The sequence below is a fragment of the Micrasema longulum genome, unplaced genomic scaffold (assembly GCF_059751315.1).
Source record: "Micrasema longulum isolate JH-2025_06_02 unplaced genomic scaffold, ASM5975131v1 h1tg000376l, whole genome shotgun sequence".
Taxonomy (NCBI): Eukaryota; Metazoa; Arthropoda; class Insecta; order Trichoptera; family Brachycentridae; genus Micrasema; species Micrasema longulum.
The window spans coordinates 67,416-172,726 of NW_028277577.1; the positions used below are offsets into that span (position 1 = coordinate 67,416).

Consider the following 105,311-nt stretch of genomic DNA (forward strand, 5'->3'; position numbering starts at 1 on the left):
CCTCAGATACGAAATTTAACAAACTTTTATGGTGGTTAAAAGTTCCCCGCTTGTTTTAGCTCGACTTTGTCTTTCTGAGTTCGTTATCAGGTTTGTCCAAGACAAAGCATTTAAGCATTCTGAGACGCAACTACCTCTCAAAAGCCTCCAGCCTGTTCATAGTGTTCACCTTCAGAGTCCAAGTTTCACAGTCAAACAACAAAACAGGCCATACATAACACTTTATCAATGTTGGCCTTATTTTTAAGTTTAGATTATCACTGCAGAAGAGGGATTTCAGGTCTTGCTGCCTCAATTATGCATTTAATTTCTACATATGGATCAAGGGTCTTTATTAGAATGCTGCTGAGGTGCTTAAACTTGTCCACCTTTTCAATGTTACTACCCTTTAATTTAAGAAATAACGCGGAGTTATTAAGTCGGTCCATTTTATTTTACCAACATTAATTGTTAAACCCTAGCTGGATTGGATTGCATTATATGAGCAATTAGTGGAAAACTTATTTTGTAATTTAGTATGTTAAATATCAACTAATTCAACTAAAAAAGAGTCATTCCAGCCTCGATACAGAATTTAAAGAAAAAAATAAGTGTAAATTTTTTAAATAAAAGCATGCTCTATACATTATTTTGGAGGGTTTTGGTTATCATTGGTTTATAATTCATGTGATTTACATTTTTGATTTTTCGTCGATAGATCAAGCGCTGCGCTAGTTTGTTCAGTCAAACACCGAATCAACAAGGTGGGATTGCTGATAACACTGCACTGAGCATAGACAATTCATTAATATTCGACTCGGTCATTATCTATGATCTGAGCTGTCAGTCAATTTATCAATGCGATAGTGTGTACTAACACCACATTGAGCACTACACGGATTGCATTAATACATATACATGTACATAGTGATAATCTTTGTCTGTGGCTGTGAAATTCTGTCGCTGATATACTAGTATATGTAATCTTCAGTCGTCTGTCATTTTGGTTTTGCGCTTGTGTTCGTGAGTGAAGTGGATAGCAGTGAAAACTTTTTATTTTTCACTTTTTTAATACTCAATCATGTCTCGTGTTTTGGTTGGAGTGAAAAGAGTAATCGATTATGCCGTAAAGGTACATAATTTTACATTCATACTTTTTCAGAATGCACGATTTAATGATAATATGTTATATCAGTTCCTCGAGATCAAAGGTTGTTTTTATAGTATTATGAAGATGCTTTTAACTTTAGTGATAATAAAAAAATTGAAATAAATTGTATTCATTTTAATTTTCCTCATATCCGTTCATCGATTCCTCTAAACTTAATTTTATTATAGAATCTCACTGTCAGTGGTGGTTTAGATAAAATTCAATTTTAAATAAACATTTATTTTATTTCTCTGTTTTCTGCAGGTTCGCGTTAAGCCTGACAAGACCGGTGTGGTGACGGAAGGCGTGAAGCATTCTATGAATCCTTTTGATGAAATAGCTGTGGAAGAAGCTGTTAAAATGAAAGAAAAGAAATTGGCTACAGAAATTATCGCTGTCTCCTGCGGTCCAGCCCAGGCGCAGGTAATATATTGTTATTAGATATGTAGATAATAAACCAACTATCCGCTGCCTATAGTCGCCGGGAGACGTCTGCTGGGTTCTCCGACAAAAAAATATCAGTATTCTGCCAGTGTACACTTCTTACAGCTAGAGCTTAAAGGCGGTTGGGATTCTAATTCCTCACTACAATTGTTTAAGTAACAGATAAGAACCAGAATACAACACACACAATGAGTTTTTCTGGGTTATTATGCCATGTGTCGTTCGCACTCTTAGGACATTTCTGATCGCATTACAGCGTCCATCATCATGGTTGAAGTAATTTGTGTAAATATAAGATTTGTACCATGTCGCTGTCGTTGCTATATGCATCTTGTCAATCTGAAATCTGCGTTGTTTCACAGTCTACACAAAATTCTTAATAAACACGGCATCAAAACTGTTTTCAGCACATCTACCAAAGACAAAAGACCGGGATCCTTTCAAAACCAACGGTATTTACAAGCAAATTGCAAAAACTACCTTAAAGTATACATTGGGTGGACTGCTGGAAAAATTACACTGAGAGTAAAGGAGCACACGGGTGCTTCCACACTCGGCTACCTCGGAAAGTCGGCTTTGGCTGAACATCACATAGAAACAGGGCATTATTTGGAGTTCTGGCTCCTGCTTACATTTGAAATATTGATAGTGATTAAATTTAGAAACTAATTTACTGATAAGGTCTGAATACTACGCCGTCCACAGCTGCAGAGCGCATGAGCGGTGAAAACCGTTTCGTTAAAATCTGTCGAATCTGGTTGTGGTCCCGCGGCTAATGTTGCGGACTCAGGAATCAGGGTCGGAGGTTCCAACCCCACTCAACCCCAACATGATTTTCGTTTTTTAACAGTGAAATATTTACAACTCGTTGAAAATGGTCATCAAAATTGAAATATTTGGGTAAATTATAAAAATAAAAATTTAATTATTTACAGTTAAAATAGTTATTGGCGGCGATTAATTGACAGATAAAAGCTATATGAACAGTTGGTATTGTGGATAGACAGCGGCGAGACTTTTATTTCTCAATTTTACATACTCTTTTTATTGGTCTTTATCTCTGTTGACGTATCTATAAAAATAAAATGGTTAGTTGCTAAACATATTAAGGTACTTTTTTTAGAAATGCACTATTTTCTGAATAAATACAATACCTACATAATATATCCTCTATTTACATTCAGGAAACTCTGAGGACAGCATTGGCCATGGGAGTGGATAAGGGTATACACGTGGAAATATCGGGAGCCGAGTATGAAACTCTCCAGCCTATTCATGTTGCTAAGATCTTAGCTAAACTTGCCAAGGATGAGAAGGTTGACCTGGTCATACTCGGGAAACAGGTATTGCATTATTTAATAAGTCTTTCATATATCATTATTCCCTTTCCGAACCTAATGGTGCATAGGGCACTGCATTGATACATCAATCGAAGCGTATCTTGATCATTTTTGTTACATGAAGGTAAGATGATCAGTCCTATACTTCAGGTACCAGTCCCTGGACTATGAAATATTCATCATCATATATTAATATTCTTTTTCTTAAGAGGTAATGCCGCTTAAAAGTCACAAAAATTTTTTTTGGGGCAATGAGGAAGTTCAGTGAAGAAGAAGTGAAAAGTTCAGACCACCAATGGACGCAAGCGGAGAAAAATAGATCCTTAGGGATGGTAATTAAAAAAATAAACTCCCTTTTAATTATAAAAGGGAGTTTATTTATTTGTTCACTAAATTTAATCATTCTTCGATTTCATGTACATTTGAATGAACACCCGAGATGAACGGTTAATTTGATTATTTCAAAGAATAAACACTGATAAGAGCAGATACAAAACTTATCTTTGAACATGATTTACATATACGCACATATAAATAGTATAGCGAGAGAATTTTTTGAAAAATATATGTAGATTAATAAACGTATTACTTTATATAATTGGTACACATATAATCTATATTATTTATGTTTAAGTAACATGTATTCTTAGAACATAATATATATACTTTATATTGATATAATAATGATAATCAAATTCTTAAATTTGATTGCAATGCAGTTTATTTTGTGTTGTTGATTTAAATTATAAAATTTATTTTTACTATCGTATGCGTCTATACGAAGGTAATTATGGCAGCGAAACTGGCTGTTACGCATGTCATATTTGCTTTATTGCCCTTACGCAATAGATTGTATTGGTTTTAGGGGTATTGCTCGCTTCTTTAGTGGGAATGAACACACCTTGCTGGCGGAGGGAATTAACAGCAAAGCGTCTATCTTGAATAGATGCCAATGTCACTCTGCCGGCTCACCACTCCTTTTGGAGGGGGAACTCTGCGCTACACGCTAGTGCTTCCATCTTTTGAAAAACAAGTCAGCATTGCCGAAAATGAATAAATGTTTTTTATTCTTGGAAAATCTTTGTGTGTATTGATTGAAGATTGATTGATGTTTTGGGGTGGAAAACCTTGAAAAGGAAATATGGAAATTTGAACAACCTATATTTCTTTAATATTTCCATTTTTTTGAAAAGGAAATGTGGGATATGAATCAATAATGTCTCTCATTTTGAATAGGCCATCGATGATGATTCAAACCAGACTGCTCAGATGACTGCAGCTTTTCTAGATTGGCCGCAAGGAACATTCGCATCTAAGGTAAGCAAAAGGTTTTTTTACTATACCCATCCTAACACTGATTTGTATGCATTTATATTTATTTCGATTTAATTATTATGTAAAACTTATATAGCGCCATATCCGTTATATAAAAATGTAAACACTAATTTATTTCACTTCATTGTGAATTATAAAATAAAATCTTTGTTACAAATATTTATTTTATAAAAAGAATAGAACTATAGTTTCGGGAGTGTTATTTTTTTGTTTAGAATCAATTATTATTACCTAATGAACAGTGTTCTGTATTTTGAATATTAGTTTTATACTTATATAAAAAGTACCGATAAGGAGAAGCTAACCTCAAAACCAGTCAATAAAAAACTGAAAATTTGGTGTTATAAAATCATTTTATTTCCCTTTCCACAACTAATGGTGCATAGGGCACTGCTTTGGTACACCAACCACGGCGTATGATGATCTTTTTTGTTACATTCAATATGATGATCAGTCTTACGCTTCAGATGTCAGTCCATGGATTATGATATGAGCCCATTGCAGGTGGAGTGATATGAATTTTTTTTACTAAACTTTTTTGATATTTATAATTAACATGGATGTTTTGTACATAAAGAACCAGGAAAAAAGGTTTTTGAATTATACTGCAGAAACGTAATATAAGCAATGAGTTCACTTCACCTTCAGAATGTAAGTTAGTTCACTCCTCCTACAATAGGGAAATATCACGTTTTTTTTAACAACTTAAAATTAATAAGTGTCTATGAAATAGTGTTGACAATTTTTAAAATTTGTTTTCTACTTAGTAGCATAAAAAATACTTATAAATTTTGAATTCCCGCAAAAACAGTCCATTGCCATGGCCATGCTACGCCCCTAATACAATTAATAATTTGGGTAAATTTTGAGCTTTGTTTGTGACCGTTTAAATTTGAATAGAACATGTCAAATTTGTCCATGCCAAACATGTCACGTTTTTGTAGGAACATTAATAATTTTAGTTTTAAAGTTATATATGAAAACATTTCTCCCAATATCCATATTGATTTTGAAAATAATTAATTAAACTAATTTTTCTAAATATTAATTCTAAGTAATATGTGATATTTCCCTATTCTAGTGTAAAAACGCCTTTTTAAATAAATATGTCATGAATTGAACCTGAGACCTCTTGCATGGTAGGCAAATGCACTGACCATTTGGCCATGAGGCGAACATAAAAAAATATTAAATTTAAATGTTTTTTTATAAATTCTGATTTTTTATTGACATTTAAAATTATTATTATCCATTTATTCTCGAAACAGAAAAAATATTTAAAAAATATATTTTACTGTCTTAGTGGGTGTATTTTAAAAGTATAATCTTCTATACTTTAAGTCAAATATGTTTGTACATATAGGTATTGTACCCACTTTTCAATATTTTTTTAAAACTTAATAAATGCATAAATAAAACTCATATTATCGCAGCGTTAAAAAGATTGTCTATAATGCAAATGTGTTTAAGTTTTCTATTGAAATTGGAATCTTGTGCAGGTTGAGAAGACTGGCAGTGAACTTATCATCACGAGGGAAGTGGACGGGGGATTGGAGACCATTAAGTGCAAGATGCCGGCTGTAATTAGCGCTGATCTGCGACTAAATGAGCCGCGGTATGCTACTCTGCCCAATATTATGGTAAGCCATTATTTATCCTGATATTTAAATAGGGGATTAAATGTACATAAGTTAAAAGAAATAAAACCTTCTTTACGTCCATGTCTAGACATCTTGACTTGATATATTTATATTTATATAAACTGTAAAGCTCTAGTAGTTTTTCATTTCAAATTCTCTAATGTAAAATTGTACTGTTTTTTTTTGTTGATAAATCGAGAATGGAAAAAGAAATTTGATCACACAAATATTATTAGTTGTCAGTAGTCACATCACCACAAGATAACTCGTTTTGTCAACTGTGAAACTGCCTGTCATTTGTCATGGCGCCGAAAACATTTACGTACTGCGCGTGCTTACACGCAATTTTAGATCCAAGAAACTGCCTTGTTTAAAACTACAAATAAAATGGCTTAAGAATTATTGTACAAGAAACTGCACAAAATTTTGTACCTATTTTCTGACTCATGTAATACGAGCTTTAATCACAAATGCTAATTAAACTCATAAAAAAATATATTTTGCTTATCAATCCAAATTTAAGGGGGGAAATGTGAATTTGTTCCAGGAATTTAGATTATCATATCGTGGGTATACTGGCAAAAAACAAAATACACTACAAGTCATATTAAATTTCATATATCTGTAGTTTTAAAAATACATTTAAGGTTAAGTCGTATACCTGGTATTTTATTCAGGCTAAAAGCTTTAAATAACTTAATATTTACTTAAAATAAAATTAAGAAACATAAAAATGTTCTTAAATGAGCACTTAACATCTTACTATATTTAAATAAGATATAAAAGAGTAATATTGGAACTAAACTCAAATGCTTGTTTTCTCAAAACAGGGATTTGAGAGTCAAAGCTTTTTGCCAGTATACCCACGACATACACATTATATGTGCTAAATAAACTCCTGACGTCACTGCGACCGGGAGGGTGGGGATCTCCATAAATTAAATATACGTATCCTGATTATTGATGCTATAGTAAGATGCTTTAAATTGTTATTTCAGAAAGCTAAGAAGAAGCCGATACAGAAGTTAAGTTCCAAGGATTTGGGAGTGGACACAACTGCTCGCATCAAGATAATCTCCGTAGTTGACCCTCCAGTGAGGCAAGCTGGATCCATCGTACCTGATGTTGATACTCTCATCGCGAAATTGAAAGAAAGGGGCCATGTCTAAACTCAACTGAACTCTTCAACTATTACATTTTTTAAATCAATTGCTCTATCTTTTTTCTGTGTTAGTTTCTTATATAGTATTGTATTGAGATTATATCACACCTTAAATAAGCGGAAATCAGCCTTACACTGTACAAATTATATTTCATTAAGTTTTATAGTCCTATCTACACCAGTGTTTTTAACCTGTGGGTCGCGACACAATTTTATTCAACATTTTGCTTAAGCTAGTGACATGATCCGCCGAGCGAGGCAGAAGTTGGTCGCCTGCTATTTTTCTATTCGTAAGGGGGTCGTATATCCAAAAAGGTTGAAAAACACTGATCTACACAACTAACTGCCAATAAGTATGTTTAGAAATATGTTATTGAAAAATGTAAATATGATGTACATAATTTGGTGTATTTTCTGTTTACTTTTCTAGAAGAATATATAGATTTTTACAGAAAAGATTATTTTATTTTTATTAGGAAAAAAAACGTATAAAGAGCAGTGGATGCATCCAATGAGGAACTTTGGCGTTGCCTGAAATCGTGTAACGCAAATAACAATACAAACATTAGAGGCGGTCAGCACAAAAGTGACTTAACATAATAGGTATAAATGGACTTAGATATTGGAAGGGGTCCATAACCATGCGTTTTATAAACTAGATGTGGTTGCTGTTGCTTTACCCATTTATCAATAGATGGCGCTGCTCACACCGTTACCAGTTTAAACACCCCTGTTATTTCAGTCAAAAGCGTTGAGGGTTGCGTCACTTCTACGCTGACCGCCTCATTTAATTGTACATTTTGTGAATGGCAAAATGTACTAAAGAAATAACATAAACAATGAAAACACCTTTCATCCACCCCGCGGTTTAGTTAGATAGTACAGTAATAAATTTTTTTTTAAAACTACCTGATTACGGTCGTTCACAAATATTGGGTAAAAAAAATAAAATAATAAAACACATTTTTATGAAATTTATTAAAATCTATTCTGATGTTTAATAAGTATGTATGTACGTATAAAAACATGCACGTAGTATATTTCACGGTAAAAATACATAATAATGTATTTAGGTCAGGCATTATGTAAAAGTAAAACTTGGAGAAACCAATAAATTGTTTTTGTAATTCTTAAAAATATATGGATTTATCTCAGAGTGATAATTCACGAAGAGCCGCCCATACGGACAAAAACCATTCTAGGATTATCAATCAAGGAGTTAGCTACAGTTTACAGCAGGATTTGTTTTCTGATGAATATTTTTTTTCTATAATTATTATTTGACTATAATTTTGTATCCAAACACTTCATTTCAAGTCATGTTTAAAATATTTTTTAACAGAGTATCTAATACTCGAGAATAATAATGCATATTATGCGTTTCAAATTAAATTAATTTTTAATGTTACAAACGGAGATATAAATTGTTTCAAGTTATTTATGGATAATACATTATTTATTCTTTTTACTCTATTTGGATTGGCCTAATATTTCAGGTGCCGATCTGGGGACTAAAGTTATTTTAGAAAGTTGTTCATTCATGTATCTTGAAAAATGCAAATTTTATGAAATAAAATTCATGAATATATTGTGTTAGAATGCAAAAAAACTGCTTATCCTTGGACAGTTGATATAAAAGAAATAACCGTATTTGAAAGATTTTCAGAAATAGATTCACTTTTCAAAAGGGTTCGCCTGTTAAAAAATAAAGCTCGTCTACAAAATTGATTTATTTATACATTTCTTGCATGCAAACAAACAAACCATCACCATTTCAGAGGATACAACGTCATACAACACTGTTTTTTTGTACAGACCTCGATTTCTCTACATTCATGCGCCTACTCACGCACGCACAGCTTTTGACACGTCCATCTTTAAATATTTGTTAGATTAAGTCATGCCATGTCTTTCTTGTTTTCTGCATCCATCACCATTCGCAGCATTTTAGTCTTTCTTTCGCTCCAAGTGTCCAAACCAACGCAACACTCCTTTCTTGATTTAATTGATAACGTTAGTTTCAACCTTGCGTAATGCGCAGATCTCGACATCTGTGATTTCATTTCAACAGCATTCAGCCTACTTTCACCCTTGTTTCTCCGACAACACCGGGAGTCCATTACTTACATCTACATTTGTACAATTTTATTTCTATATAATATATCCTGGACTGAAAAGGGTATAAACACCGTTGCAAGCAGGACGGGGAATACAAGACAATTGATTTAAAGTTACACTTATGTGTATGCAGTTTAAATTGTATCGAAGATCAACGATATTTTGAGTATGTCCAAATGTTTGTAGACAAGTTGGATTTCACTCCCTAGGGAGTTAAGATCTAAATTTATTGCAACAGAGAGGGAAAACATTTTGGAGATTGGAATATGGAAGTCTAGGCATTTGATTTGTAATTGGCCAGTTTAAGTGGCCACTTTCCACGCTGTGTAAAATTTACCATTTTGCCTATTTTTGAATTCATCCATAATTCCTCAACTCTTCCATGTTTTTTGACTTTTTCACAAAAGTTACTTCACAGCAAAAGAGCCTTTTATAACTTTATTGATATGGATGAGATTAATCGGTCTGAATTATTTCACCTGCTAGGCAACGCCTGAAAATACTTTCTAATTTTTATACCAGTTAGTTTAATCATTAATATTTTGAGAATGTCCGAATGTTTGTAGACAGCCTGGATTTCACTCCATAAAGATCTAATGTGGCCACTTAAACCAGCCAATGACGGGTCATAAGCCCAGTAAATATTTAGACTTCTATATTCCTTTTTCAGAAATGTTTTCCCACTCAGTTGCATTGGATTTAGAAAGAACGATAAATTCACCAGCGATGTTTATAACTACCATTGATCTATATTCCTCCGCATGCATCGACCTGTCTATTAGAGGATCAGGTTACGCATGTGGCTGGTAGGACATAATTCTCCCGCTGAGGCAGCCCGTGACGAGCATGCAGTGGCGGGGGCTGAACTTGGAGCTGACCACCAGGTCGTTGTGGCTCTTGCTGACGCTGAGCTCCACCAGGGTGTGGGAGGTCCCCGCCGGGGGCACGCAGCCCGGCAGCTCCGAGCAGTTCTCCGACAGGCTGAGCAGCCGCACCCCGCAGCCGAACGGGGAGCAGATCAGGCGTCCATCCGCCGAGAAACACAATTCCTAAAATAAAAACAATAAATGTCAACTTCAACAATATTTTGAGTATGTTAAAATGTCGACATCTGTACATTACAAATAATATAAGCCAACTTAAGTTTAACAATATATGAAAAACGTGGCTACCCGGAAACCGTAAATCTATCACAGCAATATAATTGATTGGTTATTGTTCACCCGAACCTGTGACACTTCAAAGTAGTTCATTGTTATTAATTTTTCATATATTTTCGAGAAACTTCGCCATACATGTTGCTCTAATTTTTTCGGTAGCACTGAACTTCCTCATTAGACCTTCTGGCCTGTAGTGTAAAAAAACAATTCAATAAATAAAAACAGTAGTTTGGAGAAAGGGCAACACGTTTACTAACCTTGATGAATCCTTTTCCTAAGTTGGGTTCCTGGATGTAATACAGGAGTCTGTTCTTATTTTGATGGATGGTTTGTGTTAGAGGATGTCTGGTCGGCTCGGAATCTGGTTCAAAATCATCTTCGGTAGTCTGAACAGGTAGTGTACTCCCGGATGTTGACGGGCTGAGTCTATAAAATACGTAAAACAAATTCAGATAAGCCTTCATTTTTCCAGCGCAATGTTGCGCCAAAATGAGATTCTCTATTGTCTGATTAAACTCTTACAAGAAACAGGGACTTCATTTAAAAATTATTTATTTGACAAACCTAGTCTACATTACTTTTGCGGAGGGAATTATGAAGAGGGAATAAAAAAGCTTGAACAAGTGACAAGCGTGTACAAAATTGTAGAGAAATAAAAAGGTCAAACGATTTTTTCCTAATATTTTTTTCTGAATATGTTCTTATTTTCTTAAACCTGCCAAATGAAACATGCTTTCTGGATGTATTTAGTATATGAGATTTTTTGTTTTTATTTCTATTTTATGTTTAGTAATTTTTATTAAATGTGTTTACGAGTCTTGCATGTAATCTGTTCTAATCCTCAAATAAAAAAATACAATAAACTGGTTTCATTAACAATATATTATAGTAATAATATATACCGTTCGCAAGAGTAGGAGGTATCCTCAGGAACTGTGGGGGTGGAGCTAGCATTGGCCAACTCCTCAGCAGGTGGGGCTATTCCTGAACTGACTCCTGTTATTCTCTGCATATTGAAATTACGATTTGCCTGTCCCCTGAGAAACGGTGAATGCAACATTTAATGGATAAAATTACAAACTGCTCTTTTTCTCTCTCTTTTCGACTCTCGATCATTTGAAACTGTACCGGCTTCCTGTACGGTAGTACTGGTTGAAATGGCTCTTATATTGAATTACATATGTTACATGTATTTGAATACTTAAGTATGTTAATAACAAGATGAAAATAGATTATTGAAACTGGATTTTAAAAGTGAATAAACACAGTTTTTGCTACTGTTCGTGTATGTAATCGCAATTTGGTTATTAGAAAGAACTTAAATTTTTCCAAACTCACTCATTTAGAAAGTTGTAATGAAAGTAGTAGAGTTGAAAATTAAAACCTACAAACATTTTACATGTGAAAACTGACCTTGTAACTTGATCTAGTCTTATTCTGTTTTGTCTTATAGATATTAAAGCTTCCCACACGTCATTTTGTCCAGTCATTGATGTTCCCTGTAAGATTAGATTGGTTATAATTTGTACATAACACAAAAAAACAAATACACCATAATTTGCCACTGTAACTCGGCCACCAGGCCTGTTGAGGTGCAAAGAATAAATAAAATCAGTTTAGGATTACTTCATCGGATGTTAATTACAGAATACATATATTGAGTCAATTGTGTGATGCCACAAATGATATCTTATGATTTTCTCAGTTTGACATATTTCGACTTGCATCATTTCAAAATGAAGGGATGCCTGTACAGGATGCCTAAAATTCCTGATTTTTCATAAAAATGCCGGTCTAGGTAAAAAGCGGTAGATTCTGTGTCAAAAACTTACCGATACTTGAAAATCTTAGATGACCCGATTTAAAAGCCTGTCTCAGAATAATGCCAGCCGCACGCCTGTAAACATCCTTAAAATGCCTGTCAAATGGGGCCACCGCATATCATTTGGTTACCTTAGACTTGTGGGCGACAGGGCGATATGTGTATTTCTTTCTGTTTTTACATAATCAAAACACAGTGCATCAAATGTACACACATCAGCCAAGTGCTAATGTAGCAATCGGTAGAATTTCGCTTTAACTCCGTAGGTTATCTCTTTAAAATCTGTAGTATTGGTCTAGTTGGTACGGCATGACTAAATTGCTATATTTACCCTGTCCAGTGTCGCAACGGGGGCAGGTTCCACCCCGTTGGGGGAGGAACCCCTGGAAGGGAGGGGAGCCCTGCGCCTGCGACCCCGGGGTGGTCCGGGGCTTTCCAGCACTTCTACCCCATCCAACTCTTCTTCGGGAGCACTTTGCTGGATGTCATGTATGCACGTCCACTGTCAAACAAACTCATATATCGATCGTCCAATCTCTGACATACGAAGTATATTATTTATTAGATTCCAATTTAGATCAAATAACATGATTTAATAGTTTATGAGTGTAAGGTACTTGTGTCGTGTGTGTGAAAGGGTCAGCTGGTGAGAGACAAATGTGGCCAGTAGCCATGATATATTTAGTATGGTGAAATATTTGAAAACCTGTATATCATCGGTGATACTGCAATATAAAGTAACTAATAATATAATTTTTTGGCAGGGGGATCTAAAAAGCGTTTTGTTAATATATTACTTACGATTTTAATCAACCAAAAATACTGGTGGAGTATTAAAAACTATTATTATTTAGAGTAAAAAGAACACTAATTTATAAGTAACGGCTCTTATTGTGGTAAAACATTTTTGTAAAAAAGCAGGTTATGCGGTATTCAGTATCACTGACGATATGAATGTATGAATAAAATGAATTAATGCAAATTTGTAATTTATTATTTATGCAAAAATGATTGGTTTTAAAACTAAATTGACAAAAACAAAGTCACTTACTTCTGATTTATCATCGTGGCTGATATTTCTACTCAGTGCACACCATCCGTGAGGGTGAATCTTAAAAAAATAATAAAGTGACATGTCAAGTGTTATAATCATGAAGGTAGTTATAATGCACTGATTTTACTATTAAAATAACGATAACACATGCACGTACATGCAACAGTATTTTGAAATTTTCGAGTTATGCCTAAAAGGACTCACTTGTAAAGAGCTAACAACTTCAGCTTCATTTCCTTCCGGAAAATCCGTGATAAACTCCACTCGGTTGTGTTTTCGTTTTCTTTCAAATAGGTAACTGTAGATGCACGCTATTGGAATATGTTGCCCACTCATTTGCATTAGTCTGTACATATTTGGCTAGAATAGAAGAAACGGTTAAAAAATATAAAGAAATATGAAAATAGGTTAAAAATTAACAATGTTTTGAGTATCCCACATGTTTGTAGGCAGGCTGGATTTCCACCCTAGGGAGTTATAAATTTATTACAACAGAGAGAGAAAATATTTTTGAGAAGGGAATAAATTATGCAGAATGAGGAAGTAGTTTATTTTTAATTCTCTGTTGTAATATACATATGTCAATCTTAATAACTCCCCATGGGGTGGAATCCAGTCTTTGAGTATGAACACTTGGACATACTTAACATATTGATGAATAGTTCTTGAACCTTGAACTATGTAGGTTCTGCAGTGTAGATGATATGTATTTATTATTCGGGCTAATTCAGTCCATTTAACAAGAGTAAATATTACAGGTACAATTGAAATACAATACAAAAAATTATATGTGAATGTGATACTTTATTTCACAAAAGACACATCTCTAATTACTGGTTAAATCTATGGATGTGAAAGCGCTCGCTTCCTGACTGATAGCCAGATACTTTAAGGACCTGGTGCATTAACTTACAGGGAGCCGTCACAATAGATCTACATAGGTCGCAGTGACGCCATGAGCTGGTTTAATACTGACTCCCATCTTTAAGAATAAAACTAAGAATACCTTGAACCCTTGCAAGTCCTGGGCTAAAGTCGGTAGATCTAGATTGTGTATTATGATTAGCAAGCCCCCGGTAGTGCACATGACCAGTTGACTTGCGTCGGGAGATATCCTGCACCTCATCAGACCCGCAGCGTGGAATACCCTCTGGTAAACAAAGCTGGTTTCCGTATAGCAGTTGATGTCCCAGGTGTAGATACTCCCATCTAGTCCTGATGTAACGAGCAAATTGTCCTTTACTGAAAATTCTATGTTCTTCACCCAGTTAGAGTGGCCTTGTAATGTCCTAATGCGAGTCTTTAAGTTTCGTATGTCCCATAAAGCGATTGTGGTGTCATCTGAGCATGTAGCGAACATTCTAGAGTCAAGGAATCTAAAAAAAAAAATGGTAAAAATATTATTGATATTTTGATTTCTAGAACCAACTATCATATCCAACTACAACTAGGTAACTTCAAAATCAGAATTTTTAAGTTAAATACTAAAATATATATTTGTATCTATATGTACTCGCCTATCACCAGACTCCACATATATGATAATGAATATGAGACAGTAGCGAGCGTTGACTTTTCTTATAGGTAAGCTACGAATAATGTTCTTGAATTTTAATTTACATAAGTATTACATTTATAAATGGCTATATTTTCCGTGGATCAGTGTGTTTCGACAATAATTTATTATGTATACAACATCATCTATCTGCTCTAGCTGTTAAAAAAAATAAACTTTAACACCCCGTACATACACAACAAAACAGGAAATAAAAATTAAAAATAATAATACAAAATTAAATTTGTACCATTTATGTAAAATAAAAGAGAAATTATACTAACTTAACACAATTAACGCAGTCAGTGTGGGCATCTCCAACATAGTGTATTTTCTTATGTGTTAGGGGGTCAAATATTAAAATAGATTTCTTTTCGCAGGCCGCTACCAAAAGGGATCTGAAAGAATGAAATAATATGAGAACGAGATAACAGTTTTCAATATCCCAAGAGAAGGTCACTTGTCCAGGATTCTGGTTCTATTTCACACAGAGAATTATTCTTCATTACATAGGCATCTATGTCAGAGGCAATTTATTAATATGTGCATAAGTGAAGTGAACTGCTAAGTAAAAATAATTAATAGTAAAAACATGTAATACAAAGAAACAGTGATTCATTGCAACATTATACTAGTACAATATTATATTACATAATAGCGCCAAGTAACGAGATTGGCTCTAGCGGACTATTTTCCTATCCCGCGCATGCGCTTATCGTCACCGGGCATATTCTGTTTTGCACAAGCTTTTAATCTGAATTAGTATGATAAATACCAGATCTGGTAAAACAGTGGCTCGAGTGAGATAGACTATCCTTCATGCCGGTGAATTGTATGTTAAAAAGAGAAGACAATATACAAACTCCGTGCAGTGCCAGCACACGCGCAGATTTGAAGTTAATTTTTAACATCACTTTGAACATGCGTACTGACAGAATATTAGGAAAAATATATGTGATTTAGTTATGTATAATGTGCGTATAAAATAGTGTACAAACAAAAACAATGTCAGATTAAGTGTTCCGATCTGGTTCCAATGCGTGGGTTGTCATTTCACATGTCATTATAATTTATTTACCACATCAGACTTATGATATAGTAGGTATTATTAAACTAAATATACGAGCAGACAAAATCTAAAGAAATGCTGGAGATGCACTGCCAGTGTTTTTGGTCAGGAGCCGCCTGTGATATAAGTATATAATTCAAAAGCAATGAATCACATACCCTTCCGGAGAGAACTCGAGATTGAATACTCCTCCATGATTAATTCCAGCAGAGTCTTCGGCGGGATCCCACTTGCCACACGGTGCCATGGCTTTATAGATACTTCTAGCAAATGCATCTCCGGCACCGATGGGGACCTGGTACCCCAACTCTCTCTGTCGGGGCCACACGGCACCAAACGCGCTGTAGTCTTTAGGCTTATACTTCATACTGCGGTCTTATAGAAGATCTGAACATAAAACAGAACTGATTATTTGTATAATATCGCCAGCAAACCTCGCGGTTTTCAAACAAGGTTTGAAGGGAGACAGTGGATGAGGACGATGCGGAACCCGGAGGAGTGGAGCAGACAGAGGGAGGCCTATGTCCTGCAGTGGACCGACATAGGCTGATTATGATGATAATATTGCCCACTAATGAACAGATTCATTTATATCGATTGTTTCTCTGCAAATGCATTGTAATGACACCCCATTTTTACATACAGGAACCTCTTTTTACAAGGTTTCAAAATAACACCGTAAAAGAGTTAAATAAAAAATAAATTAATTAAGATTAATAAATTGTTCAATTAATGTTAACCAACATTAATTGAACAGTGCGTAGTTTTAAAAAATGGATGGAAATATTACACACACTCTGGATATCTGAAGCGATGAAAGTTATGTCTTACCAAATGTGCGTAAATGAGTCACAGTGTTAGTAAATAATCATTATTATGGTTTTTTTAAGTATTTATTTTGAAATAAAATTAATGTATTGGGTGTTAACATAAGTTGGGTCCTTTTTTCCAATTTAAAAATGAGCACCAAAAGTTTTTAAAAAAAAAGGTAAAGAATACCAAGAATTGCAAGGCTTTTATTGCTAGCAAGAAGCGCGGTATCATCAGCATACAAAAGACAGTTGACTGTTAAATCACCCATTTTTGCTCCTATTTTTAAACCTTTCAGTTATTTCTAAAGTTATTAATATACACATACGTTGAACGGCCATAGTGACATAACACATTCATTATGATGAATTTACCCTAACACATGCTGTGCTGTCCTTATACAGAGAAGCAATAGCTCGTGTCAGATTGCTGTTCACTCAATACTCTGATAACACGTTCTATAGTTTATCTCTGTCAACTCTATGATACAAATCACAATACAGAACTCTCTCAGTAATCCGCCACTGGAATATCCGACAACTTTTATAATCCGCCATTTACTGGTCAAAAGCACAAAATAAGACTCGATAATTTGCAGGTATACGCATGCCTAATTCAGTAGTTTTACGAAAGCCTGACTCGACCACCAAGTTTTATAAACCTTGCATTCATATTTGGTTAAATAATTGATAAACATAGTTTTATAGTTGTATAAATAATTTGGATTATTTAAAGTGTAAGATGCAAGTACAAATTCCTCAATAAAAAGTAATTTTATGAAAAACCTGTTTTAAATTTGACCATATTTTGTATGCATGCACTATCCACCGATTTTACTAAATGGACACTTGTCTGGTTTTAAGGGTGGCGGATTACTGTACATATTACACATTCAAAAACTATTCTTAATCAAACGACAGACATAACCCTAACAATACACCACATACAAATAATATAATCACTAACCCTCAACACAAGGACAACTTAAATAAATACAAACTAATACCACTTTCGGATAAAGGGACTTTGAGTATTATGCAATTAAAATCTATAACCTACTTCCACTGTCCATTAAAACAATTAGAAGGAGTAAATGTTCAAAAAGGCTATAAAAAAATAGATGATGGAGGTAGGAAGAAGTAAAATGGATTGTCTCATTCGCCCAAACTGATATTGAATCGCCTGCTCCACAAACATATAGTTTATGTTATGTTTTTGTTTTGTGCGTTTTATAATATAAATAATACAGGTATGTAGTGTTTAAAACTGTCTTAACATTTTAAAATTTTTACTTTTTTTGCACAGCAACAGGCCAGGAGGCCCAATTACAGCACAGAACACCCAGGCTTAAGAAAAAACACATTCAATTTTTGTGTTCTCACCGGGAATCGAACCCAGAACCTTCCGTGCGTGAGTCAAGTGTCTTCATCGCTACACCACGGAGGCCGCCGTTATTATAAATATGGTAAACATGTTTACATTATATAAAATAAAGCAATGCTATTAGATGGAAGAACATATTGTTTTTGAATATAAAGAAATCAATGTTTACAGCTGGAACAGATGATCAAATGCCGCATGGCGAGTATTTCAGTAAGTTTATCTTTTGTTTTTCTTAGCAATATTTTGGGATTTTCAGTTCACCGGCTTAAATATAAAAGCATACATACCACTGATCGTGTGACCGCAATAATAAAGATGGTGCAAGCAAAACACAAATTTTATTGACTTATACTTTTCACTCGCTGAAGAGAAAATTGTTTTACAATTAAACTAGTATTCAAAGTTAACAGGTTCAAATTATAAAATACACATTTGACCGTATTATTGAGACACTACTTAAATAATAAAATCAACACCGAATCGACATCTCCACTTTGACTTCGTTTTGACATGCTTTGACAGCTCTCAGCTCTACAAAATAAGAAACATGGCAATTCATGAAATTTCTATTTTTCTTATTTTCGTAATGAGAATTATTACGACTTGTAACACTTCTATTTATTTAGGTTACCATGGTTACGATAACATAAACATTGGGGATGACAACCTGTGCAATCTGTCAATATATGTACTTTTGAAACACGAAAACTGGGAAAACTTATCAACTTCCTTGTAATTACATAGTGAAATGTCGGCAGATATAAGTCCGGAGGTTATCAAACTTACTCAGGAAAATTTAGGGAAATTTATAAAAAAACCGCCGCTCACTGAAAAGCTTTTGAAGAAACCTCCTTTTCGTTTTCTTCATGATATTACGACCGCTGTAAGTTTTTTAACACAACATGCCTACTTACGATATTTCATATTATTTATTTTATTATCAAGATTTTACCCAGCACTATTTTCACAAGCCTAATTATTTACATATTTAGTTGTGATTTATTGCAGTACATTTTAACATTGATTAAGAAAAAAAATAAGTAAATGGTGTAATTTGTGATTTTACTATGCTGACATACATAAGTCTATACTATTGTGGGTAAATTTTATTTCAATTTTAAATTTTTCTGTAATTTCAGATTATTTTTCACTTGAATTTTGACAAATTAATCATGTATCCAGTATTGTATTTCTAGATTCAATATCACATTTATTAACTAATTTTTTTTAGAAATTTTCATTGCAAACAACATAAATTGTACATTTTAAAAATGGAAATTAATGAATAGTATGTAAAATAATTAATAAATATTCAGATATTCAATTTTATTTCACAGGTGATAAAAAATACAGGATTTTTCGATGGACTATTCTCAGATGAAGAATTGATTTCTGATAATATAAAAGATAGGGAATCTAAAATAGCATTTTTACAAAAGATCATAGAAGTTTTAGGTAAGATTATTCATATTTTTTTATTAAAATAAAACAAAATTTCCATCTGTTTTATGTAAATATGTTTTCTATCTTGTTTTGTACTGTGTAAGTCGCAATTCAATATAACAGTAAAATGATTTATATTTGTAAAAATATATAATGGTAAATTACAGAACACCCACCCTAAACCTTCCGTGTGTGAGGCAAGCATCTTAGCCATTGCACCACGGAGTTCACCTTTATATTTGTATAATAATGTTTTTGTTAATCTATGAATAAAATTATGTAAAAATATTTATTTTTTATTTTTTTAAATTCAGATATTGTGACTGAATCCTCTCTTACAACACGACCTTCAAAAGTAATAGCAGGTTTAGAACCAGAAAAAACAAATGAGCTACTGCAAAAAATTGGCTATGCTCTCCAACAAAATCTAAGCAGCAAACAAGCTGTTGAATTTATCTCGAAGAGAAAAGGTAACCCAATTAAGGCACCACCAACCAATACAAATGATAAAAATCAACTAGGACAAAATAAACCAGCAAAAACGGTGAAATCAGATGCTTTAAATAAAAATAAAATTCCGACGCAATCTGAACGTAAAAACACAAAAGAAAAATCCAAATCAGAAATCAATAATACAGAAAAAAATTCAACAAGAACAAATAAAGTAGAAGCTTCAAAAAAGGTAAAAGTAAATGAAAAAGTATTAAAAACATCTAAAACAAATGGTGAAATTAAAAAAACTCTGAAGAAAAGTGATAATACTATTAAATCTACAGGTGATGAACAAAACAAACCTTCAATAAACGAACCCCATCATTTACTTGGGAATATAGTTGAATTGAAAGATATAATTGATTCTGATGAATTAAATTCTATTGATAAAGAACAAAGTGATAAGCTCGAGTCCCCTGTTGTAACCAATTCTGTTGATCATCTACAGCTAAATGATTTAAATCCTGAAGTTGTTAAACCAAAAGAAACCACAATAACACGTCCGCAAAGCAGAATATCTAGAAAACTAAGCGCTTCTAATCATCCACAAAGTATACCAGATAGCAGCCCTGAACTCAGACCACCAGACGTCGCAACTGAAAATAGCACACAAATTAACGCATTAGGTGAAAATATAAAAAACGGCGATGATAAAGCCAATTCAGAATTATCTGAAAAAAGTGAATTAAGTACTGAACTAGTAGAAATAAAAAAACCAACTCCCCGAAGCATCTCATCTGGTAGAAGAAGTGCACAAATTAAGCCAGGAACCTTAAAAAATAACCATAGCTTAAGTATAGAGAGCAAAAGTGAAGATGCAATTGATCAGAAATCACTATCTTCAAACGAATCAGAGAACAAAGTATTGGAAAGACCGAGGACGTCTTTAAGACCTCCGAGTGTAAGGCCTTCCTCAGCTAGACCAGGAGCCCCTCGTTTAAAGGATAGAAATAGCGATGTCATTGTTACTACTGCAGAACCTGTACTTGTTGGCAAAGTTAATGTAATTGTGGAGAATTATGATAATCAGATTGAGGTTAGACAATTTTCTTTTTTAATTACAATGTAGAGTTAATATTTATATGTTTTTACATTTCAACGGTTCTTCATTCTGTTTTCAGGATGATGAAGGAAGTGTGGAAGTTTTGCAGATTACTGCAGATGATAAAATTAGCAATACAGTTATTGGAGATACAAAAATAGATACCATTGCCAGTGGGCATGGACACTTGGTTCAGCAAATTCTAGAAACTCAAAAAGAATTGGCAACTGATGAGGCGCCGAAAGTTGAAATTGTAAGAAATTAATTAAGTATTTATTTACATGTGTGTATAATGTACAATGTTGATTTAAGGCAATACATAGCCCTGTTATGTTATAAGTGATTAAAAATCATTATTATGCGGACATCATGTGTACATTTCAGCTCTTTAGGTGAAACCCATATTGAGCTTAAATGTTAAATTTGAATTAAATATGAGTTTTAGATTTATAAAATCCACTCTGAACAAATTTTGAATAAAAGAGATAAGGGTATCATTATTGATGTTTCAAAATGTTTGTCAGTCAGAAATCCCGCTCCATCGAGATAAGATAATTTTTTCAAAGTTTCAAATGTATATTGTAAAACAATTGTTTTTTGTGATTTGCCCGTAAGTAGAATTAGACTCCAAAGTAGGTTTTGTTACTATATAATACAATGCAATAAAAATAACTCTTTAATAATGCTTTCAAAACTGTTACAAAGATTAACGATTCCAATTAAAATATATTGATAATTCCAAATAGTCTATTTATTAGCTTTTAAATCTATAATATCAAAACTTCTAGCAAAATGTGTGTTTTATAATGATTCCATACCAGTTTTAAAAACTCAATGTTACATGGATAAATTGTTTTTAAATAAATGCATCTCAGATTATAATTGAAAACAGGAATGGGAGTGGGGCGCTAGAAAGGAAAGAGAAGCATCGTACAAGGAAGTAGAGAGCATCCGAAATGGTCTGCAGGCGTTGTCTAGGGCCTCCAATCCTCTGGGAAAGCTGATGGATTACATTCAGGAAGATGTGGAGGTTATGAGACAGGAGCTCATTCAGTGGAGAGATGCTCGCCTCAGTGCTGCAGCTGAACTCAAACATCAGCAAAGGTAAATAAATTTCAATTTGAATAAAATCAGTACATTATTTGAACGCAGTTATGCAGAAAGCAGCCAGTCATTTTTTTTTTAAATTAGGTATTGGTTTTATCCAGTGCAGTAAGCTCAATTCTATGTTATGCTAAAAACAACCAGGACACTTTCATACAAAAAACTGTAACAATCACCTTCTGAAAATAGTGTCAATCACAAAAACGACATTTTTCAATTTGCAGAAAACACCTACAGCACTAGAAAAATCTTACAGTATATATACTGATGGGAAGATTAATGCCTTCAGAAATCTACTTATCTTAAATAAATGAAAGTAGATAATACAAAAGTATTTTAATTTTATAAATTCATTAATTTGAAAATACCTATAGTAAAAAAATATGTTAATACAAAATGTCCCCCCATGAATTCAAAGTTTCAATAAGGTATCATTGAATATTAGATCTGGCCGTTTTCTGCAAAATGCGTATTTGTTGTGTAGTCAGCCAGACATAAAAAAATCACAAAATTCCTTTAACGCATTATTCAATTATTATAACAAATTAATTAAGTGATTCTTTACAATTAAGTACCCTAATACAAAAATAAAATAACATGTTCAATACATAATGACACAACATACATTAGAGTTTTACTATGGCTGGCTGTTTTCTACAAAATGCACATCTTGAGTTGTGTGGTCAGCCAGACTTTAAAAATCATCAAAACCGGTCAAAGACCTAACCAAATTAATGTTTGTTTTATAAAAAAATAAATGTATGCATTATTTATCATTTGTCAAAGTAAAAAAAACATTCCAATTGTCGTGTAGATTTTATTATTCACTTTTTTTCATGAAAGTGCTTTTATCTTAGTTTCACTTCTCTATGGCTGGCTGTTTTCTGCATAACTACATTCATTTCATCATCATCATTCCCTTTCCGCACCTAATGGTGCATATGACACTGCATTGGTACACCAATCACAGCAATCTTGATCATTTTTGTTACATGAAGGTAAGATGATCAGTCTTACAGTTCAGGGACTACGAAATATTCTAGTGTAAAAACACCTTTTTAAATAAATATTTCATCTCAACCATGTTGGGAATCGAACCCAAGACCTCTTGTATGGTAGGCAAACACTCTGACCACTACACCAGGAGGCCGACTTTACACTTTGTAGCCCAACCATTATTTGGAATCGAAATAAATTGACAATAAAATTTCATTATTGCGTCATTTATGCACCTTTTAACTGGCAAGTTGTGGTCAACCAGCAAGCAGGAGAGTCAAAAGTTTTGTCTATGGATTTTCCCTAACCAGACATTAATGTAACCAGATGTATATACTCTAAGAATGTTATTATTTTTCTTATATCTCTAAATCCCTTTTGCGAAAACTCACCACAGCTGTAATTATAGTTGATATTTTTTTCCCAGTGTTTTGCGTATTTTTTATTTTTGCTTCTACTGATTTAATTTTTTGCTTATTTAATATTTTTCTTATCATATTAAACATAGAAGATTATAACCTTAGAGTATATACTCTAAGATTATAACCATTTAAAATATTCCATACATATAATATTTTAAAATTATTAAATATTTTTATCAGTTTATTTATTTTATTTAATTTTACATAGAGCATCTTTTATGTTTGCAGAATGAAGAGAGTGTAAGAAATATAAAAAAAATATCATCTATCTCTTTCAGCCTTATTCTGTGAATATAAAAAACGTCCCTCATAATTATGCTTTACGTACTTGTCATTTTTAAAAATGTTTTTAGTTTTTGATTCTAAGCAGTTATGTCATTTATATAATATCATTTGTGTTATATTATTCTAGTCTCACAGAGCAGCAGATACAACCATTGCTGGCCAAATTAAAGCAGCTAGAAGATCAAATTGTGGAGCAAACTGAATCAGTTCACACTGTCAAATCTAACATATACAGGAATTCACTTAAAATAACTAAACTTGTTGATGGTGATGATTAAATACACAAATCAATAATATCACACTATACTTTTGAAATATGCTAAAGTAGGGACTCTAGGTTTATTGAGGCCCTTTACCAAAATATGGCAATATCGGCTAAAATTCAAGTATACTATTTTACAAATAAAATTTACCAAACTAAAGAACATAAATAAGAATTGTTAAAGAAACTAGTGATGAAACGGATAGTGGTTTGGCCAGATACTGGATATTCGGCAAGCCCTTATCCTTCAATAATTAATAGTTTTTCTGAGATTATCTATCTAGCTTTTATTTGCATTTTTCTTTCTATGGCGCTAACCCACAAAAGTAAAATTTTACAGGATGACCAAAAAACAGTAAAAACACCCCGGTATTTAAATTTCTCTCATACTTAAAAACAAAACTTTTAATGGGCATAAAACGGCACGGCTTATGGCTGGTTTAAATAATCACTTTACATTCATAATTCTTTCTATGTTTGAACATCCACATTTCTTCATTTATCTGTTGATTTTTGTAAAGTAATTTTTCCATATTGCCTTCTTAAAATGGTGTTCCAGCTCTGTTAAAAATATATCAATTTTTATATAATCTTGTGAGGAGAATGTTAGGTATAAGATGGTTTGATTTTATAACCAACATTGAAGTTCGAGAATAGACGCAGCAGCCTTCTATGAAGGTATATACAGAAGATTTAAAAAAATATATTTTGATAAACTCTTTTTTTACTTTCACGATAGATTTCAATTCCCAAAACAATACATTATATGTTGATTTGTATGAATTTGCTGACCTAAAATCAAATTATAAGAAAGCAATTTCCAATAAGTTTATAATCTACAATTCTAATCTCTAAAATAATTCATGCTAACTATGTTAGTCAAAGATGTGCAATTTATTAGATGTGTGTTATAGCGATGTTTAAATGAAGATCTACCTTCTAAGCACAGTTTTATGAGTAGCTTTAGGAAAATGTGAATTTTGTACATTTTTATCTGATTTTATATATTTGAGGAGTAATAATTATAGGAAACCATTTGATCAAAAACCAATTCAGTACTTGCATTTATATATCAATCAAGGATTTGAGAGATATACTAGTATCTCCAAAATAAGGTCTCGTTTTTAATGATACATACCATTTCTAAAACCTTTTTAATCATAAAAACCCCGTAGCCCAAAAAGCTATTCACTTATCACACTTTATTATAAATTAATTTCACTTTTTATTATATAAAAATTTGACTTTATTATTTTTGCATGAAGAAAAGAATATTAGTAAAATAATATAAAAAATTGGATGTGAAATGAATAATTAAAAATTCAATGATCATTTGGATGTTTTATTTCATCTCTGATTTATACAAAACACAAGTAAGAAGTAGTATTGTTCTTAATGTAATGAAATACATACTCAGTGCCGGAGCTGAGGGGCGCTAACGCTCCGCCGTCACTTACTGAAAAGGGACAGAAATATGCACATTTGTAAATTAATACGAGCCAGTGTTCTCCCCTCCCTTGTAAGCAAGTGCCTGGTACTTTGTACCTACTGAATCTAGGGTAGTTCCAGGTCCGGTTCTGTATTGGCTTCATAAATTGTTCTGTCTGATAAATTATGCCACCCTGTTATTCTCTCCATATTATAAGGCATTTATGAATGTTTCTTAATTTTTTACATTAATAAATATTAAAATGTTTTCATACACCTATTTAATGTTTTATTTTGTCATATTAACAATCTTACTAAAAATGCAAGTGGATGCAAGAGCTGTTTTTTTATTTTTTAAATACTATTTTTAACAAATAACATAAAACAACATCGTTCACGAGTTAGGAAGAATTTGGGGATGTATGAAAAATACAAGAAACATTTCAAATATTTATTTAACCTAAATAGTACATAAATTTGTTATAAAATATGTTATCAGTGTTTAAAGTTTTTTTTTAACTCTTTCAATCTTGACTAAAATATGTGTTTCAGAATTTACCCGATTTAATTAGAACTGAAAAATATTGCTGTATCGTAATATGATCATTACATTACATAGATGATGAATGATTCATACAGTCTGAAACCTGATAAAAATGCAACAAATTGGTTTAGATGTAAATAAGGACAAGTAATGACTTTCCATGATTTCAGATAAGAGCTTCTTTGTACTTTTGTGTATTCAAAACACTAATTGATACGCAGTAATGTCAATGTATGAAGTTATTACATCTTGAACATAGAATGCCAGACGACAAATATTTCATCAATGGCAAATCTGTGGACAGGTGGAATAGTCTGCCTCAAGAAATAGTCACTGTTAATGCACTAAAAAACAAATTTGACACATATAGGAAGTAAAATAAGCATACCAGGGTCCCAATTACAAAAGGAAGTTAATATTTATCTACAAAGTAAAATTAAGTTTTCTATATGAAAAGCAGAAAATGCATACAATTTTTTTTCTAAACATGTTCAATTATAGGTTACCGACGAAGATACTTTAAATGTTCATGCAAATATACTCATTTTCGTACACAAATATCATTTTTTTCTTTATAGACAGTCGAAGATAACTCTGTTAACTTCCCATTGTAATCGGAGCCCAGAAAGTTGAGATAGGGGCATATCAGCTGACAGCTGCCTGCCTTTAATTTGATAATAATAAAGGGTTGCACATATTGCATACTTTATTCAATAATAATTAAGCGTAACTTGATAACTTCTGCTTAAAAAAATTATATTAAAATAAAATTAGTTGTCTTCATTAATAATAAGAAAAGAATTACACCAATTATGATTGATTCCACGGTAGAAAATTTAGTAATATATTAAATAAACTAATTATAAATTTAAATAAAACAGATTCATTTTATAATAAATTATAAAGCTTTGTTGATTTTCATATTATATTAAATGGAAACTATACAGAGCGATGAAATATTTAAATTAAAAATAAATTAATATTTTTATAGAAGAAATAATATATGTAGAATGTAGTATAGAATATATGAGTTTGCGGGTTTCACAGCAATTATTTAGCTACTTCTTATTTATAAGACTTACATTAAAATACACTCCATTTTCTCACTGAACATTATAATATAATTTGCAGAAAATTGCGAAAATTAGACATCAACCCACCTGTTGCTAATGTGACCTAACCTAAAAAATTACATTCAATGCACAATCAATAAAACCATGTTTGCTTTTTCCTTTTTGGAGTAGAAAACAAAATATCGATGCTTTAAAATAATTAAAACTACACGCTTTTAGCTTATTCAAAACAAAACAGTATTGTCGGTGGCCTTTAAAACATACGATTTTTAACCTATGACTCCTCCAAATAAAATTATTTTTACATTCTAAATAATGCAAGTTATGGGCAAGCAATTAGTACTATTTTGTATCAGGTTTACTCAATGACATATAAATAAATAGACTTATCTCGTACTACCCATCATTTGAATATAGCAAAATGTTGAAACGTACACAATAATGCAAAACAAAAATGAAAACGAGCATGTTACATATTGAAAACACTCATGTGTGAAAGAGATACACTTAGTCCTTTAGTTCATCTTTTTTATTTTTTTCGACAATTCGAATTTCAATGATAGAGGCAAGTAGGGCAATTACCATAGTTTTGACTCTTCCTAATGTTAACTCTAAATAAATTCAGCAGTCATTTATTAGTTAGATTAATAATATTTCTACCTCGTAATATGATCACAATCATAATTGTTGTAATGTGTGAGAAGTCATGAAATTGATAAGTTAGTTTTTAAGTATTTTGGAAATAAATCACAACTGGCCAAGAAAGTACTGATCCTCATTTTAATTACAATATTTTCTAAATAAAGGTTCCTTAAAAATAATACTAATATATTTTATAGACAGTTATTATTCTTTATACAAGTGAAGCAGATAATCAAAAGTTTGAATGGATTTACTTTGTAGGCAACTAAACAATGCTTTAACCATCTATGGAGATTAATATCTATTAATAAATCAATGGTTAACATCCTATTTGTTTAACCCAATATTTGGTAAATTTTACAGGAGATTAAATACAACATTTATAATATTTTTATGATTGAACTTTTATTTTAATAATCACAGGGTTATAAATGTGTGGGGTTCATAGTCCATAATTGATGACACACACACATGTTAAATAATTTCACCTCAAATATAGAGGCCATGACTCCAAGAAGAAACTCAGCATTTTCTATTTAATTAAATTCATTACATTCTGCGAAACACGAGATCATCGTCCCGACCATGGAAATGTGAAGAACAAAGGAACGTGGCCTATAAAGAGACCACAAGGTGCAGTCAACGCCCAGTCCAGTAAAGCTCAGTCAGTCAGTCAGTCAGCATCAGTAACTCAGTTCCAGCGCGGTTACTTCAACTCCTCATCACCATAACACTCGCGCAACACAATGCTATTTATTCGCCATAAATACGAATCAAAACGCAATCTCGTGTCTTCTGTCAATCTCTAACTGGGGTAGGAGCTCCACCAACACTCACCATAAATCCTACAAATGTGACCATATTTGGTGAGGTCAATGAGGATGTTAAGTGTTTAAAAATATACCTTCATATTATTGTTAATTTACAGTGGGACCTTGCTTTGAATACCTCTCACGAGTGACAAAACAAATTGTAAAATAAAATATCTGTTCAATGAGCATTTTTTTCCATAACGAGTGACAAGGAGATACCAAGACGTCAACGTGGCCTGCCTCAAAATGATAGAAAAGGCATGCAAATATCACTTTCAAATCGTGGCTTGCCTCAAGATGATCAATAAAGCACGGGAAGGGGTCACCGAGAGAACTCTTATTTCTGCTGAAAAGGGTTTGTGAGAGAGCTTCTGGCTTAGTAAGAGAAATGCTGAAAGCACGGGGAACTGTTGCATCGTTCCTTGGGAAGCACCAACCTTATAAGGCAATGAGAAAAAATAATGTTTTTAGACAGCTTTTTAGTAAAAACTAATTAAGTATAGATAATAATGACGTATAATTTTGTTCAAATAAACATTATAATTTTTGAAGTACTTTTTTTCCGCATAGAACACACTATCGTATTTTACATTGGTTAATATGGGCAAATTGTTTCACTTAACATTCTGGAGAGAATTATGCTCATAAGGCGAGGTTCCACTGTATTTGTTGTTTTATCACGGTACTATTAAATTATTTTCGTGTTATTATTATGCTATTATGACTTTTTTAAATCCCCGCTTTTAATTTTGCTAACGATGTCACTGTACATCACCCCTTTCAGCCAGTTGTTACACGAAATCTGAGGATTTTTTTCCGATGATCCGCAAAGTAATTTGTGAACGATGACGGCACAGGTGAGAGTATTTCAAATATGTTAAATGTTTTCAAATTTCCCCGCACAATTAAATGTTTGAGAAACACTAAAAAAATACTATTTTGGGAAGTATTAACACGTTCGGTGCGTCGGACACGACTTCCGTGTCCATGCAAATATTGTAGCCCCGCGTCGGTCACGGGAGCCGTGTCATGTTGGTGCTTTCAGGGTTCCCAACCAAATATTCTACAGCATGTCTACAATTGCTGTTTTTTAGTCTTAGCATTATAAAAAATCTGTCAGCGTTAGTAAGTACTTGTCACAGTTCATTATGTCATTATTCGCGATATATTGAACGCAGTGAACGTGTTAAACATCCTAATGTAAAACTCTGTTTTAAACCACTTATTCATAGCTTTACAGTGATAAGAGGGATTTGGTTGTACTGAAATTGAAAAGCTAATTTTTATAAATAAAAAATTTGGCAATACCATAATTAAAAAATAAATATTTAAGGATTGTTGATTTTTGGGAAAATAATTATGCATTAAGTTAATTTACACTAATTATACTTTTCTGGCGCAAAACAGTAAATTTTTTAAATTATTTTTTAAAATTAGAAAATATAATACACCTTTTTGTGTTTACAATTTTAAATAAATGGGAAATTTTGAAATAAGTTAATTTCAATCAAAGTAGTTACGGAATCAAAAATACTGACTGGAAATATGAAATACGACATCAAGTTAATATAAAAGTTTACTGACCACAATTTCCACATTTACACAATAGACATAATTATTTACTCGAATCTATCCAATACCAATTATTACAAAAACGTGTAATGAAATATTAGATAAATAATATAAAACTGAAGTATAAAGTATTATTTCAATGACATTTTTGTAGGATGAATTTTACAAGATTAGTTTAGTTTGATTTATTTTTTACACAAAGAATAGTTTTTACGATTATCAACACTTATAGAGAAAACTTGTTAGTTTTAAAAAAAAAAAATTGAATATCTAAAATTTGTGATGTTGAGTTGTCAATATACGGGCTATTTAATTATTACAAGGAATGCTAACCTCGTGTTTTAAAAGATACACATATATTTTAGATTGAGACTATGCGACAAGCAATTTTTAAAATAAGTAAAAAAAAAAAAAAACATTGTAAATTAAGTGAAAATCGCTTAAAACAAAATTAATACATAGGAATAAAATAATGTGATTTTATGCACTTAGTTAATTTAAAACAAAACAAAAAAATTTATATACTTAGAAATTATCCCATCAGAAAAGAACAGTGTATGATAGAATCACACGCAGATCTGAAAAATGACAAATGAGTGGTTAAACTAATCAAATATATTAAACAGTAAAATATCATCGCTAACTTTTGATTCAAGAATAGTCAGGTTTTAAAGGTGCCCCCTTTTCAAAACATTCTAACTTGGATGGACTCACTTTACTCACTCTCACTCGTGATTTTCACTTTATTTATCTACATGCTTTTTACAAAACGGAAAAACCTTAAAATTTACAAAAAGGAGGTTAATTATTATAATGCGTGAAAACGCGCATACATTTTAAGACTAAACAATGATTTATATATTTTAATTACTTATATTCCCTATACGTGGAAGAGTCTGAGATAACTTTGAGTGCATTTGCAGGTTTCGAAACAAAGAATGATGCAACTTTGATACTAAAAATGGCAAAACAGAAAGCTCCGCTTTCCCACCATCCTTGTGACGCGATAAATTAGAGATCATGTGGAAATATTGTTTAAATACGTACTAATATTATTCAGCTTGCTCTGCACCAGTAACTAGAATATCGGCGGACGATCATCGGGCGATTAATGCACGGTTAAAGTCTCCTCAAGTAAAAACACATGACAAAGAAAGCACATGTTTAGTTTTCCTTCTTCTTCTTAGGAGCGTGCCTCGTCTCCCGGGGCACCTGGAGGCGCTTCCTCACGCGGTCTATTTGCAACATCAACATATGCTGCCCTTCTAAACGTTCCAGACAAACATGACAAATAGTTTTGGGCAATGGATCGGAATGCGATACCTGAAATAATTGGTACATTTAGGCATCTATTAGATACAAATACTCCTAAACGATAAAAACTTCTGAATTTAGATAAATACTCACGTTCACTGGAAGATATCTATTAATTTTTTCGGACAAACTAAGTCTGAGACCTTCAACGCCGTAGATATGAATGACTACTTTGTGCATTTCGGAACATAATCTACATATGAATCCCGTCAGCATTGCTTTATCGATACTCCCCATTATTAATATTATTAAAGAGAAAATTTTCAAAGATCAAAATAATTGGTAAAAATACTCTCGAAAATGAAGACACAAAAAGGAATTGCACTTCCATAACACAAATGTCAAGAAAAGAAAAGCGAGAAAATCAGAAAATAGTATAGACTAGTGGCTAGAACTAATTTACCGCTAAAACACACTAAAACAGACTTATTGCTTTTATAAATAAAGGCTATTTTAGTATGATTTTATTTTTTATTACCATAAATTTACTTTCCTCTTCAAAACTGAGAATTATCGAATGCACATTATTTCACTACTTACCCTATAATATTATACGAATCGAGTATTTTAGAAATAAAAATGGTTGAATGATTTGAACGAATTTTCGTGAGTAACGAACTCGTGAGAATCCCTATCGAGTAATTTGCTTTTACTCTTAAAGAGGAGAACAATAAACACTATCTTTTTAAGCACTTTTTTTTTTCCACCGACCGGTTTCAAAGCAAACAAGCTTCTTCGTTAAGGTTTGCGTAACTAATGAATTATTTCCTATTTTATTTTTATCATATAAATAATTCATTAGTTACGTAAACCTTGACGAAAAAGCTCGTTTTCTTTGAAACCAGTCGGTGGAAAAACATTTATTGAAAAAAAAAAAAAATAGTGGATAAAAACAAAGTTGTTTGATTTATTTTATTATAATGAATAACCACAAAATTAGTGCTTCAAATGTAAAATTTATATTGACATTTGATTAATTTATAAATTAATTTATAATGAAATAAATTTACCTGAAATGTAAAAGCTAATAAATTTTTATGTCCCAGATAGACAAAGAATACTTATTTTTTGTTTCACAGACATCAACATTGTACTAACTATTTATTCAATTCACCGGTTACCTCTTCATGAAAGGCTTGCTATGAAGTGATGATATTAATATAGTTTATATCTTGCATTTCAGCAGATCGAATCGTCTAGCTGTGCCCTGGAAAATAATCAATAGCAATTTTAATGCAAAATTAGATTTTTACTCTTGAATTTTTTGAATATAAAAGTCTTATGGGCGATTATAAATAAATAAAACAAATATTGTGTTCACACATTTGAATATTGGTTCTTATTTTACCCTTTTTACAAATATAAATATAAATTTTCAGCTGAAATTCTAGTTTTCATTTTTAAAAATCTAGAAATTTATGTACAAAATTATTATTAAATAAGCATAAACAATAATTCCACAGAAGAAATTATAAAATAAATATCTTCCAACAATATTTTGAGTTTGTCCAAATTTTTGTAGATAAGGACTGGATTCAACTCCCTGGGGAGCTGTTTATATTAACATATTACAACAGAGATGAAAAACATTTAAGAGAAGGTAATATGGAAGTCTAGGCATCTACAGGGCTTATGACCTATAAAACCAGCCATTGACAGGTCATAAGCCCTGTAGATGCCTAGACTTCCATATTACCTTCTCTTAAATGTTCTTCATCTCTGTTGTAATATGTTAATATAAACATCTACGTTGCAACACAAACAAAGGAAGACAATTAAAAATTATCTAAAAAAAACACTAATTGATCAAACTCAAAATAGTAAACTAATTATTGGGTTTCGTATTTATTCTTAATCAAATTATCTAACTTTAATTCAATATTTTTTACTGTACATCTATTTTTATTTTTTCTTCATATTTTCCACTTACATAATATAAACATACTTATATTATAAAAAAAATCCAGAATGTAACTTAAAATTTTTACATCTACACCATAAATTTCCTAATGTATTCTAGATTTAGTATACCTCCACGCACAGGCCATGACTATGTGGGTTTAAAAAAAAGTGAAATATATTATGTTATTTAAAATGAAACAAACGTAAACTAAAAAAATCTAAATAAATATAAATATAAATAAATCGCAATCATTGGTTTTGATAATTGAGAGTGGATTATTTATTAATTGAATTATTTTTACAAATCAAAATCATGATAAATGGTTTACTTACATTTCGATTATATATTTCTTAATCTGAAGATGATTGCTAAGAAAAAAATGAAAGTACCATATATATTTTTAGAATATGTACACATATTATATAAATGTACATTGTAAAATACATATTTTCAAAATAGGGCTATGGCTTACTTTTTTTTAAAACGAGAAGTCCTAAACTCCACAATCCCTATTGTTAGCGTATTCACTAATTAATTATCAATAGAATTGGCTTTTATCATATATTTTCATTCAAGATAAAGTATTTTATTGGTAGAAAATGACATATTAAACATAAATTGTTTTACTAGGATGCAAAAAGCATATACATTTGACCAGATTTGTAATTTTATGAACTAACCAATTTGTACATTAAAACATTTAATAGTTTTCAAACTAATTGAGAAAGCTTTTTTTGAAGCCATTTAATGTTTTTAAAGCAAAAAACGCATTTGTCACATATTAAATGAGGAACTTTAGCCCTACGGGGAATTGGATACAAAAAATGTTTTCTTACGCGGGGTAAAAATAAGAGCATTAAATTGTAATGCAAAGTTTCTTGAAAATGTGCAGAAAAAATAATAAAAAATATTTTGATAAAAACGCACTATTTTTAATGACGTCACTGGTTCATGTGAATCAACCTATGATCTGAGAGCTATGGAAGATTTCTGGTCTGCTTGTCGCTTCTGGACCGATAGGAAGAACTGAATGAGAATAATCGGAAATGAACCTCTGACGTTACACGCGGAGTTATTTCAGAAATACGAAGCTTTGAAAAATCGTAGCGCCGATAATACGATATATATAAATTAAAAAAAAAAAATTGACTTAGTTTAAGTCTATTAATAAATAAAAAAAATTAAAAAAAACACCGAACTTCCTCGAGGCGGATCTTTCGGTAGTCTCCCGTGGCCTCTTCAAGCTATTCTGACACTATGATGTGATTTCTATGACCTTGTTAGAGGGGAGTCAAATTGGCCACTTCATCTGTAATTTTTTGATTTTTAGCTCTGGTTGTCAAAAAGTGACAACTGACAACTCTTTCAGAATTTTGAAAATGTAAACAACACATCTTATAAATAAGTAATAGGTGAAAACAGCATACAATTATTATTTATTGATCTGGTTATTACGATTAGAATTGTTATAAAACCAATCTTTACAAATGGCGTCCCAAACTTCAACTCAATATGTTTGGACTAAAGTTAACAGCGCATTTCCAATTCTGACAAATAGTTTGTTCAGCGAATGTACTGCTACTGAGTTCGAAGACATTTTAAATATTTTAATAGAAATGAAAGTCGAATCAAAAACAAAAGACGCTATTTTAACCAGTATCGAGATATATTTAAGGCAGCGGGTTGTTCCCGAATTTTGGAAGAAATTCATAACCTTTTGCGAGGATATGGAGGGTTTCCAGTGCTTCAAAAATGCAGTCAAAGAATTATACGATACTCTTTACTGTTTTGTTCCGATGCTTGAAAGATTAGAAAAATTAAACAATCTCTGTGTGCCCAGGAAGTCTATTTACGGAGAGAGTGATATAATAGCCGGCTTCAAGCAACTTGTAAGGGCGACTCTTCTATCTCAGTTACCGTTAGATTTCCAGCATATTGTTTACGATTTCTATAAAATATCGTTTAATGTTTTTTGCTTCGCCGATGATCAGGTACAAAGAGATTCCGACCAGAGCGATTCTACCGATGACGTTTCGCCATGCGGGGGTTGTAACGAACTCAAGAATGAATGCCAATGTCAATATATCGCTAGAGTATTTCGCGAAACGAACAGAAAGTTGATGGATCTCCGACTATTAGAAAGGCTCACGGGCCAAGTTCTGACAAACTTGATCCAATTAAGAATCGAGAATCACGTCCAAACTTCGTGTAAGGGAACTTTCGATGTATCTCACATCTCCACCCTAGAGTTGTGGTTGGACACTACGGTAATGTCGTGGCTGACTAAAGTTTACTGCTCCGGCTCCTCTGTCCCTCCCGCGGATGATCCGCTTATTAACGACGCCATAAAGAAGTTTAAGCACAAACTGAACTACTTCCTCTATGAAACATATACGAGAATAATGATCGATCAAATATTCGAAATAGTTATAGAGTATCCTGATTCGCAGTTGGCTATCGAGGATATCAAAATATGTTTAAACAAAACAGAGCTGCGTAGTACTTTAAGCAAGAAGTTGCAAGCTGCGTTGGAGAAGAGATTGTTGCACCCCGCCGTTAACACTCCAGACATCCTGACGGGATACATCTCGGCCATCCGGGCGCTGCGCCATCTCGACCCTTCCGGGGTGCTTTTGGTCACGGTCACGCAGCCTGTGAGCAACTACCTGCGCACGCGGGATGACACGGTACGGAGCGTGGTGAGCAGCCTCATTGAGGAGGGCCCCGGCAGCGATCTAGCGGATGAGCTAGCTCGCGTGAGTGAGGATCCCGCTGCCCCCGCACCCTCCAAGCCGGATGAGGATGCGCACTGGAACCAGTGGACTCCTGACCCTGTAGATGCCGACCCCGTTACCCTCACCAAGTACCGCGCCAGTAACGACATCATCTCCATGCTCATTAACGTTTACGGAAGTAAAGAGCTATTTGTCAACGAATACAGAACCCTTTTAGCCGACAGACTGTTAGCGCAATCCGTATTTAATGCGGAAAAAGAGATACGTTATTTGGAGTTGCTGAAGATAAGGTTCGGTGAATCCCAGTTGCATTTTTGCGAAGTAATGTTGAAAGATATATCCGATTCGAAGAGAATAAACGGAAGAATTCAGCAGGATCCACTTTTTGAAAAGGCGACTCAGAAGTTCTACACAAACGCCATGATATTGTCCGCTCAATTTTGGCCACCGTTTAAAGATGAAACATTAGAACTACCGCCGGAAGTGAAAGAAAATTTAGAAGCGTACACCAAGAATTTTGAGGCTCTCAAAGGGAACCGTACACTTTCTTGGAAACCGTATTTAGGTACAGTTAATATAGAAGTTGAAATAAATGATAAGACTTTAGAATACACAGTGTCTCCTATATTAGCTACGATTATAATTCATTTTCAGGAGAGATCTGAATGGACTCTCGATGATTTGAGTCAAGTGATGAAAGTTCCTGCCACTGTTTTGAGGAGAAAAATTATTTACTGGCAATCTACAGGAATCATTGTGGAAACAAGCGCTGATAAATATGTCCTATTAGAAGGAGATGATTTAAAGTCTTCATCCAGACCTCAGATAGTTCCGTCATCATTGCAGAATCAAGAGATGGTGTGTGAAGAAGAGGAAGAAAGCGCTATGGCATCAGCTCACGACCAGAGAGAAGTTGAACTTCACGTATTTTGGTCTTATATTGTCGGAATGTTAACAAACTTAGATTCCTTGCCCCTAGAACGGATTCATCAAATGCTAAAGATGTTTGCTTCTCAGGGAATGGGTACAGAATGCAGTTTACAGGAACTTCGCCACTTTTTAGATAAAAAAGTCAGGAGCCACGAATTAGTGTTACAGGGAGGTTTATATAAATTACCAAAAGCATGATCGTATTATGCCCAATTCATTATGTAAGAATAAAATCCCAATTTTTTTACAAGTTTCATTTTTATTACATAATTTTCCTCCTTCAAAAATAAATCCCAATGCAATGGAGACTTTTTTTGGCTCACTCAAAAATGAATAAAAACTAGTGATTTAATCACATCAACTTCAAGTACTAGGTGAATCAAATACAAATGAAACTTTTTTTATTTGACATTAAAACCAAAAACCAAGCGCAGGTTATTTTTCCACATAGTCTCCCGCTTTTGAAACACATTTTACTTGCGTCAAGAAAACACTTGATCAGTCAGTCTCCTGAAGATTTCAGCTGGCTTAACACCTACTCGAGTGATAAATTTAATAGTGCGTTCTGCAACAGAGGCATGTACTTCTTGCTAAGACATCGCGACCATGAATACTGATGGAAGTGTGAATGAGGCCGCCCGATTGCTTCTTCCACATCTGACATCCTTGCCCAACACACCTAGAAGCGGGAATCATCACGTCTCAATTTTGCCACCCAGGGTTAAAGGTCTCCTTTATATTTGGTTCGCCCACATATAAAGTATTAGTTTTATAAATCAGTTAAAGAGGGGGGGGGGGGGGTGGAAATAAAATATAAAATATTTATTATTGTAAATAGATATTTATTGTTTTAGTCATTCAAAAAACTTAAAATGTATAGAATAAATAATATTGCGAACTGTTGAACCTAAGCTTAAAATAATATCTTTCACAGAAGACTTAATATATTGAAGTACAATGGGTATATAAAAATAAAGACATATTTTCATAAACTAATGTATTCAAAAAACACGGACTGATTGTGTCATCTTTATTTAGCATTTATTAGTGAAATATTCATTTTCATAAAGCTGATGATTATTATGTACTTCGGTCGACCATTAAACCAAAATTCTATAACACACAATTTAATATGTTTCTTGTCAAAAGAAAATATGTCTCGTACACTTCTGATGGCATAAAATATTTGGTAAGGGAAAATGAAATAAACAAATGTTCTGTTATATAATGCATTTGGATTCTTTAAATATAAGTTTTATGAATTGTTATGAAAATGTAGATTAATTTTAGCTATTATTTTTGTTTTAATAATATATTGTTAAATAAGCGGTTAAAGGATATTTTGTCTGCTCAGAAATATAAAAAAAAAATCTAAGTATTATGCATGTTACTTATTTGTGCAAACAAATATGTACATAATATATGTGTATTCACTATACATTTTAAACCAATAGTAATACTCTAAAATGTTAATACTGATGTAAGAGATATAATTAAGTATGTGTACTTAAAAAATTAACAGTTTTATAAGATAATTCATAGTCTATGTATGGAAAAATGTGCATTTCATAATTAAATTAAATAACTTTGGAAATTACAATAGATTATTTTATCTTATACAATCTTATTCTAAAAACTCTTAAGAGTTAAATACGTAAAAAATAAATATAAAAATATTCTCAAACACAAAAGCACCTCTATTCGTACATTATTTCTACTTTACAAATATTTACAGATACAAAATTATATATTATACCATAAATGTTTACGTAAAATAGAACAAGGATTTTTTATTTAAATTTTAATGTACAATGACCTATTTTTTTTATGAATTACTATAATTTTTATTGAGCACCGATAATTTATATATATATTTAATTTCAAGTGATATAACTACATCATTCGTAAATTCAAGCACATTCCTTTTTGCAATTCAGCTGAAATTAACAGATATTTCGATACACCTTGGTCCCACATAAAACTTTCCAAAATATATTGAAAATTTTACAATTTGATCATTAGAATGATAAACATTTGTGAATTATATAATGGTGACAGCTTGTCAATCAGAAATATATCAATGTTCATTTGGGGAGTAATTAAAAAAACAGACTATTTTTAGACCACACAAGTTAATTTCAAAGCTGTTTTAAATAGCTTGGGATATTCGTGATACTCCGTCAGCAAATTTAAGTATGCATAAGTTGAACTAACAAAAGTTCTGATAAGTTTTTTTTATAAATGGGAGTTGCTTATTAGGTACAAGATTTATATTTTTACAGCAGTAGGTATGTTCTTTTTAGCCGCTCTGACAGTGAGGATATTTAGCTGTTCATTTGGGGCTTTATTTATTTATTTATTATATATATACGGCCTAAGCCAATTACAACAGTTACATGAAGAAACATAAATGCAAGAAACTGATCAAAAAGAACACAAAACTATTTAGCAAAGACAAACAAGGGCAAAACAATAATAGTATACAATATATTTTAAAAAAAACGAAAGACCAAAAACTTTGAGCTAAACCATGCCAATCCAACTTCATCCCACACTGTTTAGTCGCGAAGAGATCTACGAAAAGCCGGAAGATCTATCCCAAAAAATTCCAAGTCGTGTGATGAATTGACTAATCTATACATTCTGGACATTGGGGCATAAAAACCAAAGTTGCTCTTAGAAGATTTTATAAATAGCTTTTTGACTTCTGGTGACACGGTTGGGAACATGAAAAGAAATTGATTGCAACAGAGATGGGACATCACTTAAAGCATTAAGTATTTTGAAAATGCATATAAGGTCCATCTCAGTTCTACGTCTCTCCAATGAAGACAGATTAAGAGATTGCTCTATTTCAAAATAAGAATAATTACCCCTTTGTAATCCGAGCAACCATGCCACTTTTCTTAAAAAACGGTGTTGGACAGACTCGATATGGTCAATATGAGTCCTGTAGAATGGAGACCAAATAGGAGAAGCGTATTCTAGATGGGGTCGAACTAGTGAGCAATAAAGAGTTGTGATGGTATTAATATTTTTGAAGTCCGCCGTCACTCTATTGATAAAACCGAGAAGTTTGAGAGATTTGTTTACAATATTATCAATGTGTTCACGATAGGAGAGTTTACTATCTAAAGTAATGCCAAGATCCTTTATTGACGAAACCATTGAAAGGGAAGTATTTTTTAGATCAACACATTTTTGAATACAGGTGATATTTTTTTTGTTATAATAGATTCAAATATTTTCGGAACAATAGATAACATTGATATAGGTCTATAATTTTTGACATCAAACTTGTCACCTGACTTAAAAATTGGCCTGATATATGAAGTTTTCCAAGAATCAGGAAATATGCCACAGGAAAGAGACATATTAAACAATATACAAATGGGCGAGGACAGTATAAATTTGCATTCATTTAACAACAGTTCAGGAATACCATCAGGATCGATACATTTTTTCCTGCCTAATCTTTTCAAACAATAAAATACTTCACCAATAGATATTTCACACTTACTAAGATCTACAGTATCTATATAATTCAGGGAAGAGTTATTTAAAGCGTAGGACATATTGTTAACGGAATATACAGAAGAAAAATGATCAGCAAAAAGATCTGCAATATCTTGACTATCAGTAATGTGAATAGCATTAGATATCATACTGGAAGGAATATCACTTTCAGAACGTTTTTTGCGACAAATTGCCAGAATTCTTTAGGATTATGGGTTAGTTTTGATTCCGTATTTTCTATATATGTCGTGTAATTTTTGCCTTATTCGATTTTGCACAATTCTCTAAGGTGAGAAAATTGACGATAGTACAATAAATTAGCTGTCTCTTTATATAGCTTATGAATTCTTTTTTTGTTGAAAATCAATTGTTTCAGTTCAACACTGAACCAATGGGGGAATTTAGGTTAGAAAAACTTCCCTTTTGGGATAAACAGATCAATGGCTTGAGACAATAGATCATTAAATTTACTTACAGCTTCATTTATATTCATGATACTAAAAAGAGATGCCTTATTTAGGAACATCACCAGAAAAAGCTAGGGCGAAAAAGCTTTAAGTAGAGGAGGTTTTTATTCACATTATTGAGCTATAACATTAATTTACAGGTGAATATGTTATCTATTAAATTGTTTTTTAGCCATGTTATTATTTTAAATGAGGACTTGACAAAGGGTAAAAAGTAAATGAGGTGATGCATAAGGTTTTTTTGTTTGTTCCTGAATATTAAAAGCAAGTGAAAAAAGTCTTGAAATAAAATATTATTAATTTCTTATTTATCTTACTGGTGATAGGTAGTGCGTATTGCATATATAGCTCAGTGAGGAAGTTCAGTGCGATGGGAAATTCGATATAAAAATGATTTCTAACATGCGGTAAAAATTAGAGCACTAAATCGTGCAGCAGTTTCTAGAAAACATGAAGAAAATTATAAAAAATATTTTAATAGAAACAACTTTGAATGACGCCACCAGTTCTTTCGAATCAGTCAATGATAGTGTTGTGATAGATTTCCAGTTTACGGGAAGCCAATTCATCAATCAGCAGAACTCACCGAAGAGAACTTGTGACGTCACATGCGGAGTAATTAAAAAACTTAGCAATGATAATACGATACATAAAAATGTTTTCAAATATTTTTTGGCTTAGTTTGATAGTAAAATAAAAAATATTTTTTGAAAACCACTGAACTTTCTCATTACTATTAGAGTTTGATTGGAATTTGTGTGGTCTAAATTCAGTGTTTTGTTTGTTTTTTTATTTATTGCACAAAGTAAATATTGAAACAATATACATTACCCATTGTTGAAATTACTAAAAAAAAATTCTAAAATTATTATTGGAACTATTTTTAATTCGGATTAAAATGCATATTACAGTCATACTCATCTAAGTCATATGATAAAAAGATTACACAACTTGATAAAAGTAATTATTAATTTTTTTATAAAAATAGTTTTTGTGGCCGAATATTTACTATATTGATCATGATGTGATATTCTAGAAAAATAAACGACTAAGACTACTTATTAATATAATTAACCATACATTCTTGACTTGGCATTTTAATTAATCCATCAGGAAAAATTTACAGTTAAGTGAATATGTTACTGTAATTTACAAGCACTAATCGCAGACTGCATTCAAGATTGTTTTAATATTAAATATTTTTATCAGAAATTTTAAATTCTTAATTAGAAAAAAAGAGACTGGTCTTGAAGGTGTCGCGAAAGCGATGAAACCGGTCACTGGATATTCCAAATTTGTGGATCACTCGTCATTTATTTATATAAAAAATATATACAATACTTCAACTTATTAGAAATATCATTATTTCAACTCATTAGTTAACCTGAAACACTTTGTTAATGATCCTTAAGATAAAAATAATTTAATTTAATTTACTCTCATATAATTTTGAATTCTCTATCCTTACCTGTGTTTTGTATAAATACATTGAATTTCTTAATAAAGATACCAGTCTCGAAGATGTTGCGAAAGCGATGAAACCGGTCACTGGATATTCCAAATTTGCAGATTCAAGTATCACTCGTCTTTTATTTCTATAATGAAATCCAAGCTGAGTAAAAAACTACGGTTATATGATTCTTTAGTTAACATTTCCGTGGTTATGCCGGCAATAGCTGTTAAAATCCTGTCTCACATTAAGGAAATGACGGCTATACTGCCGTCATACACGTTGCATTTGTACAGACAATTTCTTCATATATGTGTGCATTCATATATATGTGCATGGATGGCTCGGAGTGTGCATTCGGTATTTTCATTTGTTACCAATAATAAAACGCAAATGTGAATTGTAAAATTATTATTTTCTCGCTTAGGTTTTTTGTTTATTTATTTTTTGTCATCTTTAATGATTATATCTTTTACATAATTAATGTAAACTTCATTGGTCTTTTTATGCATGAAAATCTTCGTTTTTATACTCATTATATGACTGTATGTTTTCAGAATAAAAAATAAAAAAATAAGCAAAAAGGCAGTTATGTATTTGCAAGTCTCATTTTGAGATAAACCACATTTTGGTATTTATCAACTTTATACATTAAAAAAAATCTAATTAATTATAAGTAAAAACAAGGTATGTTAATTGTTTCTAAAGCATAAAACCCGTGTGTGTCATGATATATACACTAAGTTTTTGCTAATGAATTTCTAGATATTTTGTAATTGCTTAAAACACTTAAAAAACATAACATGATTTTTCCTACTGAAATATTTTTTTTTACTACTCATTACTGTAGATCAAATGGTTCGCAATTTCTTGTAGGACATTACCTCATATTAAACTCATTTTGTGATTTTTGTCAAAAAGCTGCCTTTTCGCCAATGACGGAAGTATAGCCGTCAGTCCAAAGACATTCACCAGCTTTACGTGGCAGTTTGATGAGAGCATGATCTCGGTACATTATTTAATTAATTATAGAAATGACGTATACTGTTCTACCCCAAGCGACCACTTCAACTAAGTTACAGGGTGCGGGGAGCGGAAGGGTGGGGGGTGTTAAGGATGTAGTTATAAAATTAGTAAACTGCCACGAAAGGCCTGGTCAAGCTATAATAAAAAAGACGGCTAAAGCCTACGTGAAACTGAAGAAATTGTATGGTAGGAGGAGATATTGTCTTTATAAAAAACAGTTAGCAACCAAAGTGTCTTAGTATGTTAGTCAAATAAGATTTACTTCAAACCATCGTTTAATCAGAAATATTTTTAAAAAAATAAGAAAGTTATGAAATGTGTCTATATGAATGGATCCTATGAAGTGTCTGCGAATGTGTTGAAATAAAACATTATTATTTTTCATGACGCTGTTTTAACAACACCTTACTTCCACTAAAGAATGTATTTTATACACCAATTCAAACTGTCATTGAAGTATTCTAGTATCAAGAGAAAAGAAAATTGCATGCAAATTTAAAAAGTGACAAAAAAATAAATTTTTTGGTAATTTCTATTCAACACGACGTTTATCTATGACTTAATATTTTGATTGTCAATTTATTTTTGAAAAGAAACATTTCACGACCAGGAATAAAGATTACTGATGCACAATCAAGATATACATATTATGTAGGTATTAGGTATTCACTACACACACACTTTATATTTCTCTGCATTGTCAGAAATTCATTAAGACCGACATATTTAATGCTATAAGTACAACTGCCGGTTAAATTAACAAAAAAATAATACGATATATATGTACATATTATAATTACATTGAAAATGCGTACATACCTAACATTACATTCAATTCTTATCATTTTCAAAAAGAGAAACTTAAGTTAAAATAAATAGTTTATTTGTGGTATTATAACTATTTTAAAATTAAAAATTAAGTGAATATTAAAGCGGTTATTTAATTACATTGTTTTTTACAAGTGATATAAAATAAAGTAACGTGAATAAAATAATGATTGTGGTAACATTAAAAGATTAAGAGTAAGGGAAAAATAATGGCTTAAGCGCATGTTTCCTTCCATCTGCTGAGATTGATAGTACCTACACACATTTTCAAAGCAAATCCTTGTCTTAAATTTTTAAAGGATTTATTAATTTTCACCTTTCAAAGCCAAAGTATGCCATAGTTGTTTCAGTTGGTACTGATATGAAATATTTTATAATTAATACTGTTAAATTCTCAATATTTTTTAAGTAGTTCATAAAAACTGGGTAAACATAGAATACTTTGTGCTATAATATTAATTTGTAAGAAGTAAAAAATAACAACTGTCCAATTATCAGCAATGCATAACCTGCTTGGAAAACATATTGTTACCTACTACAGTAATTACAATCAGAATTTTTCACAGAACATTAAGCCAAATTATCGTAAGATGTTTTTATAGTAGACAATATAAATTTAATATTTTAAACACATATTTATTTAACAAGGAAAATCACAAAGTTAGTGCTTCAAATATTAAATTTTATTTTAATATTTTTGTAACTTACTTGTTTCTTTTTTCATAAAATAACAAATATATATTTACAAAATGGAACAAAACCAATTCAGACCTGAAATAATTAATGTGGATAAAAAAAAATCAATAAGTATTAAAGGAATCATTTGATAAGTTTTCTTTTGTTTTCTTTTATAGTTAATAAATTATTTAACATTAATTTTTAAAACAAACAAACCGAGCCAGCTGTCAAACTAAAAAAACGAATCTTTGTATAATGCCGACTTACCAACACAAGTAGAAAAAATTGACACATACTTAGGGATACTGGTAATTAAAAATTAATTTCCAGCTTTTTAATTTTGGCAAGTACGGTAGTAAATAAATCTGAAAATTTGTACATATTTGAATGAACACCCAGGCTGAAAGGATTAAAATTACATTTGTAAAAATTAAAGGAAAAGAAAAACACAACAATCGACAAGTACATATTGCTGCCATTCTTACAAATACTGAACTAAATTTAAATTGTAATAATAAAATAACTGTGATAGACATTAAAAAACCCAAATCACTAAATTAATAAACGAAGACAAAATAATGTTGAAAATCAATATGATTTATGAGATGTAAATTCACACATAATAATAATAATTACCTGTCACTCTCAAATTGTTAGAAAAAATACTGTTTTTAATATTCTTTTAATTTTTAATGGCATAAAGTAATAATCACCATTACGTATGTACACATTATGCATACAATTGGATTAACCGGGATACTATTTTGTTTAGTCTTATTGGTAAACTAATGAAAATTGGTGTTATGTATTATGAACAAGAAAATTTTGGTAATTTGATATTTCATATAATTTTTATACAATCAACTGAAAAAAAAAAATTCAGCCCATTACAGCATTACAAGATGCAGAAAATGATGATTACAAATACTGGCTAAAATTATGTTAGTGTGACAGATCTTTATAATTTACAACGCATATGAAAAAGGTTATCTTAAATTTTCATTTTTGAGGTTATCAGAAAGATGCAGTTTTCATTCAATCACATAAATTTACGATTAACCGCTTGGTTGCCAGACTAGTAGGATGCAAAATGAATCCCAATTGCATATTATTTTTATTGATTTTTGAGCCTTTTTTGCGATGGTAATTTTTATGTGAAAACGAAACATAATTGCCAATGGATTGTAATTCTTTGTTGGCCTTAATATAAACTATATATTTATACGCTTTTAACTTTGCAATAACATCTATATAAAATTATAACACAACTTTGTAAAAATTTTGTACTTTGTCATAGAAAAAACAAATAAAACAAAGACTGCATCATAAAACTGCACATTTTTTTCAAGAAAAACCATTGTAAGATATACAGACTATCAAAACAGTATGGTATTTAAACAAATATGGGATAAAATTGGCACTTTCTTTAGTCTATGGCGTTCATTTTCAAACCAATCTACCTGCTCGTGCGAATTTGTTTGTAAAACTCGTAATTTTGTTCTATCATATCAAGTATAATGTACTTTTAAAATATTTATGAAATTTGCTATAAACTGTCATAAACAATGTATTAACTGTTAAATACTTTTTACAAAAAAATATTCAGAAAATTGTCACATTATTCTAATAAAACTATCAAAATACTGACAATAGTGGCGATTTTATTACTTGAATCTATGCCTAAACGCAATACATAACTAAGAAATACTTACATTTATCGCTAACTTTCTGAAAAAAAAAACACCTTTCATCGCAATCCGTTGAATGTGGTTTTCGGCACTGTTATGACGTCGGCGACATTGTTTCATGGATGGTGTTAATTAGTTTATTTAAAAAGTAGCATGAACAATAAATTTAAGGGCAGAGTAACAAAAATAACAAGGAAAATTCTGCTTGATTATTTTGAAGTGCAGATCTCTGGCACTCAACGGGTACCGAAATTGAGAGCGCAGATCTGCGCTCCGGCAACCGAGCAGTTAAAACATAAAAAAAAATTAATTGGATGATTTCAAATAATAACAAAATACTTTTGTTTTCAAATTTGCTTTATAACGATGCAAATTTTAAATGTCATTAAAAATATTGATAATAATTCATTTCCGATTAGAATGAATCAATTCACAAAAATATTTATACATATACAAACTAGATCCCCAGGAATGGAATGTATACTAAATTTTAATATATCTTACATACAAATAAATTGCAATGGTCTGAAATTATATATATCATAATGACTTATAATTTAAAAGGCTATTTTATCAAGGTCACGGTAATATTTCATATGAATATTGAAAATACAAAGTAGATATTCTAGATTTTTCGTCAAATCATTTTGATAAAAAGTGTTCACTCAAGTCCATTCAGGTGAGGTTCGTCAATTGAAAACAAATTTTCTGAAATTTAAAGCACATTTTTTAAAGACGTTTACGATTATCCCAGCTATAGCCATCAAAATCGTGTCTCACATTAAGTAACTGTCTCTCACCTTATGCAAGTTTTGGCAAATAAAAAGTGTTTTAAATAAAACATACTGTTTTTACTGCCCTTCTGAAATTTTTTTAATTTGGAAAATAAAACAAATGTTTTGTCGACAGATGGCACTTTGCCAAGATAGTGAAAATCTCCCCACGAAAGAAACCCTTTTTTCCACCATTCAAGATAAATTCAGGTTCAAATAAACACAATAGCCACTTCATTCATCCATCTTTACTTTTAATTGATAAATTTTCATACTGTTATTGTAAAAAATTCATTTATGAACCATAAGGGCAAATATAAGACATGGGTGAGACAAGGTTGCTCTCTCTTTCCACTGCTTTTATGGATATAACCAATGTGTGATATACGAAGTATGAGAAAAAATAGGCTATAGAAGAGGCGTCAGAATCCACGGCCAAAAGGTGGATATGATAAGATTTGCAGATGATATTGCTCTGATCGCTAATAGCGAAGAATAACTATAAGAGAACTTGGAAACTATGGAGAATACTCTACATGAAAATAAACAAGGACAAAACAAAAGTGATTGAAACTGAAGAAGAAGATTATGAAAAATTTATTTATAAACCTTGGAAAATTTCAAATAGGCTGGCTGAATTTATTTTTTAAAATGCGTTTAACTAACCAAAATAAATAGCTTTGAACTGTATTTGCTTAACATATACACAATGTGTAGTTGAAAAATGTTTTTTACTCAACTTGAGATCACAATCAACTAATTTTTGAGTACCAGCTAACACAATTTTTTTGTTTCTGCGTGCTTCAATTTGTACCCGATTATTTAAATGACATCTAAAAAATTAAGCACTAATTAACTTTACTAATTTAGAATTCATAAAAAATGGCGCTGCGTGATAGCTTTGCGAAAGTCAATGATTCTTTTTTAGTCAATACTGATGCAGGCAATTCCTCAAAAGATGAGGTTTAGATGGATCATCTGAAACCAGATAGACTAAACCATTACTATATTCAAAAGCGTTCTTAATTATACGATTCTGAATGCAGATTCTTCAATAAATAAAATAACTTAAAGCATATACCTTACACAGCAAAATGGTGTTTTGCATGCAGTGGACGGGGTAATTATGATAAGCATGCGTGGACAGAAGAAAATGAGATCTTAACTTGATGATGCATTATAAACACGCTTCGGATGTAATAAAATGTTGATAATCAATCACAAAGGGAATAATTTTACACATAAAATAATTTATACAAAAATTAAGTTAATTCAAACTGATTTGACACATAATTGTTGCCATATAATAAAAAAAATACAGCGGAACAAATAAAACAACATATGAAGAAGCCATCAATCATTTTAACTATAGTGATTAAAGTCTTTAAAAAAACAATGTGATGAATATTCAAATCAAGAATGTTTAATTTACAAAGTTACTAAAAATAAAATAAATTAATAATATATTGTCCCGTTAGTTCTTTTTAGTTTTTGTCCAAAAGACCACTTTTAACGAAATTGTTAATAAGAGTTAAGTGAGCAGAAGTTCTGAGAAAGCCTTTGTTTATAAAATTCAAATGAAAAACGTATTTAAAAAAAATTGTTTAAGGGATTTTTTAACGAATTTTATCTTAAGCTGTGGTCATTATTTATGCCTATTTCATAAAAAAACTTTAAAGCTCTATTTCTGCAGATTTGTGTTTTGGTCTGTTGGACAAAAACAAACTGAAGCGACGATATGTCAAAATAACTACAGATTCGCCTTTGATATGTGATGGTAATCCATATTTTATTTATAGAGTTTTTGGTAAGATGGCAGAATTCCATGATAAAGTAGATTCCTATCTTTACCATGGACCTGATAACTTAACGGTAATTATAATAAAACACGCTAACCATTATTACACCATGGCAAACATTGAAAGCATCAAGATGTCATAAAGTCTGTACGGGCGGATGAGTTCTGTGCGTAAAGTCTTCCCAGAATCCTGGATAAGTGTTTACTTTTAGGTCGAGCGGTTCTCGTTGGTTGTTCTTTCACGTTCAGAAAGTACATTTCCCATTCGAGATGTTTCGGAATCACTCGGGCGCATGATTTTATTCATTTGCTGATGCTGCTGCTCATAACTTCATTCTTGATTTGACGCCAATAAGATCGGGGATAGTAATATCAAACTACAAAGTCGAAAAGTTTGAAAGTTGTTAAGGTCTACAATTGAGATGTGTTGACCTTTTTTGACTGATTAGTCATTTTATATATCTCAATAAAACGGGGCTCAGAGGGTGGATGAAACAAATCAGCATGTAGTTGCCGGTGATAGTCGACTGTTTACCTGCTAGTCGTTATTACTGTTCATCGATGTCTCCTTGTCGAGGGCAGGGTGGGGCTGTGCGGCGGCGTGATGCTGTTGCTTCCTTGCTGCGGCACTTGCCTGTCGGCGGCGTGCGACGGGCGCTTGAAGGGCCCGAGGCGCTTGTGCGGGCGCGGGGAGAAGCCGTGTTGGGCGGCTGTCTGCAGGGAGACCTCGTGGGCCGAGGCCGTGACCACCGAGTGGGTGATCCAGGTGGACGCGGCGCGGTGCTGGGCGGCGGGCGCGCCGTGGTCCAGCAAGGCTGCCGCTAGAGTGGACTCTGAAATTATTAGAGTTGACATATCGTAACTATTAACCCTTGTGTGGCTATGGAGTCCCTACTTCATTAGGACATCGCGCTACTGGAAAAAGTCTAAAGATGTGCTACGAAAATCCCTAAATGACTCAAAAGTACGCCCCACCACAGTAGATAAAAAGTACATTGGAAGAACAACGAAAGAAAGGGAACTTGATAGAAACTTATAATATACTAAATTATCATCGTGTGTATAATTTAAATCCAAACGCCAATTAATGGGGTCATAGCTGGAAGCTCTATTGTCTCCGATTTCACCTCAATTCCTAGAAAAAATTCTATCCAGCAGGGTGGATTCATGGAATAAATTGCCATTCCATCCAAGGCTGCCTGCCTATAACAAATAACAATAATAATTAAAAGATTCTCACCCTTGGCCTGACGGAGTGCCGTGGCGGGCAGCGGGGAGTACACCTTCCCTATAAACTGCTCGAAGGTGGTCGGCTCCTTGTGCTGGGAGATGACGGCTTCCAGGTTCCGGGCCCGCTCAGAGTAGGCGTGCTGGTAGAAGGTCATGGTAGCGCGGATGGCGCGGCTGGCATTGAAGGCTGTAGCTCGCACCAGCCCGGCAGCCGTACGCAGTGGGAGGACGCACTCGTCAAATAGAGGACCGAACATAGGCACCTGATTATATTCAATTCGTGAACAAACAATAAAACAAGGACGAAACAAAATATTGAAACATGCTTCGAATATTAAACGCGCCCTACCAAAATGAAAAACATTATCATTATTCCCTTTCCGCAGCGAATGTTGCATAGGGCACTGAATTGGCACATGAATCACAGCGTATCTTGATCGTTTTTATTACACGAAGGTAAAATTATCAGTCATACACTTCAGATATCGGTCCAGGGACTATCAAATATTCTAGTATAAAACACCCTCTTAAATAAATATTTATATCAACCATGTCTGGAATCAAACCCGAGACCTCTAGCATGGTATGCAAACGTGCTGACCATTACACCACCAGGCGGACAAAAAGAAAAACAGCTTTAGGTAAGCTTCACTTCACCGTAGTTGGTTCAAGGGTGTTTAACACGATGGACCTTGAAACTAAGGTTATAAAAAAAAGGAAATACGAAATGCTAATAAGTAATGGATATCTCAGATAGGAGTTACTGCGACCGAATTTGCAATACTTGCAATGTAATAATTGACATTGAATAACCCGCGAAGCCTCTATTGTAGAGGCTCGTCAGCAGGTAGGAAAGAAAAGGAATGGAAGGAGGTTATGAGTAATACGCCACAGCACCCAGACCAATTAAGAACTGGCGGGAGTTTCACAGTTGGCCATTTAACAACTGCGCCACGGCGCCTCTGTCTTGTGTGATTGTAATTAAACCATATATTATACATTATTAAAGCACTAAAAACTGAACGAATTATTAAATCATATATCCAAAAATTGCTTAACTTTTGTATTATTAAGTTGCTAAATGAGGAGAGTTCAGCGAGTGTAAGAGTAAATGGGGGATTTACATCTTGGTTTGCGATCTCAAAAGGCGTGAAACAGGGATGTGTAATGTCACCATGGTTGTTTAATCTATACATGGATAATTTTTCAGTAAGCTGCTTGCTTTATGCTGATGATTTGCAACAAATAGTCTCAAGAATGTATGATGTATGCCTGGAGAGCGAATTGGCAATGTACGAAAGTAAGTCAAAAGTGATGGTATTTTAATAGTGAGGTTACTGACTGCATAATAAATATATATAATATATGTTTTCAAGAGATGGAAGAGTAGAAAAAGATGTTGAAAGGAGAGTGAATGCGGGCAACAAAATGAACCGAGCACTAAGCACAGTAATTGCTAATAAGAATATGTCAATCGAAGTTAAACTGGCAGTGCACAACGGAGTTTTAGTCCCAACACTTATGTATGGAAGTGAAACACGGAACTTGCAGAGGAAGGATGAAAGCCGAGTGAGCGCGGAAGCCGAGTAAAGACAGAACCGAAGGGCATTTATGGCAAGATGTATGAATGTGGAAGAAGCTAGGAATGTATGCCAGGATAAACGTGTGTGGCGGTCCATTTTCTCTGCCTACCTCTACGGAGAAATGGCGTGATGGTAGTAGTAGTAGCTAATGTGTATTTTTATTTAAAAATTGAATGTTGATTTTGTAGATTTTATGCGTGTAAGTCAGTCAGTATCTTTGTTGAATATTTTTTGTTTGTCATGCCCAGTTTATAAAACCACTGCAGTGTTTGATCTTAATGAAATATGACATCGAGAATGATCAATTTTTATGAATTTACATTTGTTGATGTTTAAAGTTAAAATGGCGGAATGCTACATCAGTTGACGTGCTTGTTCAATCGAAATAGAACTTGTAAGTTTAATTTACATCAGGCTTCCGGGTGAGGGTACAGCGCACCAGTTGCCCGGGGAGGGGGTACAGGACAATGAGAACATCACAGAACTGAGTGGGAAGCGTATCTCTTCTATATGGGCGCCAGTGTTCACTCCATACTATGTGAACTTCATCATTGCCAAGGTGACGAGTCTGAAAATAATATTTATTTTTTATTCATTCACTTAAAACAATTTACTAAAGTGTTACAATGTTTGGTTAGTACTTATAAAACGTATATTTAAATTTATTCTCATTATTAATTGTTTTAATGGACAGTGTAAATAAGTTGCATAATACTCCAAATCCCCTTGACTTTGGATCAGTTCTACACTTTAGGTGTCAGTTCAGAAACAATGAAATTAACCTTTTACCTTAACCTTTGAAATCAATGTTTTACGTCCGCCCTGCTAAGAATGAAATTTTCTGTTTTTCAAAATTATTTATCTTCTTTGTATACTGTTCGTTCGAAGAGTGCAGATAAAACTGGACGCTTTTTTGGGTTTTTGGATGGTCCTAGCTCCCATAAGAAACAGTTTATCAAAAAAATTAAATGAAAGAGATACGCCAATGGTAAATATCTAAAATGTGTAAAAATAATTGCCCAAGGGCCATAATCCAGGGAGAAAATATAGGAACACGTTTGTATGAAGAAAAGTGAGACAGCATTTTTGCAAGTTCACGCGAGTTTTCAAACCTCTTGAACATTAAAATAAACTTATAAATATAAAGGAACCTGTTTAATTTAAATAGCCTAAACTGTTTAATGTAATCTAAAATTGTTTTCATTAACACTAAATTATCGTTTTATTTCCAGTACTTAACTGACATCCACCCTTTATCACCTGCATGCATTTTTTTTGTTTAATTATCTCGGAAAGTAGAGCCTTTATGTCCAATTTTATTAAACAGAAATGTAGATCATGTGAACTGCCTTCAGATGCCATTATTAGTTTAAAACAAATAAAAAAAGGAGATCCATTCTTTATATCCTGTGCCCTCATATTCCTTCCTGATTTAGAATTAAGCAATGTAAATAATAAATCAAACATTAAAATTTTTATTACATGAATTATTTTTAAGCGATCTAGTAAATTTTATTAAGGGAGTGGAAAGTGCAGGAGTACCTTATTGTGGATAGCTTCCGGAGTATTGGAAGGCATCCGGGTAGCAACATGGAACAGTGCCTCCAGTGTAAGGGTCGCTATGTACGGTGCGCTCACACCTCCGGAGCCCCCCTTCTGTAGCCCTCCCAAAAATCCGTTGTGGGACTCCAATTCAACCTGAAATGGTTTTAAATTAGAAATGTCAGTAATAAAGGAATGAGAAAGTTTTGCGCGGTATAAAATTATATATAACGCAGCAGTCTCCTATAATGAATGTTTTAAGGGGGCGGTCCTGGACCTGGCTGGGACACGTGCAGCAGATGTCTCAGGAAAGCCTTAACCCAAGTTGCCTCTTCCTCACACTTACGGGCTTCGGCTGTCCTAGAAGACCATCAGTGACGAAGAGCAGAAACAAGAAAAAAAACTTTTGTAATCGACTCGTTTTTGTCAAATACATTAATTGCATAATGCTAATTTTTGTGTTTTTTTCCTACAATTTAGGAGGTAAGGGGGCCATTTTGATAATTTTAACCGTACTATAACAAACATAAAAATGGTAGATAGAGGGTCCATATTGAACAAGTTTTTCTGTAGTGGTCACCAATTTATTATTATGATTTTTTAATGTTTTTTTGGTAATTTTTCCAGATTTCGGTCTTGCGACTTTATCCAACATTATTTTGTTCCACTCTCGACCAAACACCTGTATATGAATTATTCAGGAGGAAAAAATGGCAATAATATATGAAAAAAAAAAGCGATTCTGTGTGTCCTTTATTTGTACGTAGTTATGAAGAAAAAGTCCTACCCTCAACATGCTAAAAATGAGTTTAATGCCAGTTTCGATAGCATACTACCATTTATTTTATTTATTTATTTAACTTTTTGTACATAATGTTATTTGTACATTGGCGGGCTTATTGCCAAATGGCAATTTCTTCCAACCAACCAATAAAATAAAAGTTTTATTTTTATAATTCAAGTTATAGAACATATTCAATAGAAGAAAAATATTAAAAAGCTAAAGATATATAAAAATAGAAATAAACGTATTTGTTTATTAATTACCTTAAATCAAAACTATTACTCAATGGGAAAAAGGAAAAAAGAGGAAAAAGGAAAGGAGGAGATTAAGGAAGAGAAAGGAGATGTTTCTTCAGACATGATTTAAACAGAGATAATGTAGTAACATCTTTGATGGGAGATGATTACACAGTAAGGCTGCATGGACACTATATGAGTTAGAGAAGAAAGAGGAATTGTGGATAGGTATTAAGAGAGTGCCTTGAGAATTAGAACGAAGAGGTAAACCATGAACTGATAAGCGTTGAAAATTTTCACACAGGTATATAGGAGCGTTAGGACTATGAAGTCTAATATATGAAATCTACAAAATCTTTAGTACCTATGTGCTGAAAATGTCCAAGCTCCGAGTGCTATACTATAAGTATAGTAATTTATAAGCGTTTATTGAAGAAGTGATTTGTAATGACATTAAATTGTTTTTTTTACGTCAATGTATATTTTTTAAAGTTAACAAAGTGTTGCATAGTATATTATAAGCATTTTTTAACCGTGGGGTAGAATCGAAACCAGCTGTAAAAGTTATTTCATTTAAAATGTTAAAATTTTTTGTTCAAAACTAGTTTTAAAAATATGTTTATGTTGTCATTTTTGTGTATGTGTAATTATGATTTGATTATTTTAGTTATTATGTACTATTATTTTATTTCTATAAGTTTTTTTTTGCTATTTAATTAGGTTATATTTGAATATTTTTATAAGAACATGTTTTATCAACGTTTTTATTTGTTCTTATAAAATCCAGTGTTTTATTTGTAGCAAAATCTTTTTTTTTTTTTTTGCATATAAATATGAGTTAATATTAAAAAAGCATACACTCTAGTTCCCCGGTTGTCTGCTACTCATTCGAAATTCAGTTGACGATGAAACGCAAGCAGGAGTGCACTCTGGCGGAGTTTTAAATGGGATGAACATAATTTTTGCATAAATATGCTTTATTTATAAGTTTTTAAGTAACATCTTGGAATAAGGATAATTTTTAACACATCATTGTAAATAATTTGGTATTTTAGCTAATATTTTCAAATATCTCGGCTTACGCATGCGGTAACACTGCCTTACACCATCATCTGTAAAGGTAGTATTTAGAACAGTCTTTTAAGGGTTAATAAAGTTATATTGTAAGAAAGTCTATACTTAATTAACCTCTATAGGTAGATAAACGTAGGAAAGGTAAGTCATGTATTAATTTGTCATTTTTAGCGGGCTTATCATTTATAAAGAAAAAAGGTTTTCCTGACAGTCAGATATTTGATAACTAACCTCCCAGGCGAGGGCTGCCAGGAACGCTTCATAGGCTGGACTACCACTCCTGTTGGACAGTATAGTATTCCGGTCCTCTTGGCCACGAGCCACATATATCACGGCAACTTTGTGGGTTTCTCGACACCTGGAAGATTACATAAGTTGACCATAACAATAAAAGCCGAAATACACAACTGATTGAACATGTTAATATTAAATTTAAGGGAATATAATAATAAATTTATATTCTCACAACTCATTTAAATTTTGTCTCAAAAGTTAGAGATATTTTTTAATTTATTTTTAGCAACACAACAGGCCAGGAGGCCCAATTACAGTGGTGAATTACATCACAGAACACCCAGGCTTGAGAAAAATCACATTTAATTTTTGTGTTCTCACCGGGAATCGAACCCGGAACCTTCCGTGTGTGAGTCAAGCGTCTTGACCACTACACTACGGAGGCCGCCTATAATAATTATTAGTGTAAAAATAGATATTGGGTAGCTGGCGAGAGACAATATTTTTTGTTTAATTTTAGACTAGACATCTGCATAAAATGGCTAATCAGTAAAAAAGGTAAAACCCATCTTTTGAACTTTTTTACAAAACTTACTTACTTAAATTTTTTTTACTTCTTTAATTTAAATTCGGCGTCAAATTATGGGAAAAGTAAGAAACCCGAAATTAGCAAATGAATTTATTTCAACAGAGAGGGAAAAAGTTTTCGAGAAGAAATTTGGAAGTCTGGGCATTTACAGGGCTTATGACCTGTCATTGGCTGGTTTAAGTGGCCACTTTACACACTGTGTAACATTCACCATTCTGCCCATGTTTGAGTTTTCAGGCGTTGCTTAGTAGGTGATTTGGTTCAGCCGGATGAATCTCACCCACGTGATAAAGGTTTCAGCTCTTTCACTTCACAAAAGTCAACAGATGGAAGAGTTGAGGAAATGTGGATGTTCAAACATGGGCAGAATGGTGAATGTTACACAGTGTGTAAAGTGGCCACTTAAACCAGCCAATGACAGGTCATAAGCCCTGTAAATGCCCAGACTTCCAAATTTCTTCTCGAAAACTTTTTCCCTCTCTGTTGAAATAAATTTAAATATGAACAACTCCCTAGGGAGGAAATCCAGCCAGTCTGCAAGCATTTGGACATAATCAAACATTGTTAGCAAATGAAAGCTAATACTGGAAGAATAATACAAAAATGGGCCTTTTTAATTGTGGACATTGTGGAATTGTGGAGTAGTGACAGCGCCTCGAGAATTATATATTATGTTAAAAAAAAAAAAAAAAATTGTAGCGTTATTTCAAAACGGTGTAAAAAGAGCTTCCGGGGTAATAGTTCTATGTTTCAAAATTCTCGTTTGTACCTCTGAGCATCCAGATTCTTTAGTTCACGAAGCAGGCGATCAGAGCGGCTGAGGAGGTGCACCGCTCCCCGCCCCCAGCAGCCCACGAAGCCCAATTGGCTGAGGAGCAGCCTACACTGTCGGAACACGGGGCTGAACTCCGGTTGCTCTGACCACACTGCAGTTATGGACGATTCTTCGTCAGGGTTCTCCATACTGGGAAATACAAAAGTGTTAGATTATAGAAAGTGTTTACAAAATAAAATAAGTTTTTCACTAGAAATAATTTTTAATGTGAATGAGGGAGATGTATGCTGAGGACCTGGTTAGCAGAAAAACCATTTTTATATTGATTTTTGAGATATTTTAGAGTAATTATAAAAAATGAGTGGTAATAATTTGTATTTTTTATTAGTTAATAATATGTAAATATCTTGAGACTGAAGAGACATGACCGTTATCCTAAACCATATCAAAATTGAATAATAGGTAATAATGTAATCGTGTTTCTAGTGGTTTTCGTTCAACGTCTCTCCTTTTATTCCTAACGCTTTTAAACGTTTGGCGACTGTTATGTAAGCATTCTAAATGCGTTTAACGTTTGGCAACTGTTTTGTGATAATTTTTTAATGAATCTGAAAGTTCATTTTGCATCTGATATGTGTCTTCATCGAGTAATGTTTCCAAATCATTATCTTCAAACTTTTTAGGTGTGCCAGGGCGTTCTTTATCTTCAACATAAAAAAAACGTTATTTTTAAAGCTTCAAAACCAATCTCTGCATATTGTTTCCGGCAGAGCATGGTCGCTGTAAGTCTCCACAAGAATTCTATGTGCTCCAGCTGCAGTTTAAAATGTAATGTTTAAAGTTTAAAAGTAATGCAATAAAATTCCCCACAAACACCGTTTTTCTGTCATTTTTAATTCGACATGTTTAACGCTAAAAAAAATGTGTTTTTTTTGTTTTTTACACTTCGGCGGAATAACATATACCGTCATTTCAAGCCTAATGGTGGAGCTTCACGATGAGGTTGGCTGAAGTATTGCCTGATGTAAAAAGGCTAAGATAACACCATCTGTCGGGAAACAGCGAGAGTCCCCAATAAATACACGTTTTAGATTTGGCAAATATTGAATTGCCATTACAATTTGAAAAAAAAGATATTAAACCACGATACACATGCAAACATTCATGTGAGAAAAATATGTACATATTTTATTAGTTAAAATTTCTGTGTAACTCCTTACCATAGCTGTGACACTGGCTGTCAGTGCTATAGTTCATGTACTTTAAAATTGGAAAGAATGTTTGTTTTTAAGGCAAAAAGTTACCTAGTGAAATTGACAGATTTGGCCAGGTACTCCGTCTCATTGTTTTTGTGGGAGAGTATCACAGAGATGGTGTCATCTTCCATGTTTCCCGCCAGGGGGGAGGGCGCCGGCTGGTTAAGGCACTGCCCATTGTGCTGCAGCACTTCTGGACTGGTGTGACTGATGTACTGGAGAAGCTACAAGAAAGACAAGGATACAATTTTCTCCAGGCACTTACATATGCTATGTCATCTAAGTCCCGTACATCATCAGGACATATGGATTCGTGTGACTAATGAACAAAGTGGCATTCAACGATTTGCAGTAGACAACAACTGTGTTAATCAGCAATCAGAAATTCTTATGAAACATAAATGAAGGGATACTAATCCCACTTTGTGGCAGGGATGCTAGTTCGAGACATTAAGGATTGTCTGCATTTTCAAATTATAAGAATGAGTCTTTTTCATAAAAAAAAATATTTAAAAAAATAAAAAATTATTAGGATTTGAAGTGTAAGTGTAAGTGTACCAGGAGGAATGTTCCTATGAAGTTTAGCGGTCTGTGCCTAAGTGCCAAAAAGTTAATGCTTTATTAAAATACTAATTTAAAAAGAAAAAGATTGACTTAAATACCAAAATTGGGGGGCTATTTTTAACGAGTTTTAGATATACCATAGATGGAAAAATGGAAAAGTAGCCTTAAAAAAACGGGTCAAACTTTGGCCGCAATCTCGTGTATATAAAAATTAGAAGTTCTTTACTAACGTGGTCAAGTTGGTGCTGATCTGGAGGTGAAGATCTGTAGTCAGGTAGCTGGTCTGGGGGAAAGGGAGGGGGGAGAGAAGAGAGATGGATGCCCCCCGTTGTCACCGTCATACTACTGAAAAATAAATTGCACATTAATTAAACATTTGAAAGATTCGTCTTCAATGCTTTGCTCAATGCTGAGGGCTAGGCACTGGGTGTAAGGAACACCTCCATTCCTCCAGTTCGTGAATAATAATCGCAAAATTTATCTTTTGAAAACCCTTCAAGAGTCTTCAAAGATATCGATGTTTCTCGCAGTATCTTTGTGCAATTTGTTATACTGTCGACAGATGCAAGATGCAAAACTAGAAAAGTCGGTAAGTGGTTATATACAAATATTTAATAACATTTAGATAATGTTTGACCACAAAGTTAATGCTTTAAATATTAATAATATTTTATCAGCGAGTACGGCCTTAAAAGCAAAACATTATAAAAAACTAACAATTAAGTATAAAATCACATCCCTTAATATTTTTTAATAATCTAATCAGTGCATGTTTGTCCTAATTAGTGCATTTGCTTATTAAAATGCATGTCGTGTTGGTTTTATATTTTTGTGCAACAACTATGGTGAAGGTGTATAGTGAGTTTTGCATGTTAGTTTAATTGGTGTTCTGATGAAGAGATGGGTACGTCTCGAAACCGGTAGACATATGAAAGTCGGTAAGTGGTTATTTACAAATATTTAACAACGATTAGTAAAATAACAGTTGTTTGAAAAGATTAACCTGTCCGGGAGTATGGCCGTACATGGTCGTCCAAACAAAATTTTCATCAATGGAGTATGGGCGTACATGTACGTCCGATTATTTTCAGAAATATTATTTGGGCTTGTAAAACCGATGGTTGACAACCCATGAAATAAAACATCGATAATTTTGATATAAATCATATTTACTGGTATAATTTATTATTTTTATTCAAGAAAATATGTTGCTTATAGCATTGACAATGATATAAAATTATAAAAAGTAAAAAAAAAACATGAAAAAAAACTCACTCCCCAGATACAGTTTTGTCGGCAGAAACTCACTCCCGGACAGGTTAATACAATTGAAATATGAAATAATAAACAGTTTTATGTCAACGACCCATATTCAGGTTACCACAATTCTAAAAATTCAGAATATACAAGACAAATAAAATATCGTCATTGATTCTCCAAAATGATAGTGTCATATTTTATTTACTTGATTATTGGGGGCAGTGGCTGCAGAGGTCGTGGAGGGCAGGAGACCTGAGGGTCGCAGTACAGAGCCGAAGCGTCCCAACAGGATTTCCCAGCCAGGTCTCGAAGAATCACCCGAACTTGCTTATCCGCCGTTACCAAACCTGAGGAAAGCAACGAGCGTTTAGTGTAGGACCGGGGCTGTAGTGCAACGGGGACGTTTCCAGACAGACAGGTTCCTTAATTTGATGTCCTTCTGAATACAGAACCCATAAGTTTAAAGTATGTCGGAAAATCAAGGATCCATTTGATTCTTGCAGTTTAACAGAGGCCAAACACACCGTTAGAGTTGCTTAAACGTCACTAAAAGACACCTAGCCAGGTATTACAATGGGAAGTTAGCATTTATTTATCTTCAATTTCATCTACAAAGTAAAATTAAGTTTTCTGTATGAAAAACAGAATGTGTATATAATTATTTTTTCTAACATGTTCAATTTCAGGTTACCAACGAAGATACTTTAAATTTTCATTCAAATATACACATTTTTGTACATAAATATCAATGTGAGTTTATACTGTCTCAATTAAATATCGTTATATACATTCCCCGGTAAAAAATAATCATCATTCCCTTTGCGCACCTATTGGTGCATAGATAAGTCCACCTTATAGTGTAGTGGTTAGTGCTTTCGCCAACCATGCCTGAAGTTCATTTCCGCCAGAGACTTGAAGCATAAGCCTGATCACCATACCTTCATGCAACAGATTATCAAAATACACTGAATTATTGTACGAATGCAGTGCTCTATGCACCACTGGGTGTGGAAAGGGTAATTTTGAAGATAATTAATGAAATGTACATAACATGTTAATATTATTGTTTTTTTATTAGGTAACCTCATTTCAAAAAAAAAAAAATTTAAATTGTTTTTCATATATTTAACTATGACATATGTGGGGTGACGCCCAGTCAGCCCCAGTCAGCCCAAAGAGTCAGCTCAACGCAGCCACTCAGTTCTAGCATGTAGTTTGAGTGCAGCCAGTTCAACTCATCGCCGTAACACTCGCGCGACACAATTAATTATTTATTCGATATGTAATAAATACGCATTTAACAGCAAACTCATGTCTTCTTTCAATCTTTAACACAACAACTTCATCCTTCACAAATCTTCGTTACACCTGCAAAATCCATAAGTAAATTTTCTTTTTTAAAAGTATATTTAATTTCTCAGTAAAATTACACAACTCGTTTCTACCAAATAAACTTAAATATTTGTTCATATTAAAATTACATATTTTTCCTTTTGTTAAAAAATATGCAAAGAAAAAATCGTGCAAAGGTACAATGTTTAAATAATCTCTCGCTATTTAACAGATATTGCAGGCTTTTGGCTAATAAAATAATGTATTTTTGACTATCTTAGAGCCTAGTGTCTAACTAGTTAGACAGTCAAAGTATAAATGTAATAATTATTATGTACAGTGCATAAATAAAAAATGAAAATGTTGTTTCTTTTTATCACCTATTTTTATAATTAATTATTTGTTTTTATTTGGCAGTGCAACTGCACTTACGCGAATGGGCGTTTGAGATTCTCAACTTGTCGGATAAATACCTGGGGCCACTCCGGCTGGGTGGACTTGCAGGGCGGGCAGCTCCAGTAAGGAGGCCAGGACCGAGTCACTTAGGCGGAACATCTGCAGGTGGGGGGCCCCGAGTACAGCGGGGCCGAGCTCGGGGCCCAGCCCTGGTGAGTCGTCGTTCTCTGACACGCAAGAGGACAGCTGGCAGCCGCCGTTCAGGGGGAAATGCCCAAGGTAGAGGACCAGCTGGGTACAGATCTGCAAATAGCCACGATGTGAGACATACAAACGGGCTTTTTATTCAAATCTAGAGTTTTATTTCAAAAGTAAACAAAATAATAATAGAATTATAATTCTTTTACTAGTTTTTATTAGACATTTAGATATTTGCATTCAGGATCAACGATATTTACCATTCTTGACCAAAGTTTGACATCTGTTGTAGAGGCCATCGGAGTCTTGAGTCCCATGTTATCCAGCTGAATATTTGGATCAAAATCTTCATCCAAAGGTGAAGACAGTCCATCCAGTTCTGATGCATCTTTTCCTCTCATAATGACATACAACACCTGAAAATTCATTGATTTATAATTAATAAAACAAATATAAAAATTTCATTATCGTAATTTTCATAACATATATAACAAGTAAAAGGTCTTATAGAGTTGTTTATCTTTATAAAATCCCCTGATCATGAAATCCATTACATTCTTTTTCTTAGAGGTGGGGGTCAGTACTATGCAAGCTCCTGACGTCACTGCGACCTGTGAAAATTTAATGTGATAGGTCCCCGTGAATAGTTCCTGCCCTCCTAGCCCAGGTCTATAAAGAGCCTGGCTACTGTGCGGAAGGCGAGAGTTCCCATTTTGCTAAATTTCCCCCTCCAAGCCCAGATTCTTTAAGTATCGGGCTGTTAGGTAGGAGGCGAGCTTTTTAACATCCTCAGGTTTAACCAGTGGTCCCCTGAGAATGAGGCTCCTTTTATGATGTAAAGCATCACATTCACATAGGATTTGTATAGGTGTTTTTTCATCTGCACTGCAGAACCTACACCTAGAAGTTTTGGAAAGGTTTATTCTAGCAAGGTAGAAGTTCAATCTGCCAAATTAAAAAAATTAACCGCTCGGATGCCAACTGCCGAGCCTGCGCGCACTGATTTTTGAACATAATCACAGATGAATTGCAATTATTGGTTGGCCTCTATATAAACTGTATATTTATGTGCTTTTAATTGTGCAATAACGTCTATATAAGATTACAACACGACATTGTTATAGTGACAACCAAAATTTTGTGCATTGTCTTAAAAAACAAACAAATAAAACAAATACTGCATTACAAAACTGTGAATTAAAAAAATAAAAATCTTTATATACATACAGGCTAACAAAAGAGTATGGTATTTATACAAATACTGGATAGAATGACCACCTTCTTTAGTCTATGCGTTCATTTTCAAACCAATCTACCAGCTCGTTTTGCTAAATTGTTTGTAAAAATCGTAATTTTGTTAAATCATATAACTTATTAATATGTATTTTTAAAATCTTTTTAAAATTTCTATAAACTGGAATAAAAATCAAAATTTTAATAATGCATTATTCGAAACATTATTCTATACGTTATTAGAGTGGTTTTTTCTTTGCATTACACAAGTTGGATGCTCGTATCTCTATGAGTCTGGTAGAACAATATGACAATGTTATGAACCGCGTGCATGTGCGGGAATTCGACCATTTGTAATAGGACTGGACTCAAAATGAAGAGCAGTTACCAGATTCCAGCATGACGAATACTATCGAGGCCAAGGTTTCTTGATATTCAGTACGTTGATTTGGAAATACGCATACATAGGTATGTATTAGAGAGTGCCGATGATGTATGAAGTTTTTTATTTTTTTAGACATCAAAGTGAAAGGGGTCTAAAAAATCCCATTTTGGATCACATTGAACGTAATAATTATTTAAAAAAATATTCTATACTACTTTTGGCCCTCAACCGAGGTTTGAAGTTTATCACTGTCTGAATATTTTTTTAATTATGTATATTGATAAAATTATTTTTTTGTTAGTAAAGATATAACTTAATCACATTACAAATTCGAACATGTTTTAAAACTACCGTAATGCAAAAAGTTTACACTCCGCGGAACTGATTACGTTGAGCGCCTGGCTAATATTGACGAAAACAATGGCTCATCAAAACAATGCTACCCATTTATTACGAAACAAAATACAACTCACTCCCTTAGATGCTTATTTGATAAGGTTTAATGCACATTATAAAATTTAATTGGATTGATTTTCTTACTTAAATACGAAATGACAGCTGGTTTAGCGCAAAAAATCGTCTTTTTCGAAAACTTCAAGCTCTGGTTGAGGGCTAAAAGTAGTATCAAATATTTTTTGCATTATGAGTAATCCAAAAGGCAACTTTTTAGACCCCTTTTATTTCAAAATTCGGAAAAAAAAATATCGGCCCACCCTAGTATGCATACTAAAAATATTTTTTGAGTTTGTAAATGGAGTCCGCTTAAAAATTTTCTGCGATAATTTAAGGAATATTTGTAGACTATTTTTTTTACATTTTTGTTTTTTATAATAAAATACAAATTACTATTTTCCAAATATTCAAGGGATGCGCCGCATCCACAGTATGTATGGGCGGATCGCGCCTGTATTGTTTATGTAGTTTTTTTAGCCACCTTGAAAACAATCAGGAGCAGGGAGTGCTGGCTAGCTTTCGGAACCTTGAGGAGCCCCTGGACACCTATCCTGATGCAATACTCGGCCAGGCAGAGCAGCAGACACCCGACAAGCGTCTTTACAGAGTCCCGGTTGGACGAGGGAGACAACTGCCCGAGACACACGCAAATTGTGCAAACTATATTCTCTGGAAACAAAGAATAATGATTAAAATTCTTAGCTATTTACAGCAGTTCAGATGCATATAAAGTTTTGCTGGGATATTGTGCTTTGTGGCATACGCATTATTTAGCAAATAGTACCCAGAAAAACTTAATGTGCTCCTTTTAAAGGAACTCTAAAATATATCGTCAGCTAAAATTTTGAAATTCAGTTCTGGTTTTTTTTAAAAATAATTTATATAAAGGGTGACCGGAACTGAACCCGCCATAGCAAATTCGCACATAGGTTAGGTCATTTGCTAATTATTGGATTTTACTTTCCTTAGCTAAAGTTTTATAGTTTTGGAGATATGTGAATTTTTATATTTTATTGAGATTTTTCCAAAATTTGACCTTCAAGCATTGAGAACTTTTTTTCATTATTTTTGTATTTTTTTATTATTTATTGGTAGTCATAAACATTTGTGATTAAAATACATCGGAACTTCCCTCAAACTAGGGTTAAAAAATTACGCTTTAAAAAAAAAAACTGTAAAAAAAACTTCACAGTAAAATTCAACCTGAACTATGGTGTTTCAATAATTTATTCTACTCTAAGTTTGTTCTCTAGTTTGTCACCTTTTTGTTTTTTAAAGTGTAATATCTTATTTTTTAACCCTAGTTTGAGGGAAGTTCTGACTTATTTTAATCATAAATGTTTATGACTACCAACAAATAATAAAAGAATACTAAAATGATGAAAAAAAAAATTAAGTTCTGAATGTTTGTAGGTCAAATTTTGGGAAAATCTCAATAAAGTAAACATTGTCATATCTCCCAAACTATAAAACTTTAGCTAAGGAAAGTAAGGTCCAATAATTAACAAATGACCTCCTCTATATGCGAATTTGCTATGGCGGGTTTAGTTCCCATCATCTGTATGTATACATATTAACAATTATTTATAGAAGTTATACGGGTAAGTCCTACTGAACGGCATGTTTACAGTTCATTAGCAGGTAAAATATAAATTTAAATCATACACATTTTTAATCTATTTCTTACATACATAAAATGTTTGTTAAAAATATTTATCAACATTCATCAGCAAATAACTCCCTTTGCATACACTGTAGACCTTTGTTACCAAGAATTGCAGGCCCTTTTTGTTGCTAGCAAGAAGCACAGCATCATTAGTATATAAAAGACAATTAACAGTCAAATCACCCGCTAAGCCTCTATATAGAGGCTTGTCAGCAGGCGGGATAGGGGGGATATGGAAGGAGGTAATGAAAAATCCACCACAACACCCAGACCAATAGAGAAAAAATCTTTCTTAGATTTTTTTTCTTGCAACTGGCGGGAATTGAACCCGGGACACCTGTTTCACTGTAGGCCATCTAACCAACTGCGCCACAACGCCCGTCTATTTCTGTTCCCGTTCTTTGACCTTTCAGTTCTTTCATACAATTATAGATATGTACGCTGAACAGCCATTGTAAAATCGCACATCCCTATTATTAATTTCATAAAAGTTTTAAAAATAATAAAGGCTGACATACCAGCTAAATCTGGGTACAGTTCCATCATCCGATCAGTGTAATCGGCCAACAGAAGAAGTATATCACTTGCCACCTTGGCTATACTCTTGTTTTTCATCTGCAAGAACAAAGAGATAGTTATATAAATGACATATTTACGTATGATATAATTTGAATTGAAAATATTTTCGGATGATATGAATTGTTTTTTCTTGATCAAAATTGTTTTTCAAAATGAAAAAAAAATTACAAAGGGTGTGTAGGTAGATACATAAATAATAATAACGTTTCTACCTCTCCGTTTTAGTGAGTTATTTTAAATTCATTTTTATTTTCTAACCAAGTTCCTAAAATTAGATATTATATTTTAAAAGAAACATAATTTTCTACAGTACGGAGTTCGGAATAGGGTGAGTGGTTGAGCTGATTATTTGTTTCGATGTATTTTAAACAGAAGAATCATATGTAAGTAGATACTAGCTAATTTTGGTTTTGCGAGGTTAGTACGGCTGACGGGACATTTTTGGTTCATAAAGTTTACGCCTTAAACCAAAGATAGTCATATCATTAGCCCCACCCATACAATTCAATGTTCTCTTCCCATAAAAGAAATTCTGCGAAAAGAGAACCATGTAAAAGTACTCACAGTTAAGGCTTGCAAGATGTTACGGACGCAGTCAGGTAGTCGGGGACATATTCTGCGTGAGGCTAGGATCTGGTGGCAATGTGCTCCCAAAGCCGCCAGAGCTTCACAGCGAGCTAATGCCTGAGGTTCCCGTCGACACGCTCGAACTAAAATGTTCAGAACGTGCTCCTGGAAGGTAAGACACAAATTCAAAATATTCGAATGGGCAAATTCAGTTGAATTCAGTTCTGATATCAACTTTGTGGAATAACATTGTAAATATGAAATAAATAATCATATAATTTTTTAGACAAATCTTTATAGATAAAATAAATGTAAACCTTGAGATCTGGACACGAAACAGTGGTGTATTCGTGTGCATATGGTTGCAGCATGGGAGCATTCATCAAACTATCAGGTAGACTTAGAATTGACGCAAGAAAGGTCACTGCTTCAGTTCTGGGACACTGTAAAATTAAATATAAAATTATTGTGAAGTTTTAGTTAGAAACCAACGTATTGTATAGAGCACATGTGGGCAACCTACCCCGTGGAAATGTGGAGATTTGATTATGCCGAAATTCATTCATAAACTAAAAACATCGAACGTGCAAGAGATTTATTGAAGTTTTTTTTTCTTCATAAAAGCTAAATACGTAATAATAAATAATATTATCAGCGAGTTTGAGGTGATTTTTCACCAAAATGGTTTTTAATAAACTATCCTTTATTTACTGAATTTTTACTTACATTGGGTCCTATATCACTAGAATTAAGTACAATGGTTGAAGCGTGAACGAAATCAAGCAATAGGAGGGAGTATCCGTCGAGGGCGAGAGAGAGGTATCTTGGAGCAGCGTGCTTTATCAAAACATCCACAACACTTCTGTCTTCACCAGTGAGACCTGTAAATAAACGGTGGAATATTAGCATTCATATATTACTGTACTATTTGACAATAATTACATTCCGTGTCTGGGAGAAATATATCATTCTGTGCGTGAAATGGAACCGAAACTCTGGACAAGTGTTTTCCATTATATTAGAAAATGAAAAGAAGTCATGTGTGTAGCAGATAAGTCAAATGAGAGGTCATAGGCCCTGTACTAATATAATAATCCGAAAGCGAACCGTTGTCTTTGTTGAGGATCCGGCACTTAGCTGAGAGATACTGGGGTTCGGAAGAGCTGCGGAAGGGCTGAGAGAACTAGAGCTTTCTACTACAGCGCGTCCGGAACAGTATGTATTTGTAAATTATTGTTCTTTCACATAGGTATTCCAATAAGCGAGTTCTCACCGTGGTGCAGGGCCCTGTGGTAGAGGGGCAGGTGGGGGCGCGGCGGAGTCGGGTGCAGGGGGGCCCGTGTGGTAAGCAGGCAGAGCAGGCGCAGGGCGGCCAGCTTGCCAGGCCGGTGGGAGGGGCCGAGGGGCTCTGCTCCCAGGCACCAGCCTGACACTACCCCCAGAGGGACATGCGTCTCAGCGTTGCCAGTTTGCGACTGATTCGCTGCAATCTAAAATGAAGCAAAAAAGTTTAGTTATTGTAATTATAAGATTTTTAATGAAAACTTATTTTTAGATTGACATTGCCGTAATATGGAGTCAGTTTCATATGTAAACTTATATATTAGGTGTTAACATAAGTACAGTGGAACCTCTCATAATGAGCATAATTAGTTCCAGAATCTTGCTCATTATGTGAAACACTCGTTAAGCAATACAATTTTTCTCATTTAAATCAATGTAAAATACGATTATGCATTTCATGCCGAAAAAAAACACTCAACTTTTTTATTTTTAACGTTAATTCAAATAAAATTACATACTTATAAATTGTTAAGGAGCATAACTTGGAATGCGATTTCGATTTGCAAAAAATTATAAAAAAATCGAAGCGACCAGTTTATTCTTTACGAATTATTTTTTACTAGAAAGCTGTCCAGAGACATTTGTTTTTGCCTATGCTTCAAAATTTGGTGAAAATGTGACAGCATTATCATTTTTCATATCAATAAATTTAAAAAATGGATAGCCATCTCCTTATTAGGGTGATGCTTCTCAATGTACGATGCAACAGTTTCCCATGCTTTCAGCATTTCTCTTATTGCACCAGAAGATTGTTACTCTGCTATTTCCTCCTCCTCAACTAACAAACTCTACTCCGTTGTCGTTGATGTAAATACACGCACATACAATCGGTCTACACCGATTGATGTGCGGGCTAGATCAGTCACGCTCACACCTCTATTCATCTCACTATATTTATTCATAAATTAAATATTTCACTTACTTTTCTGTAACACATGATCAAGATACACAGCATGTACTCTTCCAATGCAGCACCCTGTGCGCTATCAGGTTCGGATTGAGGTTTGCTGATGATATTATAGAAGGATCCATGTCCGTAACAGTCAGTTAAGTATTAGAACTTACCTTGAGTAGGGTGTCGTTGAGATGCAGTAAGTACTGGAATACTTGGCTATGCAGACTGGGGTCGGGTAGGAGGTTGGGGTCTCCTAGCGCTCCCAGCATGCGCCGCCACATGACGGCTGCCACGTCGGGCAGCCAGCCGCGAGCGCCTCCGCCTAAGGCCACGCCACGACCGCTACTGCCCCCCACACACCATTCTAAAAACACATTTCGTTCGTTTTTATTTTGAAAGCAATAAATATACATAGCGCAAAACAAAGCAATTTCTGTGTCCATGAACTTGTTCTGAATGAACGGCCCAAGAGATCAGCCCAATACACCGAGGCAGTCTTTTGCGATATCTTGGCAAAATGATGACAAAACGGATGCTGAGAATGCGTGGTTTTATCAGGATGGAGTCACGGCACACACAGCGCGAACTGCAATGAGGGTTTTGCGGGAACACTTCCCTGGGCGAGAGATCTCTTTGAGAGGCAATCTTCAGTGGCCGGCGCGCTCACTCGATTTTGCCCCTTGCGCCCTTTTTTATGGGGGTTCTCAAATTTATCGTGTGCACCGATCGTCTAAGGGCCCATGCTAAATTAAAGGACAAGGCGCATACTGTGACTATAATTGAACTAATTATCTCTTCCGACACTGCAAAAAATAATCATGTATTTCTTACTTTCAGTTGATTTAGGTAGTTATAAAAAAAGGTGTTTAAACTTACCAACATTAGAGTTTTCTGATGCAAGATCCAACTGTAGAGGAGAATCTTTGATTGAACTAGTTTCTACACCACTTGAAGGTGCTGGAGATGGTGAACGAGAATCTGTGAGAGAATAATGCATTATGAAGGAAGAGAGGATCCAAGCTAAATAATGTATTTTCTAAATACATAACATAATCAAACAAAAATGTAATTGATGACATAATTTGACATAATGATAATATTTATTTGTTATGAGCAGGCAGCCTTTGCAGATGTGCCAATATTTTGAGCACTGCTTTTTTTGGCATTCTTCTTCCTTCAAAAAAACTTCCAAATGGTTTTTGACTAGGTTGACCAGAATGGAACAGTCAACTAGGCTTGGCAATTTATTCCAGTCTGAAATCTAAATTCTCTTCCTTAATCTCTCCTCCTTTCCTTTTTCCTCTTTCCTCCTTTTCCTTTTTCCCATTGAGTAATAGTTTTGATTTAAGGTAATTTATAAACAAATACGTTTATTTCTATTTTTATATATTTTTAACTTTTTAATCATTTTTTTTTCTATTGAATATGTTCTGTAACTTGAATTATAAAAATAAAACTTTTATTTTATTGGTTGGTTGGTTGGAAGAAATTGCCATTTGGCAATAAGCCCGCCAATGTACAAAAAGTTAAATAAATAAATAAAAATCTAAGAAGGATTTTTTTGTGAGTGAGGTGGATTTGGGGGCGATAGAGCTTCCAGTTATGACCATGTAAATTGATGTTGGGATTTAATTGATGAATGGTGGCATTCGAGGAGAAAACCAATATTTTTGAAGACAATTTTGAACAAAACTTTTCTATTTCATTAAATTAATTCATAATAAATAGATGAAGATTTTAAAATAAATATTGTATTTAAAATATTGATATGCATTACATGTATTGCGTATTCATTTAGGATTAAAAATCATACAAAAAAAAACTTAATGACCCAACTTAGTCGACTTACCACTTTCTGAATCCCCTTCATTATTTTGACTATTTCTTAATGAGTCCAGAGAGTGGCATCTTCTAGGCTTTGATGGCAATTCTTTTGGCTCATCAACTAAAACAAAGAACAATATGTTAAACACATTTTACTGAATAAGTAATGGGCAATTTAAGATAAAAAATTAATTTGTAATATTTTAGTTATCTGGGAAGATATTTTATTTATTTATTTTTTATTATATGTAAGCTATATCTTCATAAAGATGGTATGGTTGAAATTAAACTTCTTAGCGATTACGAATATACAGTATCAACTTTGTATCTATGAGTTTTGACAGTTGGAGAAGGCATAGACATTGAGAGCTATAGAGTACCTCACGGTATACTTATCTACGTACTGGAAATAACTAAATTCGTGTCTTTGGTGCCTGTTGAGCGAGTAGGTACTTGTATTGTATACCGGCTCGATACATACTGATAAAGATAGCATTTTTAATCGACTAACTAGAGCCAGAAAAGACTTAACCCACGTACTTTAAAAAAATTAGTTATTACATGTGATTTTGAATTTGATTTCATGTGATAGAAATTTGATAATATTGGGATAAAAATATTAGTTATTTTACCTTCTATTTGTGTGGGAGCAAGAGCCAATACTCTCAATGTAATATGGGGGTCACTCCTACATCTAGTGAGGGTTCCCTGTGACGGCCCTTCTCTTCTGACTTCATTCGCTCCCACCTTGGACGACTTTCCTATAAAATTATTATATGATGAGCAGTTGAATATAACTGGATTATTATTTATCATTTATACTATGGAGAGGATGTAGAATTCGAATGTTAATACATATTATAACAAATGTCAATAAAGCAGGTTATGTCTGGAAATTACGTTGCAAACATCTTTAAAAAAATAGGTATTTTACATTTAACAAAGCTGTAGGCGGTCATATATTATTATGTACTTATACTGTACTCCACGGTCCGGCGGATGAAGAAAACAGTTCGGTGTGTGAAACAGAACCAGAATCCTGGTGTGCTATTCTGAATCTTCTATACCACTTTGCTTCATATATGGCCACGCTGATAAAAAAAACTAATACGGTGTGGTCAATGGAAAATATCACATTTTTTTTACAATTATAAAGTCATAAGGTCCTATGAAATACTGCCAAGAAAAAATATTTCTTTTACTACTTATTAGTAGCATAAAAATTAATTTGGAATTCCAGCAACGGTTATTGCATTGGCCAAACCCCTAATACGTCACGATTCATGTTAAATTAAATAATGACATATTAGGTGTTTTGTTTATGAATGCATTCTATTGAAATGGTGGTTGGGGTGGTGGATTGGTCACAAATACATATTTGTAATAGGACTATTGAAGTTAATAAAATCAGTGTTATAACTGCGATTCAGGCATTAGTAAAAATGACAAAATGTCGAAATTTGACACTCACAAGCCCTTCATACAAAGTGTCAAACTTTAAAAAGATAATGAAAGTAAATTCAATCAAAATGGCAGTTAAGAAATTAAAAGTACAAGGGAAACAAGGTTTACTTGAATAGGGAATTGTTTAGTAATAATTTAAATCGTATTAATAATAGATCCGATAGTGTACTGTCAGTTCCAGGATGCAAAGCTAAGTTCGCGCAGAGGCATTCCTTACATGTTGGTCCAAGATCCTTCAATCTTCTAACCAAGGAACTACAAAACATTAAATCACTGGTACAGCTTATAGTAGGTATGAGGTCTTGGATTAGCATGGAAGGAGCAGATAGACACATTCTTTAAAAAAAAAAAAATGCATACTGCAAATAAACCATATTTTCGTAATATCGGCATATGTTAATTTGGTTTTTCCTTTATTTTTCTTTTCTTTTCTTTTCGTGGTTATGTCATACCATATATTTGTGCTATAAACTTTTTAATAATTAAAAAAGGAATGGCCCACGTTTAGACGCTGTAGTCTTTGTGGGCATTTTTTCCAATTCATGTTATAGCTTAATTTAAAGATGTGTTTTTTAAAGTGTATTTTTGTAATTATATTTCTACGTAAATAATATATGTATGGAAAAATAAACAAATAAAAAATATATTGAAAAAACCGATAAGAGGACTCAAGGACTCTAATATGGTTTTGGGTGAATGAAGAGATTTCACAGCTAAGATCGAAAGTTATTTACCGGCATGTGGTGTAGCCGGAGTATTGGAAACTGCGATGGATTTGGTAGCACTAGTGGCTCTCCTGGCTCCGCGCTTGCCCGGCTGTTCCGACGCCCTGTCCAGGGGAAGATCCGACAGATCCAACCCGTATACGTATCGTGCTAGAACACGCGTCAATGTCTCCATTGTTTTCTGTAAACGAAATATATTTTTTTAATTCCGACGTGGTAAAGTGTGTACATGTTCCAGTTGCAAATCGGTGACGGTTAGTTCTTAAATAATAACATACCGCCCATTCCTTGATGAGGTCTTCCCAGTGTGTGAGGCGTGCAAGAACGTCCATAAAGCTCTGCCACAGCTCGGGTCGGACGGACACATTCAGGTTGGCCTTTATCCATGTTACTATCAGAGTCTGGAAAATAGCGGGAGCTAGCGACCCGCCTAAAATGAAAAAATATTTATAATTACGTACAATAATATAATTTGAAAATCTCTAGGTGATCGAGATATATATGCTGTGATTTTTTTCTTCAAAGCAGAAACCTATGCAATATGAGATATGGGTGAAAGAAAGATAATGTGCTGTGCGAATGAAATGTGATATTTTTATTTTGTCCGCAGCCTCTCTGGATTTGAAGCAACAGTGGAAAAGTTTTTAAAAGTTATAAGGGCAAATGTCATAAATCGTAATATTACAGGAGAGTAGTATTTAGCCATTTTGTGGCATTAAAATAAACTGTTTGATGTCTTTAATAACAAATATTAATAAAAAACATTACAACACATGTTTGTGTGTATAAAATAGTTAAATATAAACGTTTTTAATTGACATTGACCCTCTACAAAATGGTGGCAAGAAAAATATGAAATCTGACATTGGTCCTTCTAGATCCAAGCCAAAGATATATTCTTCTGACACTTTGTTTTGCTTAAATTTATCCTTTGATGTACTTGTAAATACTTCTAATATTAGTTTTGTATTACATCAATTATTATTTATTCGAAATAGAACATATTATGATAAAAATTTGATTTAAATACATAAAAAATACAAAGTTACATTTACCCACCAAGCACGATACTTCAAAGACCTGGGCTTAGAGGAGGAGATTTATTTATTTAATTTTACAATACGCCCAAGGAGCATTTACAAAAATAATACAGGTAAGTACACACATAATAAAAATTTCCAAAATAATTAAAAAAAAACATTTGCACATTTTTATTTCTAAAAGATCTTAATTACAATCACATTTATGAGTATTTTATTTAATTACGAGTTAAGCTTGTTTGTTTTGTCTGGATTAATTCATTTATGATCATGTTTTACACGACATTGTCGTCACTTATACAGTGTTTAACTAATGTTTCATTATATTTCCGCTTTAATTGAGTTTAAAAAACATATTTATCATGACGAATTGTGCACAAACAATTAAAACATTATAAAGCAAGTTTATTTGGAGTAAATTCCATTCTATAATTAATATAATAATTAAACAGTTCCCAATATCATAATTTAAAAAACGTCAATATTTTGAGTGATAACATTTAATTTAAGTGTTGCCACACACATATAATCCCGATGAATAAATTTTAATCGATGTTCTATTGAAATTGCTAAAACAATCACTATAAAAAAAAAATTATCGCGTCAGTTATTACCATCTCGATAAACATCTGTGATTACAGGAAGCGATAGCTCGATATTATGAAGGCATAATGCTCTCCAATAGCAAGAGTATTTGCCCCTTAAACACAATTTCACTGATGTGAAAGATGTCAATCTTCAAAATGGTCATTTTGAAACCATTTTCCTGAACACGGTCGATACTATACTCAAATGTTTGCAGACATGAACTGGATTCAATCCGCTAAGGATTTTATAAAGGTTGACTATGTTTAAACATCGGAACAATTATGAATGTCAAACATATCAAAGTTAAAATACATATTTTTATATTAAATTCAGATGTTTTCTATTAAAAATTATTTTATCTGGTTTAACTGGATTATATTCATCGCCATGCAGATAATCCCCTGTTTAAATTATGCTTAAGAAGGAATTATGAAAAATCATTATGCTACTTATTACGCTGTTAAAGTGTCTACAAAAAGACACATAATAAAGATAGTGACTGATGATCAATAAAATGACCCATAATTCATAAATACTATTACTTAGATAAGAAAAACATTAATTTGTTAAGCATTTTAATGTTTTACAATCACACAAAATAAATTTGGTTATGTTTATCTATATTTTTACAAGTAAAAGATAACATTTATAACCAACTATATGGGGCATATCCAGAGAGCAAGTTCCGTTTAACAGGTTAAAGAAAACAAGTTCAGAAAAAAATACATAAACAATATCCTAAAGTGGTCTTCAAATTTAGGAAACTTCCATAGAGAGCAGAAACTGTAAACTTTATGTTTTCTTCAATTTTTTTCTTCGACTGTATGAACCAGTTCATCACTAATCAAAGGTGAACACCCACTCCGTTCATCGTTGTGTACTGAACTGTCTAACTCATTTCCTTACAGTTGAATCACTTATCACATGTTCATACACCTCACAGATCAATAAGGAAGTTCAGTGGTTTTTTAAAAATGAATTATTTGTTAATAGACTATTAAACTAAGCCAATTTTTTATTTTATTTTTTTATTTTTATATATAGTATTATCATCGCTACAATTTTTAAAGTATTATATTTCTGAAATAACTCCACATGTGACGTCGGAGGTTCATTTCCACTTATTCTCATTCAATTCTTCCCATTGGTCCAGAAACGGCAAGCAGACCGGAAATCCATAGCTCTCATATCATAGGTTGATTCATATGAACCAGAGACATCATTTAAAGTAGTGCGTTTTTATTAAAATATTTATTATGATTTTTTTTGTACATTTTCAAGAAAGCATGCGGTACAATTTAAGTCAATTTTGATAATTCCCTAGGCGGTGGAATCCAGTCATGTCTACAAACATTTGAACATACTCAAAATATTGTTGGTTAAATGATATTGGCTAAATAATTTTTCTAGTTTATAGAAAGTTCGCTAAAGCTAGGGTTTCCTAGGACAGCGGTGCCCGTATCTTAACAGCCGTAGTGAACGGTGATGCGGTGGACAGCCGACGTAGCGGTGACTAGAGATTGGTTTCTTAGGAAAACAGTGTTGTTAAATGTTATCAACACCGTTTTCCTAGGAAACCACTCTCTAGTCACCGTTACGACGGCTGTCCACCGCATCACCGTTCACTACAGCCGTTAAGATATGGGCACCGCTGTCCTAGGAAACCCTAGCTTAAGTAATAACACCGTTTCTAAATTTTATAAAATGAAAGTCATACCGAGTGATTCGTGTTTTCTTTTTGGAGGCACTTTTGTGAGGACTAAAGATGTAATTTGTAGCAAAACGAGGAGTAGCTGCTCCCTGTAACAATAAGTATTATAAGTGGGGTTGCTAAGAGACATGTCTAACTGAGGAACTGGAAAGTTGGAATGGCAGTTTATTTCTTACCATGTGTGCATATCCATGGTAGTATGCATGACCATGTATCTGTATATGTTAAGTACGCGTTTGCACGTGTCCGTCTGCTCCTCGAGTAGGTGTTGGTGGGACATTCCTGTCACAGACGTATTGGAACTATGAATAGCCAGGAACACATTGGCGGCTTGGGTCATAAACAGCTGTAGAACATTCTAGAAAACAAAAACAAAAAAAATCATCAATATTCAAGCGGGAAAAACATATAAAACGGTTTTTTTTGTTGTGATTGAACTTTCGATTGGTAATACTTTATTACTTTACTTTATTTATACTTTTACATTGTTTGTATTCTTTTTTTTATACAGAATAATGTTCCCTCACTGGGGTGTCCCGTACCGGGGGAAATATTTTACAAAATGTGAAACATGCCTTAAATTAGTAATTTTACACATTTAACACAATAATAATAAAAAACGTAATGAATCCAATTAACCTAATTACCATTAACATGATGAACAATATAAACTAAAATAATCATAAAAAAACATAACCAATTTATATAGACCAATAGACCAAATTTCATAAACAGTACACACATTTCACCTATTCGGTTTGATCCACTCATCGATCTGTGTGCAACCCACCTCCACTATCCATTTCTTAATAACAATTTTATATTGTGAGAACTTACCAATTGTCCGTATGGATAATGGAAGTAGATTGTACACTTTAACCGAGTAGTGGGCCAATACTCTTTGACCGAAGGGTCTATTTTTTTATTTTTTTGCAGCATCAGGGAGAAGTATCTAGTAACTCTTGTATTTGTAACGGAAGGTAGAGAATAATGTTTATGTGCTTATAGTAACAGAGCTTTTACATAAAGTTGTTTTATAGATTTTACATTAAGATTTTCAAATATACCGAGGGAGCTAGTTCTGATAGGGACTCTTAAGATAATTTTTATTAAAGCTTTTTGTGCAATTATTATTTGCTTGATTGTACTGTGTCTTATCAAAATAATGATACTGAAATTGATACTGGAACGCCTCACACTCAAACATGCTTGCAAGATGTAAACATTTACTTTAATAATTAGTGTTCAGTTCACCAAATGTAATTTATAAATGTAGTTTTTAAGGAAACCATGAATTTAGTGTCTGACAAGTTTGGCAACAACATTATTACAAAAATGGTACTGTCAATTGGCCTCTCCTCTCCCTCAGAGTAATAATTCAGTAGAGAAGCCCTTTAGCTATATTGCATAGAACAAAAGTGTTCAAAATTTTGGTTTGGTTTTTAGTTTAACATAAAAGGACGAATTCACAAAAGAAGAGTACCAATGGCCCGTTGTATTGCTGTAATCTGTAGCAAACTTCGTAGTTAATAATCATATAATTGTTTTTCTCCGTATGGGCGACTCTAGCCTGTAGCGTTTTATTACTCTAAGGCCTCTCTAATCCTGTGATAAGACGCCATTGAATTATTTTTTATGGAGTTGCGTTAAGTCCATGGTCTATGCAAACAAACCAACAACTATTCAAGCTTTGGAAGCTAATATAATATGCACCATTTTGGAAAAGAATGCTGGATTTGTTAGAAAAAGTGGCCAAAATTGGACCGACAGAATGCATTTTGTAACTGCCACTCGAGGAAAACATTTTTTGGACATAATTTGTTGCAATCAATCTCTTTATATGTTCCGAACTGTGTGACCAAAAATCTAAATTTATTATTTATCGAATCTTCTAAGAGCTTTGGTTTTTATGCCTCAATGTTCAGAATGTGTAGATTAGTAAATTCTTTGCACAACTAAAGTTATTAATTGCAAAATTCCATTTCATATAAGGCAGTAAAAAAATATGACTTTTTTTTTCTAAATTCAAACTGAAGATTAAGAAATATGTGTAAAAACTTATAAATTAACACTAAATATAAACTTATAAATTAAACATTTGTACACTGTTATTATTAGAGCTCACAAAAGAATATGTTTATGTGTGCCCTATTTCAAGATTCAAAATAAAATAATAAAAAATAATATATACATACCTGTAGTCCGGCTCTGACTAGAATGTTGTCTTTGTGTATGGCTCCGAGGTAGGAGTCATTGCGCAGTCTCCTCGGTGGAACCGGGATTTCATGGATGGTGCTAATACTGCTGTTGGTAGATGAGCCATGAGTGTGTTCCAGTAAAAATTGAGGGATTTCCACCACCTAAAAAATATATATTCATTTTTAATAAACAAATTAGTTGTTCGGTGCTGTTTTTCTTAGGTAATTAGTGACTTTAATCTTCTGCAAGGTACTAATTTCTACTAAAACACAGTTTGGCAGCTAAATTTATCTTCTAAATATTAGAATTTATTATGAGATGCTAAACATTTAAAAATTCACAGTTCAAAAATAACAAATTTACTTTGTGGTGTGAATACTTTTAATACTTTTCTTAGGGACCACCATTCATCATAGAGTTTCCATAACCAGTTGCATATAAAGATAACTAAATAGTAGAACTATTTTGTGTATTTATGAATTGATTTACCAAGCCAGAAGTATAGTTAAAATGGTTTTTGTTTACGGATGAATTTACTACCACAGTTTTATGTATGAATTTTGAAAACAAATAAAAAAAAATAAGAGGCAAACTTCACAGCTAAATTAAGAAATTAGCTGCAATAAATTTTTACAGAGGACATATTCTTTTTTTTATCATGCAAATAATGTTTTCTGTTAAGAATGACATCGGTGATCTTACGTTCATCTGAATCCAATCCTTATAGACTGCAATGACTCTACGAATGGCTGCAGAATGCGAGAATGGCAGAAGGAAGGCTTGGCGTAGAACCTCGTGCATAAAATTCACGTGTTCTCGGGAACAATTTAGAACATCCCTCACCACGGCAACACTAGACAGCTCTTCACTGCTTGATTCATCTGAAATAAACGAAATAGAAAAGTTTTACCTGCTATGGAAAACCCCCTTTTTACATTTTAGGCAAAATTACCAGTTCACTATGGAGAGAAGTGAAGTATGGAATTGGAAAAAAAGGAAGAAAGTAGTCTAAATGCTGTTGAAATGCAATCATTCAGGCAAATTTGTGGTAAAACTATGTATAATAGGTGCACAAATCAGTAAATTACGCAAAACTGAGACAAGCGATATTGACAAAATCAAGAAAGGATTTCTCTGTTGGTTTGCATATGGTAGAACAAATGGACAGCGAAAGAAAGGCAAAATGGATTAACGATGCGAATTGATGCAGAAAATGAGGAAGACCGAGAAAGACATGGCATGAGCAAATTCAACAAATAATTGAAGATAGACATGTCAAAAGTCGAAATAATTGCCATGACTCCACGAGAAAATGTATGAAAATAGAGGAAGCGAGGTCTGTACATAAAGACAGACTAAAGTGGCATTCTATCCTCTGCCTACCCCTACAAATAAACGGCATGATGGTTTGTTTGTAACAAATAATTGGACTTCTAGGCCAGATGAGGTGCAAAATAAAAAGGATCTTTAACTCACTGGAATCGAGACTGGGATGCGCTATATTCTGATCCGACGGCATCCCTCTATACACATCTCCCGCCGTGCTAACCGTGAAGGACTGCTCCGACTCTTCGCTGTGGCTCAGCGAGGCCAGGTTGGGCTGTGCCGCTGTCGGGGGCGCTCCACTGCCCTGCGAGTGGCCCGAGGACAATGAGGAGGGCTGGGCGGACCCCTCTCCTGGCTTCTTGGTCACGTGGGCGTAGTTGGCCACCCATTTTATCAAGATCACCCGGCATTGAATGAATTCGTCCTCTAAAACTGGGTGCTGCGTCGGCAGATCTGAAAAAAAAATCATGTTAGAGCTATTTGCATTCTTGAGTTTAAAAATACTTTTTTTAAAAACCATTTTTTTGGACATTGATGAAAAATATACACTTAGAGTCAAAAGATAGCAAATTACAATACACATGCAAAGATTTTGCACCCTCAAAAGCACACCATCGTAAGTTTAGATTTAGCTGTTTTAATTATTATTACAGTTTAATCATATTTTTTTTCTCTTTCTTAGGAGATTACTGACATATCTCTAGAATTTTTTGAGCGATATATACCACATACTTCAGTATTATTTTAAACCTTTTAAATAAAATATCGAGAAGAATTATCAGTGTTCTTCTCATATTTTTCAAGTAAAATTAGTAAATGCTACAAAAAAAATCTGGGCATTTTAATGCCAATATACATTAAGTTACAAGGATTAACAAATTTAAAAAAGTTTGTTTTCACCCTACTGCAAAATAGCCAATAAAGACATACCACAGTGTACTTCTAGGGGAGCGATTTATATGAGAAAGAAACATACATATTTCTTTAGTCATATGTTATTTGAAATTCATGTGTAGCTCGTTAGCTGTGACACTGGCTGTCAGTGCTATTATTTATTTGCTTTAAAATTGTGCAAAATGTAAATATGACTAATTATTATATACTGATTCAATAAATCGGATTGTATTTACAAATAAAACTATCTATCTATTATTTTTTCTTGCAGTTGCAGTGTAAAGAATTTCGCCATCATACACGGCGACATTTTTCTGACATAGTGTCATCATAATGAAAGTTTGTTAGATAATGGAGGTAAGGAAAGCAATTACCCTCCAATTGAAATGACATTGACTATTGAAATATTTTGAATATGTCTATATTTCTATTTTATGTTTTAGTTGTACTAGTAATTTTAGCAGGTATAACTACTTTTTAAGGATATTATCACTTTTAGACTGTTAGGTTAAATCAAAAGTGTATTACGCATCATCAAACACTGATGTTTAAATTTATTTTTATAATCATCAACAAATAAAAATATGTGAACCCTGTAGAATCAAAAACTGGTTCTAACAAATTTTATTCTTTGGTGATAAAAAAATAAACTGTTCTAAAATTTAAAAGTAAAACAAAATGATGTTCTTACTGTAAATTTTATGCATAAGGCGTAAGTAATTAAAAACGAAAATCTTGCATCATTAAACATATTTTTGAAAACACAATTTTCTTCTATTGCCATGCTGATTCCAAAAATAAATCAATTTAACTCACCAAGATTAGGGTTGTACAGGGAGCTATTGTAATCGAACTGCGGACAGATGTAGGGGAGATAATACTGTTTGAACTTTTCAAGCAGGAAGGCGAATGTTTTCATAGCTTTATTGTGTGACCGATCTCTCCACTGTACCTTGGTGACTGTAGTCGCCATTCCTTCCAACAAAACTTCGAGAAAATACTTAGATTCATTCTCCACCAGCTTTTCGTGTCCACTGGCCGGAAGCAGCGGGTAATTCTCAACATGCTGAACAGGATTCAAGACGTTGGTATCGTGGAATATGGATGCGGAAACGTTTGCCAGTTTTCCAAGAAAGCCCGTGGATTGCTGTTCCGGGGAGACAGAAACTCTTTTGTGGGGGGTCGATTCGCTGGATGAGAAGTTTGGGTGTTGGAGGATGTTTGTCAAGTTGTACTCTGCGGTTTCTTGTGGAATGTCTTTGAGGGCGCCGCCGAGCGCTGATGTGGCTACAGACCCCGACGATGAGAGCTTAGGGTCTGGGAAGCCGGGGACGAGTGTAGCGAACATGTAGTGCACCTCAGTAGGTGCATTATCACCCAGGGCTTGGTACCACAGAAGAAAGTATCTGCGAGACGAAAACCTTCATTATTACCTTTACATTAACTAGGAAAAATAAGTACATTTAATTTGAGAATGGAAATCAGTTTTGAATAGATGCTCACGAATTTCACAAGTTTACGAAAAGTAATGTTATCTTGAGGCTGTGGTTGTTTTTTTGCCCTTAAAGCCGAATTCACATGAGGACAACACAATAGAGAGGACAGTGGGATAATTTGATGGTAATTTAAACACAGAATGCTATGAAAATTGACAGTGGGGATAAGCCATTGTCCTGCGGAGACAGCCTGCTATCTATCTCTAGGACAATGTCTTGGTCAATTGTCTTGTCCTCTAAATTTATGTTCACACTAGGACAATAGGTCCAAAGTTGGGACAAGACAGTATTGTCCTGTCCTCGTGTAAACTACGCATTGTGTTAGAAATCTGTAAAAGCGCCCTTGAGGTATTTTATTACGAAAATGGCGCTATATAAGTTATCCATAATAAGAATAATAGTGTGAACGTTTATTTGTTGAGTCTTTTGTACTTTTTGTGGAGATTTCATACTGTTCCGGAGTTGCTATCATTTGTGATATAATCAGTTATTATGCGTATTTACTCTTTTACTGCGTTCTCAATTGACCAGCTGCAATAGTTTTATGGCATCTCTACATGCCAACAGGCGTATCGGTCCTGTCTGTTGTGGCATTTGGGTGATACACGCAGAGAAAAAAAAAATATTTAAAGTCTTTTTCCTTGTCTAATCTTGAGTGATTTATTACCTCATAGCTTCCGCACGGAGCCTCTGGCTGTTCCCCTTGTGCAGAAGTTTGGAGAATATTCCCGTAAGAGAGTGCAGCTGCCATCTCTTGCCGAGGAGTTCAGGCAACAGGCACAATACCTTCTCCAGCAACACGAGGATTCCTTCCAACTCCTCCCTTCCGGCCTTGTGTACTGTTAAATTTGAACATTTATTAATAGAAGTATTAACGTAAGAATACTGGTCCAGAAATTGATTGTTTTGTATGTGTTTATGAATGCATCGTTTGTAATCTGTTTTCATTTCAAAATAAATAAATAAAATAAAAACAGATATCTTAGTAAAAATAGAGAAAAGTCGTTGGCTGGATGCACAACTATTTGAACAGCATTTTATTAAAATTTTCAGGAGAGTAATATAAAGCTAAATACTAGAAAACTAAATAAATTTTCTGCTAAAAATACTTCTGCACAAATAAGAATTAACAATAAAAATATTATGAATATACTTATAAAACTTCGGCACCTTGTAAATAGTATGTTGGCGGAAATAATATATATTAATAATGCATTCTGCATCCAGCCAATGAAATATCGAATGTGATGAGAGATGAGATATCGCATATCTTACATCTCACAAAGGTTTGTTTTGATTGAATTGTATTTTTTTTGCAATTTATTACATTAATTTAGTTGTAATACACATTAAAATTGTACATTTATTGTTTGATCACTAGATCCTGATCTATGTACAAACAAATTGACTTACCAACTCAAATATTATTAATATCAATGTGAATTTCGCTTCTCTACTAAAAGTCATTCTGCTAAATTTCTCTGGCTACTTAACGGGTATTATAAAAAAGGTAATAAAATGAAGAGTTAAGGCTATAATTATTGTAGTAAAGAATGGGATACTTACCACTACAAAAAAATACAAAAATTGATATTATTACCGTGGATACAAAATATGACAAGTATCGAGATAAAACTATCATGTATAAGTAAATAATAATACATAAAAAATATTTTATAAATTTCATAGGTAATAGACAAGTGACATTACTATTTTGTTATGAAGGAAATTTTATGCTACAATTTATTACGATAGAAACATGTTTACTGTACATTTCAACAACATAGTGTTTCTTGGACTAAGTAATAAGTGATTTGTTTGTTTACTGAATATTATACATAGTTTTAATAGATATTCGTATTTTTTATTACCTGTCTTATTTAGATAACCCTGTGTTAAGGCAAAAATTGAATTATGTATTCTTACTGACCGGCGTGTGAGTGCATAAAATATAAATATTTCATTGCGAAATGTAAAAATACTGGCAAGCAAGGCATAAATTTAACACGCAGTATTTATTGAGAATAATGAGTGTATGTAACGTATTATAGAAACAGTGTGAAATCAATATCACAGATGCATGTTGAATAAACGTTACTGAATGAATGATAACTACTTGTACGAGGTGAGAATTGAATGAATGAAAGGAATCAAATAACAAACACAACTACATTCATAGTCTGATGTAATCATAACAAATTCGATAGAAACTATACAATGATACATTCTCTCTATGCAAAATTCTAAACGAATAAAACCAAAAATATATAAGGTGTACAAATAAGTTTTCATCGTTTGACAAAAGTTGGTGCCACCAGTCAGTTATGATTAAAGTTGTCAGATGTAAAACGCCATTATCGTAAGGTGGACATCTGTCAACAACATAACTTTAAATATTAGTGAATTTTTATCAGTAAAATATATTATTTTGTGTGCAAAAATGTCAAGTTTTGAGCCAAATAAGAGTCATTAGCAGGAACTTTTGATTAACTTCTTCAATTTAAAGAAATCTGCAACTGAGGCGCATCATTGCTTGTGGAAGCATATGGTGAAACTGTCTAAGTGAGAGAATTTGTCATGAGTGGTTTCAAAAGTTGAAGAACGGTGAATTTGACTATTTGTACACACTAATACATACAGTAAAACTCCAATTTTCCGGATTAATGAGTGCCAGACGTTATCCGAATATACAGAAATAATAACAATCCCATTCAATTAAGGAAATGTTTTGAAAGAAAATATAAAATTTACTATAAGGTTACTTTTTTATTCCCGTTGAAATATTATAGCGAATTGGAATCACATTAAAAACTAACACAACATGTCCAACAAAGTTAATTGTTCTGATGAAGAAACTTGTTTACGAGCAGCGAGGTCTTTATTCTGAGTTTATATTTCCTGATAACGATGTGGATATTTGGCAATCCGGATGACTGGAATTCGGATAAAAGGAGTTCTAATGTATTTATTCCTCTAAAAATTGTTGTGTCCAATAATTTTTAACAGATTTTTAAATTTTATAACAAGAACTACCAGTGACATCTTTAATCCTATTGGGACGATCATCGGTCTTAAAGGTTTCTTATAAATTTTCATGTTGAATTATTTTTTGTAACTCATGTTCGATCTTTTGTTAAGTTGCTAATCCAAACTAAGGTAAAAAAATAAAATATAAACTACGGTTTTTAGTTGTAAAAAAAAAACATTAAAAAGGAACCGGGTTGTGGTCCCGTGGTTAGTGTCCAAGGTTAGAACCTCACTCTACCACAACTTGATTCCAATTTTCCAATGGCCTCCAAAATGGAAATATTTGGGCAAGTCATTAGAACACAAATTTGAATAGAAAGTAATTAAAAATGAAAGACACAATGTTAATTTGATGTATATATGAATATACCAATACTGAATCGGATCATCCGAGCCACGACATTATGATCAGTTTGAAGATATTTGAAACAATGAAACTGCTTACTGGTTATTTAAAACTTGTGACTTAAAGAAAATCTGAATACAATAAATTACCACTGTTTCATAAGTTAATGATAGGAGATTCATAATTAAGATTGCCAAAATAAAATAGATATAAGATTAAAAAGATGAGGTGTGACATATTATGATATTAAAAAACTATCTAAGAACACACACTGCTTTATTATTTTTTTTATGTAAGAATATACAATGAAAAAAATATGAATAACAATGATATCTCATTCTGTTTTCATGCTTATAAAATAAATATATTCAAATGACTCACCCAAATGAAAGGAAAGTTCTGGATAATAAAAATAAAGTCATGTATAAAAAGAGTTTCAATAGGAATTTTCATAAAATATCAATGTTAAGTCTCTAATCAGATTCATATTAAAAAGGTCATATTTTTAGTTGGTGTTATAATTTTGTTTACCAATATCGGCAAAACTTACAACACCATTTTTTAAATATAACAAATGCAGTCTGGTCAAGTTTAGAACATCATCATCATTCTCTTATCCGCACCTAATGGTGCATAGGGTCCTAAATTTCTATACCAATCAGAGCATATATTGATGATTTTTTTACATAAAAGTAGGATTATTGGTCTTGCATTTTAGGCGACCGTTCAAAGAGCGTGAGATGTTGCAGTTAAAATACACCTCAACAATATTTTGAGTTTGTCCAAATGTTTGCAGGCAAGGACTGGATTTCACCCCTTAGGGGGTTATCAAGGTAAGCATATTAAAACTGAGATGGAGAACATTTTAGATATATGGAAGTCTAAGAATTTACAGGGCTTACGCCCTGTCATTGTTTGACATTCACCATTATGCCTATGTAAAACATAAACCTCCATATTTTTTCAATTCTTCTATCTGTTAAGTTTTGTGAAGTTCAAGAGCTGTTTAAGACCTCTCACCTACATCAATGAAGGTTTCAGATCCTCATCCATGATAGCTAATGCGCTTACCACTAAACCATGAATTGGACATTGGGTGTTACAGCAATAACTATATTTGGAAGTCGGAATAAAAAAGTTTCATTTTTACATTTAGGATTCAAGATTAAGGTTCAATTTATTTATTGATGTTCAATAGTGGTATTTATAAAAACAAAGGTAAGGGTTATACATTATAGGCATGAAAAGGAAAAGGGGGAAATGGATAAATTTAGAAGTGTAAATTTGTAAATAATAAAATATATTAAAACAAACCCAAATTCAATACCAAACCATGCGAAAGCATTTCTACATTTTTATGGGATAAATATTTATATTTCACTCACCCAAATGAAATGACAGCTCTGTGTGTTAAAAATAAAATAAATATATTATTAGAAATATTATAATGGCAGTTAAGTAAGTGTGCATATATTTTATAATAATAATGCTTTTATAATATTTGTGATAAATGATTGATATTTTATATTTATTTTTTAAAAAGCTGATTTATTGAATTACAATTTAGGACATAATTTAAGATTAGTTTTTCCAGACAGAAGGTTAAATTATATTTTCTATTGCCATTATTGTTAGTCCTTTAAAAAAAAAGAAATAATGAAAACATTTATATTATTAAGCGAGGAAGTGATTAAAATAAATTAGAAATTTTAAATGTTTGAGCATGCAAAAAAGTTTTTCAAATATGACATTATCATTAGTAACTTTTCTTATTATTAACAAATTTTCTATGATAATTGGTATGTTTTGGATAATTTTCCAAATTTGTCAATTCCCTAGAAAATCAGTTTTTTCTCAATGTTTAGTCAAGGGTCTAAGTAAAAAAAAAAGTTTTGAAATTATGGAAATCTAATGCACTTAAATACCATATTCGCATACAATTCATTGATGTCATATCTTTGTAATTATTGGAGATAAAGTCATGAATGTGCAAATACTGAAAACCTAAAATAAGGAAGTGTAGTGGTTTTTTTATATTTTTAAATGTAGTAAAACTATTTTTATGTATTATCATAGTTATGTTTTTTTTTAATTTTATAATTTTGAAAATCCCCACCAAAACTTCTGAATTTACACAGCCCGCAATGGCACGAGTTGTAGTAAAAAAGTATAACCCCGTACAATTCTAAAAACAAATGCATGCTAAATGTCTAAAAACATGACTATTCCGGAAACCGGAAATCTGTTCCAGGTTGCTAGACAATGCTACAATTGATTGGTTATTGTAAACACGTGTTCACACGAACCTGTGACGTTTCAAAGTAGTTCAATTTGATGAATTTTTCATTGATTTTTGAGAATCTTCGCCATACAATTAAATGCTCTAATTTTTAGTATGTGTAAGAAAACATTTGTTATATAAAATTTTCCATAGCACTGAAATTCCTCATTTGACATGTTCTTTATAAAAAATGGCAGCTTCACAAATTTAGCATGGGCCTGGCAGTAAATGCTTCCGAGATTTATAATAGTAAATAATAAAATCTTGTTTAAATGTTGCATAACCTGCCGGAGCATTACTCAATATCAAGGTAGAGATTTATGATAAGGTAAATATAAGTGCCAAGTTAAATAACTGATAAGCCAAATTGACTTATGGTATAAAGGTATTTAATGTTTTATCAGATATGGGACACTAGTGCTTTGTCAAAATTATTACAGAATACACTTGAAAAAATTATACATTTGACAATTTAATACGAAAATCTGATCAATTACTCGCCTTAAACGGAAATAAGATAAAACTTAGGTTTATTGTTCATTTGTATACTGGAAACATGAAAAAACATGTTTATTTAAATTTTAAGTGCATTAATTTTATTACAATGAAAGCGCCCACCCTCTCTCGAAACTTGCACCCCCAGAAGTACACTGTCGTACATTTAACTGGCCATTTTGCAGGAGAGCAAAAACAAACTCCTTAAAATTTGTTAATGCTCGTAACGCAATGTATATTGACATTATAATGTCCGGTATTTCTTGAGAATTTGCTCATTTCACTGTTAATATATGAGAATAAGAATGTAGCATCATAATTACTGGAGTGTTCTTCTCAATATGGTGTCTTCTCAATTCTTTCCCACAAGGACGCTATAAATGATCTCCCGATAATGGTGAAAAATGATAACTTGCCGATTCTTAATTTTGGTTACAATAAAGATTCCATCTAATGATGTTTACCGTTTATAAATACTTGCCGTTATTACAAACACAATTCAGGAAAAACATATTTCTAAAATGTGAACTATTATTGTTTAAATTAATATTTATGAAACATATAATACAATATGCGCTTGTATAATTTAAAATACTTACATTTATCACATATTTTATTTATTTCTGAAATATGTAAGGCAATATACAAAAATGTATAATATTTTTTTGTGTTTTTCAAAGTAACAAAGTATTAGTAATAATAAAATGACGGATTAAGCAGAATATTGAATAGTTTCCGAATATATTTTACAAGTTTTATGGAATGATTTTTAATTTGAGACAATTGATATTAGACTGTACTGAAAAATTATACAAATTGACATAGCATATAAAAAAAATATGTAGTATTAACAGAATATAATAATAACCAATCTAATATTTACATTAAAAAATATATATTATTTACCTCTTTGGCGAAGGTTTGTCTCCGCTTGCACGAAGTTGTCATAGAGGATGAAATAAACATGGCTAAAGTTCGTTTCGAAATACGACTTAGCCTCCTCAGTGTCACTATGATCTAGAAAAAAAGTTTATTAGAATAGTTACACAAACTGCATAATTAACAAGTCAAGGCTATGTTTGTATGTGTAAGATAGTAGCGGACGCTTATCTTTATTGGCGAATCATAATAAACAGCAGGGATTACCTTTGTTTACAACTTTTGACAATCGTAAATTAGGACATCATAAATGATACCAAGAATATAGCTTGTAAAGAAAGTTATACACGCATACGAGTGCGGAATCGTAATGTTTGGAATGCGAATGAAATAACAGTTATGGTAATGCACAGGTAGAGAAGTGGGTGACTAATAAAGAGCATGTGAATTAGGTGACTTCCTATGAAAACGCCCACTTCGGAAAGGTGTCGATAATATGGTGAATAAATTATATGAATACAAAAATAAAGAAAAAATCAACCGACCTAAAACGATCTTCAAATGCTTCAACCTGGTTGCGGAGTCTTTTTTGCAATCCTGTATCTTTACAGATGATTTTTTGACGTCTTGATGCGACTTTTTAGTAAACATTTCGATGTTGATCTATTCACTTTTGAATAAGCAACTTCTTATCATTTTAATAATTTTACACGATAGTTCCACACACTTCTATAATATTCCTTTGAAATTCGAAAGGAAACCATTTTAAAAGTACATTTAAAATTTTAGGTTGACGTAAACAGTGCAATGAACTTCGCCATATTTAAATTGACAATTGTAGTATTGCCATGTGCGAAGATATAAAACCTGGGTTGTCGTTATAAAAATATTGATTTCCCAATACATGGTTCTTATCTAGTTAGAAAGTGTGGCGCAGTTTTTAAATATTACGACGCAAAGATAAAAAAAAACATTTTTTATAAATAGCTTCTGTACTGTTTAATAGATAAAGCAAAAAAATTATAAATAAAACCTGTTAATGCATTTCTTCGGGTATTTTTTTTATTTGTCACCAGCCCAAAGGCTTAAATTAAATGAGCTATACTAAATATTAATTAGCTTATAGCTCAAACAAATAAATTGCAATATATTTGTTACAAGATCAGCTACGAAACTTTAATGATTCACATAAAGATTAACAATATAAAACAAGAAATTGACAGCATGCATGCTAACGCAAAACCACCACGGTAACACAAAACGGGCTCCTAAATATTTTTATTGAAATTTAAATGCTTTAAATAGTATGAATGATATAAATCGAATTAAAGGAATAAAAATCTGAATACAAAACAATAATCAAAATAAGTACATATTTACCAGGAATTTGTGAATTTTATTAAAAATATACTCATAATGCCGAAATAAACTCATTGCTTTTTTTCTTTCTTTTATTGAAAAAAATGGTGACAAAATAAACTAAAAAAATACAAATGATTTGTACATGCATATTTAATAATAACGTTTCTACCTCTTTAATGGAGTGAAAACTCGTGTTTAAAGAGAGAGTTTGTTTTACATTTATTTTTATATGTATTTATTTTATTTACATTAAATTTTTATTATCTAAAACAGATTCCTTAAAATAAGATATTATATTTTAAAAGATACACAATTTTCTATTGTATGGAGAATAAAGTAGGTCTCATGTGTTTTTTTTTAAAATTTGGATTAGAATGTTTCAATATTTGCCATTGATTTCAAAATTTCTGGAAGATCATTGAAGTTTTTTTTCCCAAAATTTGAATAATAATTTAAATCTGCAGTTGTATTGCATCTGTGTAAAGTTAAATTATTTGGAAATCTAGAGTTTTGAGTATTTTGAAAATTAGTGTTTTTTTTTCTCTGAAAGTTTGTATGATATATGCTTTTTTAAAAATGTCATAAATTGAGTGTATATCTAGTTCTTTAAAAATTAAATTTGAAGGGTATGTTTTTTTATATATATAATTTCAGCGGTGGTCTTTTGGGCAATCAAATCATAATAATCATCATAATTCCCTTTCCGCACCTAATGATGCATATGGCACTGCATTAGTACACCAATCGCAGTGTATCATGATCATTTTTGTTACATAAAGGTAAGATGATTAGTCTTACGCTTCAGTTACCAGACCAGGGACAATAAAATATTCTAGTGTAAAAACACCTTTTAAATAAATATTTCATGTCAACCATGTCGAGACCTCTTGCATGGTAGGCAACGCGCTGACCGAAGCCAACAAATTAAATTTGAAGGGAATGATCTAGGCTTTTTAAATATAATTTTAGCGATGGTTTTTTGGGCAATCACAAGTGGACGTAAATTTGTCTTGTAAGCTCCTCCCTAGCCTATGATTCCATACTGCAGAATATACTGTATGATTGCGTGGCCTGAAATTATAGTTATGTTCTTTTATAGAAAAAACATTTGTGACACTTTTGACGAAGTGTTTATTTTTAAATGCATAATTACGATGTGAATGCCGATTTAATCAATAAAATCAAAGCTGATTGTATAACAATACCTACCTACGTTATTTTACAGTTAATTGAAGATATATTTCGAGATTTATTAAATATGTCTATCACTCTTATTTTGTTTGATTTATATAATAATCAATACCATACTCCTATCCGCATCCAATGTTTCATAGGGCACTGAACGGCACCAAGTGCAGCGGATCAACTGTTTTTCATGAAAGTAAATAATTAAATATTGAGGTATAATGCGTACAAGAATGTAATCTTTTGATTTTATGCGAATGAGAAGAATGATTTGTACCTGTCTCTATAATGTGATTCGCGAATTCAAAGAAGAGAAACACACTCCGCGGAAATTCCTACGCCGATTTTCCGCCGAGGTAAATCCGCAACCGAACAAACAGCCACACTACATATTCCGTGGCGGATTATCAGTCGACCACTGAGCTAAGGCTCTTAAGAGACAGGGGTTACAATGTTATGTTGTGTTGTGGTCGGAGTGCTGGGGACCTTTCTGGCGCGTACGACTTATATGTATTTTATATGACCAGAATCACCTTGAAATTGTGGCGCCACGACACACCAAGAGAGAACAATGTGATTCTAACCATATAAAATACACAGAAGTGGTACGCACCAGATAGCTCCCTAACACACCGGTTCACAACACGAAATAACTATCTAACGACACATCCCATTAGAAAACATGTAATGCAGCTTTGTAAATTAGGAAATTCAGTGTTTTTTTCAAAAATAAATATTTTTGATAGAATATTAAACTAAGCCAAACTTTTAAAAAAATGTATCGTATCATTAGCGCTATGACTATGGTAGTTCGTTTTCATTATCTTTTCATACATTTTCCAAAAACTTTGTTTTAAAATTGAATGCTGTAAAAACCGGGCGTAAGAATACATTTTGTAAGGCTGAACTTCCTCATATATGCCAACGGAAAGCCGCGCGTGGAGAACGGTACTGACGCTGAAGACAAGCGGGCTGCCCAGGGGTGATATTCCAAAGGCTCTCGCGGTCATAGAAAACTCACTTTTCTTGCGTATCTTGCATGTACACGAGATAAATGTGTTTTCTACGGCCGCGAGAGCGATTCAGAATAGCATCACTGGTCCGCCGACGGAACAACCAAGCATCCGCGTAGTGTTCCAGTGTGCCCGATAACAGTAAATTCGCAGTGGAAGATCAGCGACGGAATTCCTCCGAGTGTGGCCTTAGCCTTATAATCTCCACGTGAAATTTCATACACACCGCTTTTTTATGATAGATTAATTTTTTATTTGGAGTTGTCGGGTATTTTTCCTAAAATTTTGTTTGTACAAAACGCGGTTTGGATATTAGGGGTAAGAGTTTAAAAATGTTCCGTTACACATAGAGGCATGGTAATAAATAATAATAAAAAAAACATAAAAAACTTAAATAATCAGATAAAGTTTTCGATATTACCAATATAAATATTTAAAAAATACCCTGCTATCTCCACCCGTGGCTCTGCCCAACCCTTTTACTACCTACCTAAGTACTTTTCTGTGTAATTATTTTGGTTTAGTTTATACTTACACCAAATGATCCACTCTTGTGTAAAATACAAAGCGTTATATTTTCATACTTAACATGATATTCCACCAAGTAAATGCAGAAACAATATGTATCATATTGATTTTGTGTGTACCTAAATATTTAGATCCAAAATGTGGATAAGGAAATGCATATTATTCTTGACATTATGAATGTTTAATAAATTAGGTAGGTGACGTATTTGGTACTATTATGAATTTTAAAAAAAATCTTCAAGTACAATACCTGCTCTGTTATAACGTAAATTATGATAATACAACAATACACAAAATATGTACCAGTGTTAAGTAAAAACAGTGGAAGGTAGATTATGTAGGTACTAATTATACCTACATAGGATGTATAGAACACTAGTTGGAGATTAACTTTACTAAGCGAATCGTTGGGAGATGGTATTCTACGACACGCGACCTTAAAAACTGGTATCACATACTACTGGTAGGTATATTAGCAAGTTATTTGTATGATATCCGAAATGAATCTGTGTTTTATATTCATTATTCAGTTAGTGTTTTAGCGTCATCGAGTGATGTCGTCTCCGAGTGGCATTTTGGTGTCATTGTTGTTTGTGTTATCATGTTCTGCATTTCCTCAACAGGGAAGTAAAGGGAGTGATATAGGCTTCCCGGAGTCATTTGGAGACGAATCAATGAGACCTGCCGATGTAAGTTAAAGTCAAAGCTAATTGGCATTTTCAAAAAAAGTAGTTTTTCAACATTAACGAATAATACGACGATTCGATGACATACTCATATTATCTTAATACTTAAAACGACTTTTGGGCTGGTAAAATATTCTCTTAGATAAATCTAAAGAATGGGTACATACGAGTACATACCTACAAAGTACAAAGGTTACAGTCTCGTAAACTAATATTGAAAAAATTGCCATTTCAAAAACATTTTTTAACGTCATCAAATTTAAGTTTATATTCAAACACTTCCTCAATTTTAAATTACTTCAATACTATAATAACAGTTTATTTCAGGATATTTTCAATGTTATGAACTTCTCACATAAAGTTTTATTTATTACAGTAAACGTCTTGTAATTTGGTTTTGCATATTATGTTTTTTTTTTTCATTTTATGAATTATCTTTTTTTATAGATTGTACAGACTAGTAACGTACGATTAAACATAAGAACCCATATTGTTTGTGATTATGGCAGCGTATATAACGTGTTGTTTCTGTTTATCTTGTTTGTATATTTTTACAAGAATAAAATTATTGTTTGGAATATTTCTTAAAAATAAAAAAATATTCAACAAACTGGTTCTTTCTATAGTTGGACTGCGTGATAAAGTACATGCCTACCATTTTATAATTTATAGTTTTTTTTTGCGTTAGATTTTTATATGCAATTTATGGATTGATTGAATTTTAGCTTACAAGTAATACCTACGTCCGTTTAAATCAAACAATAAAGTTGATATGTTAAAACTTAATAGAAGGGAATATGGATGTCTAGGCATTTACAGGGCTTATGACCCGTCCTTGGCTGGTTTAAGTGGCCACTTTACACACTGTGTAACATTTACCATTCACCAACTATAATCTTAATTACATGATATGCATAAGATCGAATTTTATTTCGTCTTTGTAACCGTAATATATCACAAGCCACAAATTCTAAATTTTAAAGGTGAGCAAAAAAAACAACACTACTTCATGAATTATAATGTTTTTACTGTCTGTTTTTTTTCTTAAAATAAAAATGCCCCAGAATTTCAGTTAGTGAGATTTATTGATTGGTGTATTTATTTATGAAATACAAAAAAAACACTGTTATATTCATTTCAGCTCTTTGGGAATATCTGAGCGAAAATGTTTTTTATACGAATAATAATTAAATCGTCGGGATTATAGAACAGCGACGGATGAGCGAAAAATGCGGCATTGACTTTATTACATATTTGATATTGAAAAAGATATTATAAAAGCTTTATATTACAGGATTTCAAAAATATATATGGCTACCCCAAGCTTTAAAATTTGATATCATTTAGTCATTTAATGACATACTTATCACATCAAGTTGTGACAAATTGTCAAAAAAATAAAATAATAATAAACCGCTCTTATTTATATAGTTGAAGAAAATCAAAGGCGTCGTTGTTTTATGATCATAACGAAAAACGATTTAACACAAAACTTGTTTATCACATATTCTAAATAACAATGACAATTGACAATGATTAATAAATAGATACATCATACATTAATTTTAAAAAATCTTTTTCTTCTTATCAGCCAGTTTCTCTATAATGCCTCTTCCAAAATTTTCCACGTTCCTTTGTCCTGGGTACTCCACTTTACTTTAATTTTAGTAGGATCTCCAATTTAGTATTTTGGAAGTCCATCTTTAAGTCTCGTCACATGAAAACATTAAGTAGCCACAAATACAAAAAAAAGTTATTTAAATTAATTATTTGTATAAATGTACAATTAATCAAAAAGAAAAGAAAAGAAATATTCGTAATAAATAAAAACATTGACATCAAATAATAATTAGTAATATAATAAAAGGTAATATTTAATTTCAGACAAACATAAAATGATTTTGTGACTTATGACATTCCGCTTCCAAAGCAAATAAAATCAAGATTTTCCTGGATATTTTGCAAGACAATTCACATATAGGCAAATAACCGAAAAGAAATATTTAAAAAAATCTGTATGACATATTACGGTTTCGTGGATTATTTGCTACAATAAAAAATGAATTTTAGAACTAAAGTTTATAAAATTAAAAAACATTTGTTAACCCAAAAGTTACGTTTGATAGTATTATAAAACAAATTAGTCTAATTTTCTAATATTTTGTCAAATAAATCATGTAAGTTTCGAACATTGTATATAAATAATAATGTATACTTTTATAAGCATAAAATGATGATAACCTTTTCGGCCTTAAACTCAGTCGCCATAAAGATTTATAAATCCGTATCAGAAAGAATATTAGTTGTGCAAAACATAAAATAAATACAATATTTTGAGTTTGTCTAAATTTAATTAGACAAAAGATGTTCAAACATAGGCAGCACGGAGAATGAGTGTGTAAAGTGGCCACTCAAACCAGCCAATTACAGGTCATAAGCCCCGTAAATGCCCAGACTTTTATATTTCCTTCCCTAAAATGTTCTTCATGTCCGTTGTAATATGTTAATATTAATAAATTAAATTAATCCTTGTCTACAAAAATTTGGACAAACTCGAAACATTGTTAGTAAATACTTATTTATTTATAATTTTAAAAACCCGTTTAAGTTACAAGTACACATTAAGGCATTGAAAGCAAAGATAGCAACCTCCAAAAACATTTTTTTTTGGTTATGTCATTCTGTAGTTTATCAACATTATTTTTATAAAAATCATGAGTTGAGTTGCAAATGTAGTTAAAAATCATACTTCTGATGGTTTGAAAATAGTGTTAGGCAAACATAGCAATATCCATCAGCCATTTTGTTCGACCAATGACAGGCTTGAGATTTAAATTTTTAAAATGGTCGTGCCATGCAAATATTAAAAAAGTTTTTTCAATTCGTGTTTCTATTATAGCTAATTTATTAGTATCTTAAAGCTTAAATTCAGTGAAAATAACATTTTTAACATAAAGACTCTCTTTGGCATTAGTGTAGCAGTTTTTGTTATTTTTCTCGAAAACACCTAAACGAGAGTTTGCTATCTTTGCTTTCAATGCCCTCACATGTTATAATTGGTCAACTCAAATGATATCTCCTGTATTTAGAAGAGTTATCGTGTGATTTTTAATTAATATTTTAAATTTGTAATAGGCACTTATAAAAAATGTCAATAGAAATAACAAATATTTATTAATCGTAATATGAAATAAAATAAAACAATTATACATGGTTAAATGATAGACTTATTGCCACTGGCAATCTCTTCCAGTCAATCCAAACATACAGGTGTTCTTTAAACCCTGTCACATCCGAAACCACGGATGATCAGTATGAGCAAGAAGACATGCAATGTGCAAGCTCGCACCCCTTTCCCGAAACTGTTTATACAGACATGTGTCTTTCTTCAATGTTCACTATTGATGCTAGCACGACAGTGTAGGAATACAGTGTCAGTTCTGAATTGAGACCCCGGCCATACGCTCCAGATTCCGCTTCGAAAAGGAAGATAAACAATGCAATACAAACAACGACACAAAACCCAAATACATTTGGGAAACATTCGGAAAATACGCCAAAAAATCAAACAGTAACATATCATATATAATACGAATTTTTGGCTTACATTTTCACTTTAAATACACTTACATAACTCAGGTTCATCTGTCAAATAGGAATTTTATTTATTTATTTATTTATACACATAAAATTATTACATACATTTTTTTGTATGTAGGTACACTTTGCCCAGCTAACAAAAGTATATACCTCGTTTCAAGCCAGGCAATTACATTTTCATTTTTTTTTTTGAAAAAGAAATATTTGCGTTCTTATGATTTACCCAAATATTTAATTTTGAGGGCAAGTTTCAACGAGTTGTAAATAACTCACTATTAGAAAATTGAATCAAGTTGGGGTAGAGTGGGATTCGAACCATGGACCTTTGGTCCGTGAGTCCGAGACACTAGCCACGGGACCACAACCCGATATTTTAATCCATAATAATTATTTACAAATTAAAAGAAAACAGTCAAATAAAATATAAACTTACTCGTATACATATTGATACATAAACATACATACACACATTTATATATTTATTTATATACGGCATTTCTGCCATTTATATATATGTGGTTTAAAGAGTGCTTAAAAAAAACATCGAGTGTGCATATTAATATACTATACACATTATAAATGACTTAAAATTCAATCACATTTTACAGTAATTAAACTTATAATATGTTTCCGATAAAATAACAAAATACTTTAAGCAATCAAATTATTACTATTCTAACCCGATCTCCTGAAGTTAATTCGCTCTTTTTGATAAGAATATGTTGGTCACTTTATTTTTTAAGTTAGGCAGAGATAAACTAAATATATTAAAATATGATCCATATTCATTCCCGGTATTCTGTAATCTAAAAATAGGTGAGTTATATTGAGCTACTGTTCGAGAATTTTGACAATAAAATATTGATTGTTGATGTTCTGCATACATATACATGTATACATATACATATATACATGCATACACACACGCGCATACACATACATACATACATAAATAAAATATACAAAATTTAATTACTATATGCGAAACTTCATGATTGCCTTTTGTCCTTTTTCATTATTTTTTATTTTTATATTTTATTTTCAACATCCAGTACGAATCTCCAATCCGTGGCATACATCAACTTATCTGACTCGCTACGGCCAATGTCATGAAAGAGTGATGTCCACACTTTCTTCAACTTGACAACACTCGAGCTTTTCCACAATTCGGGCAAAAAAATATGCACCCTATTTTTTTATATTTTTTTTGCACCACAACAGGCCAGGAGGCCCAATTACAGTGGTGAATTACATCACAGAACACCCAGGCTTGAGAAAATACACACTTTAATTTTTGTGTTCTCACCGGGAATCGAACCCGGAACCTTTCGTGTGTGAGTCAAGCGTCTTGACCACTACACCACGGAGGCCGCCAACATAATAGTGTTGCCTCGATGCCAGAACAGTGTTGACCCATTCACGTAGTATCAGATCCCTATTGGAGTACCTTGTATTATGGCTGTAGTTGACGCTTGGGTATTTGTCTCTGTTTATTTGTGTAACTACTACCGTTGTCAATATATACTGTTATTGTATATATTAATGTTATTATATTAATACTCTGAATTTTTTGAACAGCAAGTCACTTGGATAGCGTAATGATTATTTTAAAATTACTCGGATTAAAGATTTCTGTGCAATTGTTAGCGGTTCAAGTGTGGTTTTCGTGCAAGCTCCCCAACCAATTAGTCCAAAAGTCAACACAGAATTTGAATATATTTCTGAATTAATTGTTTAATAACATTTTATTATTTAAAACACTTTTAACACTCTTTTAAAAATTTTGATACACTGAGGTAGTTCAGTGCTGCGGGAAACGCATTTTGTTTTCTTCCGCGTGTTAAAAATTAGAACACTTAATTGTACACCGAAGTTTCTAGAAAAATGAAAAAAATAATAAAAATGGTTAACAAAAACGAACTACTTCGAACGACGTCGCTAGTTCTTCCGAATCAACCAATCAAAGTATTTTGATATACTTCCGGTTTACGGGAAACCAATTCACCAATTAGCAGGACTTACCGAAGTGAACTTGTGACGTCACACGCGGAGTAATTTAATAATCACAAAACGTGAAAAAATTAAAGCGCTGATAATACAACATTTTTTGTATTTTGTTCATTGTTATTGCATGTAGTTATTAGTCTATTAACCTTTTTTTAAACCACAGAGCTTCCTCTTTGACTTCCTTTATTGTTTTTTGTAGTTTATAATATACTTTTATGGTCACGCATATTTACAGGCTAATATTTTTTAATGTGATACGGCGTATATTGTAATATAACATACTACAATATAGTCATATTCGCTTATCGAAAAATAGTTTCTCATCTCTTTTGTAATCTACAAATTTTATCCATAAAGTATTTTTCTTCGGATTGCATTAGTAACAGGGCTACCTTGTTTTTGTTTGTGGTAGCTTATAATATACTTTTATGGCCATACATATTTATTGGCCATTATTTCTTTGTGATACGGCGCATATTGTAACATTACAAATTATTTTTCTTTGAATTACATTGGTAAGATGGAAGAACGCAAGTACTAAAATACTGTAACCGGTAAACTTTCTCTGTTGGTACTTGAAATATGCGCGCTAAAATGATTTACGATGACTTTGACCTTTTACATAACTTTCATTGCAAAAAATATCACCAGAGATAAAATTAAGCGAAGATTTACCATCAAAATACTCAGTACCTACTTACGCTTTCTATTACTTTCTATGTTTTTTTATACTGTAGGTAATTGATATTTTCATAACTCATTTAATTCCATTCGTTTTAGTTTTCTTATTTTATCTTATTCCAATTTGTCAATTATAACATCATCATCATCATTCCCCTTTCCGCACCCAGTGGTGCATAGAGCACTGAATTTTTAAACCAAATCCAGCAGAACAATAAAATATAGTTGTTTGAACAACCTTTCAAATCAGCATTGCACGTCCACCCTGCCAGGAATCAAACCCGTATTAAAAAGTGAAGTTAACATTTATCTTCAGTTTTATCTATAAAGTAAAATTGTAATAATTTTAAATATAATATTGGTAGAATTTTACTTCTCAAGACGTTTAATTTAGTTCTTAAGATGTTATGAACTAACTTTATAAAGCATTAATAAATTGTTTTGGAAATGATTTACAACAAAAACTTCGTTTTTAATCTAAAAAATATTTAGACCCTGTTGCAACAAATTTAGATCTAAATAACTCCCTAGGGAGGAAATCCAGCCAGTCTACAAACATTTATACATACTCAAAACATTGTAAAAATATTAATTATCGACTCTCCGCAAAAATTACTTTATGGCGCATCAGCATTTTAGACTTTTTACGGTCAATATATATATTGTGAAGGAATATTTGCGTTGTCAAATAGCTCAATTCTGGGGCTATTTTCTTTTAAGCGTAAATAACCGTGTTGGAAAATGGAAAACAAATAGTGGTAGAGTGGAGTTCAAGCCTCGGACCTCTTGATCTGAAGTCCGAGACACTTACCACGGGACCACAACCCGTCTCCCTCCGCATTGTTGCATTCACGTCAAAATGCAGATTAGTGACTTATCTAACTTTTTTCATCTAACCTATTTTGTTAAACAAAAAAAACCCAGTTAATTAGGTCAAAGAATTTATTGAAACTACGTGAAAATTCAGCATTAATAATTTTTACCTGCTTAACAATCTTAATCAGCAATAATTCGATAGATTTAGGAATTATAAAGAATGAATGAGAGAATATTATTATCTTTCTGAAAACGGTATTTAGGTCAATGTTCACGTGTTTATCGCGCAATTTGACGGTAAACACCGTCAACTGACCCTAATCCCTGAAGTGGTTTTATATAATTAGGGTTGTCATATAAATATTGACTAGTCTACTTTCATATTTTGACTAAACAGTATTGGTTTAATGTATTATAACTGAAATGGAGAATATTGTTGATAGGGGAACATGGAAGTCATATACAGGGCTCATGTATTAAATACATGCCTCACACGAAACAAAATAAACGTCATGGTAAAAATTTAACAGAGATGAAGAAGTTATTTGAAAAAGGAATATGAAAATTGAGGCAGATTTAGTATTTAAAAAGCAAGACGTCATGTTGAACATTAAAACAAATTCAATAAATAAAAATATATACCAAATGCACTTACATGTTATATAATTATGTCTAAAGTCGGAATGATCGGTGTGCGTCCATAAAAAATGTATTATTCGTAGAGGAGGCGAGGTCTGTATGCTAACAGAGGTATGGAAACTGCGCAATGGTCTGGTATAATAATTGTTGGTAATTATTCGGAAGTCACAGAGCAACACTATTTTTAGTAATTGTAAAACAGATTGCCTAGTAGTAGGAGCAAAACATGACACTAGTTTGTATTACAGTGGTATGCCTTATAATTATTCTGCTGATTTGTACATAGTATATTTTACTTATGGTGATAATAAAAAGAGATCTATTATATGATCTCAATACGTTGTCATTTTCAAATTATTTAAAAAAAAATATAACGAGAGAAGAATAAATTAATGTTGTACAAATGTAATACAAACTTGTTGATACATAATCGACCATTAAACGCAAAAGAAATCCATTTGCATTTTCATTGTTCAGAGATGTCCTATATTGAAGACAAAAATGCGATTATTTTCAATTTCATTTGTTTTTAAGTTTGCACAAGGTATAATCTCTTTAAGGATGGTAGTCGAATGTGCCAACCAGTATACTATAAGGACGACTTATCCCCATTCTATTTTTTTATATTTTTTTTATTTGAGAAAAGCCATCGAGTTGAAAACACTGTTATATTTCGCACATATAGTTCTAGTCTTTATCCGTTTGGATACAGACATTTATATATTAGATTCTAGTTTATTACATTGTACTTTAAATTTAAAGAAAAAATTAAAATACCCGAATTCTCTGGCTATTATATGTACTGCATAAAACCACAACCCAGTTCTAAATAAATAAATATTTTTTATCGACAAGATTAAATGATACTTATTGAAATGGGTTTCTTTTATTTTACAGAAAAGAGATCCGATATACATGCCTCATAGCTGTGCAACAAACGAAATACTGTACCCAGGAGATAAGGTTGGAGACTGGACCTGTGATTGTAGACCAGGTATACAATTAAATATTTATTTATTTAGGACAATTTATATAGCGCCATTTTCGTAAAAAAACACCTCAAGGGTGCTGTACGATACACATCGTCCCAACACGCCTTGCTGCCACAGAGCGCAAAGGCGGTAGGGATTCTTGTTTCCCATTTCCAATTAGGTAAAATTGTAATAATTATATGGGAGCTAGATTATGTTTTTAATTTATAAATTATCGTTCACAAATATAATCTAGATTACATGTCCTGCAGCAACAGAGCGCATTTAGACAGGTTAAAAATCTAGACTTAACAGTTAAGTTTAATTTAGACATAAAATGAAAGCTAACATCACAAAAAGTCTTGCATTTAAGTTTAAGTATTTAAAAAAAATGTTTTTGAACGTATCCTTTTTAATCTAAATTATTTAATTAAATCACAAAAAAAAATCATTCCTCTATCAGAAAATATCACTTTTTTATAATTTTAAATTAAAAAGAGTCCATGAAATACTGTCGAACAAAAAAAAAAGTACTTATTAGTGCACAAAAAATATTTTATCATTTACAAAACCTTGACGAAGAAGCTTGTTTGCTTTGAAACCAGTCGGTGGAAAAATAAAAAAATTAATGGTTAAAAACAAAGTTGTTTTATTTCTTTTCTTATAAATATAACGATAACGATATAGAAATCTAACGATTTATATGAACTGCGGAGGAAGGTTTGTTAGAAGACATTATTGAATAATTTAATCTTATTGCTTCTTTTCCACTATTTTTTAGGTTACATCTATGAACCTGAAGATGAGAAGTGCTACGCTAGTTTTGAGCAAGGACCATGCAACGCCGGAGACTACCTGATCCTTCCAAAGGGAAAAGTTATACCAGTTTGTGTGCCTAACGTGTGCTACAAAAGTGGACAGGTCTTGCTGACGAGGAAAAACGCCAGGAAGATCTGCGTCACGCTCGGCAAGCCTTGTGACACAAACACAATGAGGGTCTATGGAGTCAACGCAACGACCCTGATGGTGGAATGTCTCCATCCGCCACTAGCAACTCCGACTGTGAAATTGCCAGAAGTCACGACGGGAAGATCGCTTCCTATAACCTTTATAGAGGTCGGGAGAGCGGACGAGTGCAATCCCGGGTGTAAGCGCTCACAAAACGGAACGTGTCCAGAATAATTTCTCAAGCTTTAAGTTACTTTATGCTGACACTTTTCTATTTGCGTTTTTCTATGTAATGATTTAAGAAGTACTTCATTTTATTACAGATCATTGGTTTTCATTTAAGAAATCCACGTATTAAGAAGTGCATTTTAAAATGTTTTACCATCAGTGTATTTAAAAATCCCCATTCCACGTTATTTTTACTTTTTTCTTGACATATTTGAAATAAGTTTTATAGAGTATAATTATTTATGTACATGTGTTTATTTTTTAAATAAATCCTTTTAAACACACACAAAAAGTTATTATTGCTTTTGTCCTTGTTGATTTATCAAATAAGTCAGTGATACTATCAGTAAAATAATTAGAGGCTAAAATAATCATATTATACAAAAAACAGTTTCCATGGCGAATCTTGTTGTTGCAGTCAACTGTGAGAAATTATTTTCTTTTTGGTAAAGCCCAATAAAAACTGTACAACATTATAAAGTTGTGAAATTACTTTATGGAAATTGAATTCCGAATAAGGGGTAGGCTTTGAAAGTTTTTGTTCCTTTTTATCGCGTAATTAATCGTCTTTATGGGGGATTTATAGTAATTTGTCACCCATTTTTCTTATCGAAAACTGCTGGGCGGGAGTTCACCTTGAATTTGTGACCGATTTAACCCATTCCAATAGGGTCGAGTTCAGATTTATACTTTGAATAACCCGCCAACGAGTTGCCATGGCGACGGTTCAAAACTCCACAATAAACCAACCCTACGGGCGACTTTGCAAGCTATGTATATATGACCAAACCACGATATGGAGTCCAGTTAACTTCAACTCTCGTAAGAGAAAGGTGTGGTATGGAAACAAGTGCTTGTAAAATTCTGTGAAAGAGAATATGACACGTCAAAATATTTAAGATTAAGAGTAAATTAACTTATTCCGTTGTCGAT

General features: G+C 32.6%; 7 protein-coding genes across 7 annotated transcripts; 4 read left to right on the forward strand and 3 right to left on the reverse strand.

Annotated features, from left to right (window-relative positions):
- Nucleotides 1-990: 990 nt before the first annotated feature.
- Nucleotides 991-7,506, forward strand: Etfb (Electron transfer flavoprotein beta subunit). The gene is made up of 6 exons (XM_088225602.1): nucleotides 991-1,111; nucleotides 1,394-1,552; nucleotides 2,758-2,916; nucleotides 4,150-4,230; nucleotides 5,748-5,888; nucleotides 6,887-7,506. The coding sequence occupies exons 1-6, from the start codon at nucleotides 1,061-1,063 to the stop codon at nucleotides 7,055-7,057; spliced, it is 762 nt and encodes a 253-aa protein (XP_088081728.1). The 5' UTR covers nucleotides 991-1,060; the 3' UTR covers nucleotides 7,058-7,506.
- An 834-nt stretch (nucleotides 7,507-8,340) lies between these two features.
- On the reverse strand, nucleotides 8,341-18,563 carry LOC148282098 (DDB1- and CUL4-associated factor 10 homolog). Its single transcript, XM_088225601.1, has 11 exons — nucleotides 18,309-18,563; nucleotides 15,987-16,215; nucleotides 15,044-15,157; nucleotides 14,211-14,580; nucleotides 13,409-13,564; nucleotides 13,202-13,261; nucleotides 12,482-12,652; nucleotides 11,742-11,827; nucleotides 11,231-11,365; nucleotides 10,586-10,754; nucleotides 8,341-10,217 (listed from the first exon to the last, which is right to left on the reverse strand). Exons 2-11 carry the CDS (start codon nucleotides 16,193-16,195, stop codon nucleotides 9,960-9,962), a joined length of 1,728 nt encoding a protein of 575 aa, XP_088081727.1. The 5' UTR covers nucleotides 16,196-16,215; nucleotides 18,309-18,563; the 3' UTR covers nucleotides 8,341-9,959.
- A 113-nt stretch (nucleotides 18,564-18,676) lies between these two features.
- IFT54 (intraflagellar transport 54) lies at nucleotides 18,677-24,212 on the forward strand. The gene is made up of 6 exons (XM_088225605.1): nucleotides 18,677-18,904; nucleotides 19,359-19,476; nucleotides 19,779-20,992; nucleotides 21,078-21,251; nucleotides 21,891-22,102; nucleotides 23,933-24,212. Exons 1-6 carry the CDS (start codon nucleotides 18,770-18,772, stop codon nucleotides 24,081-24,083), a joined length of 2,004 nt encoding a protein of 667 aa, XP_088081731.1. The 5' UTR covers nucleotides 18,677-18,769; the 3' UTR covers nucleotides 24,084-24,212.
- A 6,948-nt stretch (nucleotides 24,213-31,160) lies between these two features.
- On the reverse strand, nucleotides 31,161-31,801 carry LOC148282100 (uncharacterized). Its single transcript, XM_088225607.1, has 2 exons — nucleotides 31,546-31,801; nucleotides 31,161-31,461 (listed from the first exon to the last, which is right to left on the reverse strand). Exons 1-2 carry the CDS (start codon nucleotides 31,687-31,689, stop codon nucleotides 31,303-31,305), a joined length of 303 nt encoding a protein of 100 aa, XP_088081733.1. The 5' UTR covers nucleotides 31,690-31,801; the 3' UTR covers nucleotides 31,161-31,302.
- Nucleotides 31,802-34,701: 2,900 nt separating this feature from the next.
- mr (anaphase promoting complex subunit morula) lies at nucleotides 34,702-36,887 on the forward strand. The gene is made up of 2 exons (XM_088225604.1): nucleotides 34,702-36,655; nucleotides 36,745-36,887. The coding sequence occupies exons 1-2, from the start codon at nucleotides 34,843-34,845 to the stop codon at nucleotides 36,753-36,755; spliced, it is 1,824 nt and encodes a 607-aa protein (XP_088081730.1). The 5' UTR covers nucleotides 34,702-34,842; the 3' UTR covers nucleotides 36,756-36,887.
- A 12,698-nt stretch (nucleotides 36,888-49,585) lies between these two features.
- Nucleotides 49,586-90,502, reverse strand: LOC148282102 (putative Rho GTPase-activating protein CG5521). The gene is made up of 33 exons (XM_088225603.1): nucleotides 90,260-90,502; nucleotides 89,742-89,852; nucleotides 87,445-87,462; nucleotides 83,354-83,525; nucleotides 82,007-82,596; nucleotides 80,447-80,749; nucleotides 79,673-79,851; nucleotides 78,967-79,131; nucleotides 76,948-77,129; nucleotides 76,778-76,860; nucleotides 73,711-73,862; nucleotides 73,442-73,613; nucleotides 71,876-72,004; nucleotides 71,269-71,364; nucleotides 70,296-70,397; nucleotides 69,590-69,783; nucleotides 68,454-68,670; nucleotides 67,907-68,061; nucleotides 67,498-67,623; nucleotides 67,178-67,345; nucleotides 66,553-66,649; nucleotides 64,850-65,037; nucleotides 62,558-62,713; nucleotides 62,177-62,402; nucleotides 60,577-60,718; nucleotides 59,342-59,456; nucleotides 58,596-58,771; nucleotides 57,286-57,480; nucleotides 55,925-56,051; nucleotides 53,600-53,755; nucleotides 52,467-52,625; nucleotides 50,485-50,737; nucleotides 49,586-50,077 (listed from the first exon to the last, which is right to left on the reverse strand). The coding sequence occupies exons 1-33, from the start codon at nucleotides 90,363-90,365 to the stop codon at nucleotides 49,800-49,802; spliced, it is 5,688 nt and encodes a 1,895-aa protein (XP_088081729.1). The 5' UTR covers nucleotides 90,366-90,502; the 3' UTR covers nucleotides 49,586-49,799.
- Nucleotides 90,503-94,330: 3,828 nt separating this feature from the next.
- On the forward strand, nucleotides 94,331-104,670 carry LOC148282103 (uncharacterized). The gene is made up of 3 exons (XM_088225634.1): nucleotides 94,331-94,491; nucleotides 103,129-103,225; nucleotides 103,984-104,670. Exons 1-3 carry the CDS (start codon nucleotides 94,357-94,359, stop codon nucleotides 104,382-104,384), a joined length of 633 nt encoding a protein of 210 aa, XP_088081760.1. The 5' UTR covers nucleotides 94,331-94,356; the 3' UTR covers nucleotides 104,385-104,670.
- The last annotated feature ends 641 nt before the right edge of the window (nucleotides 104,671-105,311 follow it).

Bases quoted from the DNA above. Each gene is read 5' to 3' on its own strand.
- Etfb (XM_088225602.1), top strand. From the start codon at position 1,061: ATGTCTCGTGTTTTGGTTGGAGTGAAAAGAGTAATCGATTATGCCGTA. The intron at 1,112-1,393 runs GTACATAATTTT...TGTTTTCTGCAG, and splicing joins TAATCGATTATGCCGTAAAG to GTTCGCGTTAAGCCTGACAA. The intron at 5,889-6,886 runs GTAAGCCATTAT...TTGTTATTTCAG, and splicing joins CTACTCTGCCCAATATTATG to AAAGCTAAGAAGAAGCCGAT.
- mr (XM_088225604.1), top strand. From the start codon at position 34,843: ATGGCGTCCCAAACTTCAACTCAATATGTTTGGACTAAAGTTAACAGC.
- LOC148282103 (XM_088225634.1), top strand. From the start codon at position 94,357: ATGTCGTCTCCGAGTGGCATTTTGGTGTCATTGTTGTTTGTGTTATCA. The intron at 94,492-103,128 runs GTAAGTTAAAGT...TTTATTTTACAG, and splicing joins AATCAATGAGACCTGCCGAT to AAAAGAGATCCGATATACAT. The intron at 103,226-103,983 runs GTATACAATTAA...ACTATTTTTTAG, and splicing joins GACCTGTGATTGTAGACCAG to GTTACATCTATGAACCTGAA.
- LOC148282098 (XM_088225601.1), bottom strand. From the start codon at position 16,195: ATGAAGTATAAGCCTAAAGACTACAGCGCGTTTGGTGCCGTGTGGCCC. The intron at 14,581-15,043 runs GTTAGTATAATT...TTTTTTTTTTAG, and splicing joins GACTGCGTTAATTGTGTTAA to ATTCCTTGACTCTAGAATGT. The intron at 13,262-13,408 runs GTGAGTCCTTTT...TATTTTTTTAAG, and splicing joins AAGTTGTTAGCTCTTTACAA to ATTCACCCTCACGGATGGTG.
- IFT54 (XM_088225605.1), top strand. From the start codon at position 18,770: ATGTCGGCAGATATAAGTCCGGAGGTTATCAAACTTACTCAGGAAAAT. The intron at 21,252-21,890 runs GTAAGAAATTAA...AATTGAAAACAG, and splicing joins AGGCGCCGAAAGTTGAAATT to GAATGGGAGTGGGGCGCTAG. The intron at 22,103-23,932 runs GTAAATAAATTT...ATATTATTCTAG, and splicing joins GAACTCAAACATCAGCAAAG to TCTCACAGAGCAGCAGATAC.
- LOC148282100 (XM_088225607.1), bottom strand. From the start codon at position 31,689: ATGGGGAGTATCGATAAAGCAATGCTGACGGGATTCATATGTAGATTA. The intron at 31,462-31,545 runs GTGAGTATTTAT...CAATTATTTCAG, and splicing joins ATAGATATCTTCCAGTGAAC to GTATCGCATTCCGATCCATT.
- LOC148282102 (XM_088225603.1), bottom strand. From the start codon at position 90,365: ATGTTTACTAAAAAGTCGCATCAAGACGTCAAAAAATCATCTGTAAAG. The intron at 89,853-90,259 runs GTCGGTTGATTT...CTTTTTTTCTAG, and splicing joins GCATTTGAAGATCGTTTTAG to ATCATAGTGACACTGAGGAG. The intron at 73,863-76,777 runs GTATGACTTTCA...TTTTCATTTTAG, and splicing joins AAGAAAACACGAATCACTCG to GCGGGTCGCTAGCTCCCGCT.